This window comes from Podarcis vaucheri (assembly GCF_965113315.1).
Source record: "Podarcis vaucheri genome assembly, chromosome: 7".
In the NCBI taxonomy this organism is placed as follows: Eukaryota; Metazoa; Chordata; class Lepidosauria; order Squamata; family Lacertidae; genus Podarcis; species Podarcis vaucheri.
In genome coordinates this window covers 93,332,071-93,476,249 of record NC_138765.1, presented here as the reverse complement: position 1 = coordinate 93,476,249, position 144,179 = coordinate 93,332,071, and the positions used below count along the sequence as shown (strand labels likewise).

General features: G+C 46.2%; 2 protein-coding genes across 10 annotated transcripts in view; both read right to left on the bottom strand.

The window, feature by feature from the left end:
• The window catches only part of ANK1 (ankyrin 1), a 189,089-nt gene extending 172,181 nt beyond the window's left edge, over positions 1–16,908 (bottom strand). For all 9 annotated transcript variants that reach the window (XR_014221487.1, XM_082229684.1, XM_082229690.1 and 6 more), the window contains exon 1: positions 16,750–16,908. Coding sequence is in view for 8 of the 9 variants with exons in the window: in XM_082229684.1 (XP_082085810.1) it covers positions 16,750–16,875 (126 nt within the window). In the remaining variant the exon portion in view is untranslated. The remainder of the gene's footprint in view (positions 1–16,749) is intronic.
• Positions 16,909–44,703: 27,795 nt separating this feature from the next.
• On the bottom strand, positions 44,704–132,297 carry KAT6A (lysine acetyltransferase 6A). Its single transcript, XM_082229666.1, has 17 exons — positions 132,181–132,297; positions 129,679–130,606; positions 90,165–90,273; positions 88,276–88,391; positions 87,020–87,101; positions 86,266–86,401; positions 84,834–85,150; positions 83,969–84,087; positions 73,892–74,007; positions 72,412–72,553; positions 71,741–71,902; positions 69,938–70,031; positions 64,298–64,529; positions 58,206–58,413; positions 54,623–55,327; positions 53,212–53,509; positions 44,704–49,712 (listed from the first exon to the last, which is right to left on the bottom strand). Exons 2-17 carry the CDS (start codon positions 130,279–130,281, stop codon positions 47,104–47,106), a joined length of 6,048 nt encoding a protein of 2,015 aa, XP_082085792.1. The 5' UTR covers positions 130,282–130,606; positions 132,181–132,297; the 3' UTR covers positions 44,704–47,103.
• Positions 132,298–144,179: the final 11,882 nt, after the last annotated feature.

The window sequence follows — 144,179 nt, the reverse complement described above, 5'->3', positions numbered from 1 at the left end:
GTTGAACTTCAATGGGCCCAGGACAGAACCCTGCAGCACTCCACTTGTCACTTTTTTCCAGGATGCCAAGCAACCATTAATGAGTACTCTTTGGGTTCAGCCAGTCAACCAGCTACAAATCCACCTAACAGTTACCTTGTTCAACCCACATTTACTAGCTTGCTCCCAAGAATATCGTGGGGGACTTGTCAAAAGCCTTACTGAGATCAAGATACACTATGTCCACAGCATTCCCCTGATCCACCGAGCTTGTAACTCCATCAAAAAAGGAAATGAGATTCGTCTGACATGACATTTCTGAGAAACCCATGCTAGGACTTAGTAATTATAGTATCCTTTTCTAAGTGCTCACAGGCCAACTGCTGAACTATCTATTCTAGGATCTTTTCTGGTATCAACGGCAAGCTCACCAGTCAGTAGTTTCCTGGGTCGTCTCCCTCCACCCCCCTTTTTGAAGATGGGGACAATATTTGCCCACCTCCAGTCTGTAGGGACCTCACCGGTTCTGCAAGAATTCTCAAAGATCAAAGACTCTGAGATTACACCTGCAAGCTCCGTTATTACCCTTGGATGCAGCTTATCATGCCCTGGAGATTTGAATTCATTTTAAGTAAGTAGATGTTCCCTTTTCCTATCTTGGGCTGCAGCTCCCTCCTTATATCACCAGGTTGAGCATTGCTTTCCTTATGGGTGAAGGCAGAGGCAAAGTAAGTGTTGAGTAATTCCACCTTTTCTCTGTCACCCAACAGCATCTCTTCATCTTCTCCATGCAGAGGACCTACCACTTGCTTATTCTTCGAGTATTTTAACATCTCCATTCAGAGCACATTCAGTGTGTCTGGAAAAGTCACAAGACAGTATCATATTTTAATTCTGGGCTATAGATAAGGTTCTTATCTCTTCATGAATTCTAGTCTGAAACTAACCTATGACCGACTGTTGGCAGGAGCTCGTTTGGGGCCACCTCTGTGTCCACAGAGGCAGAGACACAGCTGCCCTGAATGCTGGGTGCAGACCAGAATCCATCTTCGTCATACCATCTTCAATGGGCCTCATCTCAAACATACAGCACCTCAGCTAAACACCACCTTTGGCTCAGTGTGCAACCAAGTCATGTGACCTATGCACCACACAGGGGTGATCTATGGTGCAATCACAACTTTGCTGCTTGCACACAGATGCCACCCAGACAGAACTTTAATACCTGTCAAGTTTTGCTTTGGGGGCTGTTGGCAGATCAGAGAGATTCAAAACCAACATCTGGGTAGGTGGGTGGGGGGTGAATTCTAACTAATCAGTTATTGCCATTTGTGTGCATATGCATTTTACCACAGTGTACACATATGCACTAAGGCAGCATACAATCCCCGGATGTATCTGTGGTGCAGAATATGTGTGCACACTGTAAACTACACAAAAAACTTCTTCCTGAGCCTCTGCTCCTTAAGCTGCATGGATGTGTCTGGGGTGAGGGGTCCCATTCATAGCACAGGCAACCAAGCCAACTCAAAGTGGAAGTCAAGCCTCTCTTGATACTTTAGAAAGACTCAGTGGCCAATCTACTTCAGCGTTGTCTGCATTGACTGGCAGCAACTCACTCCATAGTTTTTGGCAGAGAATCTCTCCCAGCCCTACCTGGCAATGCCGGAGACTGATCCTGGTGCCCACAGCTTGCATGGCAGATGTTCCACAGCCCTTCCCCTCATTCTTCCATCTAGGCTGCCTCTCAAGCAGCCCAGCTGGGGGCGTGTGTGCAGGTTACATCTTCTGCAGCACACTGAGTCTCCTGAAAGGCAAGGAAACATTTCCTATTCAAAGGAAAGTCACTTTGCCTTGCTCAGAAGCATTCTGCATTAGGAATCAAAGCAGACACTCTAGCAGAGGCAGCCTTGCAACTGTCCCCTATGCACAGGCCTCATTGAAGGCTATATCTATAGTGCCATTCTCTACCCAGTCTACTCTCATTCATCTGCCACAGCATTTCGGAAGGATGGAACCTTCCTTCATGTGTTTCATGTGTTTACTTGTCAGAGTGAATCTGGAAAGCAAGAGGGAGAACCCTGGGACAGTTTAACATGCAGCCGATTAAGAGTGCCATATATAAATAGCAGCACTGTTTAAGAATGGGTTTTCCTGCATCTATTTGACTGCCAAATTAAGCATTTGGCCGACGAGTTTCCAGCACGAGTTTCTCTCCCTTTCTTTTTGCAAACTCACTTCCAGGCAATAAAAATAGATACACAAAAACTTGTTCCCAAATGACATTTGTGTCAGGGGGGAGAAAGTCTATCCCTGGAGACCCCCTCCCCTTTATCTTCCGCCCCTGACTCTCCAACTCACTGCTAATCAGGCTGGCCCTGACCCTGGAGGAGCATCAGGTGGGCATTGAACTTGCTTAGCACAGAGCAGCACAGCAGCCAAGGCAGCCATGCAGCCACCAGGCGCAGCGCTTGCCCTCCTGCTTGAGCCGGCACAACTCATCAAGGGGCACAGGCCAGACTCCCCCTCCTCCTCCTCCCCCAGTCTGGCTCACAGAAATGCTAAGGGTGCGGCTGCCCTTAAAGACAGCTCAGAAACTTCATCGGGTCCAAATGCAGTGGCCAGATTATTGGCCAGGGTTGCTTTTCGAACTCACGTAACCCCACTTCTCAAGCAGCTTCATCAGATGCCAGCACATTTCCAAACCCAATTTAAAGTGCTCACATTAGCATCCCAAGCCCTCGATGACTTAGGCCCCCAGTACTTGACAGTCTCCTTCCTTACAGACCCCCACCCCGAGTATTAGGATCAACGGAGGGAGAGCTCTTGGCAGTTTCAACCCCCTCAGAAGTTTTTTTTTGGGGGTGAGGGGTGGCCCAGGAGAGGACATTCTCTGAGGAGCCCCTAAGTTGTGGAATGCCCTCCCCACAGAGGCGCATCTGGATTCTCCACAGCTTCCGGAGAATGCTGAAGAAGCATTTCTTTGCCACCTTGGCCACCCAAGATGTGTGTTTTCGGGACCCATCCTGTTCTTGTGAATATGATAAATATTATAACTATTTTTAATTCTCAAATTGATGCAACCCACCCTGGGACCTTATTGGTGAAGGGCATGTCATAAATTTAAATAAAAATAGTAATAGTAATAATAACAATACATTCCCCCTATCGTTGCCTATTCTTCTGCTATTCTCTTTGAAGAGAGCAGTTTGTACTGTCTGCTACTGGATCCATGTTCTGCAATGATGGAGTCTGGGGTGCGGAGTTTCAGGGCGAAAGAGGGGAAAGTGGGGAGCAGAATTAATCTCATGTGCCTCTACACATACACTAAACCATGGTGCCTGTGGAATCTACTAGGTTTCCCCCTCAGAATTGCAAGATCCACCAAGCAGAGCCAGGTGTAAGCCAGCCACACATGAAGAATTAGGGGAATTCTGAGCCCAGGACTTTGAGGTCTTTCCATTCAAAAACTCATCTGCCAGTAACTCCAAGTTGTCCTCCTTTCCACATAAGAGAGCAGGGGGTCATTTTTTTGCTGCCATTGTTAAGCAAACTAGGAGCCAGAAACCCTTATTGATCTGCTGTGAATCTCCTGGTAGGTCCAGATTTAACTTCTGCCCACACCTGCACTAAATGCACAAAGAACCCCACTGAGCGCCCCCCCAGCCCCACCCACCTGCCCCCACACCAATGCTGCACCCACAACACACTCACATTACCAAGAGGCAATACAGGGTCCTGATCCCCCTGGAGTGCCCACAAAGTGAAACATCTCCATGCACACCACCAAATGCGCATGGGCAATATTTTTCACACATTCCCCTTGAATGCACATGTGCTGGGGGGAGGGGGGAGAAGGCCAATGCAGCAATGTCAGGGGGAAACACGGCCGCACCCCGTGCATTTAGCATGTGCATGGAGTCACGCACAAAGAGGGTTTGGGGACACAGAAACAAGTTTTGCTATGCTCTTCTATTAAACGAGGCATGTAACTATCATACCAACTTAACTTCAAAGCTTAAAAGAAGAAGAAAATGCTCCCGTTGTGCGGCTTGGGCAGCCGGAGCCGGTCATGCAAATTACTCAGTTGCAAAAAATAAATGGAGGAGTTGGCCAGGGTTCATAAAAATGTTGCTGATTCACAAGGAAATTCTGTTCCTCCTGCATTTTCCACGACTCTTGGGACTTGTCTGGTGCCTTAATAGCTTCACTGTCATTCTTTCAAAGCCCTCGGATGGCTCTGCCCACCAGATGCCTCACTTTAACACACAAAAGATGGGCTTCCAGCCAGGTGCGTGACCCAGCTCGTGTCAAGCTGGGGAGGGGGGAAAGTGCCATGGCACCTCATGTAAATAAGAAGCGCACAGGGCAAGGGGACTTGTGCCACGGACTCAAGACTCTGGACATGCAGGAGAGAAGGTGGGTCAAGAAATACTGATAAATTTGCAAAGCACTCATCCCAGTTCCAGGAATGGTACAAGCAAGCAATGTAGCAACTGCATGGTGCCCTAGCCATCCCCAGATGCGTTGCGCTACAGGTGGGTGCCAGGTTGGAGACGTCTGGTTTATTCTAGCTGGGTGGGAAGGGCTCTCTAAGGACTCAGGGAGCAGATCATGCCCAGCCAGGCTTCCTGTACCACAGATGCCAAACACTGAACCTGGGACCTTCTGCATGCAAAGTACAGTCTCTATGACTATCTATCAGTTATAAGTAACCATGATAGCTCTACAGAAGCTCCTGTTTCAGAAGCAGTCTACCTTTGAATACCAGCTGTTTGGAAGGAAGCAACAGGCGAGAACTGTTTCTTTATGCTCTACTTCAGGGGTTCCTAGACACACCTTGCTGGCTAAACAGAAAGCTGGATGAGAAGGAAGAGCCTCAGCTCAGAGGAGGAGCCCGTGCTCTGCAGACAGAAGGTCCCAGGCTCAATCTGCAGTGGCATCTCCGGGTAGGGCTGGCTGGGAGGGACCCCTGCCTGAAGCTCTGGAGGGGGGCGGCCAGTCTGTGAGGACAATACAGAAGGAGATGGACCAACGGAGTAACTCAGCAGGAGGCTGCTTCCTCTCTTCTATGGACCTAGGTAATTATGTTCTTATAGGTACACTTACAAGTCAGAACCCTCCTGATCATGGGAGTTAGGTGATTCCCAAGAGCCAAGCCCATATCATTACCTACTGTGTGCCTATAAAGTCTCTAACATTTCCTCAGCCTGGGGAAGGCGAAGGGGGGCCAACCTACTGTTGCTTCAGACATTGCGGGGCTCCAGCTCCCAGAATTCCTGACCATTGGCCTGTCTAGCTGGGGGGGCTGATGGGAGCTGGAGTTCCCCACCCTTGCACTAAGGGAATACTTGTTCTCTCTCTGCCCGTCCCCCTTGCCATCTGCCTCTATGACACCTCCTCTGTGCCGGGTACTTGGCAGCTCTTCACTGGCAGGCACCTGAGCCTGGGCATGACTCGGGCCTGGGCAACTAGCAAGTTTTAGCCTCAACTAAGGGGGCCAAAGCAACATGGAAATTAAGGTGGAGAGAGATCAGGAAGCAGATTGCAGCTCTCCATAGGAATGGCCTGTGCCAGCCCTAGGGGCCTCCAAATATTCTTGGACTGCAACTTCCATCAGCACCAGCCAGCATGGCCAATCATCAGGGGTGGTGGGAGTTGTAGTGTAGTTTGGCTCTGCTGCCTATGGCTGGAGGAGGTGGTAGCCCAACAAAGCCAGGAGGGTGTGAGAAGCCTGATTCGGCAAATCTCACTGCACACATCACCAAAAGACTGCGCTTGCCTCTTTCTGCCCAACCTCCTGGAAGCCAGACTAAAATAACTGTCTCAGAAACTCTTCTGGGTTCTAATCTGCTGGGAATCATTTATTTCCCTGTGCTCTACTTCACCTTCAGAATGCCCTCTGACAAGGCAACCTTGTCATCCCATTTTTTTACCAGCATCACCCCTTCCAGCTGCTCATGATTTTAATAGGGCTTCTTGATAACAATGTTTTATTGCCAATGCCAGTAGCTATAAGTTGAACCCACAGAGAGATCTGCTCTCTCTCACGAAGCTCTCTGGAACCCATGACATGGATTTAATTCCTACAAATGGGCGGGGTGTGTGGATTCAACATGCTGCCTCTGGCTGCATTGCAGCCCAGCTCCAGAGAGTTGCTGGCCTAGTTAGGAGTCACCTGAGTGCCCGGGATTTGCAGCACATCTCAAACACCAAAGGCCATGCCAATGTAGTGTAGTGGTTAAGAGCGGTAGTCTCATAATCTGGGGAACGGGGTTTGCGTCTCCGCTCCTCCACATGCAGCTGCTGGGTGACCTTGGGCCAGTCACACTTCTCTGAAGTCTCTCAGCCCCACTCACCTCACAGAGTGTTTGTTGTGGGGGAGGAAGGGAAAGGAGAATGTTAGCCGCTTTGAGACTCCTTAAAGGGAGTGAAAGGCAGGATATCAAATCCAAACTCTTCTTCTTCTTCAACTCTCTCAGCCACTTATTAGTGCTTAACATGCAGAAGGAAAACAGGCCTTTCCCTTCAGATCTGTTGCTGAATGAGTGGAGAACTTTCTTGGCCTGGTCTTTATCTGCTGGGGACCAACTTTGGCAGATGGACGGGACTTCCACCTGTCAGTCACCAGTCATATGTCAGGACCAAGCAACCAAGCAGCTTGTTCCAATGGAATGGTGGAGTAGCCCACCTGCCAGCAGATGCATTTAGCCATTTGCAGCACACTGGTAGCCTAAATGGGAGGAAAACAGGCCACCCCTCTTCCAACTTACAGAAGTTTCCATGTCTGCATATCACAGTCCCCTGGCAGCACCAAGTTCCAGGACAACCACTACGGGGTCAGTTTTCTCAATGAGAAGACTGCTCTTGAGATTTATGGGATTTATGTGTGACAGCAGTCATCTTCAAAACAGCATCAGCCCAGATCAAACAGAATATACTTGACAGTTGCAAAACTGCAGATTTCTTTTTGCCAAATCAGTGTTCAAAATTAGCCAGGTACCAGGTATATTTTGCACCTGCCTATTGGCCACTTGTGACCAAGTGAAGCTGCTTGGGCACTGCCAGGATGGTGCGTGACATCACCAGCATCTGGAAGTGCATACCTGGGAAGCTTGGGGTCCTAACTGTTTTCACACACTAATGCCACATCTTGTAGAATTCTATCAGTTACATTTTATCTGCACAATCAGAATGAATTTCTGGAACCAAAATGCTTTTTCTGTGCAGCCTGAGCAGGAGTTATAGCTAATTGTCTCAGCTTGTCTTCACTTACCCCAGCCCACTGCCCTGCTCACAGTTGTGAAGAATATACCTATGTTATGAATGGTCTGTGTCACTATTAAGAAAAACAGGTTGGAATAGGCCCACACACACACAAACAGTCCCTGGATCAAGTGTCCCTGAACTGAAAATGGATATTGGGTCTTCTGATGGAGGTAAGAACCTGCTTAGCCACAAACAAGCACATAACCTGAAATCAGAACTCTTGCAATCGTGGGTCTCCTGGGGTTGCTTTAGGGTGTGTGGAGGACCATTAGAAACATATTGCCCTTTCTCCAGTTTCCAGAAAAATCCTGTGAGAAGCAGGATTTCTCTGACATTCACACAGCTTCAGGCTGACTTGTTCCCATTCTGCAGAGAAGCCCACAGGTCAACTGGCCCAGAAGCAGGGAGAGTGCCTAGCCACCCACTTGCTCCAGCAAGGATTAGAAGAGAACTGAAGTCTTGGGAGCCTCTGCCTCCAGTCTGCCTCTCTGAGGCTACACCTGTTTGGGAAACTGAAGTCTCTTAAAGGCCAGCCCTCTGACTGGAGATGGACACTTCTCCCGTGCTCTGTAGCCTCCTGCCTGGTGTGCTCCCAGGGAACACAGTTGGATGCACCTGGTTCCCCAGGGCAAGGCACTTACTGTATGAGAGTCTTGGCTCCTGGTTCACAGGGTGTTCCTGGCTGCCAGCCTCGGGTTCAGTGGCCCCCTATCCACCAGCCCAGCTCCTTAGCCTCCAATCTGATGCCCTGGTCACTGCTGGACTCCAGAATCATGAAACAGATTGCAGTCAACTTACTTTGACCCACATTGATCCTACTCCCAGCAGCTTCTGGCCTTTGTCTCTTAATTATGGAGCAGGTGGAATGTTTTAAACCTCCCTTTAAAAAAAATATTTGTTTATATACTGAAAGTAGTTTTGAGTTACCTTGGTAAAAAAAACAAAAGAGCAATCAATATATTTAATTAATAATGAAGGCTGTGCAATTGCAATGACCAGAACTGTTTTAAAATTCACTTCCAATACATGCTGGAAAGTGATGCTGTCCACTCACACATCAGGTTTTAATTTTTTTCAGTTGACATGTCAACATAATTATCTTCTCAGTACCGGGTTAAATAATTTCTGCTTTGCCCAGATATCCTAAAGAGGCTGTATTTGATTTTTCTCTGTCACCTTATGATGGCTTATACTTTGCTTTTATCATATTTTATTATTGATATTATTCTACACACTGCCCTGGAGAACAGTTTAGACATTTTAAAAATAAATAATTCCAAGCCACTGGCTTCAGCAAGTCTGATCTAGTGAAAGTCCTTAATTATGAATCACAGCCTCCTGCAGAAAAGTTGAGCCCTGAATAAAGTTTGTAACTTGAGCATGTAGCAACGAATTGACATGAACAAAAACACACACATGCACACACAAAATGACTGAAACACTGGTTGTGCGAATCTGCCTTTAATCAACAGAAGGAATGCAGCTCTTAGAAGCTACCCAACTGGTAGTCCTGGTGGTTAGAGCCAACGGTCTGTCTGTCTAACTATACTTAATATGCACTAGAAATCAGGCTTTTAGTGTTGCAGCTCCAGCCCTCTGGAATCAGTTACCAACTGAAATTAGGCAAGTGCCTAGTGATCTAGAAGCCTATTGGAGACATTTGCATTTAAGAGGGCTTTCCCTGAAGTGTGACCAGTCATTTTAGGGAATAATTATTGAAATGGGTTTACCGCTGTTAGTTCACTGCGTTTTGAATCTTTTTTATTTTATCTCATTTTATTGTACACCAATTTGGTAACTTTCAGTTGTGAAACAGTTTACATATCTGCAAATAAATAAAATAAAAATAACCACTGCCTACTCCAACCAGCGACCGACCAGCTGTTTATGCGAAGCTCACATGCAGTAGGCTCTTGGCAATTCTTTCACCCAGCAAATGGTAGAGTGGATCTGATCATGGAAGCTCTAAATACCATGGCTAAAATCAGCTATTCTAGACCAGCCCTCCTATATGTCATTTAAATTTCTCTTCTGTTCATCAATTTACTTAGGTGAGTTCTAAAGCAATGGAAGAGTCTTTCCCACCACATCTGCTTTGTGCTTTCTCTACACTATTCCCAATCTGTTAATGAACATTTGTGGTCTTTCTTAACTGTTCTTTTTCTACACCTACATCAACTGTATGTATGGAACACTGCCCAGCAGAGAAGTAGATGCTGTGCTTCCTTCCCTCTTAAGACTCATAGAACAAAATGGAAAAGAAGGAACAGTGTAACAGTGATTGGGAAATTAGTCACTGGAACTCATAGCAACAAGACAGAAGCAAAGACGAGAACTTCAAAGAACCCAGAAGCTGGCAGGAGTCAAATAAGCTTTGCTATGGCCCTCCAAAAACCTGCCTCCATACCAAGGCATTGTTTGTCAATAGACATAAGCAAAGAACGTGCTCCAACCCAAAATGAGGTGGTGGCCTCAGGTAAGTGGTTGGGTGTCATGAAATGGCAGCAAAATTTTAGAAATTTATATTAGTTATAGGAAATAATAATATGGTGGTGGTGATGCTGTTGAGAGGCACTTGTAGGATGTTCTGCTTCAAGTTGCTAAAGCAGCCTGACCCGCCTTAAGACCCAGGCGCCTTGATCTGGTTGGTGGGGAGAAACAAGCTGCAATTCTGCCTCAGGCAGCAAAATTTCCTGGGCAAACCCTGACATGGAGCCTAGGAAGCCGCCTCAATCCTCAGGGAGAGCATTGATCCACTGAGCCCAGGACTGCCGACCCACCTGGGGCTTCTGCAGGCAGCGCAGGTGCTCAGCACTTGCTGCGCTATGGCCTTTCCTATGTGTGGTGCCCAAGAATGGAGATCAGGATGTGGATCTTCTTTCCCATGTTTTCGTATTCTATTTAGCATTAAAGACCAATTTGTGTGTCTGGTTTAAGTCTGAAGACTCTAGCCAGCCAAGTCAGCATGTTGCATAGGCTGCTAATACTGAATATAATATAACATGAATATATGGCAAGAGGATATAAATTAACATTCATCTTCCGGGTTAGCGCCTCCGGTAATGGCTGAATTCCTCTGATCGGGAGGAATTCGCTTCATGGAAATTAGGGTCTGGCCGCCACGGCAAAGGCGGACACCCACAAAAAAATCACAGGCGGGAGAAGCCTGTGTACGTGGGATTCGGCTGGCACCTTTTGCGCCTCCCCTACTCGCGGGGGAAACCCGGTTTCGGGGATCCAGAGCGATGTGGGGTGCTTCGAATTGACTGCTTCTTTCACGGAGTGAAGCCGCATTGCTGTTGCCGGAGAGCGCTGACTTTTTCCTGTGGACAATTTGATTTTAAAACCACTACTCGTGAGTAGAATGGAAAATTGGATTTTTAAAAGTCTTAATTTGGTACCGAAACGGGGAGGTTTCAAACAGGAAGTCCGCCTCCCCCTTTTGTAAATAGACTGGAGCAAAAAGGCTGCAAGCTAAAGTCTTGGAAAGCTTTTCATAAAGGATTAAACTTCCATCGGCTAAAATCATCAAACCCCCCTTGGAAGCAGGAGGAGGGGGGGGGATTTTTAGACCGCGTAAGCCTGCAGGAGAGAGTGAAGAAAGTCAAATTACCACCGCTCTGAACCTGGAAACGGGCTGCTAGTAAGACTGAAGTTTTGGATATGCTCATTGACTGTGAATAGATCGTTTGTTGACAGTAAGTTAAAGAAGAGAAATACATTGTTTCCATTGTCTCCTTCTGCGTTTAAAAAGGAGTAAAAGTAATTGAAAATTGAAACTAACTTTATTGCTTGAACTGTGCTTAAAAGGATTGATACAAATAGAAATTGTTTCCCCCTAGAGGAAGCCTTCGAAATTGTTACATGAGCTGAGCGGGGAATTTCCAGCTGTAAGACAAGACCGTGAGAATCTGGGATTGACCTTGGACTGTTAAGAATGTTGACAGAAGAAGCCTTAGTGGTTGCATTATGTAAGATTAATGACTCACTGGAACAGCTCCATAGGAAGACAGATGTGATGATTATAAAAATTGATAACTTGACTCGCAGAAGGGACTTGTAAAAGAGTTAAGAGCCTTGGACAGAAGATCACCAGGTTGATGGACTATATGGAATTGACGGAAAGGACTGGCAGAATCCGAGACCAGGGAGAAGAGACGGTGGAAGAATATTGGAAAAAGTTTAAAGACTATTTACAGAAATACTGCAAAATTAATGAGTGTTAGAAAAATGTTGGAAGGAAATTATATGGCTTTAGTAGAAATGTTTTAAGGAATTAAGTATAAATAAGTATTATAGTCTTAATGGAAAATAAGGTTAAAATATGTTAAGATAATTATATGATAGAAAATAGAGAAAGATGGAAAGGATTTGCTGAAATAATTAATAGAAATGGAATACAAAAGGGGAGGTGAGAGGAGGTCGATGAAACAAGGGAATGAAAGAGAGGATATTGAGATGGTATGATGTGTGTTTTTTGAACTGTTTTTGCTTTTGTTTTGTTTAATGTGTTATTGTTGTGTTGTGTATTGTTTATATATTGTACTGTATGTTTTTTCTTCTTTTTCTTCTTTTTTCTTTTCTTTTCTTCTTTTTGTAAGGTTTAAAAGTAATAAATATTATTTTTAAAAAAATATAAATTAACATTCATGTTCCTATATTATGTATGATTTATAACCTAAAAAATTAGACCTGAAAACTGACTAACGTGCTCCAACCCAAAATGGAACAAAATGAAGAAAAGAGTACATTTGTTTCTGCAACATTAACCCTCTGAATAAACTAACCAAGCTAATCTGTAGCATCCAAAAGGGCTTTCTGTCTGCACCTGTGTGCCTACCTTTGGCAAACCTGTTTTAGGGGATTGCTTTTGATCTTGACCAATTTTTTGTTCTGGATTTTTGTACCTCCAGGCAGGATGGGTTTTATTAATTTAGTGCTGGCTTTTATTATTTATTTCAAATGTAAGATTGCATTGGATTTAATCACATATGCTTGCTTCAGGATGACTTTTTGCCCCTAAAAGTGACATTAAAATATTTTAAATAAAATAAAGAGAGGAGCAGGCTGAATAAAGGAGCCCAGAGGGAGAAAATATTCTCCCTACCCTTTACTGACATGATGAACTATTTATCCAAGATGTTTCACATTTTCTCAGGCAGCATCTAATTGCTGGAGGAAGTCTATAACAGTGTTTCCCAACCTTTTTTGGGCAAAGGCACACTTGTTTCATGAAAAAAATCTCGAGGCACACCACCATTACAGCCCCGTGACGTCAGCGCGCAGCGTCACGCCGGGAGGGACATGAATTGCTAGCAAATTACATAATCACCTCCTTGAGGGCTGGCTCATCTTCTCCGAAGGCAGAACCCCATTAATTAACAGCACAGACTCACACCATAGCCAAGACGAGGGGGGAAAACCTCAGTCATGCACAGTCATGCACATGTGGGGGCTAAATGAGGACGAAGACCGGGCAGAGAGCAGGGTTCAAATCACCCCACCTGGCCAGGACAATCCCTGGGTGCTCCCTTGGGCCACTCGCCTGACCCACCTCGCAGGGCTGTTGTTGCGAGGATAACACAGGGAGAACCACGCGCGCCCCCGGGAGCTCCTTGGAGGAGAAAGCGGGCGATGAATGCAATGCATGAAATATATGAGAGGCGACCAGGTTTTGCAGGTGAGGGGCCCCCGCCAGCCTCCGCTTCCAACACCTGGCGCAACGACACCGAAGTTTCCCCCCGGGCTCGGCTCGGGGAGCAGCGCTGCTCCCCCCAGCTCCCCTTCGCCCTCCCGGCTCTCTCTGCCGCCCACTGGGGACCCCCCTCACCTGCCAAGTCCGGAGCGCCGGTGGAAGTTGCATGCATGCATGCAGGGCGCCGCGTTGCCATTGCATTGCACTGCACTCCATGCAACGCCTGCACGCATGCATTGCCTTGCACGCCCACCAAGGGGTCTCCCCGCGGTCCGATGCGTCCCCTCTGGCGCGGATGCAGCATTGCAAAAATAAAAAACCCCCGACGCAGCCCTACCTGGGGGGCAGCCTCCGCCTCCGCCGCTCCGCCTCCGTGGGGATCCCCGGGCTCCATCCTGCCGCCCGATCTCCGCGGGGGCGCAGGCAGGCTGCGCGGGGTCTGCGCGGAAGAGCCCCTGCCCGCCCGGCCACCGCCGCCGCGCTCATTCCATGGCCGGGAGAAGAGCGCTTCAAACAAAACGCCCGGCCCGCCAGGCCATGCTTGGGAAACATAGTTCGCGCACCCCGCGTGGGCGCGGAGCCCAAGGGCGAGGGGACTACGGATCCCGGCAGCCCCTGCGCTGGGGACGGAGGGGGAGAGGCCGGGTGCAGGGATGGAGGGATGGGTGGGCGAGCGAGTGAGTGAGTGGCAGCTGCCAAGCCTTGGCCGAGAGCCAGGAAGGGCCTCCCCGGAGGAGGAGGAGGAGGAGGGAGGCGCAGAGCGGGAGGGAGGGAGGGAACCCCAGGGGTCATCTAGTGACGGCGCCCCAATTGAAAATTTGACTTTAAAAAAAAAATCTTTCACATTTTTTTATTTTTCCCGTGGCACACCAGGCAACATCTCGCGGCACACTAGTGTGCCGCGGAACAGTGGTTGGGAAACACTGGTCTATAATGCAATACTGCAGAGGATGGATGAAACGGTTTTCATCCTCAAAACATGCATGGACACATGGATGGAAACACACATATCACCTGATTTCTCACTACTTGGCTATTTGTCACTGGCTGTGTGAACAGACTCCTTTAAAAGCACACATGAGATGGTAATGAAAGTTCTGTGGGTGGTCTTTGACTGCGACGGACCATTCCATTTGCAAAAAGGCTGCTTGATGCTGCAGGCCTCAGGTGTTAAGCATGAATGAAAGAACTGGGTGAAATGAGGTTCCAGGCCCTCTAGACTCCAAAACGTGGGACCTAGTGAAACAAAGAAAACCAACTGTAACCTTTCTCCCTTTCTGTATGTATGCTCCATGCAAAGACCTCCAGGCATCTCTCTTCTGGGTTCAGCGTAATGCTTGCATGTGGGCTTACATTTCAGTTGGTCATTGCCTGTACAACTACAAAACTGCTGCTAGCATATAGGGTTTGTTTTATTCCTAGCCTGTTTGCCCACACACACCCATTAGCCATTTGCAATGTATCACCAGGTAGAAAGAGACTGATTTCTTTGCCATTAAAAAAAAAGTCTGTTTGCCTGTATAAGGTTATGACTCCCCATAGGTGACCAGGAGACGGTGTATATAGAAACTTGCTATAATACAGCTTGTTCACACAAATTATCTTCATAGACTTCTGATGCATATAAACACTGAATTCAAAGCCCTGTCTTCATCCAGAGTATTTCATTCTTAAAGCAACTTTGATAGATTCCTGCTATGATCAAAATGAGATAGCTGTGTTGACCCACGATGCCCCAAATCAGTGTGATTTAAAATACTTTTAATAAGAATCAACCAGTATTCACACTATGGGATGCAAGCTTCGGATTACAAAAAAATCATCCTCTTCCTGGATGATCTCAAAAAGAGAGGGAGGCGGGAATGGATGTTTCCCAGCAAGGATAAGACCATCTTAAGACTGAAACAAATTTCAGGCAAAGATTGCATCCTCCTTTTCCCCACATCCACTCTCTTCAGGCTGAGGAACAATTCTGTGCAACTCAAAAGCTTATGCTCTGCAAGGGTCAGGCTAAGGCATCGGCTGGAAATTCAAATGGCATCAGCCTCACATACTAATTAGCATGGATCATAATCCACCCGGAAACTGAAAGGAACAGGAGCAGCTCCTGTTCATTTATATATAAACCTGTGTGGCACAGAGCTGGACCTTTGGTCCATCTAACTTAGATTGTCTAGACCCCTACAATGGCTGCTGGCATCAGCTTTCCAGAATCTCAAGGCCATGAATGGATGCATCTGGGACCTTCTGTGTGTAGAGCAAATGCTCGGCCATTGAGCTACGCCCCCCCCAATGACACCTGCACATGGAAACGGGGGGGGGGGTATTCTAATAACAACACCTAAAATCCATTGCCCCAGGCGGCCACCTCATCTCACCTCTGAATACTGCATTATGAACATCAGCTGGCCCTTTAAAGGGGGCGGAACTATCATTTCACTTCCCCTCCAAAAGAAGGGAATCCAATCTCCTTAAGCTGAAACGGGAAGAACAGCTTCCTACAAAGGGAAAGGAAAAGAAATGCAGTCTCAGGTTTAATCATGGGATACCTGGCATTTGGAGCCCCCAGCAAAAGCCCTCCCCGCCCCTATTGCCATATAATTAGGACTGAGTAAGTTTGTGAATGAGAAACACATAAAGCTATCTATTAGCCAATAATAGTTCAATGGAGCTTCAGTGCACAGAGGAAGTATACCATTGAAGACCAGAGGCCAAGGGGGGGTTAAGCTGCCTGATTCATGCTGCAGGAGAAGGGCTGGAGCTCAGAGGCAGAAGGTCCCAGGGTCAATCCCTAGCGGGCATTTCCAGGTATTGCTGGGAAACCCTGAAGAGCTGCTGACAGTCTGTGTCGGAAATACTGAGCTAGATGGACCAATGGTCTGATGCCGTCTCAGGCGACTTTCGGGCGGCCACTGAAAGAACAACAGGCGAGCAGGTCTTGCCTTGCATCCTTATCCCCATGCAAAGAGGCAGCCAGCAGAACACCGCCCCGTGCCCAGGCAAACCTGTGGACCTCCAGACCTTGCGGGACTCCAGCTCCCATCAGCCCCAGTCAGACCAGCCAATGGTCAGCATGATGGGAAGTGGAGTCCGGCACCATTTGGAGAGGCACTAGTCTCGCCAGTTCCCGCCCCTGGACTAGAGAGTCCTGCAAAACAGCAGCGTCTGGAAATATACGAACGAGCAGGAAGGGGCACAACATCCAGCGCGGGCAAAATGGACCAGAGCCGGGAGGAGTCCGGGACCTGCCAAAGGAACTACCGGGAAGGGTCCCCAAGCTGCTTTATGGCCCCCGCACCCTCCCCTCAGCCCCCGCCAGCTGGAGGGCGCCAGGCTGGGGAAGGCTGGACTAGTCCGCCTGCAGCCTCCCAAGTCGGAAAGGGAAGGAGGAGCCCCCAGGAGCTGTCGCGCAGGCCCCGCGCTTGGCCGGGAGATGGGGACTTCTAAGCTGTGGGTACCTTCGCCCACTGGACGCCAGACTAGAGGCAACAGAAGGCTAGATGTTCGGACAGGCGGGTGGAGGGCGGAGGGGTCCCCACCACCGCAGCCCCTCTTCTACCCCAGCCAGGACCTTCCCGGGGCTCCACTGTCCGGCGCGCCTGGAAACTCCAGCGCGGCCAGGGAGAGGCGGCCGATCAAAAGCCAGTGCGCGCTCGGAAAACACCGCCACGCCAAAGAAACTTGCCCGGGAGAAGCTACTCCCCACGGGCCCATCCCCAGAGCGCAGACCCATCCGCCCCCCGGGATCTGCAGGAGGGGGTTCCACCTGCCCCAGCCCTCCCCCCGCGCGCCCGGGCCCTGCGCACCTTTTTCTTGCGGTCCCGCGAGCGGTTCCTGCGCTTGCGGTTGGACTCCTCCTTCTCCTTCTGCTCCTGCAAGGCCTGCGCCTCGATGTCTTTGATCTTCTTGAGCTGCTTGGCCGCCTGCGCCATGGCGAGCAGCCGCCGCACCAGCCCCGCACGCGGCCCCAGACCAGGACCAGGACGGCCCCAGACGACGACGACGCGGCGGCGGCCACTGCAGTCCCGCCGCCCCGCGCCCGAGCAGCTGCGCCGCGGCCGCGCGGGAGGGGAAGCGGCGCCGCGGCCGGAGGAGAGGCGGCTGCTGCTGCTGCTGCGACAGGAGGCGGGCGCGGCGCGCCAGGAGCTCGGGAGGCGAGGGGCAAGGCGGCCCGGGCGCGGAGGATGGCGCGCAGCGGGGCGCGAGGGCTGGGCTTCAGTGCGCGCTTCCCGGCGGCCCGCCCGGCGAGCTGGCCCCCGGCATGCCGGCTGCGGCGAGGCGGCGGCTCCGACGGGCCACCTGCGCAGGCGAAGCGAGGCGGGCTGCGGGCAGGTAGGGCGCCTCCGCCTCCGCCGCTGCAGTGGGGGGGGGGGTTGCTGCCGATGCCGCCGATGCTGATGCCGCTGCGGTGGCGCGTCTGCCCAGCTCAGATGCTCCCCGCGCGGCCACTAACCGCTCAGCAGCGGCGGGAGGGGGCGGCGGGATGGGATCGGAATCGATGCAGATGCGTCTCTGCCTGGGCTAAGCAGGGGACGGCTCCTGCCCACCACCACCTGCCCATCTGGCAGGGGCTCTTTCTGTGCTCGCCGCCGGGGGGAGAGGAGGAGGGGCCCCCTCGGCTGCCCGCCCCCTAAGCATCTCTTTTCAATGAATGGGCTCAACTCTGGAACATCATGAAGCAAAGATGGGGTCCCTGAGCAGGTGCAGAGTTCTGCTGCTTTCAACAGGCAAGGCTGTGGGCAGATAGCCCCCCTGCTTTCAGATGGTAGAGGGGATGGAATGCTAAAAGGCATGCCTGTTTTGTTTTTCTTTTGTAGAAATTTAGAAGTGTACAGAAGCCACAGTCAGGAAAGACCCAAAATGCCTTGCAGAGTATTCCAGTTCCTCCCCAGGAAGGAAATGGTTCTCTGTGTGCGAACAGGGCACTGGGCACATGATCCAAGGCCAAACCCAGTTGGGCGACAGGGAGCGGGGAGGGGAGACAGTGGCTTTGGTCCTTGGCACACGTCTAGTGTAGGGGAGGCTGGGATCCCAAGCATAGTCACTGGAGAGTAACTCAGCAGGACTTGCTTGTGAGTTGAAATGCGTCAGATTGGGCTGCATCAGCATGCCATGACCCAGGCTGAAATCGCATCAGAGCTCACCTGGATGATGCAACAAGCAGCTGTTCCATTATCCTCAGCACCTGCCTTGCAACACGGGGATAATAAATGCTTGCTACCCTTTCATGACTAAAATCAGCTGTCTCTCTTTGCCTAGTAGTCAGACTGCCCATCTTACAGGGTGTTTGATCAACCAAGCCAACCATTTCTCTTCCCTTCACAAACCAGACTGGAATCCAGTGACCGTCAAAGGCACCATCACTCCAGAGGGGAGGGATCTGGGTGATCACTTGGAGAACAGGATGTGGGACCGGATGGGCCATTGACTGGATCCAGCAGGCTCTACTGATGCAAGAAAGGATGCTGGGAGTTGTAGTCCAGCAACATCTGGAGGACCACAGGTGCCCCATTCCAGGTGTAGACAATACTGAGCTAGATACATCAATGGTCTGCCTCCGTATAAGGCAGCTTCCTGCCTTGCTGTGCCAGTCTGCACAAGCCATTTGCCCACCAAGCTAAACAGAAACCACAAGCATATGGGGCATGAGAAGTCTGCAGAGTATTTGCTAGCTACCTCAGGCTGCCAAAATAGGCTGGAAGGTTAAAAGCAACTGGGAGGTTGGGGGGGCAGCTATTTATGGGATGTAATCCACTGGGAGCAGTCAAATACAACAGTCCTTGTTTTGCTAGAGTGTACATGGAAGGGAATGTTTGGTCCAGCCAGTCGCAATTTCCTGTTCCTCCTGGCCTGGAGCATCCTTCCTTGCATGGGACTAGTGGGTGGGCATGACCTTGCCAGACCTGATCAAAGGCCAAGGCATGCTGCCACTCTCTCCCTTTCTTCCATCTTCTTTTCATCCTGCAAACTTCCTGGAATGAGCTGCTGGCTGCCAGCCAAGCAGTCCCCCAGGTCATCTGTCTTATGGGATCATAGAATCATAGAATCATAGAATCATAGAGTTGGAAGAGACCACAAGGGCCATCGAGTCCAACCCCCTGCCAAGCAGGAAACACCATCAGAGCACTCCTGACATATGGTTGTCAAGCCTCTGCTTAAAGACCTCCAAAGTAGGAGACTCCACCACACTCCTTGGCAGCAAATTCCACTGTCGAACAGCTCTTACTGTCAGGAAGTTCTTCCTAATGTTTAGGTGGAATCTTCTTTCTTGTAGTTTGGATCCATTGCTCCGTGTCCGCTTCTCCGGAGCAGCAGAAAACAACCTTTCTCCCTCCTCTATGTGACATCCTTTTATATATTTGAACATGGCTATCATATCACCCCTTAACCTCCTCTTCTCCAGGCTAAACATGCCCAGCTCCCTTAGCCGTTCCTCATAAGGCATCGTTTCCAGGCCTTTGACCATTTTGGTTGCCCTCCTCTGGACACGTTCCAGTTTGTCAGTGTCCTTCTTGAATTGTGGTGCCCAGAACTGGACACAGTACTCCAGGTGTGGTCTGACCAGAGCAGAATACAGTGGCACTATTACTTCCCTTGATCTAGATGCTATACTCCTATTGATGCAGCCCAGAATTGCATTGGCTTTTTTAGCTGCCGCGTCACACTGTTGGCTCATGTCAAGTTTGTGGTCAACCAAGACTCCTAGATCCTTTTCACATGTACTGCTCTCAAGCCAGGTGTCACCCATCTTGTATTTGTGCCTCTCATTTTTTTTGCCCAAGTGCAATACTTTACATTTCTCCCTGTTAAAATTCATCTTGTTTATTTTTGCCCAGTTCTCTAATCTGTCAAGGTCGTTTTGAAGTGTGATCCTGTCCTCTGGGGTGTTAGCCACCCCTCCCAGTTTGGTGTCATCTGCAAATTTGATCAGGATGCCCTTGAGTCCATCATCCAAGATAAACCTGTTAATAAACCTGTTAGTATAAGTTTGTAACTTTAAGCCAAAAGTCTGCCTTCAGGGATCACGCTGTGCTCTGCCTGATCGTGAGTAAACTTTATTTTTATTGAGTATGAATAAGACTGTGGTGTCTTTATTCTTTTACGAGGGATTCAAAAGGGGATCTTACCAGGAACATACAATTCAATCTGAGGGAGATTGAATTGCATAATAGTAAGAGGTTCTAACAAGTCTGCAACCAGATTTCTGCTGTGCGTGAGAAGGGGAATGTAAACTCTGCTAAGTAAAGGAACTTGCTAGCACAAGTTAGGAAGGGTATTAATAAACAATATTACTTCTCCTGCCACTCTGAACATTCCCACACTATTTACATCTTCCATTGGACAGTGTTTGGCTGGCCTTGCTAAACACAGGTGGGGGAGCTTTGGAAAGAGCAAGCAGCATCACCCCACTTTGGATTCCGTCTTCCATGCACACAGACTTGGGTCTGCCTCTCACACATGTCGTGTTGGAGATCCTTTCCAAAACTGTCAGCAAGTTATTTGTGGGGCAGGAGAGAAGTGCCCTGCCTGGGGCAAAGCTTAAAAGGGCTCCTTGTCTTTATTTTGGCTTTGTTTTTAATTGGAATTCATCATGGCTACTCCTTGCCACAAATATCTTGGCTTCAGTATTTGCACCCGAGGGCTGTGGAGTCCTTTCCAGGAGCAGCCAGCTGGCAAGGGAGAGAGGGTGTGGCTGACTGCTGGAGAGGCAGAGGCAGCCATAATGGGAGGCCATCTGCCCTACTCTGTGCCCTTAAGAGCGGGAGGGTGAGAGGTAGCTGGAGGTGGCCCCAGGGGTCACGCAGCCCCCCAGCTGGGGGAAGAAGGGGAAGCCCACAATGGGATTGGGTGAAATGTCATTTATCAGCTTTCTTTCCCTCCTTTCTCCCAGGAATGCAAGTTGGTGTGTGTGGTCTTTCCCCCACCCTCAGTGAAAAATGGACCTTGTTGCTCTCAGGAGTTTCTGAACTATAGCTCCCATCAATCTTGACCATTGGTGTCATGGACTGGCTGGAGGCAAGGTGGGAGGACCCTGCTGGGGAACCCCCTATGGAAGAAAGCTCAGAACCTGTGGAGTGGTGGTGGGACAACAATGAGTGCTTAGAGAAAGAAGACTGGGAAGAGGAGGTGTTGGAGGCTGGAGAGGTAACAGGGTTTAGTGAGCTGGGGGAGTCTGTGGCAGAAATAAGTCCAGACTCAGAGGCAGAAGCTGAAGCAGGAGAGGCGGATGAGGGAGGCCAAGAGGCAGACATGAGCCAGGCTGGTGAAGAGTCATGGGTGTCTCCCCCTCCTGACAAGACGTTGGATTCACACAGGCACAATCTCTGATTGCTTGGGGAAAACCCAGGGGAGGTGGGACTTTCAGTCTTGGCAACTGAACCATGGGGTATGGTAGCTGAATCTACCAGGTATGAGCTACTGTGCTCATTAGGCTTGATACTAAGCCAAGTCAGGGCAGATTGTGTTCTTGATAATAAAGAGTTAACTCCAACACTTAACACCAGCTTGTGATTTACTGCCAGCTCACTCCTGTCAATTGGCTACACTGGCTGGAGCCCCCCTTGTAGTGCAGGAGCAGCCAGTTGGAAGAGCCCAGGATGCATGATTACCACATAGGAAATTCACCCAAACATGGGAGGGGCACAGGATCTTCACCTTTGGTGTAGGCTGAGAGTTGGCTCAATGTCACCCAATAAGCTTTATGGCTGAAGGGGAATTTGAACCTGAGCCTCCTTGACTGGCAGAATCCGAGACCAGGGAGAGGAGACGGTGGAGGAAGATTGGAAGAAATTTAAAATTTATTTGCAGAAATACTGTTAAATTTATGAATGTTAAGGACATTGAAATGACTTGCAGGGGCTTTAGCAACAAAGTAAAATGTAAGATTGGATTAACAACAGATAAATTAATAGGATATGAATTTGCTGAATTAATTTTTAAAAAGGGATACAAGAATGGGAGACGTGAGGAAGTCCGGAAAATAAGCTAATTGAAGATGAGAAATTAAGAAAGAGGGATTTTTTTTTGTTATTATATGTGTTTTTATCTCTTTTTTCTTTTTCTTTTGATGTGTTTAATGTTTGTATTTTTGTATTGTATTGTTTTTTGTGATTTTGTATTTTCTTTGTCTTCTATTGTGAAAACTTAATAAAATACTTATTTTTAAAAAAATGAACCTGAGCCTCCTAAGCCCTTGTCCAGCCTTCAAACCATCCCATGAGGGATCCCCAATGTGGTGCCCTCCAGCCATTGTCAAATTCCAGCCAGCCTAGTGCGCTTTCTGTAAGGAGGGCCCTCGGTGAAGGGCCTCAACCGAAGAGAGGAACACCACTAGTCCACCCCGCTCAGTATTGGGAGCAGCATTGGCTGGGAGCAGCTTTCCAGGGGTTCCAGCAGCCTGGAGATGACAGGGATTGAGCCTGGGACCTTCAGCAGGCAAAGCAGATTCTCTGCCACTGAGCTATGGAGAAAAAGCTAACCGTCTCTTGGAGCTGTCCAGGGTCTGACCTGGTGAGAGACTGGCCTACTTTTCGTCTGGGGTTGCAAATCTTGATATCATGGCTCAGTTGGGTCCCTTTTTCCTGGCATGCTAGCTTTCTGCAGAGGAGGATATTATTTGGGCATGAAGTGGTCTGAACATGAGCCTCACCTGGAGGGCGGCTGCCAGTCAATGTAAATAATAGGGAGCTAGATGGATAAGTAGTGTGATTGCGTAGGGGGCAGCTTCATAGAATCATAGAGTTGGAAGAGACCACAAGGGCCATCGAGTCCAACCCCCTGCCAAGCAGGAAACACCATCAGAGCACTCCTGACATATGGTTGTCAAGCCTCTGCTTAAAGACCTCCAAAGTAGGAGACTCCACCACACTCCTTGGCAGCAAATTCCACTGTCAAACAGCTCTTACTGTCAGGAAGTTCTTCCTAATGTTTAGGTGGAATCTTCTTTCTTGTAGTTTGGATCCATTGCTCCGTGTCCGCTTCTCCGGAGCAGCAGAAAACAACCTTTCTCCCTCCTCTACATGACATCCTTTTATATATTTGAACATGGCTATCATATCACCCCTTAACCTGCTCTTCTCCAGGCTAAACATGCCCAGCTCCCTTAGCCATTCCTCATAAGGCATCGTTTCCAGGCCTTGGACCATTTTGGTTGCCCTCCTCTGGACACGTTCCAGTTTGTCAGTGTCCTTCTTGAACTGTGGTGCCCAGAACTGGACATAGTACTCCAGGTGAGGTCTGACCAGAGCAGAATACAGTGGCACTATTACTTCCCTTGATCTAGATGCTATACTCCTATTGATGCAGCCCAGAATTGCATTGGCTTTTTTAGCTGCCGCGTCACACTGTTGGCTCATGTCAAGTTTGTGGTCAACCAAGACTCCTAGATCCTTTTCACATGTACTGCTCTCAAGCCAGGTGTCACCCATCTTGTATTTGTGCCTCTCATTTTTTTTGCCCAAGTGCAATACTTTACATTTCTCCCTGTTAAAATTCATCTTGTTTGTTTTTGACCAGTTCTCTAATCTGTCAAGGTCGTTTTGAAGTGTGATCCTGTCCTCTGGGGTGTTAGCCACCCCTCCCAGTTTGGTGTCATCTGCAAATTTGATCAGGATGCCCTTGAGTCCATCATCCAAGTTGTTGATAAAGATGTTGAATAAGACCGGGCCCAAGACAGAACCCTGTGGCACCCCACTAGTCACTCTTCTCCAGGATGAAGAGGAACCATTGATGAGCACCCTTTGGGTTCGGGCAGTCAGCCAGTTACAAATCCACTGAGTGGTAGCATAGTCAAGACCGCATTTTACCAGCTTCTTTACAAGAATATCATGGGGCACCTTGTCAAATGCCTTGCTGAAATCAAGGTAGGCTACATCCACTGCGTTCCCTTCATCTACCAGGCTTGTAATTCTGTCAAAAAACAAGATCAGGTTAGTCTGACATGACTTATTTTTCAGAAATCCATGCTGACTATTGGTGATCACAGCATTCCTTTCTAGGTGCTCACAGACTGTTTGCTTAATGATCTGCTCCAGAATCTTCCCTGGTATTGATGTCAGACTGACTGGGCGGTAATTACTTGGGTCCTCTCTTTCCCCCTTTTTGAAAATAGGGACAACATTTGCCCTCCTCCAGTCTGCCAGGACTTCGCCTGTTCTCCAGGAATTCTCAAAGATGACTGCCAGTGGTTCTGAGATCACATCTGCCAGTTCTTTTAATACTCTTGGATGCAGTTCATCTGGCCCTGGAGACTTGAATACATCCAAACTAGCCAAGTATTCTTGTGCTATCTCCTCAGTTATTCTGGGCTGTGTTTCCCCTGCTGAATCATTTGCTCCAAATTCTTCAGGTCGGGCATTGTTTTCTTTATCGGAGAAGACTGAGGCAAAGAAGGCATTGAGGAGTTCAGCCCTTTCTGTGTCCCCTGTTTGCATTTCACCATCTTCTCCTCTGAGTGACCCCACTGTTTCTTTGTTCTTCCTTTTGCTACGGACATACCCATAAAAGCCTTTTTTGTTGCTTTTAACCTCTCTAGCAAGCCTGAGTTCATTCTGTGCTTTAGCTTTTCTGACTTTGTGTCTACATGTGCTGGCTATTTGTTTGAATTCCTCTTTGGTGGTTTCCCCCCTTTTCCATTTTTTTGTGACGACAATTGTCACAAAAGTTGTCAGGATGTTGACTCAATCGATTGCATTGGTGCAGGTTTGGGCTGCCAAAAATTGATTAGCTCATGAGACACCACCATGGAGCAAAACTTCATTTGTATTCCACTGTTAAACGATAATCACAACCTGAAATCTTTAATCTAAAAAGCTCAAAAGATTTTTGTTGCAATTTTCCAATAAGCAGCAGATGCTGGAAATTTTAATTGGAAACAGTCTTCACTTCCTCCTGTTGCAAAAGGTTTCTTTAGTGGTGTCAGGGAGAAGGCAGATTGGGATCTACTTTGGTACCTCTGGTTACGTACTTAATTCATCCCGGAGGTCCGCTCTTAACCTGAAACTGTTCTTAACCTGAAGCACCACTTTAGCTAATGGGGCCTCCCGCTGCTGCCAGAGCACGATTTCTGTTCTCATCCTGAAGCAAAGTTCTTAACCCGAGGTATTATATCTGGGTTAGCGGAGTCTGTAACCTGAAGCGTCTGTAACCTGAAGCGTCTGTAACCCAAGGTACCACTGTATTGGGAGATCGCTGGGTGATTTGAAGTACCGTAGATCTGCAAAGTTTTCTTATTTCCAACTGTTTGATAATGGCAAGAACAAAATGATTCCCCCACCCCAAAAGAATTTATACTATTGAAATGAAGAAAGTGGAGGGTGGGGGCTGGGATAATAATAATAATAATAATAATAATAATAATAATAATAATAATTTATTTTATTATTACAAATGTAACCCTAGTTCAGTTCAGGTATAAAAACAAATTTGGGGGATCAGAAATATTTTATTCCATGTCTCTTTTGCACCTGGATCCTGTTTGTGAAAGCAGAATAATACCCTGTGCTTCTGCATATCATTCTGAGCATGAACCCCATTTCATAAGTAAGTGCCAAACACTGGCTCATGTAGAGATACAACAGGCAAGCATTGGCAACAAAGCGGAAATTGCTAAACCACATACAAGGGAGAATGAGGTCTAATATCTCACTGTATACAGCTTACACAAAAACTGAGAGCCACGAAGTGCTCTTGTCCAGTTTGCCCTATCTACTGTACATCTTCATTGGGAAAGCAAGCCCAGCCCAGGGACTCGTGTGGGATGCCACAGAACAACCATACACACTGCAGTGATGTGGCAAAAGGACCAGCTTTCCAGTGGATATTGATTAGGAAGAGGAATGTCCAAAGCAGTGACTCACACAGGGTTGCAACGGGGGCCTCCTCCTCTCTGGGTAGTTGCTTTTGGCTCAACAAAGCCAAATTATTTCATCAGTGCCAAATTTTGTAATGAATATGGGGGGGGGGTGAAGTTTCTTAAGAAAAGTCATTCCTGGATTGAACCTTTCTATATTTTGAAGTGCTCTCTAATTATGTATCACAGATCAATAACGGTAAGCCACCTGTTGATTCTTTGCTGTGTTCTACTGCATTGTATAATGTTTTCATTACTCAACAAAGTCTTTTTTAAAAAAGATAAAGAGTGATTTCAGTTATTTTCATCCAAACTGGAGCTAATAAAAACATCTGCATAATATTTGCAGAAATATTAAAACCCTCCTAAGGCAAAAACTGCCATCAAAATCTGCAAGCCTGTACTAATTTTCCTGGGAGTAAGCCCTGCTAAACTGAATGGGACTTACTTCTGAGAAGGCATGTATAAAATTGTGCCGTGCTAGCACCTGCTGAAACTTGAGAGAAAGTACATTAATGATATGATAGTCATCTTCAACTGTCTGAAGGGCTGTCACATGGAGGGTGGCGCAGCCTTGTTTTCTGCTGCTCCAGAGAGTAGGAGCCAAATCAATGGATTCAAATTACAAGAAAGGAAGTTCCAACTAAACAGTGGAACGGTCTCCCTCAGAAAGTGGTGGTTTTTAAGCAGAGGCTGGATGGCCATCTGACATGGATGCTTTGGCTGAGATCCCTGCATCGCAGGGGGTTGGGCTACATGGCCATTTGCGTCCTTCCCAGCTCTGCAATTCTATGATTCAACATATTGAGACTTGTTCTAGTTGCCAGTGCCCTAGAGCCATAAACCGTTCCAAAATTCCTGAGTTTCCAATCAAGGAAGTGAAACTAAGCTCTGCCCTCCATCCGTTTTCAGATAGGTCTGTCTGAAAATCATGTCATCAAAATTGTTGTTATGTTTATCATCATCATTATCATCATCATCATCAATATTATTTAAATAAATTGAAATATTCTTTTAAAAAAATCAGTCGCCATATACATTACTACGTCTTCCTTGCCCTGTTAAAGGAGTCATGCTGTTGGAATCCATGGAGAGACCATGGAGTACGCCTCTGGAATGAAGCCACACCGCTGAAATAGCAGCACCGAAGGGACCTCCCCAGGGCGCAAGACTGGGCAGTATGCTTGGGGGTCCTGGGCTGCCCAGACCTGCTCTCGGCACTGCTGGTTTTTCCAAGGGAAAGTAGAGCAAGACATTTGGCACCATCTTGGCTGCGGAAGTTGCTGGAAGGAGGCAGACATGGTGCCACCCAACCCTCTTAGGGACTCTACTCCAGATTTGTGTAGGGTTTAGTCCATAGCCTTTTCATCTCACAAAGATACCTTGCAAGACAGAGGAAGTTTAGTTTCAGAATTTTCCTTCTTCTAGACAGGCTACCATCCCAGCATGACAAGCTCTTGTTGTTGTTGTTTACTCGTCTTAGTTGTGTTCGACTCTCCATGACCCCAAGAGCATGCCTTGGAAACTCTCACTTTCTTCTCAAAGCTTCTCCTTTTTATGTCCATGGAGTTTTCCTGGCAAAATACTGGAGTGGTTTGCCAGTTCCTTCTCCTGGTGGATCACATTTAATCTAAACTCTCAACTATGACCTGTCCGTCTTGGGTGGCCCTGCACAGCATGGCGCACAGCTTCTCAGAGTCATTCAAGCCCCTTCGGCACAACAAGGCAGGGATCCATGAAGGGGATGACAAGCCCTATCTGCCCCTAACTTCCCTCTACACTACAGCATGTGCAGAAACTGCCTTCTTGACCGTTAGATCCACTCTTGACCTCGTGCCCTTGATTTGCCTGAGCCTGTCTTTGCAGGCAGGGGAAGTCCCTCACTCATGGAGGGTTTGGTCGGCTAACATCATCTGGTTTAGCCAGCCAGTTGAAGCTGTGCCCAGTGTGTGATTGCTGTCCCCTGCTGACAGCTTCTTGCAGCCCCAGGGTTTAGTAAGCAGAAAGAGGCAGCAGGAGAGGGAGCAGCAGACAAAGAGGCAGGCTGCTGAAGAATCTGGGGGGTCTCCTCCTCCTGCTGTGACCAGCTCCTGTCCCCCCCTGGTCTCCCAGGACCAGAAAAGGCAAGAAGATGGCAGAGCAGAGACACGTGGACAGAGTCTCAGATTGCTTGAGAAGGACCCAAGGGAGAAGGAGACTTAGAGAGCGGCGGGAAGGCAGGAACCAGCAGTCCTCGCAACTGTCTCACTGGGGCTAGACCTACTGGGAAGGGTTGCTGTGACTGAGCTGTTTTGTTTATTTGAATAAAGAGTTAACTTCACTGACATCAGGTGCCTGGTTGTTTTATTACTGAACTATGCCTAAAAACCTAGCAGTTCGAAAACACGTCAAAGTGCCAGTAGATAAATAGGTACTGCTCTGGCAGGAAGGTAAACGGCGTTTCCGTGCGCTGCTCTGGTTTGCCAGAAGCGTCTTAGTCATGCTGGCCACATGACCCGGAAGCTGTACACCGGCTCCCTCAGCCAGTAAAGCAGGATGAGCGCCGCAACCCCAGAGTGGGCCACAACTGGACCTAATGGTCAGGGGTCTCTTTACCTTTTTTTAATGTCTAACAGTATGTGTAAAGCTGCTGATTTTTGTGTGTTTGGAATGTAGCCTATTGTACAAAGCTAAGAGTCACATTTGTTGCTCCACCCACTTTTGCCTCTGGCTACACCCACCACTGGTGTGCGGCCCCCAGAAAGTTGCCCATGAAGGAAGATATGCCTGTGGGGCTCAAGACAGCTCCTCACTCCTGCTATTGTAGGGGAAATACTGGGGGAATATCCATTCATGCACTCAGTTGGGAAGGACAGGCAGATATTCACTGCTTAATGTCAATGTTATTGTTTTCTTGCTTGCTTGCCTGCCTGCCTCTTAAATTTCTATCCCGTCCTTCTCCCAGATGAACCCAGGGCAGCAAACACAAGAGTGATAAAACAATGAAAAAATATTAAATCAATTCCAATACAGGTGCAGACTGGGAATGATCTCTACTTAAAAGGTTTGTGGGAAGAGGAAGGTCTTCAGCAGGTGCTGAAAAGGCAACAGAGGCAGCGCCTGCCTAATCTCCAAGGGGAGGGCATTCCAAAGGGCAGATGCCACAACACTCAAAGCCCAAGTCCTGAATTTTGTGGAACAGACCACCTGATAATTTGGTACAGTGGTACCTTTGTTCTCAAACTTAATCCATTCCGGAAGTCCATTCCAAAACCAAATCGTTCCAAAACCAAGGTGCGCTTTCCCATAGAAAGTAATACAAAATGGATTAATCTGTTCTAGACTTTTAAAAACAACCCCTAAAACAGCAATTTAACATGAATTTTACTATCTAACAAGACCACTGATCCATAAAATGAAAGCAATAAACAACGTACTGCAGTCACACAATCAATCAGTAGCTGAACTGGGTTCTACACAGTCACAAAAACAAAACAAAAAAAAAGCCACAAAAACAATAGCGCAAAATAAATAGCAAAAACAGACAGAACTCAGTGTAACACTCAAAATGGAAGTGTGGCACTCAAATTGGAGCACGTTCAGCTTCCGAAAAAAGTTCGCAAACTGGAACACTTACTTCCGGGTTTGCAGTGTTTGGGTTCCAAGTTGTTTGAGTACCAAGGTACCACTGTACCAGCAGGAGACCCTCCCACCTCCAGAGGTATATGTGTGGTGAGATGACCTTTCAGGTATCTTGGTCCCAAGTTGTCTAGGGCTTTATGCAGCAGAGTCAGAACTTGGTGGTTGGCTGGTTTGGAGCATTTGTACTCCACTCTTCAGCAAAAAGGGACGCGGGTGGCGCTGTGGGCTAAAGCCTCAGCGCCTAGGGCTTGCCGATTGAAAGGTCGGCGGTTCGAATCCCCGCGGCGGGGTGCGCTCCCGCTGCTCGGTCCCAGCGCCTGCCCACCTAGCAGTTCGAAAGCACCCCCGGGGGCAAGTAGATAAATAGGTACCGCTTACCAGCGGGAAGGTAAACGGCGTTCCGTGTGCGGCTCTGGCTCGCCAGAGCAGCGATGTCACGCTGGCCACGTGACCCGGAAGTGTCCTCGGACAGCGCTGGCCCCCGGCCAATAGATGTGAGATGGGCGCACAAACCCCACAGTCTGTCAAGACTGGCCCGTTCGGGCAGGGGTACCTTTACCTTTACCTTCAGCAAAAAAGGCTTCCAGAGGGGCTTAGCTACAATCCATTAAAACAAGACAGTGCCTGCCCACAGGCTTACAATCTAAAAAGACACAACACACCAGGGAAAAGGGATAGGGAGAAAAGCAGAGTGGGGATCAAATGCAGGCACAATTTTTTAAACTCTTATAACTGGCTATCTGGCACAGTTCAGTGGGAGAAGGTGCCTGATGGAGCTGGTCTTTTGGCAAAGTTGAAGGCATGAGCCTTGCTTCCCACCTCGCCTGCTGCTGCAGGACTTGGCCCAGTTGCTCAGTGCTGCCACCCCACCAAGGTATCTGCATGTTAAGAACGGGTCCAGGGCAGCTTGCCAGCAGCCACTGGAGAAATATGAGAAAGGCAGGAGAAAAGAAGCTCTTCATGAGCATAACACAAGACAGATTGTCTCTGAAGGAAGCTCAGTCTATGAGCTGATGGGACAGGCCCCTCTCGGCAGTGTGGTGGAACTGGCTCCACATCCCAACCTGCCAACCTTTACCACTACATGCATTTGGAAAGGTGTGTGAGGCTTTCATGTTTCTGCACGTTTTTGAGGATGTGCCTTAATTTGCTAGTCTCTCCTCTCTGTTATCTACTTTATTATTGTTTGATTATATTTAATTGTTTAATATTGCAGGTTTGTGTTTAGATTTTACTGTTCAATAGAAATAGCTTTAGATTATTTTTTTTAAAAAAAATGAAAATATTTTGGTTAAACAAGATAAAGTGAAAAAAGGAAAAGGGAAACAAATGGTGCATAGAAAATGAAGCGGCTTTAGATTTGTCGGTAAGCTATTTTGAACCTTTAAAAACAGGTATTTTTTAAAGAAAGAAAGATTTTGTGCTGTTTCCACACATATGGAAGGCCAGCGGCTGTTATTTATAGCTTTGTAAGTACAGAAACCATTCGGCAATAGACAATGCAACCTAGGAAGGTTGTGTGCTGTCTTTTCATTTGAGAGCTGGTTCACACATGAGCTGACCAATCACTGACCCATCAAGGAATGACCTACCATCACAGAATCACAGAACTGTCACGTTGGAAGGGGCTACGAGGCTCATCTTGTCCAATGCCCTGAATTGCAGGAAACCTTTGCCCAACGTGGGCCTCAAACATGTGTGAATGACACAATACAGATGAATCATTAGAGACGTATGTTTTCCTATCAACTGAGCAAGTAGATAAGTTAGTTTTTTTAAGGCCTTGGGACCAAATGTAGCCTTCTACCTGGCCCTCAAGACTCTTCCCAGGCTACATTCCTTCCTGAGCTGCACCCCTCCCAAGCCCTGCTTCCTTGAGTGTTTTTGCCTGGCTGCAAATCTGATCATGCTTTAGGCCTCATTCACACTATATTAATTTAAACCAGTATTATCCCACTTTAAACAGTCATGGCTTTCAAAATCCTGGGGATTGCATTGTCATTAAGGCTGCTGAGAGTTGAGTTAGCCGGGGACTTCCGGGGTGGCGCCATCGGTAATGGCGGATTCCCTCTGACTTGGAGGGAACCGGCTCTACGGAAATCGGGTCTTTACTGCTACGGCGCAGCGGGGACCCTTCAAAAATCACAGGCGGGTGAAGCCTGTGACCGTGGGACTCGGCGGGCACTGTTTGCACCCCCCCAATTGGCAAAGGAGCCCGGCAACGGGCTCCGGAGCGGAGCGGGGAAGTGGCGCGGTGCTGTGAGTCGTCTGCTTCTTCCGTGGAGCGAAGCCGCGCAGCTGTTACTGGAGAGCGCTGCCTTTTTCCTGGGACAATTTGGCTGTAAAACAACGATCCGTGAGTACGCTAACTTCAGAATTAAAGGAACTTTACAAATTTTATGAATAATTTGGCACCAAAGCGGAGAGGCATAAACAGGAAGTCTGCCTTGCGTTCTTGTAAATGGAGTAAAGCAATGAACTTGAAAGCGGAATCTTTAAAAGACGTTGGAAAAGGAAAATAATTTCAAGCATCAAAACAGTGATTTCCCCCCTTAAAAGCAGGGGAGGAGGGGGGAGAAGATTGGAACGTTATTTCCCTGCAAAAAAGGGGAAGAGGAGCTACAATCCACCGCTTAAAACCCTGGAATGGTTCCGAGTGACAGTAAGAAAGCCGTATTGAGAATTGCGCTGCTCCTGAAAGTTCTCTTTGACAGTTAACTCTGCATCTGAGATACAACTAAGATACAATATTGCTGACAGGCTTCTTCTGGTTTTAAAGTAACAGGATATAACTGAGATAGAAACTGTTGTCTTTTTGGTGAACTGGGGGGCGAAAGGGAGAAGTTAATTACTTTAAGACATTCTTGATTGTTACTGTGTCCCCTTAGAGGAAGTTTGAAACTGTTACAACTGCAGCTGGGCTAAGGGGATTTTCCACTTCAAAACAACTCTGACTCTGATCGTGAGATTGACCTTGGGCTATATCTTGAGGGTTATGGCAGATGGGAAAGAGAAGATAGATTTGTTACAAGCAACGAGGTCTGGCAGAGTATTTCGCACAGACAGTGGGCTGCAAAGAAGGGCTTCGATATCTGACCCTTCTGGTTTACCAACAGTAACCTCATCGGCACAACCTAAATCCAAAGGTATGGCAGCTGACGATGCCCTGGCTCAGGCACTAGGAAAAATAAATGAATCTTTGGAAAGAATAAGTAAACAAGTAGCCGAGGCATCGGGCAAAATTGATCAAAATACCACAAGTATTAATAATTTGGGACAGAAGGTAAATACCAATACAGAAACTAACCAGAAATTACTGCAGGAATCCACCTCGACATGAAAGACAACCGAAGAGGCTAAGGAAATTGCAACTGCTACAGCCACTGTTGTAGAAGAGAAAATACCACCGTTGCACAAACAACTTGAAGACCACAAGTCAATACTGTCTATGATTGAGTTGAAGGAGAAACAAGCGAATTTAAGGGTCAGGGCCGTACCTGAATTGGAGAAAGACAATTTGATTGAATTTCTTACGCAGGAATTTGCAGACTTTTGGAACCCAGATTTGGGGAAGGATAGTTTCAAGATAGTGAGTGCTTTCAGGCTTGGAAAAGGAAGGAGGAAGAACAGGGTGAGAGACTGTTTGATCACCCTCCGAACAAAAGAGGAGAGAGACAAAATCTTGAGTCTGCACTTCCAGAAGACCTTGGAAATACATCAGTCAAAAGTGGAAATATTTAAGGATATTCCGAAACATCTTTTGGACCTTAGGTCCAATTATAGAGATTTGGTCACCCTGTTGAGAAGCAACGGAATCATTTTTAGGTGGGAATTCCCCCAAGGCCTATCTTTCAGTTATAAAGGGAAGAAGATAAAAATAAGATCAGAAGACGACAAAGATAAATTTTGGAGAGACCACGGAGAAGACCTGCAGAAGAAAGTTACAGGAGAGCTAAGAGCACTTGTAAGTGAAACTTTAGACATACCAGATTTACCTCCGGAACTAAAAGACTGCCTGAAGAAGATGATACCACCGACAGAACAGGAACAGGCACTGGGTGCAGTTGGAGGAGAAGTAAAGTAACTACATCACGGCTCTGCAACTATTACGTTGGAATTGTAATGGTTTGAACTCCCCTCAGAAAAGGAGATCTGTGTTTCATTTATTAAAAAAGGAACAATTGGACTTGATTTGTTTACAAGAAACACATATAACAAGGTTACACAAGAAACTACTGATTAATAAAAGACTTGGTCAGGAGTTCATTTCATCGGACAAGGTTAAAAAAAGAGGGGTTGTGATTTATGCAAAGGACAGATTATTACCAAAATTTATCTTTAAAGATGACCAAGGAAGATTTGTGGTAATTGAAATTCAAATACAAGGAGAAAAACTTTTGATAGTAGGAATTTATGCACCAAATGAGGGGAAATCTGATTTTTTAAAAAAGTTGCATGAGACCCTGATGGACTATCTGGATTATAATGTGATTTTGATGGGAGACATGAATGGAGTGGTATCTACACATATGGACAAGGCACAAAGACAGGTAGTCACCAAGGATGGTAGACTACCGAAAACTTTCTTTGAGATGACAGACAACTTGGACTTAGTTGATATTTGGAGAACAAAGAACCCCATGGCTAAAGAAGGAACCTTCTTTTCTGAAGCCAATATGACATGGACAAGAATTGACCAAATATGGGTAACTAGAGGAATGGGACCAAAGACAAGAAAAGTGGAAATCTGCCCAAAAACCTGCTCCGACCATAATGCTGTTAAGATGGAAATGAAACTAATACCAACTGGCTCCTTTAGATGGAGGATGAATGACACCTTATTTAGAGATGAAGAAGTGCTTAATTAGTCCCAGCAGACTGGAGGAGGGCAAATGTTGTCCCTATTATTTTGCTCCATTCATTTCAGTGCAAAGGAAACACAGTGCAAATGACTCAATCAGTGGTGTATTATTTGTGGACTGAAAGCAGCAACAGTGAATACTCACTGGAGTATTCTGTTCTGGGTGTAGGATGAACCTGAACATAAGAAGAACCTCCTTTCCAGGTGGAAAAATCAAAATTAGAAACAGAACTGTTAGAACCCAAAACTAAGATTCTGTCAAAGATGTATAACTTGCTGTTGAAATGGAATACTCAGGATGAAACGGTGAAATCTGTGATGATTAAATGGGCACAAGACGTTGGATATAACATGGGTGGCATGCATATTTGTGGTATGACAAGGTTAAAGCACATAAAGCATTTAAAAACCATATTGTCAGAAGAGCATTGTTTAATGTTTGGACAAGATATAAAGACTTGCTTGAAAATAAAACCCCAAAGTGGTTGTCACCAATGGAAGCAAAGGCTCAGAAAAAGCTCAATATGGGACTTCCGGGTTAGCGCCATCGGCTAATGGCGGATTCCCTCCGAGCTCCGGAGGGAATCCGCTCCGCAGGATTGGGTCTTGCAGCTGCGGCAACGCGGGGACCCTTAAAAATCACAGGCGGTGAAGCCTGTGAACTTGGTGACTCGGCGGGCACCATTTGCGCCCCCGACCCGTGAAGGAGCCTTTTTAAAGGCTTCGGAACGGGAGACGGGGTGAGCGGTGCGGTGCTGTGAGTCGACTGCTTCTCCTACAGAGTGAAGCCACATGCCATGGTCGGAGAGCGCTGACTTCTTCTCGTGAACAATTGGATTTTAAAGCAGCAACCCGTGAGTAGTACGGAAATTGGATTTTTAAAGGAAACTTTTTTTTTAATTAGGCACGATCGGGGAAGGCGTAAACAGGAAGTCCATCTCCCCGTCCTATAAATAATCTAAAGCAAGGACTAACTAACTAAGGTCGAGAGGATTTTTTCCTTCTTATTGGGCAAAAGATAGTAATTTCACGATTTGGCAGTTTAAGTAATTTTTACTGGAGCTGAAGTGCCACCCCCCTCCTGGACCCGGGAGTGATCCGCGAGAAAGCCTGTTGGACAGATATTGAAGAGCTTGACAGCTGTCAAATTAGCTGCCAAGGCGGAAAAAGCAAACTTTGTTTTCTATTGTCTCTGCTGGTTATATTTGTTACAATTTGGTTATACTTTGTTGAAAATAAGGAAGAACAGATACAAACTAACTTGACTTTTGGATTTGAACTGGAAGGAATACTAAGTAACCAAAATCCCTCTAGAGGGGGTTTTGGGACATTACAAGAATGGCTGAAGGAGGGAAAACTCAAGCTAAATTGGACAGAATTTTCTTTCTCTTGGGGAAGTTACAAGGCCAAATTGATGTTTTGGCTACTAACGTTGCAACCCTGGACTTAACAGTAAACAAGTGCATTTAATTTGATAAGGATTTGATCCAGGAAGTTCATGCAGCTGGACAAGAGGAGAAAGTCGAGAACTTTGAGAGTGTGGAGAAAGAGACACATGTTGTTTTTGAGGAAAGGGAAGGAGGAGATATGGTGTTGCAGATGACAAAGGAGAGCTAGAGTCCTGACATGATGGCTACAAAGGAAAACAAGAATTGGATGATGAAAATTTGGTCCAGACTGGAGACTGAAGAAAGGAGAGATCTTTATATGTGATCTGAAGACCTAAGGATTACAAATTTGATTAAGGTGAAAGTTGGAGCTTTGGGGACATTTGGACTTGAAAGGAGCAAGAAACAAGATTTGGGCTCCACTTTTAAGTATGGTGGTCTGGCTGGAGGAAACATTGTCCCTATCGGGTTAGAGCATCTCCGAGATCTGGTGTTTAATATTAAGGACTATCAAAAAAACCGGCAGAGAGGAACTGAGAGACAATTAAGGGCCTCGGATGTGAGATCTCCAGGCTGATAGCAGATTAAGACGGATGGACATTTGTTGGGGATTGAAACCGGGAAAGGGGATGGGGTGGGGTTTGGGGATCCAAAGGGTGTATAATTATAATTTGTCCTTTTCCTTTTATTCTGTTTCGTTATCAGTATGAAAAGTGGGGAATTCGTGGAAGGGAATTTGGGTCGACTTTAGAAAAAAGGATTTAAGAATGAGTACTGAGGTATAAATTTTGAGGTTTATAAGGTAAAATTGGTTTTTTAAAATGAATTAAGTATATAAAGGTTAAAAATTGGGGATAAGAACTTGTTGAATTTACAATTTGAATTGGAATATAAGAAGGGGAGGTGCGGGGAAGTCAGGGAAATATGTTATAGAAAATAAGGATTGCAAACTGTATGTTTTTAATTTTTCTTTTTTTTCTTTTTGGTTTTTTAAAATGGAAAATTCTCAATAAATTTTTATTTAAAAGAAAGAAAGAAAAAGCTCAATATGGAGGCCAAATGGCCAAAATATTGGGAAATTTTGGATAAATTGAAATCGCAGAGTTTTGAGAAATTAAAAAATAAAGTGAGAGATTGGCTTCATTATTATCAGATAATGGAGGCTTATAACCTGGATAAAAAAGTTGGCTTCCAGGTGGAAAAATCTAAACTGGAAACAGAACTGTGAGAACCTAAAACCAAGATTTTGTCAAAAATGTATAACTTGCTGTTGAAATGGAATACTCAGGATGAAACGCTTAAATCTGTTATGATTAAATGGGCACAAGATGTTGGACATAATATTATGTTTGCTGACTGGGAACAGTTGTGGACCACCGGAATGAAATTTACGGCATGTAATGCCTTGAGAGAAAATATTATGAAAATGATGTATAGATGTACATGACCCCAGTCAAGCTTGCAAAAATTTATCATTTGCCCGATAATAAATGTTGGAAATGTAAAGAAACTGAAGGTACATTCTTTCACCTTTGGTGGACGTGCCCAAGGATTAAGGCTTTCTGGGAAATTATATATAATGAACTGAAAAAGGTATTTAAATATACCTTTCTGAAAAAAACAGAGGCCTTTCTCCTGGGCATTGTCGGCCAGTTGGTGTCAAAGAAGGATAGAACTTTCTTTCTGTATGAGACGACAGCAGCAAGAGTACTTATCGCAAAGTATTGGAAGATGCAAGATTTGCCCACTTTGGAAGAATGGCAGATGAAGCTGATTGACTGTATGGGACTGGCAGAAATGACTGGCAGAATCTGTGACCAGGGAGAAGAGTCGGCAGAAGAAGACTGGAAAAAATTTAAGGACTATCTACAAAAATATTGTAAAATTAAGGAATGTTGAATGATGTTGGATTGAAATTAAGTGGTTTCAAGCTGTAATTATGATAAAATGGTTTTCTTTTTGCAAGCAAGAATTTAAAGTTATAATAATCTAAGATGTTGGAGAGAAAATAAGGTTTTCTTTTTCTTTTTTTAAGCTGTAATGCTTTGAGATAAGGATTTGCTGTATAAATAATTTGAACTGGATATACAAGAAGGGGCGGTATGAGGAGGTCGGGGAAATATGTTATGAGAAAATAAGTTGTGAAATTTATGTGTTTTTAATGTTTTTATGTTTGCTTTTTTCTTTTTGTTTGTAAAAAATTGGAAACTCTAATAAATAATTTTTTTTTTAAAAAAAAGACGCTGGACATAACATAATGATGGCTGACTGGGAACAGTTATGGACCACAGGTATGAAGTTTACGGCATGCAATGCCTTAAGAGAGAATATTATGAAAATGATATACAGGTGGTACATGACCCCAGTCAAGCTTGCAAAAATCTACCATTTGCCCGATAACAAATGTTGGAAATGTAAAGAAACTGAAGGTACATTCTTTCACCTTTGGTGGATGTGCCCAAGGATTAAGGCTTTCTGGGAGATGATATATAATGAATTGAAAAAGGTATTTAAATATACCTTCTTGAAGTAACCAGAGGCCTTTCTCCTGGGCATAGTCGGCCAATCGGTGTTAAAGAAGGACAGAACTTTCTTTATGTATGCTACAACAGCAGCAAGAATACTTATTGCAAAGTATTGGAAGACACAAGACTTACCCACTCTGGAAGAATGGCAGATGAAAGTGATGGACTACATGGAATTGGTGGAAATGACTGCCAGAATCCGAGACCAGGGAGAAGAGTCGGTGAAAGAAGATTGGAAGAAATTTAAAGACTATTTACAGAAATATTGCAAAATTAATGAATGTTAGAATGATGTTTGATTGAAGTTAAGTGGTTTCTAGCTGTAATGGTATAAAAGAATATGGAAAAATTGGATTTTTAATAGGTAAAAATTTAATGTTACAATATATTAAGATTAAAGATCAAGATAATAAGGAGGGAAAGGAATTGCTGAACTAATAAATTGAACTGGAATACAAAAAAGGGAGGTATGAGGAGGTCTGGGAAACAAGTAAATGAAAGATAAGTGACGAAAAGATGAAATTATTTTTAACTTTTTTTCCGTTATGTAATACTGTGAAAACTTTAATAAATATTTATTTTAAAAAAGAGAGAGTTGAGTTAGCCGTGTCCATTAATTTCAGTCAATCTACTTTAAGTAGGACTATCACGAGACATAACCCATAAGTGGAAAATGAAACAAAATACAACCAAGCAAATTAAAAGATGATTAAATACTGACATCCCAAAACAGAAGAAGTCAAACATCAGGGCTCAATAGTCATTGAAAGCCTACTAGAACTGGGTTTGGGCATGGGGGGGTTACCCCCCCCCCATCCAGCAAGGAAATCAGAGGGGCCAAACATACATCTGGAGAAGACATCCGCAGAGAAAGCCCAATCCTATGGAGCCACCAACTTACCTTCAATGGCAGGGAATGATCAGACTCTGCCAGCCCCCCCCCCATTAAAATGGGCAGAAAGTATCATAAAACTGTCCTTCAGATACCCTGGACCATGTGGGATTTAAGAAATGCAAAACCATCACTTTGAATTGGAATCAGAAATGTGCTTATGCAAAGACTCTGAAAGAAGAGAGTGGAAAATGTTGTAAAAAAGCAATGAGGAATGTTCAGTCATTGAAATGTTGCCTCCACCTAGTGTTTAAAAGTGTTGCTGTTCAGTTCAGTTTGTTCTCTCATCTGGGTTGCTCACTGGCTGAGGTTGCTTTCAGTTGCCAAGCCTAATACTTTTAGGCCAACCCTGTTTGCACGTTGATCATGTGTGTGGCTTTAAGCACCGTACAGAACAGAGCCAGCCATTTGCTAGGCGTAGTTCCATGGGTTTTTTTATTCTTTCGTCTAAGCCAGGAATGGCTATTTCTCCTCCTCTCCAGTGTGAATTTTAGTAACATGGATGGAACCACAAATCATGCTGCCCCTCCAGAGCTATGCTTATTCTGCCATTCTGTGGTGGAGCAGTATGAAAATGGGCATCAATATTCGTACTTGGAACTGGCCAGATCAACAGTCAGCCCCAAGACTTCTGCTTTGCCCATAGTAGGCGCCAGCAACAGGTCATGCCAACTAATCTAGCTTGGTCCCCATCTGTCTTCTGCTGAGCTCTAAAAGGGCAATGTGAAGAAACTGGGAGGGGTAGCCAATGCTCCAGAAGACGGAATCAGAATTCAAAATTACCTTAACAGATTGGAAAACTGGGCACAAGCCAACAAAATGAATTCCAGTAGGGACAAATGTCAGGTTCTGCACTTAGGCAGGAAGAACCAGATGCACAAATATAGGATGGGAGACACTAGCTGTACCTGTGAAAAGGTTCCACAAGCTTAACATGAGTCAACAGTGTGATGCAGCAGCAGCACAAAAACCTAACACTATTCTAGGCTGCATCAACAGACATATAGTGTTCAGATAAAGGGAAGCAATAGTCCCACTCTATTCTGCCTTCCCTCAGGAGGTTGTGAACTCTCCTCCCTTGGAGGTTTTTGAACAGAGGTTGGATGGCCTTCTGTCATGGATGCTTTAGCCGAGATCCCTGCATTGCAGGGGACTGGACTAGATGACCCTTGGATCCCTTCTATGTCTAACCCCTTGCCTTGCTGGAGAAAGGAACAGGTGAGACTCTTGCCTTCTTGGCACAGGATTCTAAAGGTGAGAGCTTAATTCTCAGAGATAGGACAGATGTCCTATCCCTGACTTTGTGCTCTGCTTGCTCCAGATCTTTCCCCACCTCCCTCTTCTTTTCAGTGTGGGCTTGTAGCACATGATTATTCCCACTCTCTAGGCTTTGGGTTACAGATTCTCTTTATTCTCCAGATCTAATGTGCAAGTATGCTTAATGGATGAATTGCTGCCCCCATACCGGTAAGTTCGCAGTCTGAAGAAGCCTCCATTTACGCCTTCTCCAATTCATGTAATAAACCAATGCTTCATTTCTTGCATGTGAACTTCTGTATCAGGCATAAGGTGAAGGGCAAACCTCTGTACATAAAAGACACATGTACAGACACCACACAAGACGTTCTGGTTCTTTCTGAGCTGTAGGCTAAATACTCGGGCAGAGTACATGCATGTAGGTTCAAATGTGTAGTTCCTTTAAAAAAGCTCACAGGTTCAATTCCTAGCATCTTTTAGAGGTGGTGGGGACCTGTGGCTCTCCAGCTGTCAAGACCCCAATTCCCATCACCCCCAGTCAGCATAGAATCATAGAGTTGGAATAGACCACAAGGGCCATCGAGTCCAACCCCCTGCCAAGCAGGAAACACCATCAGAGCACTCCTGACATATGGTTGTCAAGCCTCTGCTTAAAGACCTCCAAAGTCGGAGACTCCACCACACTCCTTGGCAGCAAATTCCACTGTCAAACAGCTCTTACTGTCAGGAAGTTCTTCCTAATGTTTAGGTGGAATTTTCTTTCTTGTAGTTTGGATCCATTGCTCTGTGTCCGCTTCTCTGGAGCAGCAGAAAACAACCTTTCTCCCTCCTCTATGTGACATCCTTTTATATATTTGAACATGGCTATCATATCACCCCTTAACCTCCTCTTCTCCAGGCTAAACATGCCCAGCTCCCTTAGCCGTTCCTCATAAGGCATCGTTTCCAGGCCTTGGACCATTTTGGTTGCCCTCCTCTGGACACATTCCAGTTTGTCAGTGTCCTTCTTGAACTGTGGTGCCCAGAACTGGACACAGTGCTCCAGGTGAGGTCTGACCAGAGCAGAATACAGTGGCACTATTACAATGGTGCCCCGCAAGATGAATGCCTCGCAAGACGGAAAACTCGCTAGATGAAAAGAGTTTTCCGTTTTGGAGGTGCTTCGCAAAACGAATCTCCTATGGGCTTGCTTCACAAGACGAAAATGTCTTGCGAGTTCCTGCGGGTTTTTTTCGTTTTTTTCCTCCCCCCCCCTTTTTCTAAGCCGCTAAGCCGCTTATCAGCTGATCCGATAAGCCGATAAGTAGCTAAAAGATGTTAATAGCGCTAATCCGCTAACCCGTCAATGGGCTTGCTTCGCAAGACGAAAAAACCGCTAGACGAAGAGAATCACAGAACGGATTCTTTTCGTCTTGCGAGGTACCACTGTACTTCCCTTGATCTAGATGCTCTACTCCTATTGATGCAGCCCAGAATTGCATTGGCTTTTTTAGCTGCCGCGGTCAACCAAGTTTGTGGTCAACCAAGACTCCTAGATCCTTTTCACATGTACTGCTCTCAAGCCAGGTGTCACCCATATTGTATTTGTGCCTCTCATTTTTTTTCTGCCCAAGTGCAATACTTTACATTTCTCCCTGTTAAAGTTCATCTTGTTTGTTTCGGCCCAGTTCTCTAATCTGTCAAGGTCGTTTTGAAGTGTGATCCTGTCCTCTGGGGTGTTAGCCACCCCTCCCAGTTTGGTGTCATCTGCAAATTTGATCGGGGATACCCTTGAGTCCATCATCCAAGTTGTTGATAAAGATGTTGAATAAGTCCGGGCCCAAGACAGAACCCTGTGGCACCCCACTAGTCACTCATCTCCAGGATGAAGAGGAACCATTGATGAGCACCCTTTGGGTTCGGTCAGTCAGCCAGTTACAAATCCACTGAGTGGTAGCATAGTCAAGACCGCATTTTACCAGCTTCTTTACAAGAATATCATGGGGCACCTTGTCAAATGCCTTGCTGAAATCAAGGTAGGCTACATCCACTGTGTTCCCTTCATCTACCAGGCTTGTAATTCTGTCAAAAAACGAGATCAGGTTAGTCTGACATGACTTATTTTTCAGAAATCCATGCTGACTATTGGTGATCACAGCATTCCTTTCTAGGTGCTCACAGACTGTTTGCTTAATGATCTGCTCCAGAATCTTCCCTGGTATTGATGTCAGACTGACTGGGCAATAATTATTTGGGTCCTCTCTTTCCCCCTTTTTGAAAATAGGGACATTTGCCCTCCTCCAGTCTGCCGGGACTTCGCCTGTTCTCCAGGAATTCTCAAAGATGACTGCCAGTGGTTCTGAGATCACATCTGCCAGTTCTTTTAATACTCTTGGATGCAGTTCATCTGGCCCTGGAGACTTGAATACATCCAAACTAGCCAAGTATTCTTGTGCTATCTCCTTAGTTATTCTGGGCTGTGTTTCCTTTGCTGAATCATTTGCTCCAAATTCTTCAGGTCGGGCATTATTTTGAGGAGTTCAGCCCTTTCTGTGTCCCGTTTGCATTTCACCATCTTCTCCTCTCAGTGACCCCACTGTTTCTTTGTTCTTCCTTTTGCTACGGACATACCCATAAAAGCCTTTTTTGTTGCTTTTAACCTCTCTAGCAAGCCTGAGTTCATTCTGTGCTTTAGCTTTTCTGACTTTGTGTCTACAAGTGCTGGCTATTTGTTTGAATTCCTCTTTGGTGGTTTCCCCCCTTTTCCATTTTTTGTACACATCCTTTTTTAATCTTAATTCAGTTAAAAGTTCTTTAGATAGCCACCCTGGCTTCTTTAGGCACCTTCCATGTTTCCGTCTCATTGGTATTGCCTGACGTTGTGCTTTTACTATCTCCCTCTTAACAAACTCCCAGCCATCATGAACTCCCTTTCCTTTTACTATTACTGTCCATGGGATCTCACCCAGCACTTCCCTAAGTTTTATGAAGTCGGCTTTCTTAAAGTCAAGAAATTGAGTCCTAGTATGCTTGGCTGCTCCTTTCCGCTGTATAGTAAACTTCAGAAGAGCATGATCACTCACGCCTAATGATCCTTCCACTTCTACCCCACTAACCAGGTCATCAACATTGCGCCTTCCCCTCTGTCCCCTCTTTTGAAGCAAGGGGCGGAGGGGAGAAGATCGCTTCTCCCTGTTGCCGCCCCTTGGTTCAAAAGGGGTCCGGGGAGATTGCGGGGCTGGCAATGGGGAGAAGCGATCTTCTCCCCGCCGCCCCTTGCTTCAAAAGAGGTCCGGGGACAGCGGGGAAGACGCGCTGCGCTTCCCCGCTATCCCCGGAGCTTGCGGGGCAAGCTTCATTTTGCGAAGCAAGCCCATAGGGAAATGCGTCTTGCGAAGCGGCTAAGAAAACGAAAAACTCCTTCATCTAGCGGGTTTTTCGTCTTCCAAGGCGTTCGTCTTGCGGGGCACCACTGATCCTGATAGACTGTAATGAGGGAGAGATCCTCAAATGGAGTCTGTTCTTCGTCTTCCATGCTAGGGGAGAGGACTTCAAAGCGATTGTGTATTTCTAAACAATCAGAGCGAACCCTGGGCCTCCTACTTCTTTTGAGTCACGTTTCTCCATATATCTGGCACGTGTTGGTGAACTAGCCTCCTTCTCAGGGGTGTCCCCTGTCTTCTCCTTGGTGGAGACGGTGTGCTCTGTTGCTTCCAAGAAGAGCTCCAGCTCTCTAATTCTTTGGAGCGTAGCTACACATTCCTCCAGTTGCTGGAATTTGTCTTCTAAGAGGGCAATCAACATACAATTGCTGCAGGTAAAGCTGCCTGCAACCTTTGGCAAGATGGCAAACATTGCGCAGGAACCGCAGGCGACTGCAGCTGTTCCCTCACCCTCCATATTGAAAACGTTTCGTTGGGGGTGGCTACAGTGGTCCTCCATCTTAAAAAGTGCAAAGACAGGGCAAATAACCCCCCCAAAGAAAACCTAGGTCTCCCCCAACAAACGTTTGAGACTAGCTCCCCTAAATCTAAAAGATGGATCAAACTGCGCGCGTCGCCAGGCGCGCACCGCTGCCCTGCAAGCTCTGAGTGGCTTGCCAACCATTCTCTCTTCACAACCATTCCCAGAGTGGCTTACCAACCATTCTTTCTTCACAGGTCCGAAAGGAGAAACATTAAGCTTTGGCGCTGTTCGTTGCCGGCTGAGGATTTGGGGTGTGTGTGATAGCATGTCTAGTTTTTTGCACTGATAAACTTCACACACACACACACAGCGTCCATCCTGCATGCAAAGTATCCCAAGAGACCCCTCGGCCCCCTTGCTGGCTTTGGCTCTCCAACGTTTCAGAGGAAGAAAAATTTGATGTGCAAAACCAGACATCCAAAATGGCTCAACATAATTTATTTTTTTATGTTAAAATGTACAGAGTTCTTTTGAAAGTACTTGCTAGAAAGGGGGGAGGGAAAAAGTGATATTACATACAAGGAGAGGAAGGGAGGCCGGCCGGCCCAGGAGCGCATGACATGGAGAATTACAAAGGGTTTATCATCCAGGCACCCCTTCCCCTTTTTAAGCTTACAAGTCACCAAGAACGAAGTACAAAGAAGTTACAAAACAGGAAAAGCAAATATAAACAGACAGGAATAGACGCGGCTTCATTTTGTACATGCGGCTTTAGAGGCATCTGGAACTCTAGTTACACACTCTAGAGATCTCTTTAAAGAGAATTTTCATCTTTCTTAAAATAGTCTTTAATATTCTACAACAAAGATAAAAATTTTTAAAGATGGAATGAAATGAAAAAGCTTTTTTTTTTTAAAAGGCATCAAAGTCACTAACAGTGAGGTTTTTTTAAATTTCTTTTAGAAGATTACCAAGTTTATTTTGCTAAAAATACATTATTATTATTATTATTATCATTATTATCATTATTATTTCTTAAACAGAAGTGGGGGGGGATGACAGGTACCAATATTACTGTGTCGGATTTTTTTTTATAATATAGAAAAGAACATTGGGTTCTCTACAATAGTTCTACAGTCACAAAGGTTTGTGGAAAAGAGGGAGCTGCCCAATTGATTTTTAAAAACCATACAAAAAACCCAAAATCGAAAAAGGTTAACAGCAGACAAAAAATAATAATAAAATTACATGGCCCTTGTGCCAACAGCTTTGCTTTTGACACCCCAACAACGCCCCGCCCCCCTGCAACCAGGAAGCAATGGCAGCTCAGATGACCAGGGAAGGGAGGAGAGGGCAGCCCGAGACGTCTTTCGACACAGATGAGGTGAGCCTGGATTCATAGATATATACAGGGACAAGGATCCTACACAGCCTTGTACACATGCTGAAGAACTAAGAAAAAATGAGGGCTGGAAGCCCCTGGGATTCTGCTTTTATACTCAACAGTATAGAGGAAGTCCATTTTAGTGCAGTTGAACCCCCCCTCCCCCCCCTCCCCAACTGCCTTTCAGGTTTCTTTGAAAAAAAATTCTTTACACATCTAAGTCAAGCTAAGTGCGTCTGTAGCTCTACAGGAATATACAGAGAACTTTACATTAGAAGGATAAGCTACATGTCCCCCTCCTTATCGTTAGTTGATGATGTGCCCACAGGCCTGGCATCTCTTCACAGGATGACGGGATGGATTGCACTGCACGGACTCGCCCTGCCCTCCTGTCTCCCTCGCACTCCCTCCTCTGGCCCCCCAGGCGCACACAGCTGAAGGAACACCCAAGAGTGACCCTCTGCAAGCTGCTAGAGCCCTACGATGCGCCTTGGGGCAGGGGGAGCAAAGAGGCAGCAGTGCCAGCAACAGGCCCGCCAGGGAAGAAGGTGACAGGCTCTTGACAGCCATTGAAATGTGCGCCCCAACTTTCAAGGGGGTGCAAGAACCTTCGGAATCTCAGTCCGTAAGCAGAGTTGTGTCCAAGATTCGCATGCCAGATTTCCAGCTGCAGGGCTTACTGAGCATCCCATCTCCCTCACTCCACTCCCAAGCGCCCCGCTTTCCGGCTGCACTTAGCTTGTTCTCAAGATGCTGCTGCTAGGCAAGGAAGTCTTGGATGAAGGCAACGGGCACACTTTTGAAGTTACATTTAAACTGTATTTTAGTTCAGAGAGAGAAAGGTGGGGACAGAGGAGAATAAACCATTCAGAGTTCCTATTTCTGGAGGGATGGCAGAAGAAGACCAGAAAGTTTGCCTTGGGCTCTATTATCCCATCCTTAAGTCACCACCTCAAAGCCTGCTGTTGGGCTTGAAGTAGGAAAGAGAAGCTAGGGGAGGGTGGGAAGGATCTGACCTTTAGAGATGGCGCCATCTTAGGAGCTGTGCACAAGGGACAAATGGAGGAGAAAGAATATGGCGGCTGAATATGAGATAATATGACAGTTTTAAACACTCTGCCCAGGTGGTCAGCAAAGTAAGACTCTTTGTTAAATTACAGAACGGTTTTGTGCACATTTTCAATTCCCTCCCTGAAAAAAAGAAAAGTAAACCCAAACCCCATTTTAAAAATGGATTTGAACTGTGAAGTGTTTCAGGATCATGAAGGGAAAACAAAGACCCAAACCAAAAGAACCCCACAAAACGTGAAACGAATAAAGACCAGGCCCCCTAAAAATAAAATAAAATAAACCCAAAGGGAACAAAACCCCATCTAAGATCTACAGCAATATTTAACTGGAAAAAAGGTCCATTGTCTCTGGTTTGTCAGTATAAAAGGTTCCTTTATTTATAGAGAGATTTCAGTTAGTTCTTTAAAGACAGCAAGTTTATCTTGCTCATCTTCTCATGTAGGGTCCGTTGAGAGACTGCTTGGGGACCCCAGCAGCATTCATGTAGCTGTGATGAGAGGGGCCAGTGTACATCATGTTCCCGTGAGGGTTTGGCTGCATAGGCTGCTGGGGATAGGCCTGGCTCCCCATCATTCCCATTTGCATCTGCATAGGATACTGGGCTGTCTGGTTCATGTAGGCAGGGTTGCTATGGTAGCTGCTGTTCATCATGGGCTGGGTCATCCGGTAGCTGTTCATAGCATTCAGGGTATTCATATTCATGGAGTTGACGTTGTAAGGGGCAGTTGGCATCAGGTTCACCCCCATGTTCATGCCGCGCTGGACAGCCAGCGCTCGGGGGCCGGCCTGCATGGCAACCGCAGGGGGGCTGCGCCCATAGAGCTGCTGCTGGTGAGCTGCTGCTGAGGGCAGGGGTGCCGACTTGGAGCGGATGGAGATGTGCCCCTTGACGGGCATCTGCCCCTGCAGCCTTTGGGTGTGGGGGATGCCGATGTTGGTGGTGGACATGTTGCACTGGAGGAGGGGCGAGGCGAGGTTCATGGTGGTGGACGCCAAGTTGGGAGGGGGTGTCATGGTGGCTTGTGCTTGGGGCGTCCCGGCCAACGGATGAGATGGAGCCAGCTGCGCCAGGCCGGTGTTGGACAAAGACACGCTGGTTGCATAGGAAGTCACAGCGGGGGAATGGCTGTAAGGCATGGCATGAGGGTCCATTATGGTGTTGGTCAGCTGCTGCAGCTTGGCTAGGCTGAAGGTGGCCGATGGCTGGGAGTAGCCACCGGCACCAAAATCCCCAGGAATCCTTTCGTAGATGCTTATGTTGCCTGTGCTGCCAGATTCCGGGATTTCCATTATCATGGGTGCTGGAGTGAAGCTATTGTTCATGCTACACTGGGACAGGGAAGGCTGCTGTTGCTGCGCTGGAGGAGGGGGCTGGGGCTGCTGGGGCTGCTGGGGCTGGGGGGGCTGTGCCGCCGGCTGCTGGTTACTCGGAGGCCTTTCAACCACGCAGCTCTGGGGGGACTTGATACTGCAGTTTGTGGAGGGCTGGACGCTGCCCTGGGGCATCATGCTGCAGCTGTTGCCCATGCTGGCTATTTGCTGGGTGACGACGCAACTGTTCTGGGTGAGGCTGCTGGAGGACGACAGGCCACCGTAAGAACAGCTGCTCTGAGACGAGTTGTTGCCGCAGATGCTGCCACCCATGGTTGAGTCGTAGCTGCTGGGGTTCTCGTAGTTCTCTGTTGTGCTCTCGATGCTGCCGAGGTCGCTGAAGCCACTGTCCACCACCTGCTGAGAATGGTCCGATACAGAAGGCACATCCATCATGGGGCTGGTCTCCATGTTCTGCATAGAAGGTGCGGAGAGAGAGCCTTGCTCAGGGCTTATCTGGGTGTAGCCGCTCTCCAGGGCACTGGGCACGCTGGGGCTGCTGACGGAGCGCACCGACTGGCTAGGGTGAGACTGGACAGAGGAGATGGGGCTGTTATGTTCCGAGGCCTGGCAGTCCTCAACCATAGACATCTGAGGATCCTCTTCAGCTTGGGTGTAGCTCTGCAGGTTCTGACAAGCCGCTAGGGTCTCCTCGCAATCCTGGTAGGCTACGTCGTGCTCATTGTTCTCCTCCTCCTGTGTCAAGGATTGTACTGCTTGGACGGTTTCAAGATCCAGTTCACTGTGAGGGATTGGCTCCTCTTCCTTCAGCTCAATTAATCCTTCCTTAGCATGCTGCTCTTCCTCTTGGTCATCTTCGGAACCAGGAACGGGATCTGATCCCACCGATGTCTCATGGGAGGCTTGCTCCTCCTCAGAATCTGCCTCTCCCTCACTCTTGTTCTTGACATCCTCTTCTCTGCTGTCCTGTGTGCTTGTTTCTAAAAAAGGCTCCTGAGCGTCAGGCTCTTCCTTCAGCCCCTCTGTTGCTGCCTGCTCTTCCAGTTCATTCTTCTTGGCAGGCTCCACCTGCCCATCGTCTTCTTCGTCATCCGCATCGTGGTCTTCATTCTGGTTTGCCACAGCTGCCACTTCCTCCTCCTCCTCCTCCTCTTCGCGCTCAGGTTCTTCCATTTCCGGCTGCTCTTCTTCCGACTGCCTCTGCTCTCCGAGGCTCTGGGGCTTCTCCACCTCTTCCTCCATGTCAGGTTCCTTGACTTCTGCTGCTGGGCTGCTGCTGCTGCTGCCTAAAGGAGAAGCCCCTCTTGCTTCACTGGCAGCTGCACCTTCCTCTTCCTCTCCCAGGTCCCCAACTTCTGGAGGTCCTTCTTCTTCTTCTTCTTTCCTTTCCTCTACAACATGCAGAAGCTCTTCCTTCTGCTCAACAGGCTCCTCCTTCTCCTGCACTTTTGGTTTGCGACCTGGTTTCAAAGCGGTTTCCATGGGGTCAGTTGCCTCTTCGGTGGCAGCTGCCAAGACCTTTCCTCTCTTCAGCTTGAAGCCTGGCTTGCGGCCAGGCCTCTTCTTCCAGTGGATGGGCTTGCGACTTTTGCCCTTGGGCCAGCCCTTCTTCTTCTTCATGGGGGTGGAAGTGTCTGGCTGGAGTGGGGAATCTTTCGCTTCACATTGTCTCAGCACCGAGACTGGTTTCAAGGTAGGAGAGCCTAAAGAGGAGGGAAAAGGAGGAGGGAAAGGTTAAGCAGCTGGACCTCTCGTCTCAATTCTTTAATGTTTTACTTAATGTTTTACTGGATTGTTATGGTGTACAGACATTTGGGTTGTGATTTTATTGTTATAATTTGTGTGATCCACTTGGAGACTTTGTTGTATTAAGCCATGTATATATAATTTAATGAAATGAACATATTCACAGCCACCAACTGCAGCTTGTGCCATGGCATTTGCAAAGATTGAGCAACCTTTCCCAGCTTTGAGATGTACGACTTCCCAGCTCTCTGGCACAGGGGTGTAATAACAACTGTGACAGAAGCAGCTGGAGCCTGTGGCACTCAGACAGCAGTAGGGGTGTCTGTGAGGCAGGTTGAGGCTGCACTCCTGGGGGCCTCTTGCACAGCCGTGCTGTGGCTGGGACTAGAAGTGAGCTGCAAAACTACACAAAGGCACAGGGCACCGCAGGGACACACAGTGTGTGCACTGCAGAAAGGCCTATTCATACTTTAGAGCTCAGACTCAAATTGTCTAACCCTCACTGATACAGCCCATTTCCAATGTTCACAGTGCATTAACTAGTACTATTTATAGCAGCCCAGGGAGGCAAATATGGCTATTCAATTTGGGGGGTGGAGAAGAACTGAAAGAATAATTCATAGCTTTGCACAAGAGGATCATTTCCTTGTGGATTGTGGAAGCCTCTGCAAGGTAGGATCTTCCACACACCTCAATCCTCCTAATTCAATCCACAGCATCTATCTTGCCAACAGCTGCTCCCATGTGACATACTAGCCTCTCTCAACCTTGGGTGCCCAGATATTGTTGGACTACAACTCCCATCATCCATAGCAAGCAGAAGCAACAGCCAGGAATGAGGGAAGCGGTAGCCCAACAACACCTAGGAACCCAAGGCTGAAAAAGGCTGCTCTACTGGAAGGAGGAGGAATCAGTGGAAGCAGATTAAAATGTTTTGTACTGCAGTTTTGAAAAAAGGTAATTGAGCATTATAGCCAAGTATCTCACAGTAATTGACTCATTCACATGCAGAGAGCATAATCATAGAATCATAGAGTTGGAATAGACCACAAGGGCCATCGAGTCCAACCCCCTGCCAAGCAGGAAACACCATCAGAGCACTCCTGACATATGGTTGTCAAGCCTCTGCTTAAAGACTTCCAAAGTAGGAGACTCCACCACACTCCTTGGCAGCAAATTCCACTGTCGAACAGCTCTTACTGTCAGGAAGTTCTTCCTAATGTTTAGGTGGAATCTTCTTTCTTGTACAGTGGTGCCTCGCAAGACGAAATTAATTCGTTCCGCAAGTCTCTTCGTCTTGCGAGTTTTTCGTCTTGCGATGCACGGTTTCCCATAGGAATGCATTGAAAATCAATTAATGCGTTCCTAGGGAAACCGCCTTCAGACCAGGTCCGGGGACAGTCTGTCCCCGGACCTCTTCTGAAGGCTGGGGGGGGGGGGACAAGGGCTTTTCTTCCCACCCCAGCATTTTAAAAAACCCCGGAACAGCGGAGGACTTCTCCGCTGTCCGGGGCGATTTAAAAGCCCCTGGGAAGGCAGGCAGGGGGGACAAAGACTTTCGCCCCCCGCCCGCCTTCAGAAGGTGTTCCCGCCCCCCCGCCCGGCTTCGGAGCAGCGTTCCGAAGCCGGGTGGTGGGGGCAGGTGTTCCCTCCCCCCCGCCCGGCTTCGGAGCACCAGGAGAAGCGATCTCCCCGCAGCCCCTTGCTTCAAAAGAGGTCCGGGGGCAGCGGGAAGTGCTTCCCGCTGTCCCCGGACCTGGGGCTGCGGGGAGAAGATCGCTTCTCCCCGCCGCCCCTTGCTTCAAAAGAGAAGACCCGCTGTCCCCGGGGCAAGCTTCGTTTTGCAAAGCAAGCCCATAGGGAAATTCGTCTTGCGAGGCAACTCGAAAACGAAAAAACCTTTCGTTTTGCGAGTTTTTCGTCTCGCGAGGTACCACTGTAGTTTGGATCCATTGCTCCATGTCCGCTTCTCTGGAGCAGCAGAAAACAACCTTTCTCCCTAAGCATCTCCCTTAAGCATCTGCCTAACAGGTTACTACAAAACTACACTTAATAGGGCCATCTGGGCTTAGTGACTGTTGTTTAACCTCTTAAAGGTTAAATGCAGCTTAATAGTCTAAATTCAAGACTAGATGCAAAAGCACTTTGGAGAGGGTTAAGGAGCTATAGCCTAGCATGAACTTTCCCACAATGTCATCGACGACAAAGGGAGAGTGGCAGGGGGGTGAAGAATGAACCAATTCCAGTTTTTATGGAACTGAACAAATGCAATTTGAAGGTAACAGCCTATTAGATGAAGAAATGTGGACTGCTACTGTCTTATAATGGCTTGGTAACAGATGAGTGGAGGGTTGCAGAGCTAAAACAGATAAACGATCAGACACACAGGTAGACACAGAACATCCTCAATGATATTGCTTTCTATTATGTAACTTAGTTTTATGATCTTATATTCTGTTCTCTGAGGAATGCTTTTACAGCTGATTCCAGAAAAGGCATTCCGCTAATCTAGAAAGAAGGTACTTAAAGAGATTCCTGTAAATCTACTCTTGTGGAATCTAAAGCCAATGCAGAGGACATTGCACTTTATGCACTGTGCAGTCCATTCTGTGTACCCCTTAGGAGTAAGCTTTTGACTGAAATACAGGAAAGGATTGCTATAAAGAATGATTCTGATAAAATGCCTTGGATATAAACAAAACATAAAAACAGCTTTTGTACGCAGCACCTGCACAAAAACTAGGCCAGTCGGAGATGGTATCCAGTTGCTGAGAGCCTTTGGTTCATGCAGCATATAGTTGCTGACTACAGGACTCAAAATGCCTGTGCTTCTACTTTGCAGTGACAGACTGATCTAACTAAATGAACCACACTGAAACTAATGGGCTATTTGATGGAAGTGGGTGCTTTACCTTCCACTTTCTTACCACCAGGTGAAAGGAGGGACAACAGATGCCTGCACTGGTAAGATGGCTTCTTGTTGTTGTTGAACCCCCCGACCCCACCCCTACCAGTAAGCCATGGAGTTCATCCCAGTTCCTTAAGTGGGTTGTATGTCACCAGCTGGCCCCCTGGAGCTTGGCCTTGGCCCTCATCTCTTTCAGTAGAAGTTTCATTGCCATCCATGGCAGGAACAGGGAACCCGTGGCCATCTGGATGTTTTAGCCTGCCATAACGGGAGGCGGAAACCCAATAACCCGAGTGGGGGGGGGGGGAGTGTCACAGGTTGCCCTTGGTCCAAGGGCTCTGGCAGCCCTTGTCCTTTGTCTTTTCCCACATCCATGCTCTCCCCACCTTTTCTTCCCTAGTTGTCGCAGCCCACGTATTCCTGGGACTGGGCAATCTTGCATGTTTCATATGGGCACCGAGTGCAGGGAGGGAGCAGTTAGCGACCTTTCTTATGGCAAGTTCCACTGCACTGAAGCACCCACTGGCAACTGTTCTTGAGAAACCTACCAGTGGCATCGTCGGACTCCTCTCCACCCTGAGATCCTCTCTTGGAGGAGGGCCTGTGCCTGAGGGAGCCTTGGGGAGAGAGGCGGCGAAGATATCCTCTTGGGAACAGTTCACTTTCTTCCTCATCCTCCTCGTCCTCCATCTCAAAGGTGGGCTCCAGCTGAGGCATGGGCCTTTCAGAATCAGAGTCCTCAAAAGGCTCATCCAGGACCTCAGTCGTTTCAGAGATGGTTTCTGTCACAACACTGCTGTTGTGATATTTCCGCTTGCGGACCCGCCTCTTCCGGGGAATGGGCTTCTGCACAAACAACCACAACCAAGTGACAGGTGGTTACATACAGCACAACTCAGTGAGGCAAGAGAGAGAAGCCCTATAGCATGCGGAGAGGAGACATCCGGGGAGGGCCACTGTCATTTCCTATGGCCACCAGCTGTGCTCACATTGGCCAGGACAGGAGGAGGGGAGGTGACTGGAGAACATGTCAGTACTCCAGTTTCAGGACTGGCATATTCCACCCCCTCTGGTGTCAAGTGCATGCCAGACCCCCCTCTGCACCTACCATCAAAATACGGCTCAGTAGAGAACTAACTGTAGCTGCAATGAAGAGGCCTCTGGAGACATTCTCTGTCCATAGAGAGAGGTCCTCAATATCCTAGGGTCCCCTAGGGTCCCCTTTCAAAGTCTAAACCTACTGCCTTTCCCTGGCACAAAGATAAACCTTTAAAAATGGGTGGGGAATCTGGGGCCCACCTGATGTTGTGGGCCTACAGGAATTGGAGTCCATCAACATCTGGAGGGCCAGAGGCTTCCCACCCTTTCTTTAGAATATGCATCTCACAAATATGCAAGTAGCAATATGTGCATGCTGCAACAGCTGAGCAGAATAAACAAATGGAGTGCCGCAGTGGGCTGAGGTTTTGCTTCCTGGGAGCCTCTGCATTTGTTTAGAAAAAAGAAAAAGCAGCAAAGTTTCTGGCACTGTCTGACTTAACATGTGTTTGGAAGTATAGGCAATGGCTGCTAAAATCTCAGAAGCCAGAAGACCTGCTAGATAAAGAGTCCCAATGGTTGTGAGTGGGGTGTCAGTGCCCTGCATGTCTCTCCCTTAACTAGCAAAATGAGGGGGGGGGGTTGAAAGTTCCCTCCCAGAACTGCTACTTGTAAAACAGTAAATTTGCAAAAACTAAATTACAAAATTAAGTTTTTCTGGGCTTATTATTATTAAAAGCATACACAGTCCTGAAGATGATCACCTTCTTACACATGCACATAAAGCCTACAGACGCAACAGCTTTTCAGGAACCTATCCAGGGAATGAGAGAGGTTCAACAGGCAAGCAGAAGCTAACACAAGGAGAAAGCTCAGGGTTGTGTGCAGCTGCGGAGCAGACAGAAAGGGAGAAAGACATACCTTTCGCTTCAAGGTGGGTTTGGTGAGAACTGGTGGGGAAGTGGAGCAGGGGCTGACAGGCTCCTCCCCCTCCTCTTCGCTGCTCTCACTGAAGTGCCTTGGCAGGGTCCTCTCACCCTCGCGGTGTGGCCGGGGTATTCGGTCGCACTCCTTGGAGAGTCTGCCTTTCAGGGGCTCGTGGGTCTTCAGCTGCCCTCTCCACACTTCACTGTATCTCTGAGCCACTGAGGGCTTCTCCCCTTTGCCATACTGCCCATGGGAGAGGGGGGACTTTTCCTCATCTTTGCCAAAGTGCCCCCGGGGAGCCGGGGACTTTTCCTCACATTTGCCACACTGTCCCTGGGAGGAAGTGGTTCTCTCTTCAGTCTCCCCAAATCTCTCTCGGGAAGCGGCCGCAGCTGCAGCCGCCGCAGCAGCCGCAGCCGCCTTTTCCTGACACTCCCCACAGCGACCTCCCCTGGCCATGGCTGACTTCTCCTCTAAAAGCAGTTTCAAATCCTTCTCTGCAAAGGACTCCCGCGGCTGTTTGTTCTTCCGACGGCCCCTCCGTGGTATTTGGTTGTTTGCAGGAAGACCAGCAAGGGGAAGACTTTGTTTGTTTGGCCGCACAGAATTGGCTGGAGAAACAATGTCTGGCTTTTTTTCACTCTCCAGAGGAAAGTAAGACTCTCTCTCTTTTTTCTCCCAGGATACAGATTTGATCACCTGGTATAAAGAAAAAAAGCAAGCTATTTTATTTAAGACTTTCTTGCAACTGTTACTTCCTACAGACATAAGGTTGCTGGGAAAGTTGGTTCTGCATTTAAAGTACCAGCTTGCAGCCAAAGATTGGAACAATCTTGATCTCTCTTTGATTCCACAACTCCTGGTCATGTCCACCTTTCCTTTCTTCCGATTCCCCTCCAGTTTTCCTCTCCCAAATACCTCCCCATTAGCTAGCCAACTTCCACCCTCAAGCCCACTCCCTCTTCCTGGGCCCCACCACTACTTCCCTGGGTTTTCTGCTCTCCTTCCTTGGCCTCAATTTTTCTACACTTCCTGTGCAGGCCTACCAATGACTATGGAAAACCTCATCTGAACAATCCCACCCATCTTTCCATCCAGGCTGCATAAATTTCCCGTTACTATACAGGCCACGGAGGGAATATTTTTATTCCGAAATTGGGTTCATGAGTGCGATAGACCCCGGGGGTTTAAGTTCAGATGAGCCAAATTTTCAGACCTAAGCCCATTATTCAATAATAGTACAAGCATTGTTCCATGATTCAGTCTTAATCATTTCCAGTTAAAGGATTTCAGGTTGCAGAGTAGGAAGGCTTCTGTCTGAGTGCAGAAAGGAGCAAAGCCTGCGAGATCTTTTGTAGTTGTTGCAGCTTGATGACAGGAACAAAACAGTTGTAGTAGTGAAGAAGAAGAAGAAGAAGAAGAAAAAGAAGAAGAAGAAGAAGAAGAGGAGGAGGAGTTTGGATTTGATATCCCGCCTTTCACCCCCTTTAAGGAGTCTCAAAGCGGCTAACATTCTCCTTTCCCTTCCTCCCCCACAACAAACACTCTGTGAGGTGAGTGGGGCTGAGAGACTTCAAAGAAGTGTGACTGGCCCAAGGTCACCCAGCAGCTGCATGTGGAGGAGCGGAGACGCGAACCCGGTTCCCCAGATTACGTGACTACCGCTCTTAACCACTACACCACACTGGCCATTACATGCCCTCTTTATCCCAGTCTCTAGTATTTCATTTCTGGTATCTGGGCAAAGATGATCTAAATCCATTTGAGTCTGATTTCATGCCCATTTTTAGCATCAAAACAGCCTCAGTTGCCCTGACTGACTTCTTTATCAGAAGAGAGAGACCAAGAGGTGGGAACAACCCTTGATCTTTCAATGGCTTTTGCCATCACTGACCATAGTCTCATTTTGAAACAAATCAGGGGGTTGGGAGCTAGAGGCACCTTATTGCAGCAAACCTGCTTCTGCCTGCAGGGTCATTACCAGAAGGTAACACTAGAGGAATGTTGCTCAGCCCCATGAGTTCTGAGCTGTGGGGTCCCACAGGGTCCATTGTGTCTTATATGCTAATTCAACATTTATATGTTAATATCACACTGCTCTCTTCCTCTCCCTCCTTCCATCTAAATCAGCAAAAGCTGTGGGGTTGGACTGGTGCCTGGCTGAAGTGATGAGATAGATATACTGAGACTAAACAGTGGGTGATTCTCGGGTCCAGAAATAAGGTAGAGAGCTTGCACTGTCCCTTGAAGGAACAGGTTTGTAGTCCGAGAGCATTCCTGGATTCTGCAGCTAGGAGTGATTGCACCCAAATTAGGCTGGTTTGCCAGCTATTAGCCTGACCTCAGTTGCCCTTGCTCTAGTGACTGAATACAATCCAGAAGCTGCAGGTACAACAGAAAAAGGTTGGTGAGTGGGGCAATTTGATAGGACCATGTGTCACTGGTCCTGAAAGTGCTTCACTGGCTGCCAGTCTGAATTTGTACCAGTAAACAAACCCTAAAGGGCTTGGGACCCAAGACAGCCTCCCTCAAAACCAACCACCTCGGGCCAGAAAACCATCAAAGCAGGCCCTTTTGGCAGTGCCACCCTTTCTGGGGACTTCCTGATTGATGTTGACCCATGGCAGAGCCTTCTCAGTACTGAAGTGATGGCCAAACTTGGCCCTCCAGCTGTTTTGGGACTACAACTCCCATCATCCCTGGGTAACAGGACCAGTGGTCAAAGATGATGGGAATTGTAGTTCCAAAACAGCTGGAGGGCCAAATTTGGCCATCACTGCAGTATTGGTTCCTCACTTATGGAACACCTTCCAAAGCATTCAGGAGGTTTTTAAAAACATTTCCATTTGTCCGGGTATTTAATGGCTACAACATACTAATTTAATTTTCTAGCCTAATGTGTTTATATCCCACCCTTTGTCCAAGGAGCTCAAGGTGGTGTCCATGGTTCTCCCCCTAATATAATCTCCACAACAACCCTGTGGAGATTAGGCTGAGAGGCAAGGACTGGTCCAAGGTCATCCAGTGAGCTACACAGTCAGGGGTGGGGGGTGGGGTCTTGAACCTTGGTCTCCTGGGTCCTAGTCCAACACACTAATCCTTGCACCACTCTCTTCCTAGTTCTAGCAACCTGGAAATTATTAGGTGTGAGGATACATGGCTGTTTTCAAACGTTCTCAGATGTTTTTAACATCTAAATATTTTGTTAGTTTTTGTGTTGTCTTGTTTGCCTCCCTGGACTCCTTTGGGAGGACGTACTAGATATAAATTTAAACAATAAATAATGGTTTGGGCTCAGGATAACAAAGTTTTGTGTTTATTTGTTCCTACCCCACCTTTTTAAATAAAATTCCTCCCAATGTGGCATATGTAGAGGTAGGGCAAATTAATACAGGCTTGATGGAAAGATGAAGGGGATCCAATTTTCCCATTACGTTCCTTAGCAACTCCAGCTGGCTTTTAGCCATCCGCACTTTTAAGCTACCTTTCCATCCCTCTGCCATACAGTCACACATGTGACTGCTTTGCTAATTACTCCACAATTGCATGCATATATAAATATCTATTCCACACTGACCTCTACCTCTCTTTCCCTTTGCTGCTGCTGCTGCTCTTCATTTTCCCCATCTTCAGCTTCTTCTTCTTCATCCTCTGAAACCACTGAGTTTGAGACAATGACAGGAGTCCAGCGTAGGCATTCTGGATCTACAACTACAGGCCGGAGATTCAGTTTCAGCTTTGCCATGTGGTCTTGGATAAGCTTCTCCCGCCGGACAATCACAAATCTGAGAATGAGGAAAAAATGATTCAGCCAAATGTTAACGTTTAAGTACAGGTAACAAACATACGGATGCAGGGAGGAAGAGTGACCAGCAGGAGGATGCCCAAAAGACTGTCACATTACTAAGCAGCTGCCATAGTCTGTTGCATCAAGAAGCAAACAGATCAAAACAGCATTTGAGGTGCACAAATAGGTTAAAGTCAGCTCCAAAATCCTACAGTGACTCATGTTACAGGTAAGTAGCCATGTTTGTCTGCTGTAGTCAAAACAAAATAAAAGAATTTCTTCCAGCAGCACCTTAGAGACCAACTAAGTTTGTTATTGGTATGAGCTTTCATGTGCATGCACACACAGGCACACGAAAGCTCATACCAATACAGTGGTGCCCCGCAAGACGAATGCCTTGCAAGACGGAAAACCCGCTAGACGAAAGGGTTTTCCATTTTTGAGCTGCTTCGCAAGATGATTTCCCCTATGGGCTTGCTTTGCAAGACGAAAACGTCTTGCAAGTGTTCCGATTATTTTTCGCTCCCCCCCCCTTTTCTAATCCGCTAATAGCCTTTTAGCCGCTAATCCGCTAAGCCTTTAATAGCCGCTAATAGCCTTTTAGCCGCTAATCCGCTAAGCCTTTAATCGCCGTTAAGCCTTTAATAGCCGCTAAGCCGCTAATAGCGCTAATCTGCTAAGCCGCTAATAGGGTTGCTTCGCAAGACGAAAAAACCGCTAGACGAAGAGGCTCGCGGAACGGATTAATTTCGTCTTGCGAGGCACCACTGTAACAAACTTAGTTGGTCTCTAAGGTACTACTGGAAGAAATTCTTTTATTTTGTTTCAACTACGGTGACTCATGTGATGTTTTGAAAAAAAGTTGTGTAGGACATTTCTTTCTCACTTCCGTTTGAAACTTGCAGCCCTGAACCAAACTGAGATTGACACTAGAACTGATGCAGAGTGCAAGGTAATGAAGAATCATTAAAGGCAGCTAAGCATCTGTTGCAGGAAAAGAAAATATATCTACCAGCTTTTCTGGCTTCTTGTGCCTCAGGCTGAAGGCATTGGAAGGCTCTTAGTGCCTTGGCTGAAACTGCAACAATCTCAAAACCCAAAATCCTGCAATGCAATGATTGTGTTTTAGCAATAAAAATAAGCCCCAAAGCCAAAAAGCTTGAGCTGAGCTTCCGAATCTCAGGTTTGATTTAATAAAATGCACATTTCTATCCCTATTGTTTGAAAATGTGCTGATGTCTCAGAAATCAAAGTAAATCAGCATATTAATCACATGGTAGTGTTTATATCCCCTTGCAATGCTAAAATTATAGTAAATAAAAGAAACATGCAAATTTGATTGATCTGCAGGATTTAGAACAATTACAGAATTCAGCTGCTTTTGGTGAAGAATTCTGATTGCCTGAGTACAGAATTACTTTTTAGTTAGCCTTAATTATGAGAATAAGCAATTGCGTTTTCAGCAGAAGTGACAGATTTAGTTTGCTTCAGTGGGGCTTGTACTCTTCTGTTCAATGTACTCAACACAAGGTCTGTACATGTTATGAAAATGTTTCCTGTTGCCATTAGCTATGCTGGAGGGTGGAGGGAGCAGTTGGACAAGGCACTGAATGCCTGCACTGTGACTACTAGAAATTTTGGGACAGACAGATGAAGAAAATACTAGAGAATGTTTCAGCTATATGGGATCATTGGTCTTACCTGAAAGAAATTTCTCTATGCATGTAAATATAGTCTCAGTTGAGATGTGAGCTGCCCCATGTGTTTTATGGCATAAACACAAATTGTTTCAAAAGCAGTTAAATTGTCTCTTTCCCTCTGTAGCACTAGTTTTTGTTCATGACAAAGCTTAAGAGCAGAAATATTACACAAAAGAAACAAAAACACAGACAAGCATTCAACTGCACAAACAACATTGTTCCCATGACAAACTCACACCCCAGGAGGCACGGTAAAATATAGAGCGCAGCCCAGAGACCAACATTGCATGCACAGATATTTTTTTCAGTCAAGACCAGCAGTCCCTTCTCTTGTGCATGTAAGATGGTCTCAGGTGGAGTGTCCAAAAGTGTACCCATGTAGGGAAGGCTTTAGCTGCCTATTGGTCTAGGAGTCCGTGCTGCAGCACTTTTCTCCCCAAAGCTGCCTCAGCCAAGGCATATAAATCCATTTTGTAAATGTGTAGCAACCTCCTGAAGAGGTCTGCTCATTTGGCCCCTGCCCCAGTAGCTGAGTGTGCAGTAATTTTAGATGGTGGCATCAAGTGCAACACATTATATGGCATATTTATTCAGACCCTAGCTCACTAAGACCAAGTGGAATTTGAAACTCTCTTTCCTAATCCATTTGGATGAGAAGATGCAAATAATGACTGTCGAAATGGCTTTGTACATGCAATGTGAATCTTCAAAGATCTTCTCACATCCAGAGAATGCCATGCCTTCTTTGTAGGGTGTTCAGGTGAAGGACAAAAAGTTGGAAGAATGAGCTCTTACTGTCCGTGAAAATGTGTATTGATTTTCAGACTAAAAGAAGAATCAGTCTGTAATACTACTTGGTCTTGATACAGTACATAAAGGTGTTTGGCTACCGATAGCATATTCAGTTGAGAAACTTGCCTTGCTGAAGTAACAGTGTTAAGAAATACAACCTTAATTGGTAACAAACGTAGAGACTGATTTTAAATGTTTAAATGCTGGTCACTGCAGAGTCTTTAGTTCTGTATGCAATTCCACCTGGGGTACGGGTGGATTTATTATTGCAGCCTCTTTAGGAAACTAAGGAAAGGAAGAGCACCTAAAGAAACCTCCTGAATGTCAGACAAGACAGACCAAATTGCTGATGACAATCTTCACAGTGTGTTGGGGTGTAAGTCCTTTGGGGGGGGGGAGACAGAAAATCTCTAATGCTAGCCCTATCCAGCTGCACTCGATTCTGCTTGCACCAGTGCAGAAATGCTGACGATGCTGAACGATAAACACAAATTGGAGAAGGATATCTTGAGGCTAGAATGGTATTCACCAAATCTGAAGGCAGGCACTTGTGTTCACTTGGTCAGGTTCAACCACAAAAGGTGTTGAGGAAGCAATGACCCTTGGACAGAGAAACAAGGTCTCCTTCGCCAATTCCCTTTGAAGAACTGTCTGACCTTGCCTTCTCAGCAGCTCATCCTCTGACAAAGCCTCATCAAGGATTGTGAGAACTGCTGTGCCCTCTCAATGCCACCACTGGGCAAGGACTGAGACTGGGGTTTCTGCAGGGGCTTCCCTGCCATTACTTCTCTGCCTTTTCACACTGACTGCTCCCACAAAAGACAGTGGCAGCTGACCTGGGGTGACCTCGCTAAGCCCTGATAAGTTCACAAACAGTGGCTACTGCCTACCTAGGAAGCACCAGAACTGCAGTTGCTGCAGACATGAAGCCTTTCATGCTGGGTCCCCTCAGGGATCCACATAATGGCAGCAGTTAAATTAGGTGTTATGCTTGCTGCCACAGATGCTTCCAGGTCTCTTGTGTGCTGGTGCTTCCTTATTAACTTCCATGCTGCTACTGCAGGCGCTGACAGTCTCTAATTACCCCCCCCCAAGCCAGAAAAGGTATGGGGCAAAAATAACCGCAACATGGGAGCCAGGATTGTAGGGAGACAGACTGTTAGAAAACCAGGAAGAACTGAACAGAAACAAAATGGTGGGGTGGGTTTTTGTTTTTTGTATTTAAGCAGCACATGGGGAGGAAAATGGGCTGGGCCTAAACTTAAACAGAACATGTGCAGAAGGTGGCAACCAAGATGATCAAAGGTCTGGAAACCAAGCCTTCTGAGGAGTGGTCGAAGGAATCATAGAATCATAGAGTTGGAAGAGACCACAAGGGCCATCGAGTCCAACCCCCTGCCAAGCAGGAAACACCATCAGAGCACTCCTGACATATGGTTGTCAAGCCTCTGCTTAAAGACCTCCAAAGTAGGAGACTCCACCACACTCCTTGGCAGCAAATTCCACTGTCGAACAGCTCTTACTGTCAGGAAGTTCTTCCTAATGTTTAGGTGGAATCTTCTTTCTTGTAGTTTGGAGCCATTGCTCCGTGTCCGCTTCTCTGGAGCAGCAGAAAACAACCTTTCTCCCTCCTCTATGTGACATCCTTTTATATATTTGAACATGGCTGTCATATCACCCCTTAACCTCCTCTTCTCCAGGCTAAACATGCCCAGCTCCCTTAGCCGTTCCTCATAAGGCATCGTTTCCAGGCCTTTGACCATTTTGGTTGCCCTCCTCTGGACACGTTCCAGTTTGTCAGTGTCCTTCTTGAATTGTGGTGCCCAGAACTGGACACAGTACTCCAGGTGTGGTCTGACCAGAGCAAATTATCCCCCCAGAGCTGGGTATGTTTAGCATGGAAAAGAAGAGACTGAGAAGAGATATGAGAGCCATCTTCAAATATCTCAAGGGCTGCCACACGGAAGATGGAGCAAGCTTGTTTTCTCCTGCTCAACAGGAGCAATGGCTTCAAGTTACAAGAAAGGAGATTCCATCAAGAAGAACATTGTAACAGTAAGAGCTGTTTGACAGTGGAACATACTCCCTCAGGAGGTTGCAGACTCTCCTTCCATGGAGGTTTTTACGCAGAGGTTAGGATGGCCATCTGACATGGACACTTTAGCAGATATTCCTGCATTGCAGGAGGTTGGACTTGATGACCCCCAGGGTCCCTGCCAACACAATTCTATGATTCTATGAAAAAGGTAAAAAACAGACTGTTATAGAAGAGTGGCAGATGAAAATGATGGACTTTGCGGAACTGGTGAAGCTGATGGGGGAAATCCAAAACTAGCATGACCAAGTATTCCAAAAAGACTGGAGTAAATTTACACAATATTTGAAAGATCATGGTATGCAATTAACAACATTAGTAGGGTTATCTGAAAACTCGTAATAAGAAATTTTTTACCCTTCTACTTTTATTTAAACTTTGAGGTATTTTGTAATGAGTTATATTAGAATTGGAAAATATATAAAATGCTGTGATATAAAGGTTACTTTTGAAAGCCAAGAGGTGGGAGGGAAGGAAGTCTATAGCCTCTAGACAATCAAAGAAGTTAAGTGGATAATAATGATGTGACTATATATTTTTAAATGGAAAATAAAAATTATTTTTTTAAAAACGGACGTTAAATCACACACACAAACAGTTCACACTGAGTGAGCCCAACACACACCAGGGGAAAACTATTTCCTTAATAGGCAAGTCACACATACTCCAAGGGCCCCACCATAAACTCCTCAACACCACAATCACAGCAGGCAATGCCAACAAGTAAGAGAAAAGAGGAGCTTCAGAGTCAGCAAAAAAGACACGAGGGACTGGCTTCAGCAGCAGTGGCTTGAGTCAGGCAAGAATTAAAACTGGCGCTTCAGAGGGAGAGAAACTGTTTAACTGCCTTTAAGCAAGTCAGTGTTTGCACCATCAAGCACTAGGCACTAGGCTGAGTTCATGCCCCACCTGAGACCACCTTGCTTGCACGGGAGAATGTCCCCATCCCTCTACAGAGGGATGTGATTTTCATTAGCCTGCTTTGATATTACTTTTGATCCACCTTGAAAAGATCCATATCCTGAAATGCAGAATATGACTATAGTAAATAAATTATGCAATCCCTCTGCTTCCCACATTCTAAAATTGCCCTCACTTTAAAAGCAGTGTACCAGAACAGTTAGGGTTAGAAATTTGGATGATTTGGGTTTCTGCCCCCCTTAAGAGGAAGCAGAGTTTTACACCCAAAACTACTGCACTTTTGCAGTGCTTCCACAGAAATCTACCATTGGGCACAGCCATGTCTTTAATTATGACCCTGCCATTTCTGGCCCTCCAATTCTACGGATGCTCACTGATCATTTCGGAAATCAAGCATTCGCAGGTGATGCAGGGTGGAAGTGATGTCTTGAGGGCAGATGCCAGTCAGCTTGCTTAGCTTCTTGATGCTGAGTTGCTTGTCATTTTGGTGATAAAGGCACTCCAAGATTACGCTTTTCCAATAAGCCATGTAAGAGAGACGACCCAAATCTGACAGCGGCTTCTCTGGGGATCCTGCTTGGCCTTCACGCTTTGATAGGAGATAACCTGAGAGAAAGCAGAAAACACTTAGGACTGGCCTCTGTGCGGAAGCTAGCCTGCCCCGCTTGAGTGTCTGCTCCTTATTCAGCTCTAGGCTCAGGCACTCTGGCTGGAATTTAAGTCAACAAAAACAGCCAACGGCTCTCACAGGACCCAGAAGCTCTTCTCTCCAGAGGTCACCAGCATTTCCCGCCCCCTTCCACACAGAGGTAGCCACCTGTACAAGGAGACACATGGTTCTAATCTGTGCTGAAGGCATTTTGAATTTTTCAGAAACATGGACAGAAATGTAGAACACCCTCCAATTAAGACCTTTGATTTCGGAAAAGGTCAACCAACACCCCCCCCCGAAGTGTTTCAGCACCAATTCCCATGGGATCATGAAAGCAAATGCTGGTAAATCAGTGGGAAAGGTCTTGCAGGCTATACTATGTCTGACTGTAATTGGATATAAACAGTGTCACTAGGTGGCAGATTTTTTCTGTTATAGTGAAAAAAGTGAAACTTGCAAAAAAATATTGCAGAGCAGAGCTCCTCCTGTTCAGGGTTGTGGTCAACAAATCATGGCCTTTTCCCCCTGCCCCCCCCCCCGCCACAGTTGCCACTAAGCCTTCTCATTCTTCACACAGTTGTTTGGGGAATTTCCCCCCTCCCTTTTGTTCCCCACCCTCTATTGATTGTTTGCCTTTCTGCAAACCTTAAGGTTTCCTCCCTCTTCCTAAAGCATACCGTATTTTTCGCTCTATAGGACGCACTTTTTCCCCTTCAAAAATGAAGGGGAAATGTGTGTGCGTCCTATGGAGCGAAGAAGCCATAGCCCCGTGAGCCTCTCCCAGCTGGAGAGGTGGCGCGCGGCTATGGCAGGAGCCTCTTTAGCCGCACACCACTTCTCCAGCTGGGAGAGGGTCGCGGGGGCTTCTTTAGCTAAACAAGCCCCCCTGCGACCCTCTCCCGGCTGGAGAGGTGACGCGCGACTATGGCAGAAGTCTCTTTAGCCGCGCACCACCTCTCCGGCAAGGAGAGCACGCGCGCGGCTAAAGCAGCCCCCCGCGACCCTCTCCCAGCTGGAGAGGTGACGCGCGACTATGGCAGAAGTCTCTTTAGCCGCGCACCACCTCTCCGGCAAGGAGAGCACGCGCGCGGCTAAAGCAGCCCCCCGCGACCCTCTCCCAGCTGGAGAGGTGACGCGCGACTACGGCAGGAGCCTCTATAGCTGCGTGTCACCTCTCCAGCCTGGGGAGCGCGCGGGGGGCTATGGCAGGAGCCTCTCCGCTGCGCGCCTTTGCCCGCTCCCCGACCTGCTCTTTGGGGCTGGTGGTGGGCTTCCTCCTGCCAGCCCCAAAGAGCAGGTCCAAAGGAACCTGAAGCCTGGAGAGCGAGAGGGGTCGGTGGGCACCGACCCCTTTCGCTCTCCAGGCTTCTAAGGTAGCCGCCTGAAGGCGACTGAACGCACCTTAAACGGCACCTTGTTTTAGAGGGGGGAAATTCTCCCCCTCTCTGCGCAGCGCCTCCTGCCGCTTCGCTGAAGGGGTGCTGGGCAGAGAGGGGGAGATTTTTTTCCCTCTTGTTTTCCCCCCTCTAAAACAAGGTGCGTCCTATTGTCCGGTGCGTCCTATAGAGCGAAAAATACGGTACCTCTCTCTTGTTTTTTAGCAGCTCCATTTTGGCCATCATCCCGTTGGCACTTGCCAGCTGAGCTTGCTATGAGAGGCAAGGACAGATAGGTGGGGCTTCCAAACGGCCACAACCAATGACATGACCAAACCACTTTAGACCATCCTAATGAAGCAGTTGCTAATAGAGGATGTGCGTGAACTCTATCATTGTTAATTAGGGAAATTAGATGTTCCAAGAATTATTTCAAACATAAATGGCACCTTGTATTATTAGGTGCCCAAATAATGGGCATTGTAACTCTGAACAGGGGAACACATTATGTATTACTGGAAATTAAGAGCAATTTTACAGGACTAGAAATGTAGATTCTGTATAGGTATGCTCAAAACAACAACGCATACCTCTGTGGACAGGGAATCCAAACATATTTTGATCCCATTTTCTGGCAAACTCCCTCTAGGTCAACACAAGATGGTTTTGGAATTGGAAATCCAGGCACTTCTTTATCTCAAATGCTTAATTTATCCAGAGTATTTTGTTCAAATTACGTTTTCTTGGCCCTCTTACTATTTTTAGTACTTCTCTCTTTCACTCCTGCTGTGTGAACACAGGGCTGACTCTGTCGATTCACTCATCCTTGCTAGATCCAGAATACAACTATTAACAACTGACTCACTTTTTAACCAGACATGTTATTTTTACCTTTGCTACCTCTACATATGCCTTCATCTCCTTCCCTTCCCTTACTTTCCAGAGAATGATCCTAAACCCACTGATGTGAGCGACTTTATAGCAGATCTCATGTGGACCCTAGTCCACAAAAGTATATGCCAAAATGTATTTGTAATGTATTTATCATGCCACAAGGCTGCTGTCACGTAACAGGGTGATCTAGCCAAGCCTACTGGTTTGAAGCAAGTTGTCTAACAGTTACTCGTGAAATATATAGGTGATATGAAGCTTCTGTTGGCCATGGAAAACCCATTCAGTTCACACTCCCTATGACTTGTCCTCCTCAGCAGGCAAGTTTCAGGGTTACATTCTAGCTGATACTTTCAAAAACAGGCCTGGAGGAACCTCCTGCTCCTGTTCTACAGGTGTTGCTGGACTACGACGACATTTTTGGCCCCTGGCCATGTGGATGATGGGAATGTCGGCCCAGAGACATCTGGAGAGACACAGGGTTTCTCTGTAGGTGATCCCAAGGACACTACATTACGTTAGTCAAGCTTTGAAGTTATGAAGTCCAAGGGCTGCTACAAGATACCACTGTGAGGACTCAAAGGCAGGTGCAACTTGATTTTCCAGGTGCAGAATTCACCAAAGATGCTCTTCCGCCCAGGTAGCAGGGCTCACCATTCACCTGTCTGTTTAAAAATTCTGTTTGAATCAACTCCCTCCACTCTTCATTTGTAAGTTCAAATACGAAACCAACCAACCTTCATAATCCGCTGACTTTTCACAAACCTTCAACTTGCACATCAGTCTCAGCAATGTGATAGTAAAGCAAATGAAGGAGCTACTGTCTCAAGCTACTGTCTCAAGCACTTATGTAAACTAAGCATTAAAGCAGACTGTACATGGGCAAACTTTTGCATTAAAAGAATGCTAATGAAAGGGTTTTGCTGCTGGAAGTTCTTTAGCAGGAATGGGGAACCTATGGCTCTGCAGATGACCTCTGACTCCCATCAGCCCCAGTCAGCATGACCAATGGTCAGAGCCAGAGGTCCCCTCATCCGGTTCTACAGTACATGTGTTTTTTCCTGACGATGAGTGAGTGAGCATCAGCATTCCTATAAGAGTGAATAATGTGGGCCTCACTCCTCACCAAATGGGAAGATGCCCATCAGAAGTGATGGTCAGTGATAAAAATAGAATATAAAAGATAGAAGGACTTGGCGAAAGGTAGTTAGCTTAGCTTTGGAACTGGCTCTTTGCTTTCCCTCCAGAAAGCAACGTGGCTGTATTCCCTTTGCGTCTGATGCCACTGCCATTGAGTCCTCCGTTGAGTCCTCCAGAAAATGCACCTTGCTTCTTTGTTTTCCTTTATGTGACGATCCTATAAGCTTTAAGGATATATATGCCTTTGTTCCTTTGTAATATTAATATTTTTTCTTGGATATTTAGTACAAAACTAATTTGAACAGAAAAATGGAAATTCTATATTTAATGCCTATTCATTTTTCAGACAAACATTTATAATGGGAAATTAAACAGCAGCTGCACAGATATGTCATAACCACCAGTAAAGGTAAAGGTAAAGGGACCCCTGACAATTAAGTCCAGTTGCGAAGGACTCTGGGGTTGCAGCGCTCATCTCGCTTTACTGGCCGAGGGAGCTGGTGTTTGTCCACAGACAGCTTCCGGGTCATGTGGCCAGCATGACTAAACCGCTTCTGGCGAACTAGAGCAGCGCACAGAAACGACGTTTACCTTCCCACAGGAGCGGTACCTATTTATCTACTTGCACTTCATGCTTACGAACTGCTAGGTGGGCAGGAGCAGGGACCAAGCAACGAGAGCTCACCCCGTTGCAGGGATTCAAAACTGCCAACCTTCCGATCGGCAAGCCCAAGGCTCAGTGGTTTACACCACAGCATCAGTAGTGCCAGCTAAAAATGTTTTGCTGTCTGCAATGAAAGGCAAGATGGTGCCCACTTCCACTGAACACACAAAAGCCAGCCTGACTGGCAGCTTAAACTTATTTCCGCACCTAGCAACAGCACAGCAACCTCTACCACATCAGAAAGCTTTGGGGTGCAAGGCAGGCTTTCAGGCACACACAGCTCCCTCCTCTAATAGGGCCAAGTGGTCAGGGGGCTCAGAAGAAATGGGTGCCCTCACCTGACCCAGCATCTGCTGCTTGAGGCAGCTGCCTTGTTCAGGGCTGGCCCTGATGGTCCGCTTTACTCTCTTCTGAAAGAAGAAACCCATCTACTGATGTAGTAGATTTGCAAACTGGTCACTTTCCCTAATCAGGTTGTATTTCAGCCAAAACGCATAATAAATTTATGCTACTGTTTGTCAATACAGTGGTACCCCGCAAGACGAACGCCTCGCAAGACGGAAAACCCGCTAGACGAAAGGGTTTTCCGTTTTGAAGGCGCTTCGCAAAACGAATTTCCCTATGGGCTTGCTTCGCAAGACGAAAGCCCATAGGGAAATCTCCGGGGACCTCTTTTAAATGCTAGCGGTGGGGAGCAAAGCCTTTCCCCCCCCTCCGGCCTTCAGAAGAGGTCCAGGAAGGCTGGCGGGGGCCGAAAGGCTTTGCTCCCCAGCGCCAGCATTTTAAAAGCAGTCCGGGATAGCAGGGAAGCGCTTCCTGCTATCCCGGACGGCTTTTGAAGGCAGGAGAGTCTCCGCCAGCAGCGGGTCTTCAAATGCTACAGGTGAGTCCCAGGAGTGAAAAGGGTAAAGACTACTGGTAAATTATTTGATGTGTTTGTTTGCCACTTGGCACGATGTAGTGGAAAAGACAGGATATAAATAGCCTTTTAAACATACAAATAAAATTTCTGCCTCTCCACATGGCTAGGAAAGCAGGGAAGAAGAGCAAGTTCTGAAGTGCCATCTTAGATGTCCTTGTGGGCTGAAGTGTGATGGGGGAAGGAGGGGGGCTTGTGTGCAAGCATCTGGGGTGCAAGAAAGCAGTTGGGAAAAGGATGCTGGCCAGAATCCCAAAAAGTAGCCATTTCAGATAATTAATGCTCTTGAAATAAAGTGCTGGAGAATTGCATGGTTTCATAAACTTTAATCTGAAGCTGAAGAGAAAGGCAGAAAAATGAGAATATGCTTACTGAAATCAATGAGGAACCTGCCATAGCCCTTGCGCTGGTACTGGGGAAGAATCATTATGCAGGAAACATTGTATTTCTGCTGGCAGTGCTTCTCCTAGTAAGAGAGACACACACACAAACAAACACAGAAGATTAGCAAGATGGAAAAGAACTTCTTCTCGATGAGGAATTAATTGGGGTAAATCACAATCACCCCAAAAGCAAGTCTCCAAGGAAAGAACACAAGGCATTATCAAGCCACTGAACCTCTGTGATCACAGCCAGGAAGGGAAAGGAAGAAAGAACTGTCACTGAGCACACAAAGTTGCTTTCTGTAAACCTGTATCATTCATGTGCCTAGTGCAGTAATGTCTACCCCTCCAAGTGACAGTGCTTCTCCGGGGTCTCAGTCACACAGGCCCTCCCAGTCCTGCTACCTGTGAGCCTTTTTAGTTAAAGATGCTCAAGAATGAACCTGCACCACCACCAGAATCATGGCCCCTCCCCTGTAATACATCATTTCAGGACCTTGCACTTACAGCAAACTTCTCTCCCTACTTCTCTACAAAGGGCTTTTCAAATCCTCAGAGATTTCCAAAGCAATAAAGAACCTTTGTGGGGGGTGGGGGTAAGACAAAATAAAAGTCCATCTGCAGGTGGGCTTGGGGGGGGGGGATAGGATGGCCATAGATTAAGGCTACATTATTTCCTTTTCTGAAAGTGATGAAGTAAAAAACAACTTCTATATTTTTTTTGGGGGGGGGTTAAGACGGGCCTTTCAAAGTAACTCTCTGTCCCTGTGTGAGGAATACTAAAGCCACATTCAGCCTCCATGGTCTCTTTCCCAAAATGCAAACAAAAGCTCTGAAATGAGATCAGCATCTGATTTGAGAAGCAAGCTCATTGGAGGTAACAATTAATGTTTACTTCACCAACTAACTCTCCTCCTCACCACCCAAGGGACTAGGAAGTCATTTAAAACCCTCTCCCCGCAGAGCTGCCAGGCTGGAATTCATGCTCCTTAGAGAATACACTCTGTTCAACAGCATAAAAAAGAAAGCTGCTTTGATTAACTGCTTCAATTCCCTGGATTCTGCTTATGCAGAACTTTAAAGGCTGTTTGGAGCCCATAAAATTATACCCATCACTTCAGAAGTGTGACTGGACACTAGTTTGGTTAGATCCACTACACTAAGGAGGGAGAAAATTTAGATCTGCTGAAAAATGACTTTCAGTTAACGCACAATTCAAATCCAATTATATTTTCTTGGATACGAGTCATACCAGTGTGAATAGACTTTTCCAGAGGTACAGCCAGTCTTATCACACACAAGACTTGACAGGAAGAACAAAAGAAAGTTTATAGTCTTTTTGCACACACTAGGTATTTGGCCATAGTCAGGGTTGTGTGTATGAAGCAAATCCACACAAGCACAAAAAAGTGTGGAATGCAATTTTGGGTGCAGAATTCAGTTTACTGAGAGTTTCAGTCTCAAAAAGACATTCCCAGCCTTTTTTCTTTTAAGTGCAAGCATAGGCATGGGAAAGTGTATGGCCAAAGCTCCTGCACATGTCAGCAGGAAAAGTTCCAGGAGTTAAGCAAGGGCCTGTAGTGCCTTGTGCCTCTCCTCGTGATTAGCAAAAACAGAGCAATCAATTAAGCAAAAGCTTAAGAATCCAGCTTTTCACCACCCAATATTTGGATTAACTTGGTGCAGATTTTTTAAAAGGTGCATGATAGATATGCTCCTGGTTTATAGTTCCCTTAGGTATTGTCAGGACACCAACAGAACACCAACAAGTGGAAATCCCCCCACTGCTCACCTTGGAGAAATAGCCAACCAGGTGGCAACCCTTCATGTCATTTTGCGTCAGCACATAGAAGAGAAATGGCTCCACATCATAATAGAGCGTCTTGTGATCCAGGAAGAGTTTTGCTAATAGACACAGGTTCTGGCAGTAAATGGTACTGACGTTGCCATCCACCTTAGAAAAATGGAGAACAGGTCAAGACACTATCCCTCATGAACTGCTAGCAGGCCACAACACAAAGTGATTTGCTTAAATCAAGTAGGATTATACCAAACAGACACAAACCATCTAAGGACTTGTAGCTTCAAGAACTAAAGGATGCAGCCTGAGGTAAGTAGTCACTTTGAGGAGAAGCCCAAAGCGGCCAGCGCTCCTCACACTACCAACCTTTTCCTAAGAGGGATGTACAACATAAAATGCCAATACACTTCTGTTTTGCAGCCAATCATTACTGAATGGAATGAGACACTCATGAAATATTACAAAAGTAAGACAGCTCTGGGTTGTTTTTTAAAAACTGGGCTGCCCTCAGCCTCCCAAAGAGGGGATTCTAGCCATGATTAGAGCCCATTACAAGGGAATTAGGTTCCTACAACAGTTCTTCTCTGGGAAGCTCACAGCAGATTGTGCCCCAGAGATTCAGGCAGGGACATAAACAGCAGCTAATAATCTTTGACACTTACCTCAAAGACTGAAACATTGCTCTTCCTGTAAATTTCATTGGCTGGGGGATGAAACAAGCCACACTTCTTCATGTGTTGCTGAAGGATAGTTCTGCTTTTCATATACTTAAGACAGAATTCACAAATGTACAGCTTAGGCAGCCTGCAAGATTAAAGGCATGGATGCATTGAGCAGTTTTGCAAGGTTACAACTTGAGGCAATCAGTACTGTTATCTCTACTGTGGCAACTCCCATAAAGGTCCATTGTCTTAAAGCTGGGTATACAGGAGGCAATATAGAAACAAAAAAAGCATAAGAGCAGGTTAAAATGTGTATTTGGTTGGATTCAGTTACTGAGACTGAGGGTCTTAACAAAGACCTCTTAGGATTACTTCTAGCCTAAAGTTTACCAAGGGTGTCCATCACTGGATATGAAGGGACCCCGTAGGCCCCTTTCCAGTACTATCCCTCCACCCCTTAATTTATGCAACTGGCAACTGGAACATACATAGCAAGCTGCCTATTATCAAGTCAGACCTATTGGCCCATCTAGCTCAGTATTACTTCCACAGGCTGGCAGCGCTCCCCTGGGTTTCAAACAAGGGGCCTTCCTGAATCTACCTGGAGATGCTGGTGATGAAACCTGGAACCTCCTGTATGCAAAGCAGATGCTGTACCACTGAGCTATGACCCCCCCCCCCATCATACAAATTTCAATAAAATAGAAATTCCGCTCTTCTGTTTCTTTGCTGCACGGCACAGAAAATAAAGAACACTTACATCTACAAAATGTTTAATAAAACAAAGTCTTTCAGTATGTTAATCCCAAAGATAGGAGGAAGCTCAGCTCTGATTATTCTGAATACTTCTTTCAGTTATCACTAAATATTGTCTGGTTTCCCTTGGTTATAAGTAGAGCAGATCTGTACCTATACTGTATGTGAAGATGATCAGAGAAACGAGGAACCCAACACAATTTGACATGCTGACATTTCTGTGCTTGTGTTTGTTTAAAAACAAGTTGCCAACTCTCACAGTTGCAAATGCAATGCCTTTACTTCAAGAAGAAAATCAGTGGCAGAAGGATCTGAGGGGGGCCGGGCAGTTTCAAAATCCTGTGTCTCCAATCCTTGCTACTATTTTTGCACACCAGCCACTACACTCAAATTTCCATGCTCTTTGCTCCCCCCCCCCATGTCACAGTGCTTACTAAAATATATTTGATATCTTCAACCTGATAGTACTGGATAGCTTCAACCTGAAAAAAAAAATGCTACGCAAGCAAATACCTATATATATAATATATATACATTGCATGATTTAACTTGGTTACACATTTGGTTTGTTCAGAGGACATCCAGCCCTAATTTTAAGGAAGAGCATGTCTTTACAGTATGAGCTTGTCAGGCTTAACACATAATTACACTTTTTTTCCTACTCTTGCTAAACATTCAGCTGCATAATGTAAACTGTATAATAGAGAGGAGGCCTGTGTTGTACCTGGAATACTCTTGTGGGTATGGAGAGGAATACCAGGTGTGGATTTCATATTTCCCAAACTCGATGACTGATGGACAGCGGACTTGTGGATCAGGGGCTCCTGTTACTCCTACTTTCTGTAAAAGAAACAAATATCTCTCCAGGTTAACAACAACAAAAGCACTACTTAACAGATCCAGCAATCCAGGAAAGAAGGAAAAGCTTTGGGATAGCACAGCTTTCTTCCACTGAACTACAGTGGTACCTCGGGGTTAAGAACTTAATTTGCTCCGGAGGTCCATTCTTAACCTGAAACTGTTCTTAACCTGAGGTACCACTTTAGCTAATGAGGCCTCCTGCTGCCGCCGTAGCACAATTTCTATTCTCATCCTGAAGCAAAGTTCTTAACCTGAGGTACTATTTCTGGGTTAGTGGAGTCTGTAACTTGAAGCGTATGTAACCCGAGGTACCACTGTAATTCACAAAGCAAGAAAAATATAAAGCCAGGTGTGCTAGTAAAAATGCTAGTCCAATCCGTCTTAGCATTATGCTTGCCTGTTAAGAGTAATCTAAAGGAATTACCATATTTTTCGCTCTATAGGACGCACCCGACCATAGGAAGCACCTTGTTTTAGAGGGGGAGAACAAGAAGAAAAAAATTCTCCCCCTCTCTGCTCAGTGTGCCTTCAGCGAAGCGGCAGGAGAAACAGAGCCCCTTCCATTTCTCCTGCCGCTTCGCTGAAGGGGCGCTGCGCAGAGGGGGAGATTTTTTTTTCTTGTTCTCCCCCTCTAAAACAAGGTGCGTTCTGCGCATTCAAGGTGCGTTCACCTGAAGCCTCCAGAGCGCAGCGGACATTCCCGCTGCACTCCGGAGGCTTCAGGCGGCTACCTTGGAAGCCTGGAGAGCGAGAGGGGTTGGTGTGCACTGACCCCTCTTGCTCTCCAGGCTTCAGTGAAGGCAACCCAAAGTCTCTGGAGCGCGGGGGGAGTTCCCGCTGGGCTCCGGAGGCTTTGGGTTCCTTTCAACCTGCTCTTTAGGGCTGGCGGGGGGAAGCGCTGCTTCCCCCACCGCCAGCCTCAAAGACCAAGTTGGGGAGCAGCGCAAAGGCTGCATGCAGCCTTCCCGCTGCCCCCCAGCTTGTGGGGCTGGCAGTGGGGTGAAGCGCTGCTTTCCCCCACCGCCAGCCGCAAAGATTCCGGAAGCCTTTGGAGCGCAGCGCAAGTTCCCATTGTGCTCCGCAGGCTTCGGGTTCCTTTTGCTGAAGCCAGGAGAGCAAGACTCTCCCGGCTTCAGCGAAAGGAACCTGAAGCCTCCAGAACACAGAGAGAACTCGCACTGCGCTCCGAAGGCTTCAGGCGGCTATCTCTGAAGCCTGGAGAGCAAGAGGGGTTAGTGCGCACCGATGCCTCTCGCTCTCCAGGCTTCAGCGAAAGCAATGTGAAGCCTCCGGAGCACGGAGGGAGCGCTCCCTCTGCGCGTCGGAGGCTTCGCGTTGCTATCGCTGAAGCCAAGGAGCCTGCATTCACTCCATAGGACGCACACACATTTCCCCTTAATTTTTGGAGGGGGAAAAGTGCGTCCTATAGAGCAAAAAATACGGTAATAGCCACTTAATAAATCCAAGGACATAAGTGACTCCTGAAAAAGCAAAAGGGAGGGAAGGAAGCAGGGGCAGGCAGGCAGGCAGGCGTGTATCCCAAGTGCACCTGTAATAGACAGCACAGAACCTGGTTAGGAACTGCAACAAAAGGCAATGGGTGACCTACAAACCTACAAACAGGGTTTTGTTTTGTGTAAGTTTTCAAAACTCAAGATGCAACACCTCTCTCTCAAGAATATTTACATCAAACCAGAAAAGTGTCACCAAAAGAAATATATAGAAATACCGCAAACTTTATCCTTAAATTTTTCAGAGCACAAGGGGGCTTTTTCGTCCTTTATGGATCCTTTCTGGGCCCACCTTCCTCTGCTTTCTCCCCCCTTGAGAGAGTTCAATCCAAACTTCTATCTGGCTTCTATCTGCCTAACATCAATCTACAAATGGCTGACACTGAATCTGCTCCCCCCGAGGGATAGCAGCCCCACTGATCTTCTGCGACCAGTTCCAGTCAGGCTGGCAGACTGTAGTCCTGAACACCCACCGGAAACTGGGTTTTGCCCCTCAAGCCCTTCTGAGCCTGGGCTTGGGCCAGGCAAAAGCTATGGTCAGGCAAAGAATTATAGACACCGAGAGACAACAGGAGTGCTCAAGGTGCCCCAACTATAAAATTGGCAGCATATCTCGTCTTTCTCGTATCTAAAAATGCAAGAAGGGCTTTTACACTCGCCAGAAGCTCGGCTCTGCCCTCGCCAATCCTGGAAGGAGCCTTTTAAAAAGTCCCGTATTCTAAGAGATCTTGCGCCTGTTCACTGGGGGAGATAGGAAGCCCAGAACACTTGTTCTTTAGATGTCTCTCTTATGAAGAGGCACGTAGTAAGACCATTGATCCCCTACTGGTGAGGCTCGCTAACCTCACAAAAATTTGACCTTTTTAACCTCGCAAATATTTTAACCTTGCAAAAATTTGACATTTTCCTGTTAGGCAAAGATCAGAAGACGACCTGAATGGTTGCCAGATTCTGTGTACAGGTCTGCAGGCGCAGACCATCTCTCAACTCAAACTAGTTTGTTAAGAAAATCCCCAAACTCGGTTTCATGGGTGACTCTGGGTCAACTCCCTGTGGTAGTTTATTGTTGTACATTGTTTTAATTGTTTGTTTTCCTTCTGTGACTGTACCCCCAAGTGTGTTTTATAAGCTGGTCTCCGACCATAATAAATTATCTATCTATCTATCTATCTATCTATCTATCTATCTATCTATCTAGAAATACCCAGATTATGGGGAGCTATCCAGTGGAAGATGCAATGAAATCAAGTATTTCATGTCCACTTATTTCAATGGGTCTATTTTGTGCACAACATAGTTGGGTATCATTCATTTAAAAAAATATGGCAAAGGTGTTTTGCAAGAAGAATCATGGCCATCAACCCTTAAGGAAATTATCTTCCTTTGGGGCAATCTGCACACCTCTGGCCTCCATTGTTATTTTTCATGCATGTATAAGGTAAAATATAGCTTTCCCTTTCTACCCACCCCCTCCCCAGACACATTTTCTTCCTTATATACACTATGAAGAATTGAGGATGCTTTGCAAATTACATCTACAAGCAAAGGCTCAGGAGTGAATGGAAGAGAGAAAATGCTGGTTAGACTTCCAACACTCTTTTCTCTCAGTTTACATTGTGCATTGAGAAAAATAAACTATACATTAAAAAGACTTGCTTAGTGGTGATATTACTATTATGTCTTGCATCCTAATACACCTGTAAGTTCTGTAGTGTGTGTTCACATTGCGCTCCTAGTGCTGTTTTTAGTGACAGAAGTACAGTGGTGCCTCGCAAGACGAAATTAATTCGTTCTGCAAGTCTCTTCGTCTTGCGAGTTTTTCGTCTTGCGATGCACGGTTTCCCATAGGAATGCATTGAAAATCAATTAATGCGTTCCTAGGGAAACCGCCTTCAGACCAGGTCCGGGGACAGTCTGTCCCCGACCTCTTCTGAAGGCTGGGGGGGGGGCAAGGGCTTTTCTTCCCACCCCCAGCATTTTAAAAAACCCCGGGACAGCGGAGGACTTCTCCGCTGTCCGGGGCGATCTTAAAATGCTGGCGGGCGGCATTTTAAAATCGCCCCGGGACAGCGGAGGACTTCTCCGCTGTCCGGGGCGATTTAAAAGCCCCTGGGAAGGCAGGCAGGGGGGACAAAGACTTTTGCCCCCCGCCAGCCTTCAGAAGAGGTCCAGGACCTCTTCTGAAGGCGGGCGGGGGGCGAAAGTCTTTGCTTCCCCCCCTGCCTTCAAAAGCTGTCCTGGACAGGCTTCGCGGACCTCTCCCGCTGCTTGCGGAGAGTTGCCAGCATGCCGAAGCCTGCGCACGCTGAGATCAGCGCGGCCAGGCTTCGTGGCCCCGCCGCCCGGCTTCGGAGCATCGTTCCGAAGCCGGGCGGCGGGAGGAGGTGTTCCCTCCCCGCCGCCCGGTGTTCCCGCCCCGCCGCCCGGCTTCGGAGGTGACTTCCGAAGCCCGGCAGCGGCGGGAGGAGGTGTCCCTGCCCCGCCGCCAGGCTTCGGAGGAGGTCCGAGGACAGTGGGGAAGACGCGCTGCGCTTCCCCGCTGTCCCGGAGATTTCCCTATGGGCTGTCGTCTTGCGAAGCTAGCCCATAGGGAAATTCGTTTTGCGAAGTGCCTCCAAAATGGAAAACCCTTTCGTCTAGCGGGTTTTCCGTCTTGCGAGGCGTTCGTCTTGCGGGGTACCACTGTATTTCAAATCCCAGGACATTTGGAAACATCAAGTTCTAAACAAGTGCTAAAAGCATTTTATTTACTATGGAAGGTACATCTCTTACCTTCCCTCCCTTTGCACACACCCACATTTCTTCAGCACTACGAAGTCAGTGCAGATAGTCCCTCAGTGGGGGCCAGTTAGGTCAGCTTAGCCAACACAGAAACACTTGCTTAAAACAATTTCATAGAATCATAGAATCATAGAGTTGGAAGAGACCACAAGGGCCATCGAGTCCAACCCCCTGCCAAGCAGGAAACACCATCAGAGCACTCCTGACATATGGTTGTCAAGCCTCTGCTTAAAGACCTCCAAAGGAGGAGACTCCACCACACTCCTTGGCAGCAAATTCCACTGTCGAACAGCTCTTACTGTCAGGAAGTTTTTCCTAATGTTTAGGTGGAATCTTCTTTCTTGTAGTTTGAATCCATTGCTCCGTGTCCGCTTCTCTGGAGCAGCAGAAAACAACCTTTCTCCCTCCTCTATGTGATATCCTTTTATATATTTGAACATGGCTATCATATCACCCCTTAACCTCCTCTTCTCCAGGCTAAACATGCCCAGCTCCCTTAGCCGTTCCTCATAAGGCATCGTTTCCAGGCCTTTGACCATTTTGGTTGCCCTCCTCTGGACACGTTCCAGTTTGTCAGTGTCCTTCTTGAACTGTGGTGCCCAGAACTGGACACAGTACTCCAGGTGAGGTCTGACCAGAGCAGAATACAGTGGCACTATTACTTCCCTTGATCTAGATGCTATACTCCTATTGATGCAGCCCAGAATTGCATTGCAATTTCTTTTCCCCTTTGTTTTTCTATAAACTACTGGGCACTTTTCAATGCTCAGATGTAGGAAGTGGCATCTGAGTCTCCTCCTCTCTCTCACACACAGCTCACACACAGCTCAGTTCAAGTGCAATCCCACGCTATACTTAAGTGGTTCAACAAGCCTCGCACACCTGCCTCTACCCCTCACTGTAATCCAATTCTTCAGTTGGAAAACTATGGACTGTGCTTGCCCTGCCAAGCAGGACTTTAACTCAGTCTGCTTGCCTGGTTTGCAGGGCACCTAGAGTTGAAGTCTGCCTCTGTTTGGCTGGAACTGCAAGGTAACCCCATGTAGTGCAGTACTGTGGGATTGGAGGGAGGGCAGGAGCAGCCAGCTACAGGTTTTGCTCATAACACTCCAAAATGAGGTTTGGTTGTGCGAGCACCAGGCCTATAATTTAATTATAAAATGGGGTGCCATCAGTTCATAAATATTTATACCTGTGGCCCCAAAAAACCATGATTTATTCGACTGAGAAAAACCATTGTGCCCATGTGTTTCCACCTCGTTCAGACTGCATTTTCAGACTTTGTTTGTAGTCTAAGATTTAACCAGTTTCTCAGTTTGGAAGTAACAGTAAACAATGGTTTTAACGAACGCTGAAAGTATTTCAGTGCAGTGCAAGAGAAAAAAGAGCATGCAGGTATAACACTCATTCTCAGTCTTATAAACCATAGCATATTTGATTGAAATTCTTTCATCTGTCGGAGAGGCTTGGGGGTAGAATAGAGCAGATAACTTATCCAAATAAATGGCCTCAGTGACCAAAAATGCACCCTTAACACAGACTGCAATGACAGAGAACGTATCCCTGTAACTGTGTAGAAAAGATTTCTAATTTAATTTCCCAATATAAAAGTGCTAAACAGGAACTGGTGACTAGCTTATGTCTTGAAATAATATTCATACTGATTTACTCTTTACCCAAACTGTGCTAAAAGCACTTTGGAATTCTCTATCATGAGAGATACTGATGGGATTTTTAAAGGACAGCAGTCTCCATCCTGGTCCCTTCCAGATGCTTAGAACTCAAACTCTCTTTATGGTAGTTGTAGTTCAAACATGTGGTGGTGATCAAGATGGGAAGGGCTGGATTAGGATAAGAGCTGGGTCTAAACCACTGAGCCTAGGGCTTGCCAATCAGAAGGTCAGTGGTTCAAATCCCCAAGACGGAGTGAGCTCCCATTGTTTGGTCCCTGCTCCTGCCAACCTAGCAGTTCGTAAGCACGTCAAAGTGCAAGTAGATAAATAGGTACCGCTCCGGTGGGAAGCTGAATGGCGTTTCCGTGCGCTGCTCTGGTTCACCAGAAGTGGCTTAGTCATACTGGACACATGACCTGGAAGCTGTCTGCGGACAAACGCCGGCTCCCTTGGACAGTAAAGCGAGATGAGTGCCGCAGCCCGAGTCGTCCACGACTGGACTTAACGGTCAGGGTCCCTTTACCTATGTCTGACTACCAGGAGAAGGCTCCTCCCATGAATAATAGAGACCCCTGGCTGGCCAGTGCTAGAAACAGGATGCTGCACTATGATGGACCTTTGGTACAATTCAACAAGGAAATCCTTCTGTTTTTATACAAAAGTTAAGGCAGAACCATTTTTTTCTCCAAAAGTTTGTAGACATTTCTTGTTTTGCCATTTTTCTTCCACCTTTACATTTGAATAATCTCAAAGCAGCAATAAGGAAACAGCTATATTCACCAAATCTCTTTGTTCTTCCCTCATATCTTGCCATGCCAGAAAACAACCTGATGTACCTTTCCACAGCAATACACAAATAAAATCTCTCAGTTACTTAATAGTGTGCACAATAGCAATTTCAACTGCTCTAAACATCACCTCTTCGCCACTGATTGAGTCCCAGGGCTCGTTCTTCCCCTTTTCTTTTTTAAGGAAAAAAACCTGAGGGATTGGATGGGTTTTCCTAAGGGAAAGGCTGCAACAGCCAATTTACTTTCCCTAAGATACAAAATATCCTCAGTCAAAAGAGAGAAAAGCACACAATAGCCAAATCAAAATCATGTTTGATTCTAGAAACTGTCTTGCACTTGGCTCCACAAATATAATGGGTAGCACAAGTTCAATCACCCAAACTGAAACTCAAGAATTCTACCACCTGATAGAAGCCAATTTAAGAACACATCATTCCATGGAAGAATGAGAGACACACAATACAGTATCTATGAAAATCCACAATTCAAAAAACGTAGTTTAGAATTGCTAATCCCAGACAGGACAGCGTTGAAATTACTCAGCTCACAGTCTGTTGCCAACAGAACCACACTGGTTTACATGGAGATGCTTCAAGGATGCTCTCAGACCGCACCTGTGGCACTGCCTTGCATGTTTGTGCCTTCTGGATGGCCACTGAATTCTCCTCCAAATAGATGCCTGAGATAAAGGTGGAGTCCCAGTTCCAGTACAACTGCTTGCACATCATAACAGCTCAAAGTCCCATCAAAGCAGATGTCCAACTCCCACAACGGTGGCACCCGCCCACAGACCACTCCCTCCGGCAGACGGTCTCTCTTCAACAACTCAGCCAACCATCCTTACACCTCTGCTCAGCGTATTCCGATTTGCTCAGGTGTGGCACCCTGCTCTACCTGGATACGCACTGCGTCAGCAGCTCAGCTGAATTTAACCCAATCCTTGCCAAACTCACACTCACAAGTCTTTGCAAAGTTACGGTATATACAATATCAGCAAGAAAAGAGAACAGTAATATTTATCAGAAGTTGCAAAGAGATGTAGGGCTGCTTAGTAACTCATGAGCAAGTACTCTGGATTTTACACCATGCTATATATGCTAAGCAATTACTTTCAAATATCAGAAGTCTACATTGATCAGAGATTAACTAGTTTGTGCTGTCTGAAAGGCCTGAAGCTGGCTGACCAAAAAAAACCTATTACAAAAATAATATATTTGCACCAGCCATTCTAATTTGTGCACAGAGTGCACCTATATAAACACAACTAAATATAAAAGCGTCAATTTCAGAGGACATCATTGTGGTCCTTACTTTAATGGCAGAAGCTAAAATATTTGTGGTCTTTGCTGTCACCAGCTTATCTTGGTCTATAAGAGAAGATTCATGTAATAATCAACTAAACCTCCTGGATGAGATAATGATGAGCAGTGTTTGAAACTCAGATATACAAGCCAGGTGCCAAGTGACACCTTAAACCTTGGTTATGGCCACCACAACAGAATGTCTATTCACCAGGGGGTTGGACTAGATGACCCTAAGGATCCCTTCCAACAATTCTACGCTTCTATGATCTCAACTACATTGCTTGACTGTCCCAATATGTAAGAAGGAGAAATGCAGCAGAAATGGAAAAGATGTAAACCATGGACTAAGGCAGAGGTTTTTAAACTGTGGTTTGAGAGTTCTATTTGGGTGGCCTGTGGAAAGGTCAAACAGATCTGTATTCAGCCCTGCACTTACTTTCCTTGATGTGATGATGGAGGACTAAGGTGCCCAGCAAGGGGTCTATGATTTGCATAGCCGCACAGAAGCACAAGACTCACAACTTTTACTGCACATGAGTCATCTGGCTCGATTGAGACGTCAGTCACCAACCTGGCGCCCAGAAATCTCCATGTAGTTGCAACTGGACCCTTGCCAATAGCAAACGTGCATGGTGCACAGTGAATTCCGAACACTGGTGATGAGGTGATTACCTCTTTAAGCAAATATTTGTAAAAAGAGCATACTAGCAACACATGAGCCTTTGTTTCTGTATTCCCATCAACACATGGATATATATGACCTTGGAATCTTCCTGTTACAGAAATACCAACAAGCTTTCTTTTCAATTTCTTCATCTGCTTACTCCAAAGGTTCTGCTGGCTTTTGTATTTGTCTTCTTCCAGGCAGAGGGTCATCAACACCTCCCAAGAAACAGAACCTATAGGCCTCCTTTCCCCTGCAGTTTTGAAACAGGCCATATTGTATCTGTACCAATACAGCCATGAAGGAGCTGAAAGGCCATGCTTAGACATATGTGCACAAACATGGAATATTGAACAATCTACCATGCCTCTGCATTAAGCCAATGTCCTTTATACAGAACACTGAAAAACAAGCAAGCTCCCCTCACAAATGCCAGGCAAGACCTTGCAGAATTCAACGTGCGCTAAAACAGGGAGGAAGAAATGTCCAATAGAAATGGAAACGGGAAGGTACAGACTTGCTCTGATTCAGTTTTGAGGCAAGCAAAGCTATTGTATAGCTTTGGCATGCAAGTCTTACAATCTTGGACAATCCTCGATCTCCACTCGTCAGCCCCATGTTTCTGGGCTATAATATTTTAAGTTTGCCTCAGAGCTGCCTGCTTATCTCTCATCAGCATCACACCTCATCACTTCTTATCAACTGGCTGGTTCCCAGAAAATCCTCAGTAAACTACCTGTCTCAATCTTCTCAGTACTATGCATGTTATGACTAATATACCCCTGTAAAAAGGTAAAGGAACCCTGACAGTTAAGTCCAGTCACAAACAACTCTGGGGTTGTGGCACTCATCTGGCTTTACTGGCCGAGGGAGCTGGCAGCATTTGTCCACAGACAGTTTTTCCGGTCATGTGGCCAGCATGACTAAGCCGCTTCTGGCGCAACGGAACACCAAAACCAGAGCAGCACACGGAAACGCCGTTTACCTTCCTGCCGGAGCATTACCTATTATCTACTTGCACTTTGACGTGCTTTCAAACTGATAGGCGGGCAGGAACTGGGACAAAGCAAAAGGAGCTCACCCTGTCGCAGAGATTCGAACTGTCGACCTTCCGATCGACAAGCCCCAGGCTCAGTGGTTTAGACCACAGCGCCACCTGCACCTCTGTAGGAGTCTACTAACCATACCTTTGCATGCAAGCTTCATTCAATTTTACCTGCAGTGCTTGCTCCTGAATATCTCTGAACAACTCCATATCTTTCTCAGTCATGACATCTGGACCTCCAAGAAGCCATTCTTCATTTTCCTGTTTTCCATCCCAGCCATCCTGATTGTCTGAAAATGAACACACAACAACAAATGGAATTTCCTGAAATTAAGCACCTGAATATGCAAGGTGGTCACAGGATAAATAACTATCTAAAAGGGGTTATTGCACTTATTGCACTAAGAAGTTTTGAAGTTCATGGCAGGCTACCCCTTTAGACTAAACTGTGACATACCAACATAGACCCTTCCACCCCACCACCTGGCAGCTTCAGTTCTTCCAGTGGTATAACCATTCCACTCTCACCCATCAATACTTCTTGGCTTTGGGAGAAGGCATAGTCCCCTGGACTGTGGAAATGTGCTCTCAGTCTAAACCAACCTCACATGGCTGTTGTGCCAGGAAAATGGGGAGGAGAACTATATATGCCACCTTGAGCTCCTTGGAGGAAAGGTGCAATGTAAGTCTAATAAAATAAATAAATATTCTTACAATCTTAACAAACACAAAATAATACACACTAACCTCCACTGCTTGGACTGCTGTCCACAAATGAAAAGATATATTATGATGATTTTAGCATATACACTTTGCCAAGGTTCTGTGGTGTATTTGAAGATGACCCTTTAATTGTACGTGGTTATATATCTACTGCTTCCACCCAAGTACCTTCAACAGAATGTATTGTGCCCCAACAACATTTATGATAATGTAAAAAAACCCAAAGTGTTGAAGTTTCTTCAGAATCTGTTCTCAAATTGAAAATTAGAAGTCCAGAAAGTAAGAAGAGATAATACCCTCTACAATTAGCTACCTGTAGGCCAGTCTGAAGTGCTTGATTTCCTATTGTCTTTTCTCCTGATCCTATACTGCTGAGAGTAATCCACCACTTCTCCTCGAGCTTTACGCCCATCAGGGGATGGGGTGAAGAATTTGGTAAGGCCATCAATGAGCCCTTTGGTTTTCTTGTTGAATTTCAAGGTGGTGCTTGCATCTCTGCTGAATTCCAGGCCGTCGATTTGCTCCAAATAGCCCCCTTCTGACGAACAAGTTGACTGGCTGGATAGGGGAGTCTTGCGCTTACGACCTCGACCAGGTCCCGTCTGAACTTTGCTGAAGGGGGCTTTTGATCTAAACAAATAGTAAAGTGGGTAACAGAGACTTACAGAAAGAGAAGCTATGCAGGGTATTGGCCAGCTGATAATTTCAAATTCTTCCTTGGGCAATAAAGATACCTGCAGTGCACTTTAATGGAAGTTTACTCAGAAGCAAATCCAACTCTGTTCAATAAAGCTTACTGTATGGTTAACTGTACACAGAACTGGAGCCTTCCCAAATTTCTCAGGAATCTGGTATTCTGAATAAAAATTAAGTGTATAGGAGTTACGTACTTAATCCCCCCCCCCCACCAAAAAGACGCCACGAGAACTCAAGTTTTTAAGAGCAGTGTATAATGATCCTAATGGCAAGGCTTGTTTGACCCTTCAGATAGTTTCCCTCCCACACCTTTCTGACATGGAACTCTAGAGCAAAATTGGAAGCCATCTAAATATTCAACAGCAGCAGTGACATGGATCATGTCCTGTGTTCTGTAAAGCAACAATCCAAGCACCCTCCAGATTTCATGGGTGTGGAAAAATCTTGAAAAGCAAGTGAGACAGAGTACTTCACTAACGGCAGCAGAACATTCTGCCAGTCTAACTTGAGAGGCTAGAAGGGTTTGTAGTGCAAGAAACATAGTTATATATTGCCTCAAGCTAACAGAGCAAAGTGGATGCTCAAACTTATTTTATTGAAGGAGGGAAGCTCATCGCTTACTTTAGATTCAGTGGGAATGCAAGCTAAGAATGGCCACTGTTGTTATCTAGCATAGAGATCTACCTCCTAAGTAGAAGCTTGGGCTGCTTGAAATCAGCACTGGAAGTTTTTTTACTGAGGACTAACTGCCTACACTGAAAGGTGTAAACAGACTTCTTCTACAAATAAAAAAAATGTGAAAACCAAAACAAATGCTCAGTTTTTGGAAGCTGGGAAATTAATTAATCCCACAAAGTAAAAGATATGCCTTGTGTTGCATTCAGAAACAAAAAGCATTAAAAATTTGGACAGAAGTACTCATAATCTTTCCAGAACACGTACCAAAATATTTAACCCAACAAAGAAGATGGAACATCTCTAACAACAGAACTGCACAGGTATCCATATTCACACTGTACCCACTGCCACCAAGTTTTGGAAAAACTTACGTTGCATTTTGGTTCTTTAATCGGTTTTTGGGACGTCCTATTGGGTTGGCATAACGCCGCTTTATCTGTGCTGCCTTCTTGTGTAGAAGTTTTCTTCCTTTTTTACGTGGCCGACATATCTGACATATCCACATGCCTGTAAAGTGAACAGACTCATCATAATGTATATCAACATCTGTTAGACCCAGAGAACAATACCGTATTATTTATATAACCTAAGAAAAGCCCTGCTGGGCACGCAAGTGGCCCATCTAGTCCAGCCTCCTGTTCTCACAGTGCCCAACCAGATGCTCATGGGAAGCCCATGGGCAGGACAGGAACACAACAGCAATGCTCTCCCTGGAACTGTATATAGTACTGCTTGAGTGTTCAAACACTTCAAATACATGCTCTGCAGTCACAGAATCATAGAGTTCCCTACGCCAACTTTTAACATATGGTAGTAGTATTATGACCCTGTACTGCGGATTTTTGAGGGGTGGGGGTGAGGAGGAGGAGCTGAGGCTGACAGACTTGTGGTTTCCCTAGAAACCTAGTAAGCTCATGGAAAAGGCCAGATTCAAGCCATGGTCTTCTTCATGCCTCGCAGCTCACACTCTTATTCACTACAACACTATCTGTAAAGTTATTCAGAACTCTTAATCAAGCCTATGCTACTATTCTGTTCTGCCTGTTAAAGACATCTATAATTTGAAGGCTAAAGGGTTGTTTGTGTGAGTTTCTCCCCCTGCAGCATCTTTTAACCCTTTCTTACCTTTTGGCATCCTGGTCAGAGGGGGGTCACAACATTCCATGTGAAAGCCACGATCACATGAGTCACAAAATAGCATATTATCCTACGAAGCACAGAAATTTCAAGTTACTGCAATTCAAGCACTTAGACCAAGAACACTCTTTTCTGTTATCATCAAATATAACCACTATGATTCTAGGCTGAGAGGGGGTATTCCAGCTGCAGACTGGTATCTTCCTGCCTGTGCAAGGATGAGGAAGGGAAACTGCAAGAAATATATAATCAGAAGCTGCAATTACGCTGTGGCCCTCACACTGCAGAGGGACCGTGTGGGCAGGCGGCTTCTTTAAACTGCTCTGTTGAGGGGCAAGCGGCTGCCCATGCCTCAGCAGAGCAGTCTAACGAAGCTTCGACTCTGGCTCACATGTATGGGTATGTAGGCAAAGAGGCAATCCTGGTCTCAAACTGTATAGGGCAGGCATGTCCAAAGTCCATTGGGGGAGCCCTAATCTGGCCCACCTGTCGGGTTAATCCAGCCCCTGTGGCAGTTTATTTCTTGGGGGTACAATCGTGAAAAAAAACCTCAACAACTGAAAACCTAAAAGCAGCTCAACAACTTCAATCCCAAGAAAAGGTCAACAACCTTGGTCGGCCCCCACGGCCCTTCATTTCATCAAATCTGCCCTACTTTGGAAAAAGTTTGGACACCACTGGTATAAGGCTTTGTACACTAATACCGGCCCCTTGAACACAGCACAGTAGCTAACTGTCAGCCAGTTAGAGTAGCAGTTACTACTTGCAAGTGCTGTTTCAAACTGTTTTCACTGCTTTATTTGTTTCTATTAATAGAATACTATAATTTCCTGCTCTGGTAATATTTTATTGAAAGGTTGGTTAAATATTTTCTAGATAAATATTTGCCTATAACTGTTATGCAATCAAAGGAATAAACACTGAATTAATGAGGCAGAAAGAATCTTTTGTTTATTCTATTTACAAAACTTTTCTTCCTATATTCCTTTAAAATATTTGTACCCTACTTTTCTGCTTAAAAATCATCTGAATTAGCGACAAATGCTCTCTGCAGAACCACCACAATTTGTAGCAATTAAAACTTGAACATACTTTTCCAGCACAGCATGCTGTAGTAGTCCAGCCTGGACGTTTGCACTATGCACATGTCTATGGCAAGGTCAAATCTCACCACCAACTGCAGAATCTCATGCAATTAGTTAGAATATGAACATGATCCAGAAGGTGAATGTCCAGGTACTCACAGCATTCTTGCCCTGATCTCGACAGGAACTGCACGTTTTGCACTCAATGCACTGCCATCGTAAGGCCTTCACACGAACTGTTAACTCTGGGGAGAACTTCAGGCAGGATGGATGACCTACACCAAGGTGAAAACAATTTCAGTTAAACTAAGTAGGAACAGCCTGTGCTCAGGAAGAGCAGAAGGTACAGGTTTCATTGCAGTTAACATTTGACATCTTAAAAAGACTCCAGTTCTGCCAGAGCAGTTCCGTGTGTGCTTGGCACTCTGGGATGAACTCACAATATGTGTTTTTGGAAGGGAAGTTGGTTTCTTGCCCAAACACTCGATATTCAGAGGAAAGAGGAAACAAAACCCTTCCAATATGTACTTAAGTACTTGCAGAAATTATGATGTGCCCAAATAATGTCAAAGAAGCCGTTCGTTCATTAGGTGAGCTTTGTAAATTAGCCCTGCCCCCCCCCAGCCTGCCAACACACCTTTATATTCCAAGGTGGAGCTTACTGGGTTTCTATGTTGGACACGCTGGAGGCAGAACCCTGTCCAGTTCATCCAACATAGTAGGTGGCAGCCAAGGCACAGATAGGTCCCTGCTTTCTTAGTGAGTCTCCTGCACTTCAGTGCTGGACATACAAGAGGAAAAGCTCCTTCCTGTGTATCCAGCATACAATTAAAGAAACCTGGTTCAATAACAGAGACACAGACTGTCATCAGCTCACCATGTTTCTGTTAAATGCAAAAAAGATTCATTGGCTGTGAGTCTAGCACAGAGCTTTCCAAACTTTTAATGTTGGTGACACACTTTTTTCACATGCATCATTTCATGACACAGTAATTCAGTTTTACTAGCAAACCAGAGGTTAAACTAACCCCTTTCCAGCGTTCACGCAACATACCTACACACTGCAGCCGACAGACATGTGCTGCGACACACAGTTTGAAAAGCTCTGGTCTAACACATTAACATGGTGGGCTAATGGTGAAAGGGTAGAGCCCTTCTTGACTCCATTTCCAGCCTCTTGGTTTCTATGGGAGGCAGGGAGCTTTACCTCCCATGCATCCAGTGCACTGCCAGAGGATGTGTGAAATGCTCTATCCCTATGCTAGTAAGCCACATAGTTTCTATGCTGGATGGGAAGGGGGGCTTCCATTTCTCCTTGACCAGCATAGGAACCATGTGGGAGGAGATGTCAGGAGATGTGAAGAGCACTCCATGCAGAAGCCCACTTCGTTTCTGCAATGGGTAGAGAGGAGGAAAGCACCAACTTTCATGCACAATATAGAAATGCGGTGGGTTGCCAGAGGACAGCCTGAGCATTCTGCTTGTCTTCTAGCAGCTCACTCAGTTGTCTGAGTGAAATTCCACCTACGCTCACCAGGCAAGCAGCTAAAAACAAAGCTGCATTAGGCTAAAGGGCACATCTGCAGGGGACATTTTTACAAATTGTATTCCCTGCTCATTGCATTTTTTAATAGAGCTGTGTGACAAAGAGTCTTCCCAGCCTACAATGAACCTTCTTTCCAAGCAACTTCTCTTTTACTTCTCTTTCAGCAGCAAAACTCTAGAGCAAGAAATACTTTACCACACTGTACCACACAACTTTTCAGCCCCAACATGAACTCTGGTCATATTAAGTTTTGCAAGTTTCTGCACTGCTCCAAGCATTACCTCAGAAAACATAAAACTAATCCCTAGCAGCATAGCCAAGCATCAGGAGAAGTGTAACTACAGTGGGTATTGCCCATGACAAGCAGTCTTGGAGCAATTCTCCAGCTGGGTTAAAAAGGTGTTGTTGTTTTTAAGTTAGCTTGTTAAATGTGCACAATGAATGCATTTGCAGGTCACCAATTCAATAGATCTCACTGCCCAAAATGCAGGCAGCCACCTACCACTATTGCCGCAATCAGCACAAGAAATGAGCTCTTCAGGTTTCTTTTCTCGGTTTTGTTCTTTTGTGCCAAGGCAGAAGCTGCAGATTGGGATTGGTTCAGCAACTGGCTGTGGGGGAAGGAGACGAATATTAGAGATTTTCATTAATTATATCATATTTGCAAAACATATACTGAATGAAGACATTAGAGCAGAGATAGCTAACTCAGGTCAAAAGTATCGAGACATAAGCAATTCGTTTCCTAGGGCAGTGTTAGAAAATCAGATATATAAGCAAGGAGCCAAATGGCTCCTTAAACCAAGGTTACAGTCACCAAAACAGAATGTTTAGTTGCCATTTTGGGGTAAAATAGCTCAGAAGTCTTGTTTTTAAAATGATGGATTGACTGTGATTGATTCTCAGTTAAACATCTGGCTAACTCAGACAACTACCTTGAGTCAGGTTAACTTTGAGAACTTAAAAGTCACTTGATTCAGGAACATGCCCACCTACACAGTACATTGGCCTATTCCAACCTCTCTTTCTTAATGGTGACATAATAACGTAAGAATATTCTTCACCACTATGAGAAGGACAGTGGGGTCGGGTAAGTGAAGACAAGCTACAACTAATAACTATAACTATTAACTATAATGTTGTTTACTGCTACTGCTCAGGCTGCACACAGAAAAAGCATATTGGTTCCAGAAATTCATTCTGATTATGCAGATAAAATATAACTGATAGAATTCTACAGGATGTGGTATGAGTGAGTGGAAAGCGTCAAGACCCAAGGGTGACCAGAAACGCACCTCCAAATGGTGGTGGTGTCAGGTGCCCTCCTGGTGCCCAGGCATCTTCACTTGGTTGCAAGTGGTCGATAGCCAGGTGCAAAATGCAACTGGCACCTGGCTAATTTCAAACACTGTCCTAGGGTGTTAGACAACTACGCTTTATTCAGAGAGAAACTAATGGGTCTAACTTAATCATGGTCATTAATTTCAATGGGTCTGCTCTGAGTAAAACTTAATTGAAGACCACTCCTAGTCCCTGTCCCTACCTCAAAAATTCACAGAGCACTGCAGTGAAGATATATATATATACAAAGGAAGCCAGTTCCAAGTGATTGCAATGAAAGCAGACTGCAGGTGCTGGGCCTGTATTGGTCACGGAGACCATTCTGAGTGGTACTCAGGACCTGATGTAAGTGTTGTGGTACAGACTGGAAAACAGTGACTACAATGTTATCAAATTCAACTTATAGGCAAGTGGGCAACTGCCAAGGAAGTCAAACAGTCACACAGAACTTCAAAGGAGAAAACTGAGGGGATTGGCAGAAAGGAAATAGAAAGGCAAAGTTAAATTTCTCCAGACTGCCATGAGGTTATTCAAAAGCATAATGAATGTTAAATTATATAATATATACCACAGATCAGGAAAGGTGCCACAAAGGTCTACAGGATGTGTGGCTAACAAGCAAAGTCAATAACATAGAGGCAAGAATGTGTTTTTCACAAAATAGATGAGATGACAACAAAAAGCAACAAAACATTGGCAAAATAAAGGAAAGCTGACAACAAAAAATACAAAAAAGAATTTCAAGGAGTTCATCACTAAAAGCATTATGCCTAGTAATAAAACATTATTTAACAAATTAGAAGCAAGAAAAATGCTTAGGGATGATATTGGACATTTGGATGACATTTGGTCAAATGTGTGCTAAGGGAGGAAAAGGAGACTGGTGGGGAAATGAACAAATCCTTTCAACAGTATTCAGAGCCCTGTGCCTGAGCCAGTCGGGGAAACCAGGGCAAAGAGTGGAGAGAAGGCATAAAGCCCTAGGCCTTAGTGACAAAACAAAACAACAAACAGGAACCTGAGAGTAGGAAAAAGTGGGCAGCTCCCACATTGGAGAAATATATAGTAAGTGGGGGTCAACCATGGATCTGTATTGGGACAAGCTGGAGTTGGGCTGGAAAGTGAGAAAGTCAAACCTGGAGGTGGCAACAAATTGATCAGGGTTCTAGAAACAAGAACTCCCAAAGGAGCTCTCCAAACTGGATGAATGGGAGCTAAAAAAGCAAATGCAGTTAAATGTCAGGAAGTGCAAAGTTGGGGACAAAAAATCCTAACATACACAGCAATGGGTTCTGAATTGGTGATGGCTGGCCAAGAATGAGATCCTGGAGTTGTAGTGAAGGTATCAACCCAGTGTGCAGCAGCTGAGAAAACATCAAATTCCATTTTAGGGATCATTAGGAAAAGGAGTGAGAATAAAACCACCCAAATCTTAATGCTGTTATATAACTCTATGGTCCACAGTTCTGATCAACGATCCCCAAAGAAGATACTCATGAGGCAGATTTACAACATTTGGAGCTTTTTTAGTTTAGAGAAAAGAGAAGTGAAAAGGGGTACCGTATTTTTCGCTCTATAACACGCACCCGACCATAACACGCACATAGTTTTTAGAGGAGGAAAAGAAGAAAAAAAATATTCTAAACGAAACAGTGGATGGATGATTTTTGTGGTTCATGCTGTGGCCACAGACATGTGATCTGACAGTGAGTTTGAGGTAGCCCAATGCAAAAATCCTGAGGATCCATGTGGATCCATGCTTTGTAACCACGTTTTTGCACCACTGCGGCCCCAGGCAACAGTGGGTGCGTGATTTTTTTGGTGCAAGCTGTAGCCATGGACATGCTATGTGATCTGATGGCGAATTTGGGGTGACCCAGTGCAAAAATCCTGAGGATCTATGTGGAGCCGTGCTTTGTAACCAGGCTCTCTGTCCCTCTCTTCTCCCCACTCAAATGGATCCTCTGCTCACGACTGCAGCAGATCCCCACCACCACCCGTAGGCACTCCCTCCATAACACGCACAGACATTTCCCCTTACTTTCTAGGAGGAAAAAAGTGAGTGTTATGGAGCAAAAAATACGGTAAATTACAGAAATGTATAAGATTATCACACGGTGGAGAAAGTGGACGGAGAAAAACTCTTCCTCCTCTCTCATAATACTAGAAGCCTGTGGGGTCATCAAAAGAAGGTGAATATTGGAAGATTCAGGACATACAAAAGGAAGTACTATGGGAATCTGTAGACACAAGGCATGGCGATGGTTACTGACTTGGACAGCTTTTAAATGGGATTAGACAAATTCATGAAGGTAAGGCTATCAATGGCTACTAGAGGTGACCATTATATATCATTTTTAGTATCAGAGAAAGTAGGCCTCTTGAGTAAGAGAGTGTCTACTCATGTCCCATTTGTGTGCCTCTGACACACATTCACTTGGCCACTATGAGAACAGGATGCTAGACTAGATGACCAGCAAGGCTCTTCTTGTGTTTTTATTTTTCATGTGGAAAAGGTAATAGCAGTTCCACAGTTAATTCGTTCTGGAGTTCCGTTCTTAACCTGAAACTGTTCATAACCTGAGGTACCACTTTAGCTAATGAGGCCTCCTGCTACCGCCGTAGCACAATTTCTATTCTCCTCCTGAAGCAAATTTCTTAACCCGAGGTACTATTTCTGGGCTAGCGGAGTCTGTAACCTCAAGCCTCTGTGACCTGAAACCTCTGTTACCCGAGGTACCACTGTACCACTCTATTCTGCCTTGGTCAGACCACACCTGGAATACCGTGTCCAATTCTGGGCAACACAATTTAAGAGGGTGTTGACAAGCTGGAACATATGCAGAGCAGGGTGACCAAGACAATCAAGGTCTGGAAACCAAGACACTTGAAGGAGCTGGGTAGGTTTAGCCTGGAAAAGAGAAGGCTGAGGAGATATGATAGCCATCTTCAAATATCTCAAGGGCTGTTACATGGAGGAAGGAATAAGCTTGTTTTCTCCTGCTCTGGAGGGTAGAAATCAAAACTAATGGCTTCAAGTAACAAGAAAGGAGATTCCAACTAAACATCAGGAGAAATTTTCTGATAGTAAGAGCTGTTCAACAGTGGAATGGTCTCCCTCGGGAGGTTGTGCACTCTCATTTCTCATTTCTTGGAGGCTTTTAAGCATGGGTTGGATGGCCATCTGTCATGGATACTGTAGTTGAGATTCCTACATTGCAGGGGGTTGGACTAGATGACCCTTAGGGTACCTTCCACCTCTACAATTCTATGATGTGATGATTCTATGATTCTACTACACAGGGTTTGTCAGAGAAAAAAATGTATCACTTAATGCATTCCACCTGGAGCTCTTTGGAGAGAAATGGGAAGCGAATGTGATTAGTACTAACATTATTTATATATGTACAATGCAGGCCTTGAATACTAATTGACTATGGGGAATGAAAGCTCTCAGTCACCCCAACATACTCAGTCAGAGAAAATCCAATAGTAAAAAGGTTCCCACCTCCATAGATTAAATGCATTGTTTATTTTCGCACCAACTGATGGTTCATTTGTCTTTCCAATGTCCTTTTAAAATATATGAGAAAGCTACCCTCTTTCTTTCTTCTCTCCCGCTATAGCTTCATCTTTTTTTTACAGTGGTACCTCGCAAGACAAAAAACTCGCTAGACAAAAGGGTTTTCTGTTTTTTGAGCTGCTTCACAAGACGATTTTCCCTATGGGCTTGCTTCGCAAGGTGGAAACGTCTTGCAAGTTTCCTTCCTTTTTCTTAACACCGTTAATACAGTTGCGACTTGACTTCGAGGAGCAACTCATAGAATGCGGTGTGGTAGCCTTTTTTGAGGTTTTTAAAGACTTTGGTGATTTTTGAAGCTTTTCAAAAACTTTCCCGACACCGTGCTTCGCAAGACGACAAAAATCGCAAGACGACAACACTTGCGGAACAAATTAATTTCGTCTTGCGAGGCACCACTGTACTTTCACCAATATGAATGTGATCAAAAATCCTAGTTTTCTTTTCAAAAGCGCCATCTAGCCTTTTTAGTTGCATAGACAACTTTTGAGCGTGTACAAGCAAGCATGTCAGTGAGAATGTTTAGTCCCTAATAAGCTCTTCTCTGCTCTTAAGAAATGGTTTTTCTCTCTTAAGAAATCAACTCCGGCCCTCCAGATGTTTGGGACTACAATTCCCATCATCCCTAGCTAACAGGACCAGTGGTCAGGGATGATGGGAATTGTAGTCCCAAACACCTGGGACTATGGCCTATGCCTGGATGCCTTCCAAACCATAAAAACTTTCATGAGCTGTAGTAAAGAACAAAAGCACGTACATTCCCATCATATAATCTTGATAGACACTCATCTACATAATCACAGTTGCCCTGAGAATGCAACAAAGGGAAGGGATAACTCTTTGGCCCCTGCCATCAGTTTCACCACTTCTACCACACCAAAACCACCAGCAAGGGAAGAATGGCTTCATCAGCTGGATATAAATGTTTGTTTATTCTGGGTTTTTAAACTGATTGTTCTCCCCCTTTCCATAGTGTTTGGCCTGTAGGTCTGAGTGCAGGATCTGTGTCTCATTGTTTGATTGATGTGAGCCTACTTTGGAAGGCAAAATTCATCTGTAGTGAGATAAAAATATAAAATGAAACAAAACATCACCCCTAAATTTCTCTCAGAACTGCAGCTGCCTACCCTCTTATTCCCATCTTGTGTTCTGCTGGCTGTCATGAGTATTTTTCTCCTCAGTCTGCACTGCTGAGAGCAATAGAAACCTTCCTTCCATGGGACTGTTGCATCTGCTCTGCACTATCAGGAGCTCTCAGCTTTTGCCTCCCAACCATATACATATCACCACACTATTAACCAATGCTCGTCAAATGTGACAGGGCTTCATAAGTAGATGCTCACGGAGTATGCCACCTAAACATGATTACACAACACTAGAAAGAAAACTGTTTCATCTCTAGAGCACAAATTACTGTGCTAGGAATCTGCCCATTAAAAAGAAATTTCGAAACAACTACACATCTATTTTCATTGAAATCCTTTTGCCCAAACAACTACTGTGAGTGCTGAATTGAAGCTAAGCATCATTTTGTTAGTCTTTCAAGAACCAAATAACTGCAATTTATCATGACTGCTTTGGCCTTGCTTTGCTGGACCTATCAACTTTCTCATTCTTTCCCCAAATCACAGAGATAGATGTATGTTCTCATTTTGATGAAGTTTAAGGACAATCACATTCATAAAGTTGGCTGCATCTTCACTAAAAAAGGTAAAGGTAAAGGTACCCCTGCCCGAACGGGCCAGTCTTGACAGACTCTGGGGTTTGTGCGCCCATCTCACATCTATAGGCCGGGGGCCAGCGCTGTCCGGAGACACTTCCGGGTCACGTGGCCAGCGTGACAAAGCTGCATCTGGCGAGCCAGCGCAGCACACGGAACGCCGTTTACCTTCCCGCTGGTAAGCGGTACCTATTTATCTACTTGCACCCGGGGGTGCTTTCGAACTGCTAGGTTGGCAGGCGCTGGGACCGAGCAGTGGGAGCGCACCCCGCCGCGGGGATTCGAACTGCCGACCTTTCGATCGGCAAGCCCTAGGTGCTGAGGCTTTAACCCACAGCGCCACCCGCGTCCCTTCACTAGTAGGTATATAAATCATTAGCCAAACAGGTGAAAAAACGGACCTTGGTAGGGGGCTCTCTTGCTTGTGAATAAGACAAAGACACTGCTGCCAAATTTATTTTGCCACAAAACTGATGTAAGGGAATTTGCAATACCAGTGCAGTTACAAATGAAACTGTAAATGTATACATGGAGTGAAGAACAACAAGCTCTTAGTCACAGCTCCATATCACTTCTCTGAACAGATTTTCCTGGTAGGTTTCCCAAACATTTGAGAGGGCAATTTAAAGTCAAAGAAAAGGAATGTCAGTTCTCCAATTCAATAAGCACCAGAAATTTGTTCTCAGAAAAACTGGTTCTTGATATAGGTAATCCTCTCCAAGAGTCTGCTCAAAATTCACAATACTTTTGTTTAAAGTAGCCTTATGGCCCCATGATTCAGCGAGACAATCAGGACAACCACTCACAGATATTAACCTCTCCCCCCATCTAGACCAGGTCGAATTCACAACTTGATGAGAAAACCTCCATTTTTAATATCACCCAATATGCCTTCTGGACACAGAACTGTTAAGACTCTAGTCTGTCAACTTTAAACAAACAGTACCATATTTACTCGAATGTAATGTGCACCTTTTTTGCACAAATTACCATATTTTTCCATGTATAAGATGATGCTTCTTGCTAAAAAATACAAACAGGCAAAAATTGGATGTCGTCTTATACACGGATAGTGAATGCGGGGGGGGGGCGTGCGATTAATGGCAGCAGCAAGCAGGAGATTGGCAGCACAGATTGGGCAGGTGACTGGTGGCTGTGGCGAGGCAGGCAGGGAATTGGCAGCTGCAGCAAGTGGGCTGTTGGTGGCGGCAAGCGGGCAGACAATTGGCAGCTGTAGTGAGGTGTGCAACCAGCAGTGGCTGTGGCAAGCGATTGGCAGTGGCAGGCAGGCAGGTGAGTGACTGGCAGAAGTGACTTCCCCCACCCCCCAAAAAAGCTAAACAACTTAATTTCTTAATTTCGGTTTTAAAAAATTGGGGTCATCAAATACTTGGGGGTGTATTATACACAGAAAAATGCAGTACATCGTGAAAATTAGGGTGCATATTAGATTTGATTGCAAACTTGAAAAACACCACTGACATAGCAAATACCGTATTTTTCGCTCTAGAAGACCCCTCCCACGCACTGACACCTCTCGCTCTTCAGGCTTCAGGAAGCTATCCACAAGCCTTCGGAGCCCAGCGGGAGTTCCCACCAGGCTCCGAAGGCTTGCGGATAGCAGCCTGAAGCCTGCGGAGAGCAGTGTCAACTCCCACTGCGCTCCCCGGGCTTCATGCAGCTGTCCGCAAACCTTCGGAGCACTTTTTGGCTTCTGCCAAAGCCCCACGCACCCTCCCCCGGCTGGAGAGGTGGCGCGCGGCTATGGCAGCAGCCTCTTTAGCCACGCGCCACCTCTCCAGCCGGGAGAGGGTGCGCGGGGCTAAAGAAGCCATAGCCTCGGGCTTCCCCAGCAGCCTCGAGAAGCTCGCTGAGCAGCAGGAAGGCTTCGTGCCTTTCCGCTGCTCCCCGACCTGCTCTTTGGGGCTGGTGGTGGGCTTCCCCCCGCCAGCGCCAAAGAGCAGGTCGAAAGGAGCCTGAAGTCTGGAGAGCGAGAGGGGTCGGTGCGCGGGACCCCTCTCGCTCTCCAGGCTTCCAAGGTAGCCGCCTGAAGGCGACTGAACGCACCTTGAACGGCACCTTGTTTTAGAGGGGGAGAACAAGGGGGGGAATTCTCCCCCTCTCTGCGCAGCACCTCCTGCCGCTTCGCTGAAGGGGCACTGGGCAGAGAGGGGGAGAATTTTTTATTCTTGTTCTCCCCCTCTAAAACAAGGTGCGTCCTACGGTCCGGTGCGTCCTATAGAGCGAAAAATACAGCACTTTTTTGGTTTCAAGGTTATGAAAACTGAGGTGCGCATTAGATTCAATGGTGCATTAGATTCACTTAAATATGGTATATTTTGAACTGAACTAGCAACTTGGGTACTGCCCACCAACTCACTCTCAGATGAACCAAGCATTGAGCTTCTTTAACACCCTCATTCCCGGAGCAAACAGTAACTACAATTTTGAGAAAGCTTCCCCCTTGTTCATCTCAGCAGCTCACAACCATTTGCTTCTATATGGACCCCCAGAAGGGAGTGAGCAATTGTGATACATAAAGTGAGCTTTGGCAAAGCCTCTGCTAATGCTCAAACTAGCAAAGGGAGAGATCAAACGCCCCTTGCCTGTGCCTTAGCCACAAAGAAAATGGACCTCGTAATAAGCGCTAAGCTGAGGGACAGATATGAAGTGAGTTCAGACACTAACTCCAATTCAGGCCATAGTAGCCCTGAGTCACTGACACACACAAATATGACAGATTGGAAGTTTTATCTTTCAGCCCATTCCTTGCCAAAAGAAGAGCATGCAGAGCCTAGACTGAGGGAATTGGCAATTATCCTATTTTTCAATCATAAAGGTAAAGGTAAAGGTAAAGGTACCCCTGCCCGTACGGGCCAGTCTTGACAGACTCTAGGGTTGTGCGCCCATCTCACTCAAGAGGCCAGGGGCCAGCGCTGTCCACAGACACTTCCGGGTCACGTGGCCAGCGTGACGAAGCTGCTCTGGCGAACCAGCACCAGCGCAGCACACGGAAACGCCATTTACCTTCCCGCCAGTAAGCGGTCCCTATTTATCTACTTGCACCCGGGGGTGCTTTCGAACTGCTAGGTTGGCAGGCGCTGGGACCGAGCAACGGGAGCGCACCCCACTGCGGGGATTCGAACCGCCGACCTTTTGATCGGCAGATCCTAGGTGCTGAGGCTTTTACCCACAGCGCCACCCGCGTCCCGATTTTTTTTTTCAATCATAAGCACTGCCAAATGGGCCACTGCCACCGGCCTCAAAATGGCAACAGTCTTTTCACAACTGTTTGCAAGCAGATTCTCAATTAATATCCATTTAATTTCTACCCTGCAATTTTAGGCTCCTACTCTCTCTCTCTCTCTCACACACACACACACTGTATTACAACTGTAAGTTTATTAAAGTGCATCTACTGAGGGCTGATCCAGTCATTTTCGGAGTTTATTCTAACCGTGGTAGAGACTTGTGCTATTAACATCAACTTAGGTTAATGAAGAAACAAACATTGTTTATTTCTAGAAAATGTATTTATTACTGGTTCACTGAATATGTTCCATCATTATTTTTTTTTAATCCAAAACAACCCTAACAAGCTTAAGTTTCCTTTAGCAATGACAAAGAAAGAAAAGTTAGACTTCTAAACTTGGAAAAAAAACTGATCAGACAAAAAAATACTCACAGTGACAACAATACCACAGAGTGGTGGTAGTTCAGTAGTGAAGCACATTATTTACATGCAGCAGGTCCAGGCATTTCCAGTTAAAAGAGAAAAATGGATGTGCCTTACAACTTGGAAAGTCACTGCCAGTCCCAAGTAGATTTTACTGAACCATGTGAATCAATAAATAGCCTGACTCAGTACAATAAACTGTTATAGAATCATATCAATATATGGTTATCATGAGTTTTAATCATGCAAATATTTACTATTTATGATTAAGCTTGCTTTATTAAATAATTGTGGCAATGAGTCAGCCATATTTCTAGTTTCCTCATATGCTCCTTTCCAATAGACCCCCCAACTCTTCCAAATTACTCATTCAATCCCATATCTGGTCTCTGCCCTCTGCCATCAACACACATAGGTGCAGCCTGGTGCTGCCCCACACTGGCTACAGCCCTGCCCTCCTTTTGCCAATTCACTGCATAGCATTACTGTAAATATATATTAAGTGGCCAAGCAGATTTGCCCAGTTTTGGTAATTTGTGCATGCATGTCTCAAACTTCAGCTTTCCTTGACAAATAATTTTTTTAAGTATGCATACTCTTTTACACACAGATTCCTGGCTACAATATGAAAAGGAAGCAGTAGCTCTTTAAGGCCTGAAATGAATGAATTGCTGAGCAACACAATAATAGTTGGAAAGGAAGGAAGACAGGCAGCACACAAAAGTAGCCACAATGTGGAACTTGACAAGACCATTTTGAGTTCACGGAGAAAGAAAGGGACAGGGCTGGCAAACAGCTCTGTCCCTGGGGCTAAGTTCAGCACTTCTACTGTTTTATTTTGCCAATTCCTTGAAGAACGAATGTTTTTCGTTTTTGTTTTTTAAGTGCAAGTTATCGTGAACCTTTTTTTAATTGAAAGGTGAATACACTATTAAGATCCTCCCTCTCACAAAATGGCCATTTTGACATTTGCTACCAACTACTCAGCACTATTCAGGTTAAGTTACAGAAAGTGGGGGGTGGGGAATCGCTTCAGTGGGAGTGAGAAAAGGATACCTTATTGTTCCTCTTTAAGTTGTTCTTATTTGCAAATCCTAGCAAATAAATCCAGAAAAGCGTTACTAGACCATAGAAATTATAGTAGTCACCTTCTCCACATATATCTATGGCTGTTATTTGTGATACACTGACAGCTTGAATGGATCACTCACCAGATGTACCTTGTCTCACTGGCCTGAACAAAATTCTTAACAAAGACACATGAGAAACCATGCACACTGGCTGACTTAATCCAGTCTAGCAACATTACTGTAAATGCTTCTGTTGACAATACAGTGGTGCCCCGCAAGACAAAATTAATTCGTTCCACAAGTTTTGTCATCTAGCGAATTTTTCGTCTTGCGAATCACGAAATCCCATAGGAATGAATTGAAAATCAATTAATGCGTTCCTATGGTCAAAAAAAAGTCCAAACAAAGCCAAATTTGGTACAACAACAGTTTATTAACTGCTCTTTAAAGTCACACATACTGTAAAGAGCAGTTCAAAAATTGAAGGGAAAATAAATTAACTTTATAAACAAAACATGTCTTTGTTTTTAGACAAAGGAAACAAAGTCGCGAGACGTTTTCGTCTTGCGAAGCAAGCCCATAGGTGAAATTCGTCTTGCGAGGCAAATCGAAAACGGAAAAACCTTTCGTCTAGCGAGTTTTTTGTCTTGCGAGGCATTCGTCTTGCGAGGTACCACTGTAAATGGTTCGTGTACCACAGCCTCTTGAGGATGGCTTGTTCTGTGATCACCAAGAGTCACATTAATAGAGAGTACTAAGCAATAGGATTTTATACAGCTTACTGGCCCAGATTAATTTGCAACTCTTTGTGTTTAGCTCCCACTAAACTTGTCCCTAAACCCAACACTTTTTTTCTTGTTTCAAATATACCGTATTTTTCGCTCTATAGGACACACTTTTTTTAAAAAATGATCTTTATTGAAAGTTTAAAATTACAGAAAAAAGTGGAAAAAAGAGATTAAACAATACAAGTCAATACATATAAAAAAGGGGGAAAAGAAAAAGAAAAAAGAACAAAACACACAATACATCAAGACGAAAAACAAAAGCAAAAAAATTAAAAATAGATCCAATATTTCCATATCTTTGTCTTTCATTAACTTGTTTCATCGACCACCTCACACCTCCCTTTTTTGTATTCTAGTTATTAATTATTTCAGCAAATCCTTTCCATCTTTCACTATTTTCTGTCATTTAATTGTTATTTAATTGTCTTAATTTATTTTAACCTTATCTTACCATAAAAAACCCTTAAATTTAAAACCTATTTGTACATAAATCCTTATAATATTTCTAATAAAGCCATATAATTTCATTCCAACATTTTTCTAATACTCATAAATTTTACAATATTTCTCTAAATAAATTTTTAAACTTTCTTCCAATCTTCATCCACCGTCTCTTCACCCTGGTCTCGGGTTCTGTCAGTCTTTTCTATCCAATCCATCTAGTCCATCAACCTGGTGATCTCCTGTCCGAGGCTCTTAACTCTTTTCCATGTCCCTTCTGCAAATCTTCTTCATTTTTATACCTACACTTTACTTTGTCTTCTGCTGATCTTGTTCTTAATTTCCTTCCTTTGTCACTGAGGAGTAGATCTCGGGAAGACTCCAACCTAACAATGTCTTTATCCCTTCTCGACAGGTCAGCCCATTCTCCATAGACAGGGCCAAAATCCAAAAAATAATTCAAAACATGTTTCAAAGTCCCTCCAAAGTTAAACGCCCTCGCCACTCCAATCTCCCCCTGGCTCAAAACCAGATCCCAAAGGCCAGAACATCCCTGCATAGGGGGATCTTTCCAACTTTCCTTCTCCAATCCAAACGGGACTCCATCTCTCCAAATCTGGCTTTCTCCAGATTCGGTCTTCAAAAACAACAGCTTATGCTCATACAAGGCCGAGGCTCTCTCCACTTGTATTACTTGAGGTTCAACAACAACCTCCTCCTTTGTCTTCTCCACAGCTTGCCATGTCAAAGCAGATTCCTGGGTCGGTTCCTGAGTAGTTTCTTTATAAGTATTCACTTTTTGTCCCAAATCAATCCTTTTTTGTCCAAAATTGTCAATGCTGGTAGTCATCGCATCCATCTTCTCATGAAGCGGTTCCAATAAGGCACTTGTTTTGCAAAAAGCAATCACTAAGGCTTCTTCTGTCGACATTCTTGTCCAAGGTCAATGTCTAATTCTCACGGTCTTTAATCTCTACAGCTGGAGAATTCCCCAGCTCCACTCCAACAGTTTCAAGAGCTCCATCTAGGGGAAACAGTTTCTATTTGTATCCGCCTTTTTAAAAGCAGGTCCAGCAACAAAGTTAACAAAGTTAATTTCGATTTTCAGATATTTTGCTCCTTTCAAGTGCAAAAGGAAACATTGGAATCAATATGTTTCTCTTGTTTAACTATCTGTCAACATACATTTTATTCACAGTCAATGAACTTTCCCAATACGTCGCTCCCTGGCAGCCCATTCCCAGGTTCAAAACGGTGGTAATTTATCTTTCTTCACTCTCTCTCCTGCAGGCATAAACAATCTAAACTTTCCCCCCTTCTCCTGCTTCCAAGGGGGGTTTAGTAATTTTAGCCGATGTAGATTTAATCCTTTACAAAACTTTCCAGACTTTAGCTTGCAATGTCTTTGCTTCAATCTATTTACAAAAGCGGAAGGCGGACTTCCTGTTTGGAACCTTCCCGCTTCGGTGCCAAATTAAAGATGTTTAGTAATCCAATTTTCCGTTCTACTCATGGGTAGTTGTTTAAAGTCCAATTGTCCACAGGAAAAAGTCAGCGCTCTCCGGCAACAGCAATGCGGCTTCACTTCGTGAAAAAAGCAATCGATTCGAAGCACCGCGCCGCTCACCCCACATCGCTCCGGATCCCCGAAACCGGGTTTCCCCACGAGTAGGGGAGGCGCAAAAGGTGCCAGCCGAATCCCACGTTCACAGGCTTCTCCTGCCTGTGGTTTTTAATGGGTCTCCGCCTCGCCGTGGCGGTCCAGACCCTGATTTCCACGAAGCGGATTCCTCCCGGTCAGAGGAAATCCGCCATTGCCGGAGGCGCTAACCCGGAAGTCAGGACGCACTTTTTCCCCTTCAAAAATGAAGGGGAACTGTGTGTGCGTCCTATGGAGCGAAGACGCCATAGCCCCGTGACCCTCTCCCGGCTGGAGAGGTGACGCGCGGATATGGCAGGAGCCTCTTTAGCCGCGCACCACCTCTCCAGCTGGGAGAGCGCGTGCGGGGCTAAAGAAGCCATAGAAGCTTTCCGCTGCTCCCCGACCTGCTCTTTGGGGCTGGCGGTGGGCTTCCCCCCGCCAGCCCCAAAGAGCAGGTCGAAAGGAACCTGAAGCCTGGAGAACGAGAGGGGTCGGTGCGCACCGACCCCTCTCGCTCTCCAGGCTTCCAAGGTTGCCACCTGAAGGTGACTGAATGCACCTTAAACGGCACCTTGTTTTAGAGGGGGAAAACAAGAGGGGGGAAATTCTCCCCCTCTCTGCGCAGCGCCTCCTGCCGCTTCGCTGAAGGGGCACTGGGCAGAGAGGGGGATAATTTTTTATTCTTGTTCTCCCCCTCTAAAACAAGGTGCGTCCTATTGTCCGGTGCACCCTATAGAGCGAAAAGTACGGTACCTCCACTGCCACACCAGCTTGTACATTTTTGAAACATAGTTTGGCCTTTCAGACTAAATGCCAGTGTGCTGCCATCTCCTTTGTTTAAAATTCCATCCAGGCCATACTTGTTGCTTTGCTTCTCCTCACTATTATGGAAACTCGTGAAAGGATGCCACTTACACAATATGCTAGCTTATTAGGAACCATTTCACCTGTTTACAAATCCAGTGAAACAAATTCAGACTAATTTTCTGGCACTGGGGTTTCCAGAGTTGCACAGAGATGGTTGCCATCTGTTCAGAGCCATGACTCCCCTTGTCAGATAAAGGAGATGAAATACAGCAACTCCCCTAATCCTGCTCCAGCTGCGACAGCCCATGCTTACACGGGCGAAGTCTCTCCTACTCTCATTACACTATACTAGCCACCACAAATCATTTCTATACCGGCTCCACCCAAAATAAACCATTCCATAAACATGTCTACTTTCTATTAGATAGCTTTTGGCTCCAAACTTTGTTTATGAAGTCTCTGTAGATGAAAAGCAGCATTAATCATATGGACAAAGTCTGAAGAGACTATTATATTTATGTATCTCCAATAAGTCAACTTTCCAGGGCGGGGGGGGGAGATTTTTCAAAGCATGTTTCAGCTGTGTTGGGGGGAACAATACAAGGCCTTTGTATGAGTTTTATTTTAAAGGTATTTTCCATCCCAAAAAAGTGGTATACAACACAGCAAAGTTAAAATAAATGAAAAGAGCAGAAACAACTTCATTTAAAAAATTATTACAAAAACAAGACAGCAGCAAAAACAGCAGCAGTGTGGTTACAGGAGATACTCAAGACATACTTCAAGCAGGAGGATATTCCACAATATTGGTGCTGTGATAGGCCTTGCTTCACATTTGGAGGCCCATCCAAGGCTTCACAAAAGAAAGAATCTGAACAACTCCCTAACCTGCAGAGTTTAAGTGTGATGATCTTCACACAAGTAGCCTGAAATAACCAGGACCCAGGCTACTTAGGACTTTAAAGGCAAACCTAAAAACCTGAATTGGGCATGGAAGCAAACAGGCAGGCAAGTGCAGCTGTTTCAGAGTAACTGATATGACTGTGCTAAAGAGGCAAACAACATTCTGCACCAGCTGAATTTCTCAAGCCATTTTCAGTGGCAGTTGAACATAGAATGCGTTGCCAAAATCTAGCTGGCAAGGCATAGGTTTCTATCTTTCAGTAGCAGGTATAGCTGGTAAAATTAGCTAAAGATGATAAATGGCACTCATGGTGACAACCACAAGTTGGAGATTTAACAGTATCCCCAAACAGACAGTTTCAAACTCATCAACCCACCAACAACTGCATGCAAAGTTTAAAGACATCATACTGCATATGGAGCCAATATAAAGGAAAAATAGGAAAAAACAGATTTGAACATTATCAAGTTTACTGATAACACTGAAGTTCATCTCACCCAGAGATTTCATGTGGAGAGCTACTGATGGGGAGGAATAAAAGGAACAACAAAATCTGGACTCCATCTTCTGAAAAAGTACAGAACCACTATAATCCAATGGCCCCAATCTCCAGTTTAGAAGAGTATCGGGATTAATTATATCCAATAGGAAAGTTGAAGAGATTTAGCAAGGTCAAACTTCTGTCCTGCCTGCACAGGTTGTCAGTAAGCATTATTGAGGCAGCTTTGTTCCCAAGTGTAATTCACTCTTTCATTACCACTTAAGAATTATTATCAAGCTTTGGAAAAACCCGTGAGAGACTAGTCTACACACATTTTTACTGGTTATATAAGTACACTTTCAGCCTGGAAAAGGGTGGGGATCCACTTATTAATTTCATCGTACCAACTGTCCAAGTCAACAAACTCAGTGTTGTGTAGAGCATTCCTCACCTGCCATTCCTCAACAGAGCACCTGCTGCCTCCAACAGAATCCCACCAGGAAAGACACAGGGCTCCTTTTCCTCACAGTCCCCACTCAAATGGTGATTGGCTGCTACCATCTTGTTTAACACAGAAAAGCAAACTTTCATGCCTTTGATAAAGTTCTTGAGAGTTTAATGCAAAAATGTTAAAATGTACTCAAGCTCAGGTTTCATTTAGATTTATAAGAGATTGATTCCCATCCACCAAGCATCTGATTTAAATACTGGTAAGTCAGATGCACAACCCACCCAGGGTAGATGCTCAGTACCAGAGTCAATTTAATTTCCTTTTGCTTTTGCCTTGAGGAAGGCCTCCAAGCCTGATCAGGAAGCTCCAAGTCTGCTGTAGGCCTTCCGCTTAGATCTGCTTTGTCTAGAGCTAGAGAAGCAATCTGAGTTTGTTTTGTCTTAGTTTAACTGGGAAAACTCAAGTCTCAAAAGTCAGTTCAAGTGAATTAAACTGGGCTTACTCACAAGTGGGGATAGGATTGCAGCTCTGTACCATGATCTCTCCTGGCATATCCCCTATATCAGGGAGCCAATCCCCAGCATTATAAATGAAGATATAAATAGCTTGTTTACTTCCTGTGCTAAGCAGCATTAAACTATACTCCTTTTGCCAAAAGGAACTACTGCTGTAGTCCAACAGAATAATGTTTAGTTTAACTCAATCCTCCTAACTGACCCACCCAAAACTACCAGTAAAGCCAAATAAAGAATTTAAGAATATTGTTACTGTTCAATATTATTAATTAATAAAACTGTAATTTTATTTTTAAATGAATGCCTTTATATATGAAGTATCTTTTTAAAATAATCTAGTCTGAATTTAATACAAAGATCTGAAAATGTGCACACTCTCCTAAAACCCTTTTATCACAAAATACTGTTAAAGCCTACTTTTCTATTTTAGAACAAAGAAGACAACAACAGGCTGTGCCTTGTGCAGGTGCTCTGCTGACGAATGCCAAGCATGGGCCAATGTCAGCAGTGGTCATTCACCAACAGCACACCTACACAATGCAGTGGTACCTCGGGTTACATACGCTTCAGGTTACAAACGCTTCAGGTTACAGACTCCGCTAACCCAGAAATAGTACCTCGGGTTAAGAACTTTGCTTCAGGATGAGAACAGAAATCGTGCGGTGGTGGCGTGGCAGCAGCGGGAGGCCCCATTAGCTAAAGTGGTGCTTCAGGTTAAGAACAGTTTCAGGTTAAGAGCGGACCTCCGGAACGAATTAAGTACGTAAGCAGAGGTACCACTGTACTGTGCAAATCACCCTGTGCATCAGCTGCCTCCCAAAGGAGCCAACCAGTCAAGGCCTCCCTGCATCTCAGTCGCTAACTGCCCTACGATCCACCCCCCCACCAAGGACAATAGCACCTGGTGTTGGAGATCTGAGGGCTAACACTGTAACTAGTGTTGGATCCAGGGGTGCCAACTTGAATAAAATATTGGGAGGGCAGATAAGCCCCGTCCCCAATCATAGCAATGAGGTACCTAGTGCTGGTGAAGGTTTATTCCTCCTTCACCCCACTTTTTATCCCCAAAACAGCTCTGTGAGATTTACTGGTTTCAGAAACAGCAACTAGTCCAGGGTTACTCTCAATTCTTAAAGGTGAAAATGGACTTGAACCCAACTCTCGCCAAACCCAACTTTCTAGGCATCTGGTTGCACCTCCCCCCTCCAAAAAAACCCCTGAGGGCTGGCTGTAAAATTATGCATATGCCTGCTGGGGCATCTTTTAAAAACCCACCTTAATTCTGTGACAGTAAGTTGTTTTAATTTGCTTTTAAATATTGTGTTTTAATTGTTGTAACCCACCTTGGGACCTTGGGGTAAAGTGTGGATTAACAACAGCAGCAACAATAACGAGTAAGGAGCTTCACCTTCCAAGTCATTGGAATTAGGCACTCCTAGTTTAATTTTTTTAATGATAAGCAACCATGAGAGGCTTTATCTCTTGTCCTAGCACAGCTTCATGAACCACTCTGCGGAGCAAGCAGTTTGCATTATCTCTCTTATCTCTCACTCTCTCTGCTCCAAAATGTCAAGAGGTTTTTGTCCAATCCCAGCTCTCTTGCTATCCAGCAACCCTTTTACAAGTTCACTTACAGTGCTTGTTGGGAAACGGAAGTCCAAAAGTGGAAAAGAAAGGAAGGCAGCAATGCCCATCAATTTGGAGGTGAGGGGGCTGGCCCCCTCAAATATTTTAGGGAGAGGACAAAGGGACCTGAGCGCCTAGGAGTTGGTGCCTGTGGTTGGATCTATTGGGTTGTATCTGACACTGAAGCTCATGCAACAGACTAGCCTGCACAATAGAACTTCCCTCTCCCCTACAACCTCAACTGCCACACCTTCTAAATCTGTTCCACTGGATTGGGAGACCCTTTGGAGAAGGCTGGGGGGGTAAAGCAGGGAGATGAGAGGAAGAGGAATTCCAGACTTCCGGGTTAGCGCCTCCGGTAATGGCGGATTTCCTCTGATCGGGAGGAATCCGCTCCGTGGAAATCAGGGTCTGGACCGCCACGGCGAGGCAGAGACCCATCAAAAACCACAGGCGAGAGAAGCCTGTGGACGTGGGGTTCGGCTGGCACCTTTTGCGCCTCCCCTACTCGCGGGGGAAACCCAGTTTCGGGGATCCGGAGCAACGTGGGGTGAGTGGCGCGGTGCTTCGAATCGACTGCTTCTTTCACAGAGTGAAGCCGCATTGCTGTTGCCGGAGAGCGCTGACTTTTTCCTGTGGACAATTGGACTCTAAACAACTACCCGTGAGTAGAACGGAAAATTGGATCTCTAAACTTCTTAATTTGGCATTGAAACGGGAAGGTTCCAAACAGGAAGTCCGCCTTCCTCTATTGTAAGTAGATTGAAGCAAAGACGTTGCAAGCTAAAGCCTGGAAAGTCTTTTTAAAGGATTAAATCTCCATTGGTTAAAATTACTAAACCCCCCTTGGAAGCAGAAGAAGAGGGGGGAAATTCTAGATTGTTTATGCCTGCAGGGGAGAGAGTGAAGAAAGATAAATCACCACCAATTCGAACCTGGGAACGGGCTGCCAGTAAGATTGACGCTTTGGGAAAGTTCATTGACTGTGAATAAAACGTATTGTCAGGGGTTCAGGAGCAGAGGCGAGGGCAAGGGAGGAAACAGAGAGCGAGAGGGAGGAGTCCGAAGGAAAGATGAGCGATGACGACGACCCGAGATCTCCGAGTCTTTCCAGTGGAAAGCAGCCCTGACAGTAAGCTCCGTCCCTCAATTTTGGCACCTAAAGCCTCGCCGAGAGGGGTGAAGACTGGTGCGTACTCGCGAGCTCACGAACGGCAGACAAGATGACTGCCGAACAGCAGATAGCAGATCTGCAAGAAGCAGTGAGACAACTGAATGCCGAGATACTCGCATCCAGGAAGAGAGAGGGGGAAGCAGCCGCCGCCTACCAGGATCTCCAGGTCAGGTTGGAAGTGCTTACGAAGCAAGGGCAACTGACACCCAAACCGGAGGGGATTGGGTTGGGGAGAAGAGCAGGCGGTCTAGTATCTCACTTCGATGGGAATTTACAACAGTACCCCAATTTCCGAGCAGATGTAAAATGTGCGCTGCACCTGCTGGACAAGGACTTTAGAGATGAGCAAGAGAAGGTGGGGTTTGTCCTGTCCCATTTGCATGGAGATGCTAAAGCATGGCTGTGCAATTTGTGGAGAGATAAGGATCCGGCGCTCCAAAGTGCGGATGCCTTCATTAAAGCAATGGATGCGTGCCTTTTATCAAGCATAGACGTGGATCTTGCCCGGAAAGAGATACACGGACTGAAGCAGGGGAGGGCCAGTGTAAGGCAGTATCATGCCCGCTTTTTTGCACTGGTCAGTGCCCTAGAATGGGACAGAGATTCAGCTCCAGTCAGAGACCTTTTTTGGGAAGGCTTGAGCGGCGCGGTTAAAGACGAAATTGCGAGGGGGGAGAGACCCTGGAGCACGCAGGAGGTCGTTCAGAGGGCGCTGGCGGTTGGGGTGCGTCTGGAAGAACGTCCATGGAGCAGGGACGGAGGGCGCGAACCAGCGAGAGGGTTCTCCTTCGTTCCCAGGGAAGCAGCGCGTGCACAATCTACGCCTCCGCCAGGAGGGGGAGCGGAACCTATGGAGGTTGGAGGTGCCAGGGCTCAGTCAGCTACCAGAGCCCTAGCGCCGGGAGCAGTCAAGGCGAAGCCTCCTAGAGGGAACCGGAAGTGCTACATCTGCGACAGTCCTCAGCACATGGCGAAAGAGTGTCCCCAAAGGATCCACAAGCACACTGCAGCCTCTGCAACGGTAACTGCAGCTACTCAGCACAAAGACCCACAGCAGGGAAACGACGGAGTCTGGCTGGAGACAGAGGCACTGGGGCCCAGCCAGACGAGTCAGTGAAGCAGTCCCCAGAGATTTTGCAGCCCACAGACCCCCTCCCGCCCAAACCAGTAGTGCAGCTCACCGCATCGCTCCAGCTACCCAATGGACTCACAATGGACGTGCCAATCACTGTTGACTCTGGCAGCAATGCGGACTTTATAGGGCAAGACGTCGCCGATCAGCACGCTATACAGTTGCTGCCTGCCACGCTGCCCCTGCAGGTCGTCACGGTGGATGGCAGGGAACTGCTGGGGGGGCAGGTGGTGAAGCAAACGCCACCAATGGTGATGCGACTTGGAAATCACAGGGAAATCATCAGTTTTAATGTCACCCAACTGTCGGACACGCCTATTGTATTGGGCATGAGTTGGCTGGACAGGCACAGCCCGACGCTTCGGCTCTTCCTATTGTGCTGAACACTGCATCCTGCCCCGGCAGGAGGGAGAGGAAGAAGAGTCACAGCTGCAGCTGGGGACGCTGCAAGCAGTCCCCCACAAATACGCAGGATTTTTGGAGGTTTTCTGCGAGAAGGAGGCGGACAAGCTACCCCCCCACAGACCATATGACTGCAAGATTGACCTCCTGCCAGGGCCGGCGCTGCCAAAAGGGAAGCTGTATTCTATGTCTGAGGACGAACTACAGGAACTCAGAGAGTTCATAGATCATAATTTGGAGCGCGGTTTCATCCGGGAGTCCAAGGCAGTGGGGGGCAGTCCTGTATTCTTTGTCAAGAAGAAGGACACACCCCAAAAAAGGCTCGTAGTGGACTATCGGACCTTAAACAGCATGACCAAGCCTTCGGATTTCCCCATGCCCTGGATCGACGACCTCCTCGCGACGGTGCGCAAAGGAAGAGTGTTCACCAAGTTAGACCTGCGCGGGGCGTACAACCTCATTCACGTGCGGGAAGGCGATGAGTGGAAGACAGCCATGTTCATGCCCCTGGGCACCTACGAATACAGAGTTATGCCGTTTGGACTGCAAAATGGCTCCCACTGTTTTCAAGCTTTCATGCATCACGTGTTAGCGGGTCTCCTCTACAAGAAGTGTGTCTGCTTCCTGGATGACATCCTGATATTTTCTGAATCGCAGCAGGCCCACGACAGGGACGTCAAGGAAGTGCTAAGCAGACTACAGCAGCATAGGCTGTACGCCAAGCTGGAAAAGTGCCAGTTCGACGTGTCGGAGGTGGATTTCCTGGGCTACAAGTTGTCAGACAAGGGGCTCGCCATGGACAGCGCCAAGGTTCGCACTGTGTTGGATTGGAAAAGCCCGCGCAACCGGAAGGAGGTCCAGCGGTTTATCGGCTTTGCGAACTTCTATCGCAAGTTTATCAAGGGGTTTGCAATGCAGACGGCGGCCATCACAGACACGCTCAGCTCCAAGAAAAAGAAGTTCATCTGGACGGAGCAGGCGGAGCAGTCCTTTCAGGCACTCAAGCGTCTCTTCGCGTCGGAAGAGCAGCTACTGCATGTCAACCCCAGCAGACCGATGAGGGTGGAGACGGACGCTTCAGACAGAGCCGTGGGAGCAGTCCTGTTGCAGCGAGACCCGCAGGGGGCTTGGAGGCCGGGAGCGTTCTACTCCAGGAAGCTCACCAAGTCGGAACAGAACTACACCATCTGGGACAGGGAGTTGCTCGCCATTCACACAGCTTTCAAGGCGTGGAGGCACTTCCTGATCGGCGCTAAGCACACAGTGCAGGTCTGCACGGACCACAAGAATCTGGAGCACTGGCGCACAGTGCGGTTCCTGAACCAGAGGCAGATACGTTGGGCAGAGTTCTTTGCGGACTTCGACTTCCGAATAGAGTATGTCCCGGGAGACACCAACGTCATGGCGGATGCACTATCCCGTAAATCGCAATACCTGGAGGACGACGCCTTCGTGCAAGCAAAATTGGCAGAGGTGCACAGGGGAACAGCGACGACCGACGAGTTCCAGGAGCGCGATGGATTGCTCATCCGTAAAGGGGCCATCTACGTGCCGGGCGACGAACTTCGCGCCAAGGTACTGCAGCAGTTGCACGACGCGCCCACCGCCGGGCATTTTGGCACGGAGAAGACGATGGAATTAGTCGCTAGAGACTTCTGGTGGCCCAGAATGAGAGGGGAAGTCGCAGACTACGTGGCGAGGTGCGACACCTGCCAGAGGGCCAAGCCAGTGCGCAGACCGCCGGTGGGGCTGCTGGAACCGCTGCAAACCCCATTCGAACCATGGGAGAGAGTGGCCCTGGACTTTGTCACGGATCTACCCAGCTCGAGGGGCAAGACAGCAGTGCTAGTGGTGGTGGACTTGTTCACCAAGATGGCGCACTTCATTCCGTGTGCGAAGGTGGCCACGGCGGAACAAACCGCCAAACTGTTCATAGATCACGTGTTCAAGGTTCACAGTCTGCCGCGGTCTATACTGTCCGACCGGGGGCGACAGTTCATCTCGAACTTCTGGCAGAAGCTGATGGGCTTCCTGAACGTCAAGATCAACCTGGCGTCGGCGAGACACCCGCAGACCAACGGACAAGCGGAGCGAGTCAATGCCATCATGCAGCAGTACCTGAGATGTTATGCGAACCAACAGCCTGCGACGTGGGTGGATTACCTGCCTCTCGCCGAGTTCGCCTACAACAACACGAAGCACGTGTCCACAGGGGTGACGCCGTTCTTCACCAACAATGGAAGGCACCCCAGAACCTTCCCGGGACTGGAAAGAATGGGAGAGGGGGAGCCGCAGGCAGCGGACGCGTTCGCGTCTGAGTTACAGGAGGTCCACGATCAGCTCCGGTGGCAGCTGGAGCTAGCTACGCACGAATACAAGGTGCAAGCGGACAAACACAGGAGGGTTGGCGAAGAGATCCAAGTGGGAGACTGGGTCTGGTTGGCAGCCCACGCGGTGCCGGCCAGATTGTTAGCAAAGAAGAAGCTAGGGCATAAGCAACTGGGGCCCTACCAAGTCGAGGCACAGGTCAACCCGGTGTGGCCTTCCGGCTGACACTTCCGGAGGGATCCAGAATGCATCCGGTGTTCCACAGATCGGTGCTCACTCCCTACAAGGCTCCTCACAGATTTCAGGAACCGGGAACGGCACCGAGTCCGCTCCGGGAGGGGAGCGAGCAGGCGGGAGTGCCACAGGAGGAGCCCATCAACGAGGTCACAGAGATTTTGGACTCTAGATGGGGGGAAGAGGGACTGGAATACCTTCTCGCCAGAGAGGGCACCTCAGCCAGTGCCAACAGCTGGGTGCCAGGCTACGCTTTGGAGGAACCTCTGCTCAAAGACGAGTTTCATGCCCTCTTCCCGCACAGGCCCATGCCAGCCGAGTTTTTCGACGACTGGCTTTTCACACCCACGCTTTCCGCCAGCACGTTCCGGGGGTTCGACTCGGACGAGGAACCGACACTGGACACGCGTTCCCCGGAGGGGTCACCCTCGGGATCGGCCTCAGAACCCTCGTATTGGTGGGATGATCGACCAGAGGAGCAGTGGCGCAGGAAGTGGCTGGAGGGTCCAGCTCGAGCGACGGATCCGGGAGCGACCGAGGCAGAGACTGACTTGGACGTGTTCGGGGAGGATCTTGGGTTCGAGCACGGCGGCACAGAGATGGAAGAGGAGGTGACCGTCGTCGACGAGCGCAGGGAGGAAGAACCGGAAGTCTTCAGTTGGATGCCCGCCACAGGAAGCGAACTGTATCCGGCATTCGCCCCCATGACAATGGAGCGCCCAGCACCCACACCTGAAGGAGGGGAGGGGGGAAGGGGGGGCTTCGAGGGGGGATGGATGTCAGGGGTTCAGGAGCAGAGGCGAGGGCAAGGGAGGAAACAGAGAGCGAGAGGGAGGAGTCCGAAGGAAAGATGAGCGATGACGACGACCCGAGATCTCCGAGTCTTTCCAGTGAATCGGAAGATTCACAGAAAGGAGCGCCAGTGACCAGAGCAAGGGGGGAGCTTAGGGGGACACCCCAGGAAGAAGGGACAAAAGGGGGTTCAGAGAGCAGCAGTTGGAAATCGGGGCCAACGTCCCCAACAGAGCGCAGTGGGGAGGAAGGGCGCCAGGCATCGGGATCCGGCGGCTCGCCGCAGGGGGGAGGACATGAGTCAGGAGTGGCCACACCTCCATCGGAGAGCGAAGAAACGGTCAAGCGGAAAGTGGAAGGTTGGGCGCGCGCGCCAAGTTCAAATGCACAGGAAGGCGGCACAGTAAGCAGCCCGGAAAGGGAGCCAGGTCCTAAAGCCCGCCGCAAGGAGACAGAAGGGTCCGGGGGGTCAGCGTCAGAAGAGTCCCGGAAGGAAGAGACCACGGGGGGCAGAGGGACCCAGAGAAGAACGGTCAGGCGGAAAAGGTGGAGTAAGGCTAGGGTATTAAGTTGGTGTACAGGAGGCGGGGACTCAGACGGAGCTTCGCCGGTCTAGCTTATAAGACGTAGGGCTGCACGCTGCAGCTTGGAATTGGAAACTGTAACTCAATAAAGACTTTTATAAAGTGAACGCTGGCTAGCGTGATCCTCTGTGAGCTGGGATCTGGAAGCAGCCCTGACACGTATGTTGACAGATAGCTGAATAAGAGAAATATATTCTTTCCATTGTTTCCTTTTGCGCTTAAAAAGGTATAAAAAAAGTAACTGAAAATTGAAACTAATTCTGTTGCTGGATCTGCGTTTAAAAGGATGGATACAAATAGAAATTGTTTCCCCTAGAGGGAGCTTTTAAAACTGTTGCAGGCGTGGAGCTGGGGAATTTTCCAGCTGCAGAGATTAAAGAGCGCGAGAATCAGACTCTGACCTTGGACAAGAATGTTGACAGAAGAAGCCTTGGTGATTGCATTTTGCAATTCATGAGTAGATGGATGTGATAATTACTAAAATTGACAATATGGGACAAAAAATGACTGAGTTGGGACAAAAAGGGAATACCTATACAGAAATTATCCAGGAATTGACCCAGGAATCTGTTTTGACATGGCAAGTTGTGGAGAAGACGAAGGAGAAAGTTGTTGTTGAACCTCAAGTAATTCAAGTGAAGAGAGCCCTGGCCTCACAGAGGCAATTTGATGAACATAAGCTGTTGCCCTTTATGATCGAATCTAGAGAAAGCCAGATTTGGTGGGATGGAGCCCTGCTTGGATTGGAGAAGGAAAGTTGGATAGATCCTCCTATGCAGGGATGCTCTGGCCTTTGGGATCTGGATTTAGGTCAGGGGGAGAGTGGCGCTCTGAAATATCTTTTGGACTTTAGTTCTGACTATGGAGAATGGGCTGATCTGTCGAGAAGGAATAAAGACATTGTTAGGTTGGAGTTTCCCCGAGATCTACTTACTCCTCAGTGCCAAAGGAAGGAAATTAAGAACAAGATCAGCAGAAGATAAAGTGCATGTATAAATATGAAGAAGATCTGCAGAAGGGACATGGAAGAGAGTTAAGAGCCTCAGACAGAAGGTCACCAGGTTGATGGACCATATGGTATTGATAGAAAGAATCCGAGACCAGGGAGAAGAGACGGTGGAAGAAGATTGAAAAAAAAGTTTAGAAAATTTATTTAGAGAAATGTTGCAAAATTAATGAGTGTTAGAAAAATGTTGCAGTGAAATTATATGGCTTTAGTAGAAATGTTATAAGGAGTTAAGCATAAATACCGAATTTTTCGCCCCATAGGACGCACCTAATTTTTTTTGGGGGGGGGAATAAAGAAAAAAAAAATTCCCTCCCCAGGCACAGGGCAGGCGCGGGGGAAGCCCGAGCTTCCCCCGACCCCAGCCCCCAGAACAGCCTGCTATCTGCAAGCCTAGGGAGCCGCGCCGGTCTCCCCAGGCTTGCGGAGAGGTGCGCGAAGCCCGGGGGCGCTCTTCAGCACGCACCAGGCTTCGGAATGCAGGCAGCTATGCGCTACCCTCCGGAGCCCCGCGCGGCTTCACGCCGGGATCGGGAAGGTGTCGCAGAGCTGCAGGAAGCCCTGGAGCGCAGGCAGCTCTGCGCCACCCTCCGGAGCCCCGCGCGGCTTCGCACTGGGATCGGGAGGGTGGCGCAGAGCTGCAGGAAGCCCTGGAGCACAGGCAGCTCTGCACCAGCCTCTGGAGCCCCGCGCGGCTTTGCGCCGGGATCCGGAGGGTGGCGCAGAGCTGCAGGAAGCCCGGGAAAGCCTGCATTCGTCCCATAGGACGCACACACATTTCCCCTTCATTTTTGGAGGGGGAAAAGTGTGTCCTATAGGGCAAAAAATACGGTAAGTTTTAGGGTTTTAATGGTAAGATAAGGTTAAAATAAATTAAGATAATTAAATGAAAGAAAACAGTGAAAGATGGAAAGGATTTGCTGAAATAATTAATAACTAGAACACAAAAAGGGAGGTGTGAGGAGGTCGATGAAACAAGTTAATAATAATAAATTATTATTATTATAGTTAATGTAAGATAAAGATATGGAAATATTGGATGTGTTTGTAACTGTTTTTGCTTTTGTTTTTGTTTTGATGTATTGTGTTTTTTGTTTTTCTATATGTATTGTAATGTATTGATTTGTATTGTTTATTTTTTCTCTTTCTTTTTTACTTTTTTCTTTAATTCTTAAACTTTTAATATTTTTTTTTTAAAAAAAAAGAGAGAGGAAGAGGAATTCCCATTGTATGAGCAGAACACCACACCTGCAGCATCGGATACAACATATTTTATTTATGAAATTATGAATTGTCAATAGCAGAGCATGATATTTAATATCCAACTCATGAAGAAACACTGATGGGCCAGGTTAACTACTAGCTCTGGTTCTGAAAGTTTCGGACACTTGAAAATGAAGGAATTAGTTTTGCTTAGTGTAATTTAAAGCTGGAAAAATAATAAACACAAATACTTCATTTTACAGTTGCCCCGCTCTATGATATATAAATTACACAGTGCAGGGAGGCATGGAGAATGCATGACTAAAGGTTTTGGATTATACTACCTAAGAGTTCTATTTCATTACAAACACATCTTTATCACAGTGACCAATTTATAAGTATGTACGCTTATTCAGGAAATACACCAATTAAAAAAGTTGGAAACTTGCTTATGTCAGTGATTTAAATTGCTTTTACTTATTTTTATATCATTCAAAACAATCTGTTACTAACCCAGCCACTTCTGTCCTAAAACCCCTCGTCCTGCTGCGGCTGCCACACTACCCAGAGCAAAGCCATGATTTGGCTTAGTGTTATGCAGGAACCCAAGCTCATGGTTGTCTCCTGTGGACAAAGCTTAAGTGAGAAGTCATGAACAAACCCTGGCTACAGTTCATGATTTGTCTGGAGTGAGACAAACCATCAGCCCAGTTTTGAATGTTAACACTAAGCCTAACCATGGTTTAGCCCCAAAGAAATGAAAGTGCCAGACCACCTTATCTGTCTCCTGAAAAATCTCTATGTGGGACAAGAAGCTACAGTTAGAACTGGATATGGAACAACTGATTGGTTCAAAAATGGGAAAGGAGTACAACAAGGCTGTATATTATCTCCCTGCTTATTCAACTTATATGCAGAATACATCATGCGAAAGGCTGGACTGGATGAATCCCAAGCCGGAATTAAGATTGCCGGAAGAAATATCAACAACCTCAGATATGCAGATGACACAACTTTGATGGCAAAAAGTGAGAAGGAATTAAAGAACCTCTTAATGAGGGTGAAAGAGGAGTGTGCAAAATATGGTCTGAAACTCAACATCAAAAAAACTAAAATCATGGCCATGGGTCCCATCACCTCCTGGCAAAAAGAAGGGGAAGAAATGGAAGCAGTAACAGATTTTACCTTCTTGGGCACCATGATCACAGCAGATGGTGACAGCAGTCACGAAATTAAAAGACGCCTGCTTCTTGGGAGAAAAGTAATGACAAACCTAGACAGCATCTCACCTTGCAGACAAAGGTCCGTATAGTTAAAGCTATGGCATTCCCAGTAGTGATGTATGGAAGTGAGAGCTGGACCATAAAGAAGGCTGATCGCCGAAGAATTGATGCTTTTGAATTATGGTGCTGGAGGAGACTCTTGAGAGTCCCATGGACTGCAAAAAGATCAAACCTATCCATTCTGAAGAAAATCAACCCTGAGTGCTCACTGGAAGGACAGATTCTGAAGCTGAGGCTCCAATACTTTGGCCACCTCATGAGAAGAGAAGACTCTCTGGGGAAAAACTCTGATGTTGGGTAAGATTGAATGCACAAGGAGAAGGGGACGACAGAGGAGAAGATTGCTGGACAGGGTTATAGAAGCGACCAGTATGAATTTGACGAAACTCTGGGAGGCAGTGGAAGACAGGAGTGCCTGGCATGTTCTGGTCCATGGGGTCATGAAGAGTCGGATACGACTAAATGACAACAGGGAAGCAGGGAAGCAACCATGATTTGCGCTGTGAGTAACTGCACATTCATACTTGGCCATGGTTTGCCTGAGTGTTACATGTGAAAACCAGTGTTAGAAAAGCTATTTGCCACATGGCTCCTGAAACCTGGGTTATGAGAGCAAAAAATAGAATGGCTAGTCACCACCACTCCCCCCCCCCCCCGATGCAGCAGCACTTCCTATTTATTTTTTCGTAGAGATTTCATTTGGTTCTTTTTGCAATTTGTGGTATTTGGAGGGTTGTAACCAGCCATAGCAAAACAGGTCTTACACAGAGCACATTGAGATTTAAGTTTAGGCAGTAACACTCGGTGAACTTTATGGCTGAGTGGGGATTTGAACCCAGGTCTCCCACGTTCTAGTCCTACAGGCACTCTAACCACTACACTACACTGGCTCTCACTGGGGTGAACTATTTTCTTTCAAAATAAAAAAATTCCTTCCAGTAGCACCTTAGAGACCAACTACAGTAAGTTTGTTATTGGTATGAGCTTTCATGTGCGTGCACACTTCTTCAGATACACTGAAACAGAAGTCACCAGACCCTTATACAGTGGTACCTCAGGTTAAGTACTTAATTTGTTCCAGAGGTCCATTCTTAACCTGAAACTGTTCTTAACCTGAAGCACCACTTTAACTAATGGGGCCTCCAGCTGCTGCTGCCGCGCCGCCGGAGCACGATTTCTGTTCTCATCCTGAAGCAAAGTTCTTAACCTGAAGCACTATTTCTGGGTTAGCAGAGTTTGTAACCTGAAGCATCTGTAACCCGAGGTATCACTGTATATAGTGAAAGGGTGGGGAGGGGTATTCATCACAAGGGTTGTGGGAATGAGTGATTGGCTGATAGGTGTGGTAAACCTGTTGACCACTGTTAACGACTGCAATTGGTCTTAGAGGAAAAAGCCTACCTGTAACTATTTTCTTTCAGTTTGCAAAGTCACAGCTTCTGTGATAAGTGGAGCTACCAGTGAGGGATATTGTCTCACTCTGTCCATTCATGCCCACATAACGTGATTATTTTCAAAGTTCTAATGTTTTTATTACTGCAAGCAAAGCACTTTCTTGTGTAAATGGTAAAGGAGCACCTGTGCAAAAAAGTCCATTTCAAGATCCTTGGTATCTTTTAAGGTTTGGCCCCTTTGCAAATTACCACATTTTTCGCTCTATAACACGCACCCGACCTTAACACGCACGTAGTTTTTAGAGGAGGAAAATCCATAGGCATGCCACCCATAGGCATTTCCTCCATAACACGCACAGACATTTCCCCTTACTTTCTAGGAGGAAAAAAGTGAGTGTTATGGTGCAAAAAATACGGTACTATAGCAGCTGTAGTGACTTAACTCCATGAGTGTAGATGAGAGGAAGTCTATGGGAAATGTTTGCACTTAAAAAAAGCTACCCTTCTTTATAAACATCTAGGATTTAGCATGAAAACCCTCATACATTTATACAAACCCTAAAATGTCATTTCTTCTGACATAAAAAATGGGATTTCCCTAAGAAAAACACTTTATTCACTTCCAGTAAAAAACAACAACAACCAGTGCAAGTAATACTGACCTCTTGTAGTTTGAATTATAAATGTTGATAGGTCATTCTGAATCCCTTGCACTTAAAAGATCATACAATTCCACACACACCTCTTTCTTCTATTTCTAAAAGATTATATTTTATAGAATATGCACCAGTTTAAAAGGTGTTCCCCACACCGCTGTTCTGTTTCTCCAAAGCTACTATCTTCCTCCCCACCCCACCCCCAGCTTCTTCACAGTTCATTTAGCACATTAAAAGGCTTCCTGGGGAGCAGGCAGAAAGGGAAGGCTTCAGTCCAAGGACAGTCACAAACCACAAGACTGGAAATATCAACTTGGTCACTAGGTAGTGCTCCAGAGTTACAAAAACAACAACTGGCAACCGGTTAATTTTGAACACTGGTGGAAAAACGGTCCACTGTGCCTGATATCTGACAAATTTTACAAAAATACTGAAGAGAAGACCTATTTGAAGCAAGTTACAGCTACTCTCTACTAACTTGAACTATTACTTTAAATAATAGTTTAACTGTATTCCTGATGGCAAATTTTAAAATCAAAGTGTAGCATTAAGCTAAAACCTCTTATCAGTTTCATCATGATAAAAAAGTATCTACCTAATGGTTCTGAAGACGTTAAATGGAAACTACCTTACCACAATCCTAAAGCTGGCCAAAGTCTGGCTGAGCATCCTCAGGGCACAACATTAACTTGCACCCAAGCACTTTTGCACTCAGAGGCCTAAATTCTATGGGTGCAGTTCTACTACCAGAATTATGCCATCAGAAATAATAGGGAGTACCATATTGGCCTGAATATAAACCACACTTTCCCCCCAAATTCCAACGGTGAAAAGTTAAAGTGTGGCTTAAATTTGCGACCTTACAAAACCTGGCTTTTACGATATAGATATCGCTCCCCTCCCGTCCTGTCAGCAGCTCCTCCAGCCTCCTCCAAAGCTGGGTAGGAAAGAACACGGGGGGGGGGGGGAGAGACCTCTGGCACTGTGGCACGGCTCCCCCTCAGCCTGTAATGCTGTCAGGAATGCGGGAAGTGGCCCCCGCCAAGACAAACACACTGGGAGCATGGGGAAGCGGCACCCATTCCACGCGTAGTCCCCCATCCTCCCCCCAAGGCCAGGAAGGGAGGAAGCGGAAAGGCAACCAACAATGTAGCAAGGCTCCCCCCCCCCAGCCCAGTGTGCAGCCAAGAGCATGGGGCAAGCAGTGCCAGAAGTCCTCTCTAGGACCTGTAGAATTTTCTTCTACATTTGACATTTACAGGTGTGAGTGCCTGTGGAAATTTAAGGGAGTGGCTTTTATTTGGGTATTGTCTCCCCCCCCCTTGAATTTTAAAGGTGCAGCTTATTTGTGGGTACAGCTTATATTCGGGTCAATACGGTATGTCAAGGGTGTATGACAGGAGATCCAGATTCAAAGGCACAAAGTTCCCAAAAACAAGCCCTGGAGCTGGTTTGGTGATTTTTTCTCACTGATGGCAAAAGGAGAGGAGAAATTAAAAAATTAAATCAGGAGAAAGGAAAATGGGCAGCCCCTCCACCACCCCTGGGCCCAAGCAAGCTAGGAAGGGCTTTGTAACTGACAGTTCTCCTTCAAATTATTTGCTAGCCACTGAACTTTCTCTGCTCACCTAGATGGTCACTTGGCACAGTGTGTTTGCCTCCATCACCCCTCACTTTCTATCACAAAATGAAGCCAGCAGACTTCTCTCCGACATCATTGCCTTCAGAATCTCCTCTGGCTCCCAGCAAAACGAAAAGAAAAAGAAAAGCAAGCCACCAGCTGCATAGGTCGGCAGTAGTGAATTTGGAGTTTCACTCTACCTCTGGCACTGCAGGTATAGGAGGCAGAGATAAACAATATATGCAATTTGCACCTAGTCATAAGACTTTCACAAATCAAGAGTATTGTATAAAATAAGGTATCTGCCAAAAGAAAGTGAAAACTAGACACAACACGTTAACATTAAAATTTAAAAATTCTGAATTTTGCTAGCAGATCACATTACCCTTTAGAAATTTTGACCTTAAAAGTGTATGCAACCTTGAATAGTGTTCTCTCAAGAACACCCCCTATAATCAGCTGAAAGCAAAGAGGAAAAAAATACTTGATATTTGTTGTTCCTCCTCACCCCCACCCCAAACTTCAGATTCCCATGGATAGTGGATGCTATTGTTTCCAACTGAAATGAGATAAATGGGTATGGGTAGACCACGAAGGAGCCCAAACACATCTGGCCACATGGTTCTTCTCTGAGAATGGTCACAGCATCATCTCAAATGAGGTCACTGGGGAGTCCCAGCGAGATGGACAGGGCACAAATAATAAAATTATGATGAGGATGATGATGATGATTATGATGGTGATGATGTCTTTTACAGGGATCACAAATTCAGATCCTGGGCAGCTCCTCCAGCAGTTTCTGTTGAGATCAAAAGTCAAACTTGACTTATTTAAAGTCCCACTTGTTCAACCAGCTCTATGACAGGGAACGTTAGCAACACTGCTGACTTGATATATCATTCACCTTTTTGCATTCAACACTTCTAGAGTGGTGGAGAAAGAATGAAATTGAAAGGCATAGGATAAACAATTGTACCCTTAAAATATCAGACGGCAAAAAAGCAAACTACTGAGAAGGCTGCATCACAGAAAACACAACACGCCCAAACCTCTGCACAATTTTCCACTGTTTCAAAACAGACCGCAACACTCAGGACACTACATAAACAGCATCCGAAATTAATTGGTCGCCAGTCAGTTTTTGCGACTCAAGAGCTCCACCTAGTGATAAAGGAGTCCTGTGCAATTTGTCTAAATGTAGTCTGTATTTACCATAAGTTTTCAGTGCCAAGGAAATCCCTTACTATGATAAACAGGAGCAGAACTTGAGGAATCTCTCTAAAGCATAAGCATCTACAAAATAATTTCCTCCAAAGAATCCATAGCCATGGTTTTAAATAAAATAATACTTTCCTTGTATGAGAGCTATTCAATATTCAAAGTTGTCACAATATACCATAACTTCAGGTATTGCCCTATCCAAAGGTATCCAACAGCTATCAAGGTTTATCATGATTAAAATAATTCAGCTATATCCAAACAGGAATGTCAGGTGGGATTCTGTGGAACTAGAAAAACTGTGAGCTGGTAATTACATCACCCAACACAGACACAAGAAGTTTCACACAAATAACTTCCAAGTTCATTTCTACACAACCAACACCCTAATTCAGCCACACCTAAAACTTGCAGTATGTACTTACTGTTGTACATAGAGTTTTACTTGCAATTATGCAAAATAGGTTCCTCTCCCATTTATTTTCATAAAGTACAAAGTATTTAAAAAGCCCTCCTTTCCTTTAACTAGGCATTTTAACCAAGTAGTTAGATTAAAAAGACAAGAGTGGTTTCAGCCTTCAAGGCTACAGTGTGAACAAGTGCTTAAAATGTCAGAAGAAGTTAGACACCATATGAATGAACAAGGTTGTTATTCAAATAAATCCCTCGAAAACATTCAAGAACCACTACAGACAACATGTTCTCTGAAATGCTTAAGAGTATGGGGATTAGCATTACATTACTGGGAGACCATTGCTACAACATTTGTGAAGCCAGGGTTACCGGTAAATCTTTGGGTCTTGATATTGAAAAGACTAGGAAAACAATTTATATAACTGGGGGGAGGGAGGTATTATATACTTTACAACTTATCAATAAGTCACCATAAGGATGTTATTTGCCCGAGACCAGCCAGTGAATTGCAGGGCTCAGCACAGAGAGTTAAGCAAAGACCAGTGTGACTGAAATGTCTGTCCCACTCTATTTTGATGACTTCAACTTTTAGATTATCTTATTTTGGAGGGAATGTCTGTCTCTCTCAAAGCAATACCTTTTTGCTAACATATGCTGGATTGCCAAATGTTTTTATGCCTTTATATCAGGCAATCCTTTTAAGCACTGACATGGTGCACCTACAACAGCATAGTGAGAATTTAGAAATAAAGCTGGCAAGAATGTACAAAAACATATTTCACTGTTGAAGTGGAAGTTAAATACCAGACAGCATGAAATATAATTTACTTAAATCTATGGCACCACCTTGTTGAGAAAAAAAATCAATAAAGGGTTAGCATGCAGATTTGAAACTTAGAAGGGATTTAGACATAGTCAGTTGGAAAGCTTTAGAGACTCAGTTTGAAAGCTTTGCCAAATGCTCAAAAGAACTTTTGTGTGTGTGAGTTTGTTCCCATGTTCAAAACCTAACCCCAGACAAGACATGTGATCTATTCTAGGTAAGCGCTATGCTCTCAACAGCCCCCTCCAAAGCATTTCTATTCAGAATTATTTCAGAACAGAATTCAATGGAATTTTTTATTTCTAGTAAGATGGCTTGAGATGACTACCTTAGAAGTTCAGCATACCTACCCGCCCTTCAGCTACCTCCCCTACGTTAGCCACAATACTGCTATGTTAAACACGCAGCAACGGTCAGGGTTTCCCATCAAGCAGTGGCTCTCTCATTTCTCTCCATGGAATATCCAGCAGCTGTATTCCAGATATTTCAGGGGTGGGGGTGGGCGGAGTGGACTCCAAGTGACTCCCTCTGCGCCCAGAAGGAGCCTTGCAATCTTAGTACAGTTGTACCTTGGAAGTCAAACAGAATCCGTTCTGGAAGTGCGTTCGACTTCCAAAATGTTCGAAAACCAAATTGCAGCTTCTGGTTGGCTGAAAGAAGCATCAGAAGCCGCGGAAGCCCCATCGGACATTCAGGTTCCCCCAAAAATTGTTTGCAAACAGGAACAATAACTTCCGGGTTTGTGGTGTTTGGGAGCCAAAACGTCCGAGTTCCAGGGCGTTCGGGATCCAAAGTATGACTGTAGTTACAAACAGAGAATCAACAACAAACAGAGGATCCAGCAACAGGGGCATCATTGTATCAGATCCTTTAATAGAAGGGACCAGCGTTCGAAACCAACCAGGCACCAGACGCGTTTTGCTAATGGTGTGGGTCCAATTGCAACTACATGGAGATTTCTGGGTGCCAGGTTGGCAACTAGTTTAAAAACCTCTGCCTTAGTTCATATTTAATACCATTTCCATTTCCCCTGTGTGTGCTTTTTTCCTTTTTGAATACTGGGACAAGTGAATTGTAAGGGCAAGCTACAGTCAAGCAATGCAGTTGAGATCACAGAATCATAGAGTTCGAAGGGACTCTGAGGGTCATCTAGTCCAACCCCCTGGTGAACAGACATTCCATTGTGGTAACCACAACATAGATTTCAGGTGCCATTTGGCACCTAGCCTATATATCTGAGCTTCTAACACCAGAAGGGATGTGTGTAAACAGGACATCAACCAAAAAGAGATTGCTAGAAGAGAATGCCTGATGAAATTCTCACATGCACCTTTAAGAAATTAATGTTTTCTTAACCATTAATCTTCGCATAAGTTGCCATAGGAAATGGAAATGGCCAACAGAATAGCGGATTCAAAATGCTGCTCAACCTTGAAGCAGACCTTGTATCAGTCATTATTTCTCAGCCTCAGCTACCAGACAATATTACAGTGGTACCTCTGGTTACGTACTTAATTCGTTCTGGAATGTCCGTTCTTAACCTGAGGTACCACTTTAGCTAATGGGGCCTCCCGCTACCGCCGCACCGCTGCTGCGCGATTTCTGTTCTCATCCTGAAGCAAAGTTCTTAACCCAAGGTACTATTTCTCGGTTAGCGGAGTCTGTAACCTGAAGCATCTGTAACCTGAAGCATCTGTAACCCGAGGTACCACTGTATTATGGATGTAAAACTACATAATCCCCTTCTACACCACTTCCTGCCAACCTAGCAGTTCGAAAGCACGTCAAAGTGCAAGTAGATATATAGGTACCGCTCCGGCAGGAAGGTAAACGGCATTTCCATGCACTGCTCTGGTTCGCCAGAAGCGCTTCAGTCATGCTGGCCACATGTACGCCGGCTCCCTTAGCCAGTAAAGTGAGATGAGCACCGCAATCCCAGAGTCGTCCGCGACTGGACCTAACAGTCAGGGGTCCCTTTACCTTTACCTTACACCACCTTTACTCTTTGGAAGAAGGGTAATGTTTCCAAAAGGAATGGGTGCATTCATGAGAGTGGACAACCCATTACCACTGTAAGTCAGGAAGAATGCTCTCATGTCAAAAGCAACCCAAACTACTACAAATGAGATCAATAGGGAGAACAGCTACTATGACAAACTTTATAGACTTCCTCTGGCCTTCACCAATGCTACTTGCTATACTGGATCATGTAATATCTTTTTCCTGTATCCCAATATTTAAGATTTCCAAGATGACAAGTTTGTAGCATTACTGACTAACAGTGTTTACTCTATGTATCAACTGAGTTAGACAATGGTCACCGTTGCTACCTTAGTAATGTCTTCACATCACAACCACAGATTTCAAACTTTTATCTACCAAGAGCAAATGAGGTTGGCAGACTATTTGAAACAGTCAACAAAATTAAGATTGACAGGACATCGTTTAAAGTTATTGGTGCTACACTTTATTTTTCATTTGCAAATAACCAATGTCTGCTTCATTTCTAATGAAGTATCTCTTAATCCGAGGTACCATTGGATTTCTATACTTAAGATATATATAATATCTAAATCTTGTATAACTGCAATGTTCAACATGATTTTCCAAGCCCACAAAAGCTAGGAACAGGGGCTACTTTAAAGACAGAAACTTCCTGTCTTAGAAGAATGACAGTATGTGATATCAACAATAAATTATATGGTCACAGACCTGGCAATATAACTGATTCACAAAATCCCCAGCTTTTTCCTCATCCCATGTGCTAAATTCACTACAGTAAATTACACATGGCAATCAAAGCTCTTAATCACATCCCTGTCAAATAGGCAGGCCAGTGCTCTTCTCACTCTACGGAAGGTGAGCCAAGGCCAACGGCCAAATACCTGTCATCCAACCAGCTTGTGGCTTAGCAAGAATGTGAACTCTAGTCTGCCAGCTCTCTTCTCTAGACAGGTCACTGTCTGCCTTGTCATCCAAGATCAATTGGAATTACATTTATGGGCCCTTAGGTATCTCTAGACTTTCTAGTGTATACCAGCACTTAAAACTTTCAGCTGTTACTACCACATTGCATTCCCAGTAATCTAATCTTCCTCCCAATTAGGAGAAATGGTAGCTTAGGACTAGTTGATAGAATAAAGTACCTACCAGGTTTTTACTAGCAATAACAAATTTTGAGGAAGGATGGGAAACAGTGCAACATAAAACTTGGTACACCATCGAAGAAAATAGTCACTTCAGAAAGTAAAACTACAACTTTGAAATTCCCTATGCCGGCAAGTGACCTGTTTAATCCAGCAGTCCAGAGACATGGCAACAGGAATGCAAGAAGGGCCTGCTGGATCACGTCAATGGCTCCTCTCACCCAGCAACCTGCTCTCACAGTGACCAGCCAGGGGAGCGGAGCATAAGAGCACTCTCAGTAGCAGGCATTGAGAAGCTTACTGCCTCTGAATCTATTTGAATCTATTCATCTATTTAGTGGCAAAGCAAGAAAGTAGAGCCCATTCTGAAGGAGCGAGTTGTAATATTAACTGAAAAGTCAGATGATACAGCACAAACAAATTAATTTCTAATGTTAGTTATCTTTCAGCTTTCCCAAACTTAGTATCAGGACAGGTGTTGATTTTAATGTAACATATAGGAGGTCTCTATGATTATCACATTCATTACATCAACAGCTACTCATTCTTTAACATACAAACCCCACCTTCCCATTTAAAATACACACCCATCCCATTTCCAAAGTTGCTTAAAAGCAGCTTCCCTCACTCTTTCCCAGTGAGGACAAAACGTGAGAGGACATGGAAGGTCTTAACAATAAATTCAATACTGTGTATTTGGGAAAGAAAGTATACTGAAGTTTTGAGGTTTAGGATCCTAAACCTCAGGTACATTATCTGGGAGAAGTTAAGATGAAGCATATCAACTCCACCCCAACTTAGCTGGCCTTATGTGAGTGTAAATAAATAGCTTACCCAGCTCATGGACTTACACCGGCTGAAGAAAAGCCCTGCTGGGGAAAGTAACACCAGTGTACAGGGCAAAAGGGGGCATGTCAAGGGTGGGGAAAGCAGCTCATGGAGGAGGAGGAGGAGTTGGAGGAGTAGGAGGTATAAACTATGGTTTGCCGCATCCTCACTATCTTCATTCACTGGCCCTACACACAGAGCTCAGTGTAACTTAAACTGCCAAAAATGCAAGTGTAAATTTAATTCACCCATTGGAAGAGGATAAAAGCCCCCCACCAACAAGGAGCAGTTAACATGCAGCTTAAGGATAGACACCACATATCTGTCTCCCTGCGAATCTGCCTGTTTAAAATTGATCTGCTCTCCTCCAAACAAAATGCCCAATGCTTGGAAAGAATAATCTATGCACCATAAAATGCACAAGGCATATCTGTAGTGCTTTTAATAATGCTGCTTAAAACTGACAGAGCAAAGCTGCCTTCTCTTAGTAATCCTTACAATAGACCTATGAGGTAAACTGGCATTACCCCCCCCCCGACACACACATATTGCAAATTGAAAGATGAGGGATAAGGCCTTGCCTAAAGCCACTTGGGAGTTCAGAGCTGAGCTGAGAGTCCTCAGCTCACACTCTTAGTTGACAAACCAACAATTTACAAGTTACTTTTGTAAAAGTAATGTGAAACACTGAATCTGCCATTCAGCACCCAAGAGCTGGTTAGCAAGTGGTTCTTACCTTATCTTTTTCATGTGGAAGGAGAGATACTGGAGGAAGACAAGAAAGAGATTCACAGCTCTCTTTCCTATCTGCATTTGTGGCTGCTTTAGTATTGAGTTGGTACAGAGGTCCATCTTTAAGGAGTCGCCCATGGCCAATTGCCCGCTTGACAGCCAATCGCAGTTGCTGGTGAAAGGTGGAAGGGGCACTGCTTGCAAATAGAGCTGACACATCCTTCTGCCCTTTCAAAAAGCGTTCAATGTTCTTCAAGGATGAGCCACTGGACTCTGCCAAGCCCTCAACTGCCCGTTTAATCAGTTTATTCCAGTCCACGTTTGGTTTACCATCCAACTTTCCATGGTTTCGTGGTTTGGGAAGTGCTATTCGCCCAGGGTTATCAGGATCCTTATAGGAATTAAGTCCCTTATTGGAAACCTTTAATATGGTCCCATCTTTAACACTCAGTTCCAATTGCTCCAGAACCGTTTTTCGATCCAAACCATGGGACGAAGACACAGCATTGCATATCCTCTCTTCTGAAGGGCGCTGTTTTTGCTTCTTGACCTTTTTAATTGCCTCCAAAATCCACTCCGTGTACAACGGGTTAGCGAGTTTTACCATGATGAAGACTTCTGTATATCCATAGAGTCGTTATCCCTTATCCCTATACTGAAGGAGTTTCACAGAATGGGAAAACAGATGATCGGAGGATAGGGACCAGTTAACCATAGCATACACGTTGTTTGCCCCAAATTCCTTTTTCAAACATAAGATTTCCTATTTTCCATTTAAAAATATATATCCTGTTAGGAACCGATTCATATTTTCCAATGCCCCCCCTCCAAAAAAAGCAGCAGGTGTATCATACAAGTGAGACGAATTCAGCACATCTCATTCCAGCTCTTTACATTCCCAATCTGGTACACAAGTAAATAAAATGGTAAGCCTGAAAGAAAGAAAAAAGAGAAAACAGAGTTATTTGACTTTTTAACAAGCAGCTCCTAACTGTAAAGTTTTGCTAGCCCCTCAGCACAACAGCGTCAGCATAGCTGTGTTAAAAAAGGGAAATTTGTCCAAGAATATTTGGTCTAAAAAAAAATCTGAAAGCAATTAAAGATTTGGCATTTAAAATGGCAATGTATTGGGCCAATTCTTCAACAAGTCTGGACTTGAAGCAAAACACCATTTAGAAGGCACTAACCACCAAAAGAACTGAGGCAAAATCCTCCAAAGGTATAGACGAAAATTGCATAGAAAACCCAGCTCATTCCATCTCCTCACCCAGGAAAGAGACTTGCAGGATTACTACAAGAAAACGAGCTGGTTGGACAAGTCACTATCATTTGGGGGGAAAAGAAGGTAAGTTGGGAGGGGCAAAGGCAACTGCCACAAGAAAGCTGCAGAAGCCCATCTAGTCCAACCTTTCACAGCAGTCGGGCCAACCCAACACCTACATGAAGGTTGCAGCTACGCTACTTTCTGAAGGTATACAACCCTACCACCTGCTCAAGCGGCGCATGGTTGGGGTCTGGTCAGGGCTTGAGTGGCAATCACATGTCTCCCACCTCAGGCTCCAAGATGCAAGGGAACAAACTTTAAAACTCCCTAAACTTGCAAGGGATGTACAGAAGAACTATGGCGTAATGCACTGCACGCCTTGAGCCCAAAAATAAGCCAGAATGCCGCCTACCCTAACTTTACGGGATAAAGTTTTTACCCTCTTTAGAGTCCCTTTTTTGTTTTTGTTTTTAAGTTTGCAAGGGGCGCTCAGGTCTGAACACCGCAAGATCTGGGTGGCCGCGAAGCCTAAGGAAGCGCCGCGCATCTTCCGAAGTCGGGAAAAGGAAAAGTCGCTCGCATCCGGGCGTGTGTTTCAAAGAAGCAACAATAAACAACTGGCCGCCAGAGCGAGCGAGAAAAGGCCTTATGTAAGGAGAAGCAGCGGCAGCGCAAGCGGGGTCCGGAGGCGGCGGGCCCTCTCCGTCCTTCGGCCGCTGCTCTCCTCTCGCACTCTCAGGCCCCGGGCCAGGAGGAGGCAGCGGGCCCAGCCGCCTCGCCAGCGGCGGGGTCCCCGACGGCGAAGCGCGGCCCAAGCCGAGGAGGCCTCGCCTGAGGCGGCCCGGATGCCAAGCGGCGGCGCTCCGGCCCCGCCGGCTAGGCCCGCCCGCCTGCTCGCTCTGGCGCCGCCGAGGCCGACTTGGCCTGCACCTGCCGCCGGCGGGCGGGCGGGCGGGCGGGCGCCGAGGGAGGCGAGGCCGCGGCTGGGCCTGGTGCGGCGAGCCTGGGCCGGGCCGGAGCAGGCCGCGGCCGGGCCTGGCGCGAGGAGCCCGCCCGATGCCCGCCGCCCGCCCGCCCGCCCGATGCCCGCGCGCAGCCTCTCGCTCCCTCGGCTTCTCCCCGCCTCCGCCTCCTTCGCCTCTCGCCGCCGCCGCTGCCCGGCTCGGAGCCGCCCCTCCGCCCGCCCGCCCTCGCCCTCCGCCCGCCCGCCGGAGAGGCGCCGCCGCGGCCGCCGCTGCTTACCGGGGCCTACGCCAGGCGGAGCCCAGGAGCCTGAGGCCGGACGGCGGCGAAGACCCAAACTGACACGGCGGCCATCTTGGGTCCGGAGCTGGGCGGAGGGCGGCGCGGCGCGCAGCGGAACAGCCGGGGGGGCGGAGCCGCGGCGGCGCGGGGAGGGGAGCCGGGCCGCGGAACGGCCCAGCCCGGGAGACGCAAGGCGCGTGCGCGCCGCCGCCGCCGCCGGCGCCCAGAGACGCGCGGACCCGGCCGGCTGGGAAGGGAAAGCACGGTTCCCGAGGGGCGGGCGCGAGGAGGGGCTCTGCCCCGAGGAAACCAGAGCCAGACCAGGTTCTTCGGGCCTGAAGCCGTGCTTGTTTTGGGGGGGGGGGGGGACGCAGATCCCTAAACATGGTTGAAGCAGTAGGAAACCGAGAGCAGCCCTCAGCGTGGCCTGAAGGCATCTCCAGCCCGGGCTCGCCGTGCAGGATCCATCCGCCCCGCCAGCCCTGCAGAAGTGGACTGGGGAAGAAGGCCTCTCGGAGCGCGTGCAGAGTGCATTTCCTTCTCTCTCCCCTGGGCAGACCACAGCCAAGCCCCCGAAAAAGACGGAGCTGCTCATGCAGGCTTCTAGCCCTCGCTGCTGATTTTAGAAACTGAGCACTGGGAATAATCATCACCTCTTATTTTGTATTACTAATGTATTATTAGTAACTGCATAAATATGCCATGAAAGGGATACAGGCAAAGAAGCCACAGTTTTTGCTTGACTGCACAGTTTAATCAAAAAGAGCATTGAGAGGTAATAACTGACCTGTTTGTTTTTGTTAGCTGACTCAAGACAGCACTTTAAATTTGGAGATTGGGAGATGAGATCCATGGTGAAGTTCAAAGGATAGGTCATGAATACATTTAAACTGAATTATGAGCAGGGAGGGGGGAGAACAAGAACATTTGTTGTGTTGATTTTCCATATCCCCCCCTTCATAATAAGTATTGAAATATGTTTTCAGCACACTTCAAAATCAACTTCTTCTGATGTAATGGGATTTTTGGAGCCCTAAGTCAGTGTTTCCCAACCTTTTTTGGGCAAAGGCACACTTGTTTGATGAAAAAAATCTCGAGGCACACCACCATTACAGCCCCGTGACGTCAGCGCGCAGCGTCGCGCCGGGAGGGACGCACGAAAGTGTAAGTTTCAATTATTTTCCCTCCCCTCCTGTGTAAAGGGTAATGCACTCTGCTAAGTAAAGGCACTTGCCACAGCAGCGTCAACGTCACAGCACCCACCGGCACCCAAGAGAGAAGGGGTCTCAGCAGCCCTTTTGCCAGGAAGAGGAGCAAGAACGAGAGGAGGAAGAGGAAGAGAGTCCGCCCCCAAAAAACATTCTCCTTTTGATCTTCCTTATTTGCAATTCCTCATTGCAAAACAGCGGTTGATATACAACTGATTTTTTTGTTATTACAGTCCCCACCCCCTCACCTAGAAAAAAACCACCTGTCAATTTTATTATTATTATTATTATTATTATTATTATTATTATTATTATTCCCCGCCACTCTGGGAGGCTGAAGCCCTTTAAGGCTTCCTTCTGTCCACTCTCTGTGAATTACCTGCCCGGAGCGGGTTTCGGGGGGGGGGCGCTGCTGCCGGTGTCCTCCCCGTCGAGTCTCGCCTTGCCCGGCGCGTGGCGGCCGCCCTTTCCCACACTCTGCCGGCTGCGCTGCCAAGCCCCGCGGTTCGGCCTGTCAGCGTTACCGGGCTCGGCGGGCGGTAATTCCCGAAGAAAGCTGGCGGCGCTTGAAGAGCTGGCAAGCCCCCATTTGCATGTCTGTTTTCCGCAGCCCTTGGAGAGGATTAAGTTCCCTCCTTCCTGCCGGGGAACCTCCAAGCTTTGGGGGTGGGGGGGGAGGAGGCAGCAAAGCGAGGCAGGAAGGAGAGCGCGGCTTGGCTGGGTGAGCTTTGGCAGGGGCAGGGAATGAGAGCCGCGAGGCGGGCGCTGCGGACGGAAGCGCTGCCCGCCGAGCTTGCAGGCAGCCAGGCAGGCAGACGGCGAGAGCCCCACGCTGGGCGGCCTCTCCTCGCCGCCCCGCCTCTGGCCACCCGACTCGCCCGCCTCCCTCCCACGGAGGTAGGCTGGTGTGCCGTGGGAGGGAGGCGGGCGAGTCGGGCGGCGAGCACACGCGGGGCGGCGAGCTCCCTCCCTCCCATATCCCATCGCCGCTCGCTTCGGCCGGCCTACTGGGCTGTCGCAGGCGGAAGGCCTGCGCATGCGCGAGGTTTTCGCGCCTTCCTCCAGTAGGCCGGCCGAAGCGAGCGGCGATGGGATGTGGGAGGGAGCTCGCTCGCCGCCGCCGCCCCGCCTCTCGCCGCCCGACTCGCCCGCCTCCCTCCCACGGAGGTAGGCTGGTGTGCCGTGGGAGGGAGACGGGCGAGTCGGGCGGCGAGCACACGCGGGGCGGCGAGCGAGCTCCCTCCCACATCCCATCGCTGCTCGCTTCGGCCGGCCTACTGGGCTGTCGCAGGCGGAAGGCCTGCGCATGCGCGAGGTTTTCGCGCCTTCCTCCAGTAGGCCGGCCGAAGCGAGCGGCGATGGGATGTGGGAGCTCGCTCGTTCGCCGCCCCGCGTGTGCTCGCCGTCGCCGCCCCGCCTCTCGCCGCCTAACATGAAACATGAAATCAAGCCTTTATTAGGCATTATGCAAATAAAAACCATAAGAAGGAAAATAACATGTAAAAGCCTTGAAATATATATAAAAAGGCAGCAGTTGGCTACAGTCATATATATATATATATACATATAAAATCAGTGGTTTTCCTTGTTAACCTGCTCCTTGGAGGACTGCAGCCAAAAACTCGGCTACCCCCGCCGTTACCCTTTGGTCAACGTCGGATAGGCAGAATCCCGCACATTCACCTTGCTGGGGTTCCAGACCACCCAAAAGAGGGGACAGCACGCGTTGACGGAGCGTACTGTACAATGGGCAATGAAAGAGAATATGCTCTACAGTGTCCGGGACATTCATAGAGCATCTGCAGAATCTCTTGTTTCTAGGGATGTTTTGATATCTTCCCCAGACAAATGCTGAGGGAAAGACATTCAACCGGGCCAGCATAAAAGCCCTACGTTGGGCTGGGATTATTAATTTAGTGACGTAATTGACTCTGCTATCTAAGATATTTAAATCATAGAATATGGGGGAGCAAATTTTGTTTACAGCTGCCATAATATTTTGTCTCTCCACCTCCTTTAGTCTAGCTAGGATATTATGGAAAATATATTGCTCATTAGAATTATACAGGGGCTCCAGCTCGATGCCTAAAGATTCAATCTTTTTTTCGAGGTAACTCGCCCGCCTCCCTCCCACGGAACACAAGGCAACGTTCCGCGGCACACTAGTGTGCCGCGGAACACCGGTTGGGAAACACTGCCCTAAGTGTAGTGTGGTAATTAGCATGTTGGACTGGGGCTTGGGAGACCAGGGTTCAAATCCCCCTCTCACCCATGAACCCCACTGGGCATGACCATGGATCAGGCCCCATCTCTCAGCCTGATCCACCTCTCAGGGTTGTGGTGAGAATAACATGGAGAAGGGGAGAAGTGTGTACAACACCCCAAGCTCCTCGGGAAAACCAGTGTGGTGTAGTGGTTAAGAGCGGTAGTCACGTAATCTGGTGAACCGGGTTCGCGTCTCGGCTCCTCCACATGCAGCTGCTGGGTGACCTTGGGCCAGTCACACTTCTCTGAAGTCTCTCATCCCCACTCACCTCACAGAGTGTTTGTTGTGGGGGAGGAAGGGAAAGGAGAATGTGAGCCGCTTTGAGACTCCTGAAGGGGAGTGAAAGGCGGGATATCAAATCCAAACTCGCGAACGAGGAGTGGGATATAAATTTAATAATAATAATAATACTGAATGCACAGTATTGTGTATGTGACCCAGTGACTTGCCCAGATTACAGGAGCCGCTGAATAAATGAGAATCAAGAGAGATGGTGCATGATGGACACAGGAAAAGCAAAGGACTTGACTTCAGGCAGCTCTGCGCCACCATCCGGAGCAGGGCGGGACTTCGCGCCCCGCTCCTGATGCCCGCGCAGAGCTGCACTGATCCCAGGAGTGCAGGCAGCCCTGCGCAGCCATCCGGTGCGGGGCGGGGCTTCGCCCCGGCTCCCGGTGGCCGCGCAGAGCTGCGCTTATCCCGGGACTGCAGGCAGCTCGACGCGGCCATCGGGAACAGGGCGGGACTTCGCCCCCGGCTCCCATGGCCGCGCAGAGCTGCGCTGATCCCAGGACTGCAGGCAGCTCGACGCGGCCATCGGGAGCAGGGCGGGACTTCACCCCCGGCTCCCATGGCCGCGCTGAGCTGCGCTGATCCCGGGACTGCAGGCAGCTCTGCGCCACCATCCGGAGCGGTGCGGGACTTCGCGAACCGCTCCCGATGGCCGCGCAGAGCTGCGCTGATCCCGGGACTGCAGGCAGCTCTGAGCGGCCATCGGGAGCGGGGCGGGGTTTCGCCCCCTTTCCCCAGTGGCCGCGCAGAGCTGCGCTGATCACGGGACTGCAGGCAGCTCTGCGCCGCCATCCGGAATTTTTTGAAGTATGGATGGCTAAATTCAAATCAGTACCTGGGGAAAAGGTCTACTTCAGTACGTTTATACTTGATAGTGGCTTGTGATGAGTATCACACCTGTAAGGAGGCCACAGAGGAATTGTTGCACCTATTATTGGAGGCTGCGCTAATCCCAGGACTGCAGGCAGCTCTGCACGGCCATCAGGGGCGGGGCGGGGCTTTACCCCCGGCTCCCAGAGGCCGCGCAGAGCTGCGCTGATCCCGGGACCGCAGGCAGCTCTGCACGGCCATCAGGAGCGGGGCGGGACTTAGCGTTAGAGGAATTTGGCAAGTTATCCGGTTTCAAATTAAATAAACTAAAGACAAAAATGCTGACCAAGAATGTGGGAAAGGAGGAAAGTGAAAAACTGGAAATGCAGTATGGAATCAAAGTGGCAAAAAAAATAAGAGATCTGGGATTTTTTTGGGGGGGGGTTGTTTTTTTTGTTTTTTTGTTTTTCTTTTGTTTTTTTTGTTTTTTGTTTTTTGTTTTTTTAATGGTTGATTTGGTGTTCTTTTATGGCTATGCACATGAAACTTAATAAAACGGGAAAAAATAGAAAAGTATAAAGAATTAATATAAAGTATAAAGTATAAAGTAACATTTAAATAATTTTTTGAAGTATGGATGGCTAAATTCAAATCAGTACCTGGGGAAAAGGTCTTCTTCAGTACGTTTATGACTTGATAGTGGCTTGTGATGAGTATCACACCTGTAAGGAGGCCACAGAGGAATTGTTGCACCTATTATTGGAGGCTGCGCTAATCCCAGGACTGCAGGCAGCTCTGCACGGCCATCAGGGGCGGGGCGGGGCTTTACCCCCCGGCTCCCAGAGGCCGCGCAGAGCTGCGCTGATCCCGGGACCGCAGGCAGCTCTGCACGGCCATCAGGAGCGGGGCGGGACTTAGCGTTAGAGGAATTTGGCAAGTTATCCGGTTTCAAATTAAATAAACTAAAGACAAAAATGCTGACCAAGAATGTGGGAAAGGAGGAAAGTGAAAAACTGGAAATGCAGTATGGAATCAAAGTGGCAAAAAAAATAAGAGATCTGGGATTTTTTGGGGGGGTTGTTTTTTTTTTGTTTTTTTGGTTTTTTTGTTTTTCTTTTTTTGTTTTTTTTTTGTTTTTGTTTTTTAATGGTTGATTTGGTGTTCTTTTATGGCTATGCACATGAAACTTAATAAAACGGGAAAAAATAGAAAAGTATAAAGAATTAATATAAAGTATAAAGTAACATTTAAATAATTTTTTGAAGTATGGATGGCTAAATTCAAATCAGTACCTGGGGAAAAGGTCTTCTTCAGTACGTTTATGACTTGATAGTGGCTTGTGATGAGTATCACACCTGTAAGGAGGCCACAGAGGAATTGTTGCACCTATTATTGGAGGCTGGATATTAGGTATCCCTCAAAAAGGCCCAAATTTGCCAAAAGACTGTGAGATATTTGGGATTTGACATTTCCCATCAACAAAGGGCATTGAGGCCTGAATGGAAGGAAGCTATTTGCATTATTAAAGAACCCACTAACCACAGACAGCCCCACGGATTCCTGGGAGCAGCAGGCTTCTGCCGCATCTGGATCCCAAATTTCAGCAACCTTGCCGGGCCCCTTTATGAAAGCACTAAGGGAAAAGAGAACATCATTTTGAGTGGCTCACTGAGCAGAGGGAGGCCTTCAATGAAATCCAAGCTCATGCAGGCCCCAGCCCTAGGACTGCCAAACCCAAATAAGCCCTTTCAGTTGTATGTACATGAAGAAAGGGGGGTGGCAGCAAGAGTCCTGACCCAAAGGATGGGCAGCTGGAAGAGACCTGTGGCCTATTTGTCTGAACTATTGACTCAGTAGCTAAAGGTTTCCTACGAGCAGTAGACACCACGGCTCTATTAGTCAAGAAGGCATTCAAATTCACATTTGGACAGGAAATATATGTGAATGTGCCACCTGCGGTCTTAACTCTTATGGAATACAAAGAGAGATACTGGCTTTCCAATGATCGCATGGCTAAATATCAAGGACTCTTGTGTGAAAACCCACAGGTGCACCTGCAAGTTGTAAATACCCTGAACCCTGCCACTCTATTGCCTCTCCCCGAGGCAGAGGACTATGAGCCCCATGACTGCCTCCAAGTAATGGATGAGGTGTACTCCAGTCGCCCTGACCGGAAAGATGAGCCTCTGAAGAACCCTGATGCGGAATATTTCATGGACGGGAGCAGCTTCATCTGGGAAGGGAAAAGGAAGGCAGGATATGCAATAGTGACCCTAGAAGAAATAGTAGAGGTCAATCACTTACCTGTAGGGACCTCAGCACAGAAAGAGTTGTTGATATCCTTGGTCTCCTTGAACCCATGGAGTTCCTTGATCGTGATGAAGTTGATGTTAACCCTGATGTGAATCTTGACCTTGAGGAGACCAATGACAAAAGAGAATGTTTCTGTAAAGCATGCTAAGCAGATGTTTCAAATATATGGCGAAAATGTCACCCTTTATTATGAAATCCTAGAAAGGTAGCTGACATGTCCCTCATCCCAGGACTAATCAGGGACCCTGACATTGTCTTGGCAGGCCTGCTGTATAATCAAAGTGGCCTTTTCGCAACACCTCCTTCTGAAATGAATGTTACCTCCTACTGATATTTCCGGTTCTCCAGAACCACCCAGGGCTTGTGCTTTTGTTGTTATGCCTCTGGATCATGGAACGCCAAATGGAAAGATTGGCCGCATGTCCAGCACCACCAACATAAAGGTTGGCTGGGAAATTACACACAGTGCACTGATAAGTTTTGGTTGTGGGGTTCCTTCAATGCCTCTTACCAAAGCAACACCACATCCTCAGATCTGTATCCATACTTTCCCCAATATACAGTCAACTTCACTGGACAGGGATCCATCTGTTGGTTCTTGTATAATGGACTAGCCACTAATTACCATCCTGGTAATTATCTTTTTTTTTTTTTAATAAAATTTTTTATTGGTTTTACAAATTTTTTAAGACAATACAAACATATATAAAAACATACAAACATGTATAGTTTCATAACCTTTTTTTCATAAACCTTGTTTCCCATACCTCCCCTTTCTGTATCCCCATGTCCAAAGTTTTTTAGCAACTTCTAAATATTTCTGTCAAACCTCTGTCCTCTTAGTCTTTCCTTCAATCTGATCTTATATCACTGTAACCCTTTCTTTCTCAAAACCTCGACCTTCTAACATTCATCAAGTTTATAATAGTCCTTAAGGTAAACTTTAAATTTCTTCCATTCTTCTTCCGCCGTCTCCTTCCTCTGATCACGGATTCTGCCAGTCATCTCAGCCAATGTCATGTAGTCCATCACTTTCATCTGCCATTCTTCCAGGGTGGGTAGATCTTGTGTCTTCCAATACTTTGCGATAAGTATTCTTGCTGCTGTTGTAGCATACATAAAAAAAGTTCTATCTTTCTTTGACACCAATTGGCCGACAATGCCCAAGAGGAAGGCCTCTGGTTTCTTAGGGAAAGTACATTTAAGTACCTTTTTCATTTCATTATATATCATTTCCCAGAAAGCCTTAATCTTCGGGCATGTCCACCAAAGGTGATAGAAAGTACCTTCAGTTTCTTTACATTTCCAACACTTATTATCAGGCAAATGGTAAATTTTTGCTAGCTTGACTGGGGTCATGTACCACCTATAAATTATTTTCATAATATTTTCCTTTAAGGCATTACATGCCGTGAATTTAATTCCGGTGTTCCACAACCATTCCCAGTCAGCAAACATAATGTTATGGCCAATGTCCTGTGCCCACTTAATCATAGCTGATTTAACTGTTTCATCTTGTGTATTCCATTTCAGCAGCAAATTATACATTCTTGACAGATTCTTAGTATTGGGTTCTAACAGTTCAGTCTCTAATTTTGATTTTTCCACCTGGAAGCCAATTTTCCTGTCCTGTTTATAAACCTCCATTATTTGGTAATATTGAAGCCAATCTTGTACTTTAGATTTCAATTTCTCATGACTTTGTAATTTCAGTTTATCTCCATCCTGTTCCAAAATTTCCCAATACTTTGGCCATCCGGCCTCCATATTGAGTTTCTTCAGTGCCTTAGCCTCCACGGGTGACAACCATCTAGGGGTTTTGTTTTCCAACAAGTCTTTATATCTTATCCAAACATTAAACAACGCTTTTCTAACAATGTGATTTTTAAAGGCCCTATGCACTTTGATTTTATCATACCATAGATATGCATGCCAACCAAATGTGTTATTAAAACCTTCCAAATCCAAGATATCTGTGTTCTCGAGGAGCATCCACTCTTTCAGCCAGCAAAACGCTGCTGCTTCATAATAAAGTTTTAAGTCCGGCAGGGCAAATCCCCCTCTTTCTTTAGCATCTGTAAGTATTTTAAATTTTATTCTGGGCTTTTTGCCCTGCCAGACAAATCTCGCAATGTCTTTTTGCCACCTCTTGAAACAGTCCATCTTGTCAAGGATCTGCAAAGTTTGAAACAAAAATAACATTCTAGGCAATACATTCATCTTAATAACTGCAATTCGGCCTAACATTGACAATTTTAAGTTGGACCATATTTCTAGATCTTTTTACATTTCTGACCAGCATTTTTCATAGTTGTCCTTATACAGATTCAAATTTTTAGATGTCAAATGAACCCCCAGGTATTTCACCTTCTTAACCACTGTCAAGCCTGTCTCTTCCTGAAATTTCTCCTTCTCCGTATCTGTTAAGTTTTTTTCTAATACTTTAGTTTTTTGTTTGTTCAGTTTAAATCCGGCTACCTGGCCAAATTGTTGGATTATTTCCAACACCCTTTTCGTGCTAGTGTCTGGCTCCTGTAGAGTCAATACTAGGTCATCTGCAAAGGCCTTTAACTTGTAATGTTTAACTCCGACCTGTACACCTTTAACCTGCTGGTCATTTCTGATCATATTCAGCAACACCTCCAGAACCGAGATAAAAAGCAATGGGGAGATTGGGCACCCCTGTCGTGTTCCTTTTTCTATCTTAAGTTCCTCAGTTATCACATTATTTACAATCAGCTTAGCTTTTTGTTCAGAATATATCGCACCCATACCATTCTCAAATCCTTGGCCTACCCCCATCCCATGAAGATTCTTTTTCATAAAACTCCAAGAGATATTGTCAAAGGCTTTCTCCGCGTCCACAAAAATCAACACTGCTTTGGTGTTAATATTCACCTCTAGCAATTCTAAAATGTCTATTATATTCCTTACATTGTCTGATAAATGCCTTTTAGGGAGAAAGCCTGCTTGGTCCTTATGAATCTTCTCCATCAGCACTCTTTTAAATCTTTTTGCTAAAATGTCTGCAAAGATTTTGTAATCCACATTAAGTAATGATATTGGGTGGTAGTTCCTAAGTTGAGTCTTTTCAGTCTCTGTCTTTGGTATGAGTGAGATATATGCTTCTTTCCACGATTCTGGTGCCCTCTTTCCCTCTAAAATCTCGTTGCAGACTTCCTTTAACGGTTGAACCAACCACTCCTTCAATGATTTATAATATCTGGAAGTCAGTCCATCTGGTCCTGGAGATTTGCCCAATTGCATGTCCTGAATGGCACCCTCTATCTCTTGTTTTGTTATTCTCTGGTTTAAATCCACCTTGCTTTGATGAGAGATTTTTTGTAGTCCATATTTATTAAGGAATTTATCAATGTCCTCTTCATTTTGTGGCCCTTGAGAATAAAGTTTTTTAAAGTAACTCACAAAACAGTTTCTAATCTCATTGGGTTTAGATATGTTCTTTCCATCCACTTCCAGGCTTGTAACTGTATTTAGTTTCTGCCTTTTCTTCAATTGCCATGCCAGAAGTTTGCCACATTTATCTGCTGATTCGAATGTCTTTTGTTTCATTTGCTTTATCTTCCATTCAATCTCTTGATTCATCAATTCTATATATTGTGTTTGATATAACTTAATCTCTCTCAAAATCTCCTGGGACTTTGGTTTTGATCTTAATTTTTTCTCTCCTTCTTTTATCTTTTCCAAAATCTTTTCCTTCTTCTCATTCTGCTTTCTCTTTTTTATTGAATTTTGTTGAATCAAGAATCCTCTCATCACAGCTTTACTTGCGTCCCAGATCACTCTTTTTTCCACATCGGCCTTTAGATTTATTTCAAAATAGTCCTTTAAAGTTTTTTGGGCCTTCATGTGGATCTCCTTATCTCGAAACAGGGTGTCATTCATCCTCCATCTAAATTGACCAGTGATACGTGACTGCCTCAACCTGCTCTGGACTAATTCTGGATTGGCCTGATTCACTTCAGGTTCTGGGATTTGTCCAGAGAGGATGCACGGCCCTAGTTTTATTGATAAAGCCCTAAGTACCTTCAGACTCCCAAAATTGGAGGAATGTTACCTCTTTCCCAGCCTACCTGTGCCTTAAAATCTTTTGAGCAGGACCTTCTCTTTGTCTCCTTATCAGGGGAGATACATATTGTAGCAAGTTGTGCAGTGGCCTCCTCTGTGGTGGTACCTGGTTCATGGAATGCCCCCCTCTCTGAAGTATGGCTAGTGCTGGCTCTTTTTACCTTTCTTCACCATCTGAAAGCATATCTCTTCACATAGTTCTTTTCATGAGTTTGAAGGTGATATGTCCAATGGTTAAATGATGGGATCACCGCCAGTAGTTGTAAGACAGTGTAGATGTTTAATTTGACGTTGTTGATTATTTGATTGTGATTCTATTGCTTTATCTTCCCCTTTTAAAGGGGCTGCCTGTAACCTCCAGATTGAAATACTTGTACCAAAAATATTATTTATTAAAAACTTTCTGATTAATTATTGCAACCTTTTAGCCAACCACAAGGATTTTGATCCGATCAATCAACTAAATATCGCAACAAATACTTTCTTGCGACTAGAGATTTTTCAGGGCAGAGTCACAAGACTAGGAGCAAATGCATCGTCAGAATGATACATTTTGATTTTGAAGGAGAAGGAGCAAGACACTCATGTGTCATCTTGACAGCAGCCAGCAACACTGGCATCAACAATAAACATCTGCTACTTTTCACTTCCAGGGGTCTTTGCATTATTTTCCAAAGTTACTTCTTTTTTTTTACTGTTAGGCAAACTGTTTCCTGGAATATTTACCCAGAACATATTTCATATGTACAAGCTTTAGTAAGTGGAGCTGAAGCAAACAGATGTGCTAACCCCAATGTGCACTTTTTATAGTGGATCCCCAGTGGGGCTGACATTTTAAATGGAGACCAAATTCTCATTAACTTTCGGCAAGCTATTGACTTTCAGCATACATAGGCAGTCACTGCTTGTTGAGAAATGTTATTAGAAAGTGAGGGTAATCAACAAATAGCAGGCTTTGCCGTCCTTCTGTTGAACATTTCTCAGCCTAAACTAATCAGAGCAAGGTGCAAGCGTGATGA

What these genes read in the sequence shown, in the direction of transcription:
- KAT6A (XM_082229666.1), bottom strand. Translation starts at nt 130,281, where the DNA reads ATGGTAAAACTCGCTAACCCGTTGTACACGGAGTGGATTTTGGAGGCA. An exon ending in TTCAGGAGCAAGCACTGCAG is followed by an intron (nt 74,008 to 83,968) that starts GTAAAATTGAAT and finishes TTTCTTTTACAG; the next exon opens with AAAGTAGGAGTAACAGGAGC. An exon ending in CAGGTTCCTCATTGATTTCA is followed by an intron (nt 64,530 to 69,937) that starts GTAAGCATATTC and finishes GCTTTCTCTCAG; the next exon opens with GTTATCTCCTATCAAAGCGT.